Source organism: Myxocyprinus asiaticus, chromosome 4 (assembly GCF_019703515.2).
Source record: "Myxocyprinus asiaticus isolate MX2 ecotype Aquarium Trade chromosome 4, UBuf_Myxa_2, whole genome shotgun sequence".
NCBI classification, from domain to species: domain Eukaryota; kingdom Metazoa; phylum Chordata; class Actinopteri; order Cypriniformes; family Catostomidae; genus Myxocyprinus; species Myxocyprinus asiaticus.
The window spans coordinates 57,002,658-57,146,836 of record NC_059347.1 but is presented as its reverse complement, the minus strand read 5'-3'; the positions used below and the strand labels follow the sequence as shown (position 1 = coordinate 57,146,836).

General features: G+C 38.3%; 4 protein-coding genes and 2 pseudogenes across 6 annotated transcripts; 5 read left to right on the top strand and 1 right to left on the bottom strand.

Moving 5' to 3' along the window:
- LOC127439782 (sushi domain-containing protein 1-like) overlaps positions 1-13,415 on the top strand; it is a 23,158-nt pseudogene extending 9,743 nt beyond the window's left edge.
- Positions 13,416-53,994: 40,579 nt separating this feature from the next.
- LOC127437758 (UDP-glucuronosyltransferase 2C1-like) lies at positions 53,995-56,920 on the top strand. The gene is made up of 6 exons (XM_051692911.1): positions 53,995-54,735; positions 54,856-55,004; positions 55,484-55,615; positions 55,849-55,936; positions 56,017-56,236; positions 56,325-56,920. Exons 1-6 carry the CDS (start codon positions 54,027-54,029, stop codon positions 56,605-56,607), a joined length of 1,581 nt encoding a protein of 526 aa, XP_051548871.1. The 5' UTR covers positions 53,995-54,026; the 3' UTR covers positions 56,608-56,920.
- A 62-nt stretch (positions 56,921-56,982) lies between these two features.
- LOC127439781 (UDP-glucuronosyltransferase 2A1-like) lies at positions 56,983-58,013 on the top strand (annotated as a pseudogene).
- A 4,971-nt stretch (positions 58,014-62,984) lies between these two features.
- On the top strand, positions 62,985-72,317 carry LOC127437742 (UDP-glucuronosyltransferase 2A2-like). Of its 2 annotated transcripts, none has more exons than XM_051692886.1 (7): positions 62,985-63,063; positions 64,865-66,405; positions 67,554-67,702; positions 68,013-68,144; positions 68,416-68,503; positions 71,583-71,805; positions 71,928-72,317. In XM_051692886.1, exons 2-7 carry the CDS (start codon positions 65,697-65,699, stop codon positions 72,208-72,210), a joined length of 1,584 nt encoding a protein of 527 aa, XP_051548846.1. In that variant the 5' UTR covers positions 62,985-63,063; positions 64,865-65,696; the 3' UTR covers positions 72,211-72,317. The 2 variants fall into 2 exon arrangements, with proteins under 2 accessions (XP_051548846.1, XP_051548838.1); XM_051692878.1 differs by having other exon boundaries at positions 62,993-63,338.
- A 411-nt stretch (positions 72,318-72,728) lies between these two features.
- LOC127437753 (UDP-glucuronosyltransferase 2C1-like) lies at positions 72,729-78,564 on the top strand. The gene is made up of 6 exons (XM_051692897.1): positions 72,729-74,342; positions 75,606-75,754; positions 76,034-76,165; positions 76,278-76,365; positions 76,848-77,070; positions 77,217-78,564. The coding sequence occupies exons 1-6, from the start codon at positions 73,634-73,636 to the stop codon at positions 77,497-77,499; spliced, it is 1,584 nt and encodes a 527-aa protein (XP_051548857.1). The 5' UTR covers positions 72,729-73,633; the 3' UTR covers positions 77,500-78,564.
- Positions 78,565-79,879: 1,315 nt separating this feature from the next.
- LOC127437601 (cyclin-G-associated kinase-like) lies at positions 79,880-143,977 on the bottom strand. Of its 2 annotated transcripts, none has more exons than XM_051692632.1 (28): positions 143,639-143,977; positions 137,337-137,398; positions 136,694-136,753; positions 133,970-134,084; positions 132,949-133,091; positions 128,982-129,107; positions 128,197-128,286; positions 125,141-125,276; positions 124,937-125,049; positions 122,614-122,689; positions 119,479-119,599; positions 113,353-113,402; positions 112,925-113,073; positions 108,608-108,730; positions 108,328-108,461; positions 102,175-102,369; positions 101,941-102,058; positions 100,624-100,703; positions 100,216-100,409; positions 94,406-94,570; positions 92,934-93,332; positions 92,254-92,391; positions 90,319-90,459; positions 88,987-89,073; positions 88,642-88,878; positions 86,644-86,792; positions 85,699-85,875; positions 79,880-82,502 (listed from the first exon to the last, which is right to left on the bottom strand). In XM_051692632.1, the coding sequence occupies exons 1-28, from the start codon at positions 143,778-143,780 to the stop codon at positions 82,401-82,403; spliced, it is 3,822 nt and encodes a 1,273-aa protein (XP_051548592.1). In that variant the 5' UTR covers positions 143,781-143,977; the 3' UTR covers positions 79,880-82,400. The 2 variants fall into 2 exon arrangements, with proteins under 2 accessions (XP_051548592.1, XP_051548600.1); XM_051692640.1 differs by having other exon boundaries at positions 88,642-88,824.
- Between the last annotated feature and the right edge of the window lie 202 nt (positions 143,978-144,179).

Here is a 144,179-nt window from a genome sequence, read left to right as displayed (position 1 = left end):
GTGCAGGTTGGCGGTCTCAAACGCAGAGGCAACTGGGATTCCTTCTCCGCCACCTAGACTGAGGTGAATCACTACGCAACCACGAGGACTTAAAAGCACATTGGGAATTGGGAGAAAAAGGGGAACCCCCCCCCAAAAAAAAATTGTAAGTGCATTACTGTACGCATATTTCCCTATACTTAAACTATGGGACGAGTCAAAATTACTATCTGAGGTAATCGACAACATGCCAGAGAATTTGTAGATAGAGCTTAATATTTAAAAACAGAATATCCATCCTAAGCAACGTTATCCTCTTTATGTCACTGCAGTAATTTGGACATTAATGTAATGAAACATGAAATGTAATTTCCTTCTCAACAGTGACTGTGTGTGGGGAGCCCGCTATACTGCCCCTCACTGTACAGATATGGAATGGCAAAGTAACATTTAACGGCACTGAAATATATCACTGCAAACACGGTTACTATCCTAAACAAGGAAATAACATATCTGTATGTGCTGAGAATGGTTACTGGACAAAACCAACTCTGGTGTGCAAAGGGAATTGTAAAGAGAATTCTTCCTATTTTAAAATCAGTTCACTGATGTTTTCTTTAATGTGGTAAACTGAAAAGAGGTTTTTGTTGTTTCTCAGAGGTGGACTGTGGAGTGCCCCTCTCTCTCCCCCTCTCAGTTATTATATGGACAGGAGACAGTATAGTTGGATCTAGAGTGGTTTATAAATGCATTGATGGATTTTGTAATGTTAGGAACGGTGATACGTCAATTTGCGATTCAGAGGGAATCTGGAGTCAACCTGATTTTCTGTGTCAAGGTATAGTTTTTGTACTTTTCCTATGTCACTTTTCTTTTGTTGACATGTTTTCTCTCAGTATAAATATTTCATAATATACAGTGGTTCCAAAAATAATTTAAACACTTAAAGGTGCACTCAGTAACTTTTGTCTTTGTGTCATCTTGGATTTACACTGACACCTAGCGGCTTGGATGCAGCATCATTTAAAATCAATAGTTTTTCTGTTTCAGATGCCATTGTATTCACAGTCAGCCATGATTATTTTAATCAGTGAGTGAAAGCGTCAAATATCAGGACGGTTACTGAGATTAAGCGAGTAGTATTCGGCTGGTCGTGTGATTCTAACATTGCAGCCCCCATGTGCGGACCCTCTCCATGTAGAATAAAACAGCTTTTATAAGGTTATTGATATGACTGGATATATTGCAGAATTACAATTCATGTCTTTAGGAGTTCAACTTTTTTAATGAGGAAAAAATTACTGAGTGCACCTTTAAGCAACATAAATTATGTGGGTGTTTCTTCAACTTTGGGCACTCATAGCTCTGTGGATTTCTACAAAGTACTGTCTCGTTAAAACATTTTTCACTCTTTCACTACTTTTTCTAATTTGTCGTCTAACAATGTCCAACAGCGTATGTACAAGTATTACAGGAGATTCATGTAATACATTTTTTATTTTTTTTGAAAGTCATGAAAATTTTCACCACATTTCAAATTCTGTATTGTGTTTAATATAATTCTGTGGTGAAAATGACAGTGATGGAAAGACTTGTTAGTTGACGTTTATAAAATATCAGTAAATAATGCTTTAAAAGAAAAAAAAGGGCAGACCTCTTTGTCTTGCTAAGGCTAATTATATAGCTAACATTTTATGTATCCTAAATACACAAGTAAATATTATTTTCACACTTTTTTCACAATTTGCCAAAATTACAGCTTGATTGGAAATTATGCCCAATAAAAATATTTGCTCACAAGTGATATTTACCTTGAATTTTCTTCAAACATCACTTATTTTCTCATATTTCCTCTCAAGCATGCACTTCACTGACACTTTTGTCGACTTGGTTAATCAGTACCGGTACATTATAAAAAAATAAAAAAATAAATAATAATAATAATAATATATATATATATATATATATATATATATATATATATATATATATATATATATATATATATATATATATATATACAGTTGTGCTCAAAAGTTTGCATACCCTGTCAGAAATTGTGACATTTTGGCACTGATTTTGAAAATATGACTGATCATGCAAATTTTTTTTAAGGATAGTGATCATATGAAGCCATTTATTATCACATAGTTGTTTGGCTCCTTTTTAAATCATAATAATAACAGAAATCACCCAGAAGTCCCTGATCAAAAGTTTACATACCCTTGAATGTTTGGCCTTGTTACAGACACACAAGGTGACACACACAGGTTTAAATGGCAATTAAAGTTGAATTTCCCACACCTGTGGCTTTTTAAATTGCAATTAGTGTCTGTGTATAAATAGTCAATGAGTTTGTTAGCTCTCACATGGATGCACTGAGCAGGCCAGATAGTGAGCCATGGGGAGCAGAAAATAACTGTCAAAAGACCTGCGTAACAAGGTAATGGAACTTTATAAAGATGGAAAAGGATATAAAAAGATATCCAAAGCCTTGAAAATGGCAGTCAGTACTGTTCAATCACTTATTAAGAAGTGGAAAATTCGGGGATCTCTTGATACCAAGCCAAGGTCAGGTAGACCAAGAAAGATTTCAGCCACAACTGCCAGAAGAATTGTTCAGGATACAAAGAAAAACCCACAGGTAACCTCAGGAGAAATACAGGCTGCTCTGGAAAAAGACAGTGTGGTTGTTTCAAGGACCACAATATGACGATACTTGAACAAATATGAGCTGCATGGTCGAGTTGCCAGAAAGAAGCCTTTACTGCATCAATGCCACAAAAAAGCCCGGTTACAATATGCCCGACAACACCTTGACACGCCTCACAGCTTCTGGCACACTGTAATTTGGAGTGACGAGACCAAAATAGAGCTTTATGGTCACAACCATAAGCGTTATGTTTGGAGAGGGGTCAACAAGGCCTATAGTGAAAAGAATACCATCCCCACTGTGAAGCATGGTGGTGGCTCACTGATGTTTTGGGGGTGTGTGAGCTCTAAAGGCACGGGGAATCTTGTGAAAATTGATGGCAAGATGAATGCAGCATGTTATCAGAAAATACTGGCAGACAATTTGCATTCTTCTGCATGAAAGCTGCGCATGGGATGCTCTTGGACTTTCCAGCACGACAATGACCCTAAGCACAAGGCCAAGTTGACCCTCCAGTGGTTACAGCAGAAAAAGGTGAAGGTTCTGGAGCGGCCATCACAGTCTCCTGACCTTAATATCATCGAGCCACTCTGGGGAGATCTCAAACGTGCGGTTCATGCAAGATGACCAAAGACTTTGCATGACCTGGAGGCATTTTGCCAAGACGAATGGGCAGCTATACCACCTGCAAGAATTTGGGGCCTCATAGACAACTATTACAAAAGACTGCACGCTATCATTGATGCTAAAGGGGGCAATACACAGTATTAAGAACTAAGGATATGAAGAATTTTGAACAGGGGTCATTTCATTTTTTTCATTGTTGCCATGTTTTGTTTTATGATTGTGCCATTCTGTTATAACCTACAGCTGAATATGAATCCCATAAGAAATAAAAGAAATGTGTTTTGCCTGATCACTCATGTTTTCTTTAAAAATGGTACATATATTACCAATTCTCCAAGGGTATGCAAACTTCTGAGCACAACTGTTGACATTTCCACCAATATATATATATTGGTGGAAATGTCGACACAACTGTGGGACAGCAGTAATTGTATAAATTATAAATATTGAATTGGTTTATGTTTTTTAAATTTTTTTGTTTAGATTATCATATTTCAAATGTGTAATATTTGTATTTTTATAATGGATTTCCACAGTTTAATAGTGATAGTCTGTGTCTGGGACAAGGCTAAAACAGTCAAATCTATACATATAAGGCATTTTAAAAGTACCAGAATTAAATGATGGAAGCCTGGTAAAAAGTTTCTAAGTCAGTTTTAAGTGAGTTTTAAAAGAACAAAGTTGAAATTGTCCCCTGGGACGTGAAAGTGCTTAAAGTTGAAGAAACACCCATCTGTAAACAATTAAAACCTAAAAAAACGTACTTTTATTAGATGTTTTTTCTTGAGAAGTTTGCTTGTGCTATCCAGTGAAATAAAGGCCACTTTGTTTCATATTGTGTTATCTAATGCAGTGGTTTTCAAACTGGGGTCCGGGGACCCCCAGGGGTATGCAAGGGGTTGATAAGGGGTCTGCAGAAATTTGGAGAGAAAATTAAAAGATTTTACAAAATGTATGACAGTAAATAAATAAATAAAAACAATCTGCAAAAAATATATATTTTGTATTAGTGTTTCTCCTTCCTTGCAATGTATAGGCTATATGTTCATAAATAGGTGTGAACATAGATACATATTGTTTCTATATTAACTTTATAGGGATTTTTTCATCATCACTGTTGTTCTTAGCTTGCTCACTGGTTGAATGGAAATATTTCCTGTAAAGCTGCTTTGAACAATAATACAAAAAAAAAAATCTATAGTTTGTACAGTATAAAAATCATTGTCTATGGAGAGTCCTCATAAGGATAGCCGGACCAGTGTGTGTGTGTGTGTGTGTGTGTGTGTGTGTGTGTGTGTTTGTTTAGAAGTAGACTGTGGCGTGCCTCCCTCACTGCCTCACTCATTTGTATTATGGAACAACAGCTCCAATCTGGGCTCAGTGGCTCTCTATGTGTAAATAAATGGATATCTCAGTGTGGGTGAAGGAAATGTGTCATTATGTAACTCAAATGCAAAGTGGAGCCAATAAACATGAGATGTCAAGGTACTGACAGCGTGGAGGGTACTATCCCTTTAAAGTCATCCTTTTTTTAATTGGGAAAAAAGATATGAATCTGACAACATTTTTGCAGTGGTAATTACTTCTAACGTCCTTTCACTGGTGGTCTCAATGAACAGAGATAAACTGTGGGCCTCCCCCAGTATTCCCACTAACAGATATAAACTGGAATAAAACATCTACACTGGGCAGTGTGGTTCTGTACAAATGTAAATATGGACTCAGACAGGAGGGGAACAAACACATGTCAACATGTTCATCAGATGGAACATGGAAAAAAGTATCTGTAACTTGTACAGGTAAACAGCTAAATTCCTATAGCTATAATGATGTAAATATAATGTCATACTTAAAACAGGTATATGGCAAGGTTGCTGTTTTTTCGCAGATATAATGTACTCTAAGGTCAAATTGCGGTCAGAATAACAGAGTAAAAAAGTGAAGAGTCCATGTCACAAATGTCCTTGTTGGATCCACATATCTTTAACTGTGTGTGTGTGTGTCTTTGTCTCTGTAGCACACTGTGGTCTGCCACCAGAGCTGCCACACACAGAGGTAGTATGGGACAACAGTACTGCAGTCATCCACCGCTGTGTTAAAGGATACTATAGCCACACAGGGAGTGTCATTTCAATATGTGACATCACAGGGAAGTGGCACATAGCAACCCTACACTGCAGAGGTACACGTGCTCAACAATGCTTTTCAATATGCTCAGTTAACCTCTTATACTCTGCAGGATTTTGGGGCTGACGCCTGAAGATTTTCACACTCAAATTTAAAAGCTCCCTGTTCACACATACAGTGGACTAATTTCATAAAATTGTCTAATTTTACAGATAACCCACTATATTTTAAGAAATGATTGCAATAATTAATAAATAACATTGTATTTGTTTACAATTTTATGATAAACTTTTTTTTTATTTTATTTTTTTTATTTTTTATAAAATATATTTCTTTTTATGTCTAAAGTTTAAAAGCATGCCATTTCAGTTCTGTGTCCTCTGTGTTCAAGCAAAAATTTATTATTTTACTCCACTGGATGGCAGCAAGTGTTAGAAAAAAAAATCTTTCTTTTATCACCTTCCCTCACATTATACTGATCTGAAATGTAGGTGGTGCTCTAACGCATCTCAGCCCTCACCCAAGAAGTGTCCTAAATCAATTGAACAATGCCAATTTTTTTCAAGATAATACTCTCATATCCATTGCTAATGTAACCAAGATTAAAGGGTTAGTTCACCTCAAAATTAAAATTCTCTCATCATTTACTCACCTTCATGATATCCCAGGTGTGTATGACTTTCTTCAGCTGAACACATTTGAAGAAAATTAGAAAAATACTGTATCTTAGCTCAGTAATGCAAGTCAATGGTTATCCGACTTTTGAAGCTCCAAAAATCAGCCAGTCAGCATAAACATCATCCATATGACTCCAGCGATGAAATTAATGTCTTCTCAAGCAACACGATCACTTTTGGTGCGAAAAAGATCAATATATAAGTACTTTTTAACTCTTAATCATCGTTTCCGGTCAGCAGCGGTATGCGCGTGTGAGATTTGAGGTACGTGAGATCTGACACACGTGCGACACCCCCTGAAGAGCAGCGCTGTTTACAAGTGAGAATGAGGAACACTGTACAGTATCTTGGTTGGTTTTGGTTTAGATCTGTATTTGTATCTGTTTCTTTACTCACAATGGTGTGTTTGTTTGCTTATCCTGGATGTCCCAACTGAGAGAAGAACGCGAGATTATGTCCATAACATGCCCATGCGAATACGTCACACGAGAGACCACGTGAAGCTAACTGGGAGTGATGGTTTTATAGTTAAAAAGTACTTAAATATTCATCTTTTTTCACACCAAAAGCAATCGTATTGTTTTTGAAGACATTAATTTAACCACTGGAGTCGTATAGATGATGTTTATGCTGAGTGTCTGTGATATTTGGAGCTTCAAAAGTCAGATCACCACCCACTTGCATATTAAGGACCTACTGAGCTAAGACATTTTTCTATTTTTTTATTCAGATGTGTTCTGGTGAAGAAAGAAAGTCATACACACCTGGGATGGCATGAGGGTGAGTAAATAATGAGAGAAGCATATGAGACATTTTTGGGTGAACTCTCCCTTTAAATGTAACGAAAAGTGTGATTTTGTGTGATTTAGAGCTGAAGCTGACAATTAATGATCTGGTGGTGATTAATGAAAGATGTCTATGCTGGAATGCAGAAAATCAGACACATAGAGAGAAATACACCGTGAGTATGCCTTTATTGACAAAATTCACAATAAATGCATCAGCTCTGAAGATTTCAGGGTAACACTTTACAATAAGGTTGTACAGTATTAGTTTATGACATCACATTGAAGGAATATTCCGGGATTAATTTAAGTTAAGCTCAATCGACAGCATTTGTGGCTTAATGTTGGTTACCACAAAAAATCATTTTGAATCGTCCCTCCTTTTCTTTATAAAAAGCAAAAATCTGGGTTTCAGTGAGGTGCTTACAATGGAAGTGAATAGGGCCAATTATTGGAGGTTATAAAAGACTTATATTAGTTCTTCTGTTAAAACTTTTTTCTGTATTATTTGAGCTATAAAGTTGTTTAAATCTGCGTTTGTTTGGTCATGTTAGGGTTTAAGGTGTTACGTCGTCATGGCAACGATGTTGTAAAACTTGATATAACTTTACACAGAAAATGTTAGTTAGCGATTTTATCAAACTAAAATCATGTTAACACTCATATTGTTTGTGTCTTGTAGATATACTTTTGAAACAGTGAAGGGCAGATTCACTAAGAATGAATTGCGGCCTGTAATAGCACTGGTTTTTTGCACGTGCTCTCTGCGCTGGTTTAGTGCCAGATTCAATAAAGAAATTATGCAGATCAGGCAATGGTGCAAACATGCCAATAAAATCGCTGCTGAGTGCAATTTGAATGCACAGTACTGATGGTGCAGTCCGATTCTGAGTGCTATATAGCGGAGGATGCTGCAGACCATATTTGACTGTATTTGAAACACCCTACCAGGTCTGTACGGCATCACTTTGATCCAGATGCCTGGATCATCTCTTAAACAGGCAGAACATGCACTTGACGACACCACACATCTGGATAAATGCCAGACTGTAACACTCTTCTCCACCATATGATGATTATTTGATTATTTAAGCCTACTGCTGATATGATTGGTTGAAAATGTTCACAAACATCTCTTTTAAATCAAATTCATTTTACCGCCTATACTTTCATTTGGTGGTAATAGTGTGATGTACAATGAGCCTAATTTGCATGTAAAGGAGGCGTGTTTGCGCAGAAAGGAATGACAATGACTTCACGAAAATCATGTTAGCTAGGATAGCTAAAATTAGTCGTAAGTGTTCCCTAATTTCACCATCAGACTGTCTTTCGATCGTTTTGACAGGAGCAGGAATAGAAGAAACGACCACTCCCCCTGGTACACGGGACGCCTACTGTCGAAACTTTAGTGTGACTTCTCATTTCCATCCTAACTTCAGTTGAAACTCTAAAGTTGTTCCCTGAAATGCGTTCACGTTGTATTGACAATTGTTATTGGGACTGCATTTCTTATTTTCTTTGTTGAAAAAAATCAAAATTGTACACATGAATGACCAAATGAATTGAAAATGTTTTTAAGTTCTTAGAGGAAAGTGCAATGGATAATTTATCTGATTTTGTTACTTATTATAAATGTATTGTTAAGAAGTTCAAAAGTGTGAGTGAGGGAGAAATACTGGCAAATGTAACATTTGAAAACTCAGAAAGTAGGAATAAGTACATCAAGAAACACAAAATAGGTTTATATATATATATATATATATATATATATATATATATATATATATATATATATATTTTTTATTTTTTTCTTTAAAATCCTCCTTAACATAAACATAGAATCACCCATAAATGTTAGCTGGTGATGTTTGACTGTGAGATCATGAGCAAGCAGAGGTAGAGGTCTGCAGGGCCTTAAAATGAAACCCGACCCGTACCCGAGACCATGTCATCCTACCCGGCCCGAACGATACCGTCAGATTTTAAGATCGAACCCGAAATCGCATACTATCTAATTTCCTCTCCTAGCAAGTACTGTTGCAATAGGCTATATTTTATGTAAGCATATAGGCAACATTTATAACAGTACTGAAACAGTAAATATACACAAGGCACGGCCGCCCCTCAGTACACTTGAGCAAAAGGGGAAAAAAGCACCGCCTCACCGTTTATGCGCTGAAACTTCACTTGGTGCAGAACAATGTGGAATAAAATTAAACAATGCAACAGTCCCTTCTATGCAGCCTTAACTTGTTCAGATTGTTGAATTGTTGTGACAACTGTGCTAAAAACAATCTGAAGCAGAACAAAGGATGAAAGAGTGCATGTGTCTCAACATAGGTTTTTGACAATTTGAACTTCTTTTTAACTTGACATGGTGTTTAAAATGTGCCGGTCCTGCGTGAGATGCTGAAGAAAAAACGAGTCGTGGTGCAAATGTCAAAGACATTTGTACAGCATGTGTTTACATAGGAAAAGAATGGGAAAACAGAACAAAAGTGTAAAAACACGTTTGGTGTGAACGGCCCCTAACTCATCTGTTCGCGCGTGTCAGTGAGTGAGAGCGCGTGCGCGTGCGCGGAACAAATTCGGTAAGCCTGTTTCTTTTTCATTCATACAAACCCGACCCGAAGTCCTACTTGAGAAACTGACCCGAACACGGCCCGAGTCACGTCGGGCCCGGGTCGGGGGTCGGGTTACAGACCTCTAAGCAGATGACAGGCACTGGAGGCATTAATAATAAAAATGAAGATGATGATCAAATCAAATCACATTTATTGTCACACAGCCATAAAGAAGATAGCCTGTGATCTACCTATTGCAGTCGGAAGTTAATGAAGTTTCTCTTGTAAACAATGATGCGCTGACTCCTCCTCCGCGTGACCTTACCAACGAACTTAATTCATCGCACGTCACAGAGATGTACGGAAGCAAACATTTGTAGTTAAAAAGTATATAAGTATTGTTTTGTTTCTAAAAATAAATCAATCGTTTGGGTTCAGAAGAACTTTATTTATCGACTGGAGTCATCTGGATTATTTTGATGCACCCTAAATATGCATTTTGGACTGTCAAAAAATGGAGGACATTCACTTGCATTGTTTAGAGGAGAAGGCCTGAAATGAAATCATAAAAATCTTAAATTCTGTGCTGATGAAGAAAGAAACTCAGACACATCTTGGATGGCCTGAGGGTGAGTAAATTATCAGCAGATTTTCATTTTTGGGTGAACTATTCCTTTAATCTTGGTCAATGTCAAAGGAATATTTTAAGTTCAATATAAATTAAGCTCAGTCGAAAGCGTTTGTGGCATAATGTTGATTACCACCACCACCAAAAAAAAAAAAAATCTTAAAAATAAAAAAATAAATAAAAATCTGGGTTACAGTGAGGCACTTACAATGGAAGTGAATGGGGGCCAATCAGTAAACGTTAAAATACTCACCGTTTCAAAAGTATAGACACAAGACATAATCAATATGCTTGTTAACATGATTTTAGTGTGATTAAACCACTTACACTTTCTGTGTAAAGTTATATCCAATTTTACAACTTCGTTGCCATGGCAACATAACACCGTACACCCTAAAACGATTATAAAAATGCTGACTTAAAAAAAACATTTACAACACAAATAATTTTTAACAGAATAATTCATGTAAGTGTTTTTATACAATTATAGCTTCACATTTCTGCCTTTTATAACCTCCAAAATTGGCCCCATTCACATCACAGTGCCTCACTGTAACCTCCATTGTTGCTTCTTCTTTTTTTTTCAAGGAAAGCAGGGACGAGTCGAAATTCATTTTTGTGGTAATTAACACTAGGCCACAAATGCTGTCGATTGAGCTGAACTTTACCTAAAATATTCCTTTAATTTCAACATATACATTTTTAAAATGAAAAGTTGTATATGTTAAAAATTAGTTAATGCTATAATAAAATATTGTTTATTGTTAGTTCATAAAACCTAATGCTAACCAAATAGAACCTGATTGTAAAGTGTTACCGATTTCAGATTGAGATTTTAGCTTCAGTGGCACCAAATAGTATTTGGACATTTAAGCCAAAGTTAAAAATGTATGAAATGGATTAGATAACAAAATATCAAGAAGTATCTCAGAACTAACTTCACTTTTCTGAGCCATTAGTGCAATTACTTTTAACTGGTGTCAAGGTGATTTGTAGTGGATGTATGAAGTCAGTTCCCCTTTGTTTAATCATTTAAACCTAACAAACTGTGTGACATAAGTGTCCAAATATTTGTATATTCCTCTGTCTCAATCATAAGTACAGCTGTATGTCTCACGCAGGTGATGTTCGTCGGTCTGCGTGACTTTGACCGAGCGTTCAGTGACAGGAGAAAAGAGCTATTCAGTTCCCCGGCACCGTGGCCTGTTTTGTGTTTAAATCTTTTGCCTGCTACAAACTACACCATAACCATTACAGCCAAATCGACACGAGCCACCTCTACAGTTTCAGCAAATACCAGCATACCAGGTACAAAATGAAATAGCTGTTACTGTGCGAACAACATTTAAGATGCAAATACTCCCATTGAAGTGGGATTTATGAGTGCTATTGTGTTGCGTATTGTCAACCAAAGCAAAACGAATTGGAGTCTTAACACTATGCATGTCTAGTAGTGAATATGTCTGGCCTATATGCTGTACATAATTACAGTTACTGTGCTCTGCTAGTCCCCCCAACACCAGAGGTCAAATACAGTGAAGTTGATGCTCCATTGCTCATTCTCAAATTACGGAGAACGACTAACTTACTTGACTCAATATGGTAATATATGGTAATGTGTCCTAGGCATACATTGGCTGAATTATTCATCACCGGTCATTGGTTGTTAAATCTGTATTTAATTCTGTCAATGACTTTTTGCGTGTGTGTCTGGGTGTTCAGTATGTACCAGGTGTTTGTGTTACCTGTTGAGGGCATGTTGCTTTTTGACTGCAGCTCATCTCTCAGTCCACGGTTCTTCTCGCAGGAGAGGTGCGATATCACAGCCCAGATACAGCTCAGTGGTCTGAGCACAGAAATGAACTTCACTGTAGGTGACCAACAGCTGTATGGGGACTTTTTCAATGCTCCTCTTGAGAATGGAAGAGACTACTATATTATTCTGTGCCCTGTCTGCCAATGGGGAAGGGTGAGACAAGATATATTTAAATGCAGTGCACTTATGTTTTTCCATTTTGATGGAAAGTCTTTCCTTATCACAATTTTCTATAATCTCTCTGTTTTCTATGGTAGTCAAGAACACAGTCCTGTGTCATCTGGGCCAAAGCTAGAGGTAAGACCATAAATCTCTCGACGTCAATAATATACCACACCTAAAATCTATACATCTTCTTCAACATCTGCAGTATATCTAAGTGACTTGCGGTCGATTACTAAAAAATTTACAAATAAAAAAATTACATTTACAGTAATTCACTTACAGTGAAAGCATTACACTGGAACAAATGTTAAAATACACACTTCTAAAGTACAGCCACAAAGTCTAAACATACATGTTGACATGACACTAGTGTTTCAAAATTGCTCACCTATCTTTCAAATCCTGTCATGACCATTTAATGGAATATTCCGGTTTCATTACAAGTTAAGCTCAATCGACATTTTTGGCATAATGTTGTTTACCACAGAAATGTATATTGACGCGTTAATTTAAAAAGAAAAAAGAAAAAATCGAGGTTGCAGTGAGACACTTTCAATGGAAGTGAATGTGGCCAATTTTTGGAGGGTTTAAAAGCAGAAATATGAAGCTTATAGTTTTATAAAAGCACTTACAATAATTACTCTGTTAAAACTAATTTATTATGAGCTGTAAAGTAGTTGAAATCAGCATTTTTGCGGAATTACAGGGTTTACGACGTCACGTTGTCATGACAATGAAGTTTATTTTAATATACAGTACTTTACATAGAAAAGGTTAGCAAGCGACTGATTTACGTTAATTTACCTTCATTTACCTTCAACTGGAGTCCTACCACTAAAAGGACGATTTAGACATTTACAGCTCAAATAACCCTCATTTTTGCATGGAGGAGTTAATAAAAGTGCTTAAACGGAAATAAAAGGTTCACATTTCTTCTTTTAAACCCTCCTGTGTGACTTGCCCCATAGACTTCCATTGTATGTGCACTGCTGTACACATGATTGTTGTTTGTTTTTGCAAACAGAGGAATGAGTCTAAATTATTTTCTGTGGTGGTTGATAGGCCACAGATTTTTTTGAAAGAGCATAACTTGTACTGATGCTAAAACAGTCCTTTAAAAGTGGTTCAATATCAGATGTACCTCCTCTTCTCTCTGTAGGAACATCTTACATCATGAAAATATCAGCTCTAGTAACTGTTGGATTCATAAGTGTCATTGGATCAGTCATTTTCATGGGATACTGGTACAGCTGGTGAGATTACAGTATATTGTGTTTACATTAATTGACAGGATCAACATTATGTATTAAACACAATAAAGAGAATTTATTTTCATGTTTTACAGGTACTACTGTAAAATGTCCACTCCCAGAAATTTGTCTCCAGGATTATAGATGATCTATTAAATGCTAGATCATCTATAAATATAAAATATTGCTTCCTTTGTACTGAAATAAAGATCTGTTTGTGATACTGATGAGTACAATGTCATCTTTAAAAGTGATAGTATTCACATGCAAAGTCCAAGTACAGTTGAAGTCAGAAGTTTACATATACTTAGGTTGAAGTCATTCAAACTCTTTTTTTTTAATCACTCCATAGATTTCATAATAGCAAACTATAGTTTTGGCAAGTCATTTAGGACATCTACTTTGTGCATGACACGAGTAATTTTTACAACAATTGTTTACAGACAGATTGTTTCACTTTTAATTGACACAATTCCAGTGGGTCAGAAGTTTACATACACTAAGTAACTGTGCCTTTAAGCAGCTTGGAAAATTCCAGAAAATGATGTAAAGCCTTTAGACAATTAGCAAATTAGCTTCTGATAGGAGATGTACTGAATTAGAGGTGTACATGTGGATGTATTTTAAGCCCTTCAAACTCAGTGCCTCTTCACTTGACATCATGGGAAAATCAAAAGAAATCAGCCAAGACCTCAGAAAAAAAATTGTGGACCTCCTCAAGTCTGGTTCATCCTTGAAGCCTGAAAGTACCACGTTCATCTGTACAAACAATTGTACACAAGTACAACAACCATGGGACCATGCAGCCATCATACCGCTCAGGAAGGAGGTGCATTCTGTCTCCTAGAGATGTACATAGTTTGGTGCGAAAAGTGCAAATCAATCCAAGAACAACAGCAAAGGACCTTGTAAAGATGCTGGAGGAAACAGATAGACAAGTATCTATATCCACAGTAAAACGAGTCCTATACTGACATAACCTGAAAGGCTGCTCAGCCAGGAAGAAGCCACTGCTCCAAAACCACCATAAAAATGACAGACTACAGTTTGCAAGTGAACATGGGGACATAGATCTTACTTTTTGGGGAAATGACCTCTGGTCTAATGAAACAAAATTTGAACTGTTTGGCCATAATGACCATTGTTATGTTTGGAGGAAAAAGGGTGAGGCTTGCAAGTCGAAGAACACCATCCCAACCGTGAAGCATGTGGGTGGCAGCATCATGTTGTGGGGGTGCATTGCTGCTGGAGGGACTGGTGCACATCACAAAATAGATGGCATCATGAGGAAGGAAAATTATATGGATATATTGAAGCAACATCTCAAGACATCAGCCAGGAAGTGAAAGCTCAGTCGCAAATGGGTTTTCCAAATGGACAATGACCCCAAGCATACCTCCAAAGTTGTGGCAAAATGACTTAAAGACAACAAAGTCAAAGTATTGGAGTGGCCATCACAAAGCCCTGCCCTCAATCCCATTGAAAATTTGTGGGCAGAACTGAAAAAGCATGTGCGAGCAAGGAGGCCTAGAAACCTGACTCAGTTAAACCAGTTCTGTCTGGAGGAATGGGCCAAAATTCCAGCAACTTGTGAGAAGCTTGTGAAAGGCTACCCAAAAAGTTAAACAATTTAAAGGCAATGCTGCCAAATACTAACAAAGTGTATGTAAACTTCTGACCCACTGGGAATGTGACGAAAGGAATAAAAACTGAAATAAATAATTCTCTCTACTATTATTCTGACATTTCACATTCTTAAAATAAAGTAGTGATCCTAACTGACCTAAGACAGGGCATGTTTTCTACGACTAAATGTCAGGAATTGTGAAAAACTGAGTTTAAATGTATTTGGCTAAGATGTATGTAAACTTCTGACTTCAACTGTATACAGTGAAGGTGAGAATATTTGTAATACAAGTCACTGCTGAGGTCCACCAAGGAATGAACATTTTTAATGTGCTGTTAATGTCATTCAATAATAGTCACCTCTGCTAATAAACACAAAACTGAGTTGGAGGTCCTGCAAATGACAGAAAGCAATTTTGCTGTCAGCACCTTTAATGAGCCAAAATCTCCAGGTACATGAATGAGCTATTCATATTCAATCACAATCAAGGAGTACCTGCTACATGTTGCACTTCTAAACTCTTTTCTTTCAGTTGCTTTGAGGTCTAATGCTGAAATGGGATTAGACCTTCTTCTTGCACCGTGTCATAATGCAGCATGTCTACCAGACAAGTTTCTGTCCAGGGGACAGCTCTCAGTTGAGAAGCTGTCACCGGTTTATAAGCAGTGAATTTGTTACTTTTGTTGCTTGACACTAAACCTGATGTGAGCTATTGGGTGAACTATTCCTTTAATTTTCTTGAGATTAAAATACTACTCATGAAAAGGATCCAAATGACACTGAATAAAATATTTTTCCTAAATGTTTCATGTCAGACAGGGAATGTGAAAATATGGAAACAGCAGTTCGGATGGCAGAGAAACATCCCCAGTGTGTGGCTGGACTTTTACTTTTTTGGTAATGCAGTACAAGAGCATATTATATGCATTGGTTCCCATCCCAATAGCAGTCTGTCTATTTAAAAGAAACATTCATAACATTCAAAACAGTCAAATGTTTACTATTTCGGTCTTGTCTTAAGTCAACACCATGGTTGAAGGTGAAAATGTAATGTATTTTTGACAAAACTCTCCCAGAGTCCCTCCCAGAGCTTCTCAAACTGCTGAGGGTAGAGTTAGAACAGACTACAGAATCCAAAGAGAATATGGGCCAGATTCACCTTGCTGACAGTAGTACAAATATGCCTCCCAAAAACCTGTTCAAAGATCTCTCCATCTATTATGAGAAAATGTCCACAGAAGCATGCAAGACAGCCATGAGAGAGCCACATAAAGAAGTATTCTCACCACTTTCCATTGTTCAAATAGATGGTAAGTCTGATTGTCTTTTAGAACGATGTATTCTAAAGAACAGAATGCAATATTACTCTTACAGTAAGTATGGTATCTATGTATTTTTACAGAGTTGCTGAGTGAGGTTGCTGAAAATATTGGTGAGTTTTTTGTTTGTTTTTTGTTTCTTTCATTGAATCATTTATTTGTTGTGCTAAATCTCATCTGCACAATTTTTCAATTCTTTCTAGCTTTATACATTACAAAAATATTAATTTTAAAAATTAACAACAGGGCCCAAACTGTGCTGCTCAATTGCTATTTATTTAACATGTATAATAATCAACACACCCAAAACTGAAGTAGACTTTAAACGATTATTTAAAAATAATAATAATAATAATAATTAATCGAATCGCACAGTTTTCTGTGATTAATCGCAATTAATCATGGTACATGGTACACTAAAACAAACATTAAAATAGAATCATAAATATATTTACTTTATACTTTGTCTCAGATATCTTGCAAGAAATTGGTTAGTCATTTGTTTTAAATATTTACATGTTAAAATGTTCAGTTCTTTGCAGATAGAGTTAATTAGACATTTTAACAGGTATAAATCTTTGATACAAGAATATGTTTACATGCCATATTTATAGGATCAGATGGGCAGACTCAGTTTATGTCAAGCTTTATTGGCAAGATAAACTTAAGTGTACATTGCCAATGCATTATTACACACGATACATACAGTACATATATAAAACAAATTGAATGCTAAAGTTTAATTTGCTGAAGTTTAAAATCTCTAAAGTATTAAATTATAGCTGCTGATTAGTTTCTGTTGCGCACAAGCTGGGTTTTTCTCGTGCAATTTCATTTTTGACACTGTTTCAGGTGACAGTGCGAGAGCGTTTTTGGGCGATGCGATTTGATACTGCAGCTTGTCAGAAGTCAGAAATGTCCATTCTCTGAACAGTAAATCTGTTCTCGTGTTAATTATGCCCGGGACATACATCACACATAATGAATAAGCGTGCACTACTCCACACTTTCAATTCCTGTGCTTGGATGTGCAGTCGAGTCGAGAATGTACTTCCTGGAAATTTATATTTAGCAATTTTAGAAACAGGAAGTAGAAAAAAAACTTTGGTGAAGTTTCAGGAAGTGAAAAAACAGATACTGAATTTTTTTTTTTTTTTTTTTTTTTTTACGTGTTAAACAGTCAACTATTTCCCTGCCCTTCTTTAAAGTAAAATTCAAAGATTTATCTTGGGATTTCAAGAATCAGTATTGTGATTGTTCAAATGAAGATCACGATTAATCGGAAAATTAGTCATAATATACTAAGATTAAAGGAGAGACCAGGGCCTCGTTTCCCAATAATGATCGATCTTAGGTGTTTTCTACGAGCAATTTTGCGAACGTTCGTTATTTTTTACGTGTGCTTCCCAAAACTGCACTTAACATAAACATGCGAGCACACGCTTTAAGTGCTACTTAAGAGAGTCACTGTCCATGTGACAGTGCTGAAATGTGACCATATAGTACTGCTCATCATTGTAACTTCATTATATCTGTATAACTTTACAATTTGTAATTTACCTCTTTAAAATGTATATAAAAATTTTTTTTTTAAATATTCGACCTAATTAACTACATATTTTCATATTGTTTTACAATAATTTTGTGCAGAATGATCTTTTTCTTTTACACAGTCTGATTCCATATTCAGGTGTGCCTGTGTAAGATTGTGTTTTCACAAATTTCTCTCCATATGAAAGTTTCCAGGTAGGGCTGGGCGGTTTTTCAGATTTTCCTGATTAATTCGAATTTGCGTTTTGACACAATTTTTAATTTTTTTAAACCGAGAAATCGAGATTTTGCAAAAAATATTGCAAATGCTATAGTTAGATACATTGTAAATCTACCAAAGGTTGAATAAGGAAGAGAGAGAAAAAAATCACAGCACTTGCTGCTCCCAATCTGATCAGCTGCACGTGTGTGGCGTGCTCCAAATAAACGTGACAGGTTAACAACACGGAGACTGATATAAAAGACCGGTAATATTCCCAGTACGATTGTACACAGAGTGATTGTAGCTCAGCTCCATCCATCATGCAGGCATACACCGGTTTAAGACCATAACTGGCCTCGGCGTGCGCACGTTGATCAACGGTCTCCTTTCTTTTCTTTTTACCCATTATAAAGTGTTAGTTATGTGACAGCTCTGGACACTTCATTTCAAATCATGGAGAGGCTATATATGGGAGAATCAAACATCCACTGCTCCTTTTGCCAGGATGATTCAGATATTTAGCTAATTATTGCTTTGTTCTTTGACGTGTTTCAAGTGTACTGCATCTATAGCCAACATTTGACAAGCGATCATTTTGACAAACTTTGCTAGTTGAATTGTAATTACAAATTATTTCATACTGCTGCGCTGCTCAGCGTGAACTGCTAAAGGGCGTGTCTCTATTTGCAGGGGTTTATGAATATACACACAAATTGTTTGATATACAATGAGTAATTTCTAGATAAACTTGATAAGATATAGATGTTTATTTCTAGATAACTTTCTAGATAGACTTGGTTTAGATAAAATGAATACCTACACTGGATAAGAATTATTTTGCAGTTTTTTTATTCTATTATTTATATCTGGCTTTATTAGATTTTAATTTATTTTACATTTACACTCTGTTGACAACCTCCAGTGGTGCATTTGAACACTTTTGTTACACACCTTTGTAATGAAAAGAACTTGGATTTCTCTAACCAGGTTGTCTTGCATTCTAACAAAGAACATACAATTTGAAACATGTTAGAGTACATTTAAAAGTTGAAAAAATCCATTTGTGAATCGTCCTTCTATTTCAGTAGTCGTGCGCTCGCGCATCATATCGAGAAACTTGCATTGATTTTGTCACACCTGACCCTGACTGATGACGTGTAGGAAGCTATATCTATTTCCGTCCATGTCATGGTCAGTCTCTGATATTCTCGCCGAAGAGATCTCGCTTGAGCGTGCACAGCTCTTGGGCTAGCAATTGCTCCCCGCTATAGCTGTGTCTCAGGTAATACATCGGATTTACACATCGGAATTATACATTGATATTCACCAGACTGAAGTGTTGGACCGCGTGGATCAAGCACTAGAGGACTCATTGGTTATTCAGGGTTTTTCATTAGCGCCAGCAGTATTGAGGTGACTGTTTTTATCAGAAACTCAGTGGTTAACCAGGGTTCTTACTGATACTGCTCTGTAGTGTTAACCATTGTTTTTATATGGTTACAATATATTGCCTGACGAATGCTCACTGGTGGACCAGAGCATCATTCAGTATAACATGCGGTTACCGTGACAACTGTGGTAACGCGCTTACTCACTAACAGCTCCTGTTTGTTGCTGTTCAGATTAATATTTTGGCATTTCATTATTAACCCATTGTTTGACCAGGGTTCTCCATTTATTATATAGGTGAGCAATGGCTGCCTCATGCTCCCTCTGTTCATTCCCAATGGATCTTATGGATAGCCATATCCAATGTCCTACCTGTCTGGACATTGAATTTCAGTCAATTTGCTAAGTTGGACACTGATTTTCAGAATATTCCAACCAGGACTACAAGTGCTATATAAATTTAAGGAATTATTAAGTATTATTATTACAACTCAACAGGCTTGCAGTAAGCATCCAGCCACTAAGGCTGAAAGACCTTAAAAGAACAAGATGGACCTCCTCTGCTACATTAGCTCACCAAGTGGATGAGCTTACAAACACAGTTCAGGGCATTCAAGCCTTATTGGCAGCCATGAGTGTGTACATCTGCCTCTCCTTTTCCTGGTATGAGCTGGTGTCCAGTTTTTCCAGGGAGGAGCTGGAAACTGTGTCCCGAGCAGCCTCAGACTCATTGGTTACAGCTGAGCAGGATGATTATCTCTTTTTGGATGACACGCCATCTTCACATTCCCAGTCTCAGCATTCCCATAGTGATGACTGCTCAGACCTCCGCGGTACTGGACCTTCAGTAGTGTTTTCACTGCAAGATACGCTTAAGATGGCAAAAGCCAGGCTGAATTTGGACCCACCTTCTCCTGTGTTGGGCCCTTTGAACCTCTTGTGCTATCTAGTCACCCGACCAGAGGATTTCCTAATGCCAAGATGTTCCGATTTCACTGAGGTAGTTTTTTCTGCCTTTCGATCAGCTCCCCCATCCAGACCTGATCGTGTGGTGTGTACGCTAGCGGCAGTGGCTGAAACCCAGGAAAAGGGCCTTGGTAATATGCCTCTAGTACAGCCATATATATCGTCCTTGGTGGTGTCTCCAGACGAGGCACTTAGACAAAATCTCTGCTGTCCCAACCCAGAATGCAGGCGCACTGATGACCTGCTGGTCAGGACCTATAACGCAGTCTCAGGCTTGAGTTGGGTAGGGAATTCCATGGCCCACCAGTTACTTGCACTTCATTCCACCATGACCGCTGCCCCACCTGACAGCACTGCTTCAGAGTTGCTTGACACTTCCTTATAGGCTTTGGGGCCAATTGCTTTCTCTAGTGATGCCAGCTACAGCTAGTGACTGGACAGGTTTTTGGACCAGCCGCCCAGGAAGCTCTTGAACGCAGAGCGCATGCAGCCATGTCTCATTCCCAACATATTGAGCGTGGTGTGAGTTACCCTGGTCTGTCAGCACAATGGAAGTCTGTCCACCATGCTACCCCACTATAGCGCAGGCAGGGGCAGTCTTACAGGCCTTCACAGCAGACTGCTCGACTTGGTGCTCCCTTGTCGAGAGGTGAGGTGACCCGTTCCCGTTTTCAGCCACCTGCTCATCCTCCACCTACTTACATCGCCCCCCCAGGAATAATGAAAATGGTACTCGTTGTCGTTGATGGCTCAGGGTCTGTGACATGTCAGTTCTCAGCCTCTCAAATACAGAATTGGAGAGGCATTACAGACAACCGGTGGCTCATTGACACACTTTAGCAGGGCTACTGTCTTCAGTTCCGTCACAGATCCCCAGTATTTACTCAACCCACAGTGGTTCAGGACCCCCGCTAGGCCCTTTCCCTATCTGCGGAGGCCCAGAAGCTGTTAAAGAAAGGTGCAATAGAACCAGTAAACCCCCAGATTCACCCCCAGGGGATTTCATTCAAAATACTTTCTCGTCCACAAGAAGGATGTAAGGTTCAGACCCATCTTTGACCTCAGATGCCTAAACAGGAGCCTCAAACATCTGCTGCATGTGGCAGATGTTCTGCGTGCTGTCTAGCCCGGCATGTGGTTTACCTCTGTGGATTTGAAGGATGCATACTTTCACATCCCCATTGCACCTCATCACAGAAGGTTTCTTCAGTTTATATTTCAGTACAAGACATTCCAGTATCTCTTTCTCCCCGGGTATTCACACGGTGCATTCAGGCAGCACTTCACCCCCTGTAGCAGGAGGGCATGTTGATTCTCACATACTTGGATGACTGGCTGCTGTGCGCCTGATTGCCTCAGCAGGCTGCCAACAATACACAGCACCTGCTTGAACATGTCACTGCCTTAGGGCTGAAGGTGAACCTACAGAAAAGTTGCCTTATTCCCTGCCAGTCTGTGTGCTTCCTGGGCATGCATATGGACTCCAGATCAATGAAGGCTACTCTCACAACACACAGGAGGTGGACTGTACAGAGAGCCATAGCAAAATTCCAGGTTCGACGCAGACTAACTTACATCAGGTTCTTTCGGCTGGCTGGCCTTCTCACGGCAGCCTTGTCGGTCATCCGTCTAGGGCTTTTACACCTTCACCCATTCCAGAATTGGCTAATATCCAGGCGATTTTCAGCAGTTCACAATCGGCTTGGCCTTGTTCGAGTCACAACCAGCTGTTCTGCTTCCCTGATGCTTTGGAGGCAGGTGCAGTTTCTTTGAAGGGGAGTACAGATGGGATTGCCCCCAGTGTGCAGGGAGGTGGTAACCACCGATGCCTCCCTCATGGGATGGGGAGGAGTATGGCAACATCGGGTCATACAGGGCAGGTGGACTCCACAGCTAAGGACCTCTCACATCAACCTTTTAGAGCTGTGGGCAGTATTTCTCACCCTGAGACACTTCAAACAGGAGCTGTCTGGGAGACACATACTGGTGCGGACAGACAACACTATAGTTGTGTTCCTAATCAATCACCAGGGTGGAACAAGGTCTCTACCTTGCCTTCGGCTGACACGAGTACTGCTGCTGTGGGCAGACAGGAACTTCCTGTCGATCAGAGCAGTGCACATTCCCTGTCACTGCAACAACGTGACGGATTCACTCTCTCGTTTTGGTCCGAGGCCGGGGGAGTGGTGTCTACACAGAGCTGTTGTCCAGCCAATTTGTGAAATTTACGGGACAGCATCAGTAGACCTCTTTGCCAGCAGGGTGATGACACATTGTTTGCTGTGGTTTGCAGCACAGGAGGAGCCGGGTTCTTTAGGTCAGGATGACCTGGCTCACGACTAGCCAGATCTCCTTCTATATGCTTTTCCTCCTCTTCTGCTTCTCTGGGCCACCCTGAGATGTGTGCAGGAGAGGCACCACAGGCTCATCCTAGTAGCCCCATTTTGGCTAGCAATGTCTTGGTTCAGCCTTCTGTTAGCTCTCATGACTGGTCCACCGCAACCGTTGCCGGTTCAGAGGGAACTATTGTCACAGATGAACGGAGCGCTTCCTTCCTTCCTTCCCCAGACAGGTTGAAGCTGTGTGTCTGGCCCCTGGGGTTGAGCAGACTTTCTCACAATGTTCGGCAGGAGTGAGGATCACTGTCATGAATGCCAGAGCTCCATCAACACGTCTCACGTATGCCAGTAATTGGAAACTCTTTGTTTCATGGTGTACAGATCAGGCCCTTAATCCAGTTGACTGTCCTATCAGCTCAGTGTTGGACTTCCTGTAGCACTTACTGGACACTTGGCGTTCCCCAGCCACACTAAGGGTGTTCGTGGCAGTTATATCAGCTCATCAGAACCCTGTAGGGGAGGTGTCAATCGGTGCAAAAAAACTGGTGATGACATTTCTTAAGGGAGCTATGCGCCTTAATCCACCGGTGCGCATTGCACACACTCAGTGGGAACTGTAAGTGGTACTTGATAGCTTGTGTTCAGCACCTTATGAGCCTATTGAGCAGGCTGATATTAAGAGTCTTTCTATGAAGACTTCTTTTCTCTTGGCTATAACATCGATGAGAAGGGTCAGCACTCTCATGCCCTCTCATTAAGTCCACAATGTCTCAGGTGGGGGCCCGAGGATAACCAGGTTACACTCTGGCCGAACCCAGCTTTTCAACCCAAGGTATTGTCAGCCCAGTTCGCAAACCACCCTATTCATCTTGCTACATTTCGACATGATGGCAATGCCTCCCGTGTAGCTCTGTGTCTAGTACGAACGCAGCGACAATATGTGTCGAGGACAGCTTCATAGCGTACCACTGATCAGTTGTTTATTCGTTTTGGTGCCTGTCGGAAAGGTGCACCTTTGTCCAAGCAACGTCTAGCTCATTGGGTGGTGGACACCATTTCCAATACAGCCGTACAGTTCCAACATCTGTTAGGTGCCATTCAACTCGTGCTGTGGCTAATTCATGGGCAGCACTGCGTGGTGTGCCCCTCTGTGACATATGTGCGGCAGCCACATGGGTGTCACCCTGAACATTCACAAGATTTTACAGACTAAATGTGGCCTCTGCTCCTTCAGTCAGCTCTGTTGTACTTCTGGACGAGTCTATGTTGTATACTGCATATTGTCCTCATGACTTGGCTGTATTCGTCTTCCACTATGTTTTAACCATCTCTGGCGGTCTGGAACAATGATGTAGTCTCTGTAGTCATTCTCGTAGTCCGAGTGACCAGAGACTCTGGCGGTCTTCCACTATTTATAGAACCACGGTTACACCAGTAACCAATGATAAGTTTGATAAAAATCGAGATTTTATTTTTTTGCCATATCGCCCAGCCCTATTTCCAGGATTAGTGAAGACAGCGGAGGCCCTGTGTATGATCCTGCTAATTACAAGCATTCATTGAATATTACAAGGTTCATCATGTTATCACGCAGCGCAAAATAAGGAGACGTTTAGAAGATGTGCTTTAGGGACATTCACCAATGAAGAGGTTTGCTCTTTACTTCCAAAATTGATAACGGTGACAGTAACGCTACGTGTGCGCTGCGACACAACTTGTAGTGCTGGCAAGAGTGCCTTTGGGTGTCAGATAGGAAGAGAAAACAAGGATAATGAGCCAACTGACGATTTTCATGCAGTTATTGACTTTTTTCTGCTCTCTCTGATTTTAATTTATACAGTTGTCTGCATCAATAATGCCACAACTTTGTTGTTACCAACTTGTCCAACTAGTCCACACAAATAACTGTATTTGTTTACTAATTAATCGAATTAATCGAATTAATCATCCATTTATATAGACTATCTATTTTATGCATTCCGTTATTATTATTATTATTATTATTAGACTTGCTGTTAAAATAAAAATAAATAAAACACATATCCTGATATTAAAGTTTTAGCATAAAGTGTAGATATAGGTATTTAAATTGTATAAAGTGTAATTTCGCGATTGTTCTGCAGGTGTCTGCACAAGTATGTGTCCTTACGATGCTCATAACAGTGTACGATTACTCCCAAACACTCGTTAATCTACAAGCTTTTTCAAGTACAACTTAAGTTATGATGCTTTTGGGAAATGAGGCCCAGAACCATATCTACTGTAGAAAGAAAAACATCAGAGAGAAATGGTGGTGGGCCCTTTAGACTTGGGACAGTAAGCAATCACCTAGAAACCAATCAGAAAACCTTAGCAACTACATAACATCTTGGCAGCCACCCACATCACCTTAGCATATTGGCTGCGAGTTTTACACCTGCAAGGACCGTTTTCTGTAGAAGATTTAAAAATTGTGTTAAAAAATTCTGTTGTATTTGAAGTATTAGCCTTAGTCTTTGTCCAGGAATCATTAATGGTACATAAGTATTTTTCTGTTTATATTCAGCCTCCCCACCTCCAGGTCGTCCCACTGCAGTTCACCCTGCCCAGAGTAACCCTTTGCAGATAGCAGTACCTGCACAGGTGGAGGGAGGGCAGACTGTGAAATATATTGTAATGAAACAAACGTCTCACCAAGGTAACATTTCTACAATGAAAACAACTGGAGAAATTGACTACAGCAGTACAGATACAGCAACACACCTGCAGTCCAGTTCCTCTCCAACCCACAACACCAGAAAGACATCCTATGAGGCAGACAAGTAACTCAGAGACCACATTTCCTTCTGGAGAGCAACCCAACTTTTCTAAAGCGGTTGAGATTTCTAAGTCATCTCCACTGAAGCACCATGTCAAAGATATGGAAGTGATATCCACTTTGTACAAATGTCCTGAGCAGCTGGATCAGAAAAGAGAGAGGACTGTGCATAAATCCTCACCACTATCCAGCTGTTTAAAAGGTAGACAGGGGATCGACAAGAGCCTGGACCCTTTGTCTTTTTTTGTGACTTTAAGAACTTTGCGGAAAAGTCCATTCCAAAAACCTCAACAGAGCAGTCCAAAATCTGCAGGTTGAATAAGTTTGAGCCAGACTTAAAATCAGCGATGTTAACTTTACAGCATATTATATAAACAAAAAACAAGAAAAGTGATGTATAATGTCTAAAATCTTTTAGAAGTGAATGTAAGACCTTGCCTGCCTTCAGAGTAAATGCAGTAAATCAGGTCTCAGATACAGGAAATAGTGTTACTGCCACTGAGACAAGTTTTCTCCGTGAAGAGAGACCCATCAGCAAGACATATACTACATCCAAGCCACAGGTACTGCCAATGTAGTCAAAGGTAAAAGATTTGTGTAAGAAATTTTGATTGGTTAAGCTGCATTATTGTAGGCACAAAATATAGCACTTTGATTTAAGGTCATGCTTTTTCAGTAATTAATTTTTTCAGTGAAAAAATTACAATAATCTCTGTATTTTTGTTTCCTCCTGTAGAGAGTCAGAAAGACGCATACGTGGAGCTTCAAACGTTGGCTGTGCCTTCTATAAGCAAGATGTACGAGTCGGGCCTTGCTGCTTTGAGCAACAGAGACTTCAGCACACTCTCTCCTGAACTGACGGGATTTCTTCTAAAGCAGCAAGAGAGAAAGCTCCGCTCAGGACAAGGTTGCCGAAGAAGCCTTCTCACACAACATATCTAACACAACAATATCAAAAAAGCCAAGGATCATCATATGGTGGTGTAAAATTACACTGCTTTCTGGAATGCTTGTTTCTGATTGGTTAATCTCAGCATTCTGCTGTCAAATATTTTTGTATAATGACTATAACAGTAAACTGTATAACTGACTGCTGGCAACTGATTTGCTTCATAGCTTTGCTAGTTTCATGTGTCATTTCTCATCAGTCTGAGGTCTCTTCTCTCAAATCAAGTCAAGGGGTCTGTTCCAAAACATAGTGAACTGCTTTGCTGTCTCCTGCCTACATAGGCAGCTGTCTTCTATGGCGAAATTTCTCTCGCTTTGTCTGCCATCTTGGATTCATTTTTCTGCTGAGCACATCACAATCAATTCTGGGATGGCATACACGGGGAAGGATATTGATTACCTATGTATCATATGTATGATTACCTACCTTAGAATTTGGCCAAAACAAGATATCTTAGGAGACAGCAGAATTAATATACCTAGCTTTTGGTACAGCCTTCGTGTCAGGAGCACGCCTATAATATCTTAAAATCCTGCCTCCAAAGGCTCACTAGGTCTTGGCACAGACCCAATATTTCATGTCCACATGTGATCTTAACACAGCCACTGGTAAATACCACACACACATTTCATAGAAGTGACCTGATCTTACCCAAAGGAAATCGTATTGCTCAGAAGTTGCTCTTTCATAGCCAGTGTTGGGTAAGTTACTCAAAGAATGTAATCCACCAAAAATTACTGATTACTTCTCTAAAATTGTAATCAGATTGCTTTACTGATTTCTTCATTGAAAAAGTAATTACATTACTAATTACATGTTCACAGAAAAGTTTTTGTTTTCCTGCTCAATAAATTTAAAATAATATTTTAACTGTAACTGTCAGTAACTGTAATCTGATTACAGTTATTTAAAATATAATGTGTGACGCCAGGGGTTTTCAAATTGGGGTTTTGGGAACCCCAGAGGGGTGCTAGAGGGTCCATGGAAAATTTCAGTGTAAGTTTTATATTACCAAATTTCATTTGGTATTTCATTCTGTTTTCTAAAGACTGGCTAGAAATGATGAGATTAATTATGATAATTTTTTTCTATGGTAAGCCAACGTTTTTAACTATAAGAAATAATATTTTTTTTTAAATCTGCAAAATAGTTTGTGATAAAAATAGTTTTTGAACCAAAAATGATTAGTGAAAATGAGATGATAAGAAAATAGATACACTTTAACTTAATCCAAAATAAATATTTTTGGTGATTTCTTATCAATTAAATTAATATAAAATATTAAAGTCAAATGTTGCTTTATGTTCATAATATCACACTTCCTGTTTTCCCCACACAACAAAATTGGGTCTTTATTCATTGAAATATAAAGCTGCCTTTATATTAGGAAGGGGTTCCCTTGTAAGGGGATCATCATATATGGCATTGGCACTGAAATGTTTAAAAACCCTGCATTACAGTACTACTCAGAAACAACTGAGATATTAATGAGATCTCATTTGTGAATTTTTTCAGGTTTGATCTGAATAGCTTTAGAGCAACTTTATTGAAATACCTGTAAAGTCTTTGAATAGATTACCTGGCTCAGGCAAAGGACTCCTGTGGTCTGAGCTGTTTAAATGAGCTGTTGAGAAAGTTTGAGGTGTTGCAGTTTCTATTTCAGAAGAGGCAGGGGCCTCACCCTAAAATACTGGAGCTCCAGGAGCAAATCAACACATGGATAAACTCCCACACTTACCACAACACTAGAGTAAGATTCATATCTCAGAGTTTAGTTCAGGTCTTCAGATCTACAATAAGCCAAGCTCTAGACTGTTAATGCTAAAGCTGGTACTTAATATGTCTTATGTTAATATAAAAATAAATAAGTTGGATCCATGCAAGGGGTGTTCAATGAACTACAGTGAGGGATATGTTACTATATTATGTGTACTGTAAATACATGTTGATAAGAACATCTTGTTTCCTGATATTACCAAATGTGAATGTTTTATGATTCGCTTTTGTTTTCCTCTTTTGTAAGTCGCTTTGGATAAAAGCGTCTGCCAAATGAATAAATGTAAATGTAAATATTTTATATAATTTGTTGATTGTGAGCAGGTTCTGATTTTGACAGTAAACACAGAGCTTTTTGCAGCTCTCAGCCAGGTATCAGGTGAGTTATTTTCTCAAGACACCATCGGTTTTATAAAATGTACAGTAGTGAGAAAGCATGTGATGGACAGGTGTGTGAAATCCTTTCCCAGAAATGGACAAAAATGTAAACAAATCGAAACAATCCTAAATTCATGAGCTTCTACAAAGTAGCCCTCTTTTGTCAAGATTACAGTTCAGTTTTCTGCAAATTGTTCTGTTATGTAGGACATCTGTCTCCTCTCTCCCCAGCTTGTCCTGCAGTAGTTGTATTGTCGTGTACAGTCAGCATGTTGGTCCTGACTTCCTGTGGCAGAGTTTCAGTGTGGTGTGTGAGCTTCACTGTATGGGTCACTCGCCCTTCAGCAGTGTGTGTTCAGAGACAAAAGTCAACTACATCTCCTTTTCCACAGCAGTGCCGGAGTCCAGTCAGTCCAACAATCCTTTATACTCACATGATACTATTATGTTACCATAATACTGTGTACTAACCAGATGCGACACAAAATGTTTCCAGTGACCAAGACCAAGTGATCGACAAATTGTCCTGTTGCTTTTCATTATTGTATAGGACAAAAACTAAACAATTTAAACAAGAGATTTCTTTTATTGCTTGTCGCTTTATCACATTGCATCTGATTAGGGAACAATGTGATACAACACTTAAGTACAAATTTTGAGTGTCTTGTCTTGGGAAATTATCCAAATTTTGGGTGATTGATTCTATAATAAGTGTATATAAGATTTTAATGTTGCAAGACATTGCATGATTTTGTATTAATAATCTGTAGCATTCATTGCCAGATTTCTCTAAGGAATTCACTGTTGCATCATATCTGAACACAATTCCGTTTGTGTTGTTCATCACTGATGGTTTACTGAAACGCTCTGAGATTCAGCACACTCTAGAGACAACCTGAGTCACTTAGTAATCTCTGCCAACCAGTTTATGTTTATAGTATTAACAAAAAAGTAGAGTCAAAGCTGTTGCATAATGGTTAACACATGTACTCTTCCACATTGAGCTGTGGTGCTCAAACGGAGATGTTAGGCAGATTGTTAGGGACTTATGGCCTCAGTCACCTTTCACTTTAATTTTGTGATAAAAAAATTAAATGCAATGAAAGTGAAAGGTGACTGAGGCTGTTATTTCTGCCTAACATGTCCTTATGTGTTCTGTGGAAGAATGAAAGTTGTATCAGTTTGGAACAAAATGAGGGCAGGGCCGGAGAGGCACCTAGGCTTGGAGGTTTCCAGAGACCCCCCCCCTTCCCCTCGCCCCAAATACACACCTTACACATGTGTGTGCATATAACCACTACCTATTGTGAACTAATGTGCAGTTGTGCACACTTGCTTTTTTATGTGAAGTATCACAAGTAACCTACAGATACCATCAAAGTGTAGGGCTGTGCAATATGGACAAAGTATCATATTTTGGATAGCTATTGTGATTGCAAGTTTAATTGCAATTTTGACAAACATTGTTCCTTATTTACACATTTTACATAAAAAAAAAAAAAATGCATGTCAGTGTTCAAAAACACATTTCAGGGAAGAAATAAAATATCTTTGCATAAATTAGATACATTTGTATAAATTCCCAATTTATGTTCTGTTCTCTGACAATTACCTACTATTTGCACTGCATTCTGATTGGCGAGATCTTGATTGGAGTGTGCAAAAGATGTGCATCAATCAGAAAGGCAAATTAAACACCACAGAATAAATTAATTGCAGCTTACTTCAATTTAGAAATTGCACATGCTAATATCTGATTTTATTTCGATTAATTGTGCACCCCTACCAAAGTTGCCCTGATGCATAATATCAACAGTAATACATTTATATTGGGCCTGTCAATGTATTAGATTACTGCAAGGCCAAAAAGTGTTGTCAATCAGAAACTCCTGACTTGTGCAAACAATTACCAATTTAAAGTTTTTAGAACTGTTAAGGGGGAGGATTCTGACTGAAATAACTGGAATAAAAATATGATCTGAAAATATGATTTGATCATAAGCTATAAAACATGACTTATAAAGTCTCTAAAATGTATTTCAATAAAATTACAAATGTATTTTTTTATATTTGTTTTTACAGTAGAACTTATTTTGTTCATTACATTAATTTCTTCACAGAAGGGGCCTTATCAGTGGTCCACTGCAAGAGAATATAACAATAGCTAATACTGCACATCATTTGATTAAGCTATGGCATTTTTTTTTATTATCAAGTATTTTTTTTCCTGATTCTTTCACTCTAAAGGTTTTCCAGCAGCATCTATATCAATCTGATTTTCATCTTCTCTACGTTCGTGCTGTTTGGACACAAGTCTGAGAGCTTTGATGTGAAGGTAAATTCTTTTACTTTTGGAGGTTTGAATTCCAGTGTCAGTAATAGATGACAAGATTTGTTATATTGAAAGAAAGAAAAAAATCAGCCATGCGCTACTACATCATCATACATCATGCTGTGTGTGTTTAGGTGTTATGGGTATGTGAGGCACATCTATCAGATCTCCCTGCATACGTTGATGAATTCAGACAGAGATAGGCAGAGCTGGTTGGATAGAGACTGGCTGAGTTTGCAGCCCACAGAGGTGAATGAAAAAAAAAAGGGATTATAAATTACTTGCAACTGAATATAAGCATTGTCATAATCACTCATGGTAAGGAATTATATGATAATAAACTAAGTTTGCACTTACTTTAACTGTTCATTTTTATCTTAATCTCTCTGTGTGTGTGTGTGTGTGTGTGTGTGTGTGTGTGTGTGTGTGTGTGTGTGGGCATGTTTATGTGGTTTACGAGGACAATATTTTTAGGTTACAAACTGGTAATTACAAGGGTATTATGCTATAAATGTGGTTTATGAGGACATTTCTAGTGTCCCCATAATTTAAATCGCTTAAAAAACATACTAAACTATGTTTTTTTGAAAATGTAAAAATGCAGAACATTTTTTGTGAGGGTTAGGTTTAGGGTTAGGGTTAGGGGTAGGATTAGGGGATAGAATCTATAGTTCATACAGTATACAAATCATTATGTCTATGGAAAGTCCTCATAATGATAGGTAAACCAACGTGTGCGTGTGTGTGTGTGTGTGTGTGCGTGTGTGTATGTGTGTGTGCGTGTGTGCATATGTGTTAGGCAGAGCGTTGTCAGCTGTAGTTTCCCTGTATTAATCCACTGGTTGCACAGATGATGTTGAAGAAAGCTCCATCCTTACAGTGGCTGCTTGAGGCTTCTTCCTCTGAGCTGCAAGAAATGTTCCCACAGATCTCAGACAAAGTCATCAAGGTACTGATGTGACATAAATACTATATGTACAGTTTTTTTTTTAAATTTTTTTTTTTACAGTACTTCAATTAAAATTCATACATTAACACAAATTATATTTGTATACAAGGCTAAATTCAAGCTTCTAAGTTAAATTGAGTCCAAACTTGTACTGAATCTGCCATTACTTCATAATAAGGAACATATGAAGAATAAGGTATAGAACTTTTGAATGTGTTTACCCTTCAAAAGTTTGGAAACTCCATGGAATGTTTATGTTTGTTAAAGAAAATGATCATTTTATTCACAGAGGATGCAAGGGCAGATCTAGAAAATTATTTATGGGGCGGCAAGGGGGTGGCATTAGGACTATGAGGGGTGGCAACACCAAAGTAAGCGCCCATGCATAATTCTTCTGGATTAGGAGACCAAGATTCATTGCAACAAGTATTAGTTCATTTATTTGAGTCACTAAAGTTAAAATTGCCCATGAATTTGCGAATCAGTTGCACTTCCACCTAGAGACTGCAGAGGAATCATTTTACTACTGTTTTGCTAACATTTAAGCATTTTTTGGATTCTTAAATAACATAAAAACAAATAATTAAAAATCAATCTCCAGAGCACCAGGACAGAATCTGCTAAACACAACAGATTTGAAATGTTATTTTGACCTGTGCTTGTTGTCAACTCCAGTAAGTTGTAAAGCCACATGAAAGCGATATATCTGTAAAGCCACATACATTGAAATCTTGTCAACAAAAAAGCAATTCAGTATTTTCACTGTTATTGCCCAGGAAAAAAGATAAAGTTCACTGAACACATGTTGACGTTTTGTCCACAAGGGGTAAGTTCTCACGTTCCAGATTCTCAAATTTCACTTTTGCATAATTCTAAATACACAGTTTTCCACCAAAACAAAAGCTTGACAGTTTTAGGACCGCACAGCAATGTCCTGTGAAAGTTAAAATGTTTTTACAGAAATATACTGTATTACTATTATATAATGATAATAATGATAGAAATCAATATAAAAAATTAGTTTTGGTTTGTTCTGAGCAAAAACTGTATTTTTTCGTTCTGGTTCAGAAGTTCCGCAACCTCCTTTCCAAATGGTTACCGGTTAGCACAAAATAAAAGAACGGTTAATAACATTCTTTTTAAAATGACAGCACTCTGCGCTAAGAGGTCAGTGAAATACCAATTGCAGTGTTGCCAGATCTCGCAAGAGAAACAAGCGACCTGGGGCTGGTTGCATAAACATAGCCATTAACTTAAGACTGCGTCAAACAGTTAGTTTGACTAGCTAAAGATGCCATAGAAAGCCTGTTGCATAAAACAAGCTCCCAGTTGTCTTTAGTAAGACAGTCTAATTTGCATTGCATTGTGGGAAAAGTAAGACGCTGAACAGCTTTAAAAAAATGGCCGACAGTGGACGCTCAATACAGTTTTCATTCGGTGAAAATATTTGCTTATTAGAGGACTACAGTGCTCCAATTTTATTTTATTTTTTTCCTTTTTCACCCAATTTGGAATGCCCAATTCCCAGTGCGCTTTTAAGTCCTCGTGGTCGCGTAGTGATTCGCCTCAATCCGGGTGGTGGAGGACGAATCCCAGTTACCTCCGCGTCTGAGACCATCAACCCCCGCATCTTATCACGTTGCTTGTTGAGCGTGTTGCCACGGAGATATAGCACGTGTGGAGGCTTCACGCAATCCACCGCGGCAACCACGCTCAGCTCACCACGCGCCCCACCGAGAACGAACCACATTATAGCAACCACGAGGAGGTTACCCCATGTGACTCTACCCACCCTAGCAACCAGGCCAATTTGGTTGCTTAGGAGACCTGGCTGGAGTCACTCAGCACGCCCTGGGATTCGAACTAGCGAACTAGCGAACTCCAGGTTTGGTAGCCAGCGTCTTTTACCACTGAGCTACCTAGGCCCCCCAAAATTGATTCTAATGAACAAATTCAGTGATTATAACCCAAATAATAAAACGTAAAAAAAACATGACATTTTGTTACCATTGTTGAAGTCAAAGTCTTCTACAAAGTCTCAACTCAAGCCCCTTTCAGCTCTCAACTGAAGCCCAGACTGGCTCAGCTGACAGTTATTTTCTATGGCAACATGGAATGTAAACAAAAGTTAGCCTAGGGATCTGCTGTCTTACATTTTGGTCTTAATTAAACTGATATAAGTTTTTATGCAACTGACTGGAAAAAGTAAGACCAACATTTTAGACGACTAACTAGTAAGACTAGTCTAAAACAGTTTTATGCAACCGGCCCCAGGTCAGGAAAAACAAACCCAAAATAAGCCACTTGCTGTCACGGTCCTGTCACTCTGTCAGTCTGGGTTTTTGTCTGACAGGACCATGCCATTATCGTCCCATGTCTGTCTTGTGTTTCATTGTCTGTCTTTGTGTGAGCACACGGTTTCGGTTGTATTACCTGCCGTGCGCTCTTCGGTCCATCTTGTTTCATGTCCGGAGCATGGTGTCTGGATCCTGACCCTTCTATCTGGTTCGGTTCTGGTTTTGGTGTCGGGATCCAGACACTCATGTTCCATGTCTCGTCTTGTATTTGCGTGAGTGCATTTCGCTTGTCATCTTGGCGGTATGCACTCTATGTCTGTCTCTCGCGACCGCAGATGCGCATTAAGCTGCGTGCCTGGGTCACGAGCTGTCTTCACATTGTGCTGAGGTTCGGTCACTTCGGCCCAAGGTTTCGGGTTTGTGTATGGCCGAACTCTCGCACAGGTGTCCTGTCTTGTTTTTGTCACCTATTGCGTGCATCGCGTGGCATTTGCCTCGCGATGTACGCTCAGGTTTCGTTTAATGTGAGAATGCGTGGCATCCCTTTATTTGCCATTGCTATGCATTCTCTCGCCTTGTTTGTCGGTTGGCATGGGCATATATTGCCTTATTGTCTAGGCAATGTGTACTCATGCCATTCGGTGTTTTGTTGTCTTGTGAGAGCACGTGGCTTTGTTTTGTTTCTGTATTGCCGCATGTCTCTCTGTCTTACATCATACCCCACCTCCTTGTTTGCTTATTGTTAGTTCAATTGCCTCACCTGTCCCCTGTTAACCCGTTTAATTTCTCTCCCTATTTTAGTCTCCTAGTGTTTGCCGTCCAGTGCCAGTTCGTCTTGTTTTCCAGTCGGTCTTGTCTGTATGTTGGTGGTGTTTAACTGATCAGTTCTGTTCCCCGTAACCTCTGCCCCAGCCTGGATTAATTACTTTACGTTTTCCCCTACGGGGTAGTTTGTGTTTGTTTGTTTTTTTCCTTGTGGGAGTTTTATGTTGGATTTTTATGTTTTATTTTTGTATTAAATAAACCTTTATTTTTCACTCTGCATTTGGTTCCTGAGCATCTCTATTCCTAACACTTGCCTCACCAAATAAGCGAAAATTTTGTGTGATGGATTTATCAGCATTGAAATCATAACAGCATACAGTTAATTAACAGTTAAGTATAATTTTAATTACAGATCTGCTTCTCAGTCAAAAATCAGCGGCATCAAATCTGTATTAATGCATCATATGTAACAATAATTCAGTAAAGACTTGGAAACAACTGAGAAAAGTACTTTTTACCTCTAATAATATTTTCCTTGTATCTGGATTAGCTGTGCATATACAGTATATGTTGTATTTATACATAGTTGTTAAAAAGGTTTTCTTGCACAGAAATCAACATCCACAATGGACAGTTAGACAAAGAAATGTATGATGCAGCAGTTTCCTTCAGGATCAAAGGACATGTTTAATTTTTGAAGTGGTGTAGTTCCAGAAACTTACTATGATAAACCCTTTGGCCTTTAGTTTCATGAAAACATTATCGTAACGAAATTAACCAGTTATAACCAGTTTCTAGCATTTACAAATAACGTTTTCACTCCGGAACAATTTAAAATCACTTTGTTCTGGTTTTTGTTTACGTTCTGCTAAAAATTTGGTTTGTTTGCAGTTTTCGTTCCTTGAACCGTTTTTAGTCCCTGATCAATATTATACTACAATAAAATAATGATCACAAAGTAGACATAAACAGGTACACAGTGGACAAGTACAATGTGCATTTGAAGAAGGCTTTGTTTTTTTCCTCCTGTTTCACTGTTTTATTTGTTTGTTTGTTTGTTTGTTTGTTTGTTTGTTTTTCTGAAGTGGAAAAGGTCTGAGTTTGTCTCTTTTTAAAATGAGTCATGTGTGAACCCTTAAAGAGTAGCCCAAGTCTTTTGCAATATGGATTTTGGACCCAATCATGCAGCCCTATTAGACAGATTTATCCACCAAAACGAAAATATAAGGAACAAATTTAGAATGTGTTCACGTTTTTGTGACCCATTTAGTTTCAATGAGTCTCAATTTATTAATGATGCTGACAATGACCTGCACAAAATGACACGCATATTCCTATATCACTTTATTTTCAGAGACAGTTTTTTTTTATAAAACAATGCAAAAATGTAGTTTAATGGCCAGTGAGAAATATATTAATGTTGAAGAAAAAAAGAAATATTTTTATTTTTAGGTAAATATTTTCTCCATTTACCGGCAATTGGCCGGTGTGGCTAAAAGTTAATTATAGACCCAGTTCACAGGAAAAAAATGGTAAAATATTTTGGGAGCAATGGTTTAAATCGCTTCTTTATTATAGCAGGTTGCATCAGAAGAAAAGGAGAGGAAACATGGCTTCCAGATCCAACTCATTCTTTAACACACTCATGCAACCTGTTAACATCATGTCAGTTCTGTAAAAGTTCAGCTACAGTGAGTGTCTGTCATCCACAACGTGAAGAACACATTCATTCAAACCCAAATCCTTTGTCGGGGAAAGCTTTTCCACAAGGATCCCATGTGCTCTTCCCACCCTTGAAGCACTGGGCTGCAAGGATTATGTCTGTGGGTTTGGCTCTGGACTGCAGGCTCTCTGGAGCTCATCTGAGAGCGGTTCGTCCCAGGAGACAGCAGCGGAGAGGAAGAGACAAGGAGAAGACCTGCACAGTGGTACACACATACGTATGCATAGATAAACATATTTATGTAACATACAAAGTTATAGATCTTTAAGACCATGCATAACATACAGAAACACACTACTTGTATGCTTTTAGTGGTGTTTTCTAAGGCAAGCATCAATATTACTGTTGCCAATACTTAGAGTTAAAAATCTGAACAAACCCCTGATCATAAGTGTTAAACTTTAACATGTAACTTGTGCTATGGACATTAATAATAAGTGGTCAGACTTTGATCACATCAAGCTATATTTAGGCACCAGAATATTGTAAAAATGTTGGGATGGGCTAGTAAGCAAACACCTAGTAGCTACCCAGAACACTGTTGCAACCACATAGCACACTAGCATTGTTTTGCATGGGCAAGCACCACTCACATTTTCTTCACAAAATGTAAAAATCTAGTTATTTGCAGTGCATTTTAAGTAATATTTATGAATTAAATTGACATTGAAAGAAATTCATCACAAAAGAATTAGCGAGAACCAAGAAATTGGTTCATTGTAGTGTTTTTTTGTTTTTTGTTTGTTTGTTTGTTTGTTTGTTTGTTTGTTTTTTCTATTTCCAGTGCTTCCGCAGTGTAAGTGAGGAAAACTGCTTTGTGAGAGAGTTCCAGGCAGGAATGATGAACAGACTAGACTGAGATTTTTCTGATAAAGTTTTTGATCCTTCTCACTCCCTTACATACATTTTCTGTTGATTGATTTCCAAATATTTCTCAAGTTTCTCAATGTATAGTGTAATATGATGTGTAGATTCATATAGTGCGTTCATATGTTCTTTCAAATATTTATGTATATTTATATTCATAGATATAGTTATTGTTTCATTAACCAGTTCATATTAATGTTTAAACTAACACCGCTAAGCTACTGAATATTAACAATATTCTCTGTTCAGCTTGAAATTAATTAAAATTACAATAAAAAAAAAGAAGAAAAACCCTGGTCAATTTGAACATCTTACTGATTGTACAGTATTTATAAATATTAAATTGACATGATTATAAAGCAGGGTTTATTAGATTTAGCTATTTTTTAGATTTCTACTACATTCAACTAGACTTTACTTTTTATTAAAATTACTTACTATTAATTATTAATTTATTAAATAAATAAAAATTTTTTTTTTTTTAGATTTAACTGGTTTTAGCATTTTTAGATTTGACTTTTTCATTAGATTTAAGTTTTGTAGATTGAATTAGATGTCATTTTTATTAGAATTACAGATTCACAAGATTTAAGTTTTTATAATGTACTGTACTAAGAACACAGCAGTGGGTTTAAATTTTGATTGTTCAAAAGTATTTAGTGCTGTTCTGTTTTTTTCCACTACTAATTGTAAAACCATGCAGTTTCATATGGCTTCTTTATCTAAAGACCTCTGACCATTCAGCTGAGAGTGAACGTGTGTGCTTTAGCTTTACAGTATGCACACAGGAGCAGGTGAAAAGAATGCATCTGAATGCTGATGAAAGACTTCTATTCATATGCAACAACGACATATTTACAAACGTTACTAATTAACTGGGGGGTCAAGCTGTGGCTGTGCATCCTTAACTGGTCTGGACCTGAATAAGTCACATGTTACATGAAGCAGAATTGATTAGCAGTAAAAATCATTTTCCAAATTACTGATGTGGATGATGAGGGATGCCACGGTAACAGTAGCCATTAATCTATCTCCCACCCCACATGCACAATTCTAGCCTTTCACTGTTTTTTTAAACGAGTGTGATAGAAAGATAGTCATTCAATTACAAAACAGTCTTCTTATCACCGATAGTCAGAGCAGAGAAAAAGCGTTGACGTGAAGAGGAAAAGAGGGAGAGTAATGGGGGTCGGAGGGGCTTATCTCAGCACGCCAGCAGTCTGACTTCAGCCCCTCGTTGGAATGAGCTTGTGAAAAGACGCTCCCATAGGGCATTTTCCTCTTTCCATCACTCTCCCTTTAACTCTCTCTGCACCCCCATTTGCCTCCTCCATAAAATTGCAAATAGCCTTCATAAATAACTCTAACACGCTCCCCATTCACATGGCTGAACTCTCTGTTTGCCTACACAAACAATAGCACCTAAAACAGCAGTTTTGGACAGTGTTTGGACACAATTACGGGTGTGCAGGGGTTGATGTGTGTCTAGTCTAAGGCAGTAAAACACTGCTTTAAATAAACACCTCAGTAATGGGACAGTAATAGCTTCTATAATCACACTGCTCTTTCAGACAGGGAAAGGTGTGAGAAAAGAGCATGCTGTTCAAATCTGACCCTTTTTTATCATTCTCCTTATTGCTAGCGTAAAGTCAAATCTCTTGGCATCCTTATTTGCACTGTCAATAATGCAATACATGCTTCATTAGGAACCTTTTGGTAAGGTTCCTAATAAAAAAATTCCTCTTTTTTATTAGTGGTGCTTCTTATGGCAAGCATCACTACTATTGCTCATCCATAAGGTTAGGGATATGAGCTAACTGCTTTGAGTATTAAACGTAGGCATGTGTGCGCTATACTTTTGTAAGCGATTGGACTTAATAAAACAGGCAAAAATCCTGGTTTTATCATTTTAGGAACATTTTATTGCTAGTAAGTTTGCTCTTCAATAACTATCACTTTAGGGAGAAATCCACTAAACAGTTGCTCCAGTTTTGTGCGGGGTGTTTCTGAGCAAAAAAATAACCACCCACAATCTAGTTTAAGCAGGCACAATCAGCACTGAAATAGCGCTGTATCGAGGAGTTAAAGTAAGTCATTGCCATTTATTTCTGCGCAAAAACGCCACCTTGCTATTAGACTCATTGTAAATTGTGCTTTATTTCCAAAATTCAGTGCAATTTGCCCAGCACAATTAACATTACCGCCCGTGGAAAGCAGGCGATAAACAGAATTTTATTTACTGTAATAGACATGCTTGTGTACATTTTCTGTTGATCATGGAAGCACAAGTTTATCAAATAATAATTAAATGATGGAGAAGAGAGTTATAACCTGGCTTATAATCAAATGCGCATGAAGTCAAGTGCACTTTCGGCATGTTAAAGAGATGATTCAGGTAACTAGTGGAGTGATGCTGTACAGTCCTGGCAGAGTGAGTCAGATCAAATTAATGTGAATAACATAGCTCAGATAATTTGGTGTTAGTACAATTTGATGAGTTCATATTGAAAGATCTGATTTATGAGTTTAGTTTAGGGCAGGATGTGAGTGGAGATCTTCTCCTCAAGTTTTTGGGAGCACTGAAAGCCAGCTCTGCAGGTGCAGGGTGTGTTTTGCAGTCGGGCCTGTATGAATGGGGTCATGAATTCAGCTTGGTCCTATGAAACCCTTCAGAGCTGGTCTGTCCTCTGCCTGACTCCTAATCCCTGAATAATCCCATTATGCAAATCCCCCACAATTTGCAGAGAGACTTTTAACGCAACGTTGTGCCTCTAAAACAGCACTCGTAGGTTTGGAGGAGAACGGCAACAATTGCTGCAGTAAGACGCCAGCTTTTGATCTGAAGGGAGGTTGAAAGTACTAGAGTGAAACAAGGGGGGTAGAGAGAGTGAGAGAGAAAGGGGACTTTTGGGACCTCAGGGACCTTAGCCCCAAAGAATTTGCTGATCCACAAGCTTGCCTCTGTCATAAACTAGTGTAATTTATGTGGAGCCCCAGGACATGCTAAATAAGATTACCATCATTCAGACAAAACCCTTATTATTACTCTGTCAGGGTGAATATGCTGAGATTTTAACCGTGTTGTCCAATCAGAGGAATGGCTTTCATTATGATGTCACTTTGCTATTGGATAGAGTCCCTGTAATAGATCTGTTAGCAGGTGGATATCCAGCATCCCAACAAAAGAAAGAAACAAATTTTGTATGACAGACGCGTATTTGTTAGAGTTCATAAGCAATACGTCGGCTTTGAAAAGTCTGTGATATATGTTGTTGCCCGATGGGTTGAATGTGGATTTGGTCTTTAAGATGATAACAACAATGAATAAACTCACGATAATAACAATAATATCTTTATTTGTTCTTTTTTATTGATATTAAAGGAATGTTCTAACTGCTATTGACAGCATTTGTGGCATGCTGTCAATTATCACAAAATAGTATCAACTTGTCTCATATTTTGTCTTGGGTTACGCAGTTATATTTTGCACTACCCCAGATTGCTTCTTACGCTTTGTAAATGGATTTAAGTCAGTGTGTTTCTTTGTATGTTTTTGGAAACTGTGGGATGAGTTTTTTCTGTGATTTGACAGCATTACTGTTTACCAGAAAGTATTTGCAATGTGAAAAAAAATTAAAAGCTAACATTTAAATATAGGGGTAAATATATTAAAAACAAAAACAATTTAAAATCGTGGGTTAGAAAGAGGACATCCATCAATTTAAAACAATTTAAGGCTAGACATAAAAATGTTGATACTGGGCTATGGTTGAAAAATTTAAGGTTAGTTTTTTTAATCAATTTTAATTAATTCTTTAGTTGAAGATTTATGTATGAGACAAACATTTTCTAGTCTACCTTTATATAATCTACTTGGTTTATACACTAAACCACAGTTCATTTTACATGTTTGGCTTGTTACAAACTGGATTTTCTTTGTATTTAGTCCCCCAAATGCTGTAGCTGTGAATGGCAACATGATGCATTATGTTAATCGATTTTAACGCATTAATAGCAGATGTAAAAATCATTCTGTGGGCTCTCAGCCCCCAACTCTACCAGTGCAACGTCACACAGCAGAATGACTATAAAAATGAGAAGCACAAGACAAACCCCACCCCTCCCTCATATCCGCTCTCTTTCACACTCGTTTCTGTCTGAGAAGATTGTTAAAGGGCTCAGCGAATGTCAGAGAGCTGAGAAGGAGAGGACAGGTACTGGCTTATTACTTGTCATTAATTTAATTACCTTACAGCACTTTTTTATTCCTTAAAAACCTCTGCTTTCACCTGTGACCAGGATTGTTTTGAGATTTTTCATCATCTACATTTTCTGTTTGATGCTCCAACATTCATAAAGCTTAAAGACAGCAGAAAGTGGTAAGATGCTGTTTGTTTCTCTTGTGTTGCATTTCTTGCTGCATTGAGTTCTCTGGTATTATTTGGTTTCTGTTTTGTGTGTGTATATACAGTTTATATATATATATATATATATATATATATATATATATATATATATATATATATATATATACATACACTGTAAAAAATGTCTGTAATTTTAAGAGTAAAAGAATGTAAAAATGCTACAGAAATAAAACGTTAATTGATTAACGAGTATTAACTGTAAAATATACAGTAACATTTTTTAATATATTTTAAAAGACAATACAGTAGTTTATTGAATAAAAGGTTGTAAAAATACATTTTTTTAGATTGAAAAAGTATGATTTTCCTGTATAATTAATGATAAAAAATTTACATTGTTTAACAAGATAGTACATGTACTTTTTACAGTAAATTATTGTTAAAATTACAGTAAAAAAACAGTAATCGGGCGTTCCCACAATTCCCTGCGTGACCCATTGCATTTCATTATATTTTATGAGAATAGTTATGTTTCTTCTTATTTTTAATATCAGTTACGTACATTGGGGTGTTCTGTTTTATATTTGATGTAGTTTTTTTTAATGTTTACTGCATTATTTTAATTTCACATGTGTTACCCTGATGGTGTTTAGTGTTTGTGTGAGTGACATTGAGCACTGTCTCTACACTATATGTGTATGTATATACAGTATACCAAATCAAATGGATTTAACTATTCTAAAGAAGTAAAGTGAATGTTTCTGATTATTAACAGAATGCTTTGTGGCATCTTGCTTTTAATTTGACCCATGCCTGTATTCAGACCAGTGGTATGACCATTTTTCTGTTTTTGCAGAAGTACCACAGTATCATGACAAGGAAGGTGTTCACCAACACTCGTGAGCGCTGGCGGCAATATAATGTCAACACTGCCTTTGCAGAGCTGCGGAAACTCATCCCCACTCACCCACCCGAGAAAAAGCTCAGTAAGAACGAGATTCTACGGCTAGCCATGCGCTACATCAATTTTCTGGTTACTCTTTTGGAAAACCAGGGCGGGGAACCAACGGCTCACTCTCAAGCCGCACTTCTCACACTGCTTACAGGGAACATGCAAAATCTGCGCACTGACCGCACCTGGAACAGCGACACTGACCCACCCTCGCCCGGGTCTAGCTGCGACAGTTCAGAAGCGTGGTAGACGTGTGTGACTTGATGGTTGCATGAATAGAACTTAAGGATTTTAATTTCTCCTTAATAGAATGTTCTCAACTAAAGTGTCAGCATTCCATTAGAGGATTCTATGATTGTGACATTGTCAGTGTGGTGAAATCAAAGTTCCATCTCCATGGAGACATAAAGCTGAAGCAGATTCCAGATTCTTGGATTGTTCATTGTGACTCACATCACAGTCACTCATTCCATCAATGCCGTTTGGAAACAATTGATCTGCAGAAACCCAGAGACTTAAATATGAATGTGTTGGCGTTATTTGCTAATGCTTCAAAACTGCCATCATTTGTAAGTGAGCAGAGGCTCTGAGCAACATATGCATTGTCAAAGATGCATTTTATAAGCATCTCACCTGTACTTTTTAGCATTTATTTAATTTAATCTCTTTGTCTGTATGAACATGTTCCTGATTGAAAACACTGCAACCTCTTTGGATTTGAAACTTAAATATATTTAGTTGTATTTAATTTGATTTTTTATTTTATATTTATGCTGCATAAAAAGTATTTTAGCCAATTTTTAAGATTTACGTATTGCAATTTCATTAAAAAAATTCCATCAAATTGAAAAGTGTCATTTTGAACTAAATTGAATTCATAAAACTATATTTAGTTTTTATTTTATTTTGTTAAAGATTGCTCAGTTCAGTTTGATGGAATTTTGTTTTTAAATTGAAATGCTTAAATTCTAAAATTGTTTTTTTGCGTGTATAAATGGATTCAGCCAGTGCAGCGAACTGCACATTACATTCTAATTTATTTAATGAAAAAATGCTATCATTTAAACTACTTTGCATTTAACAACAAAAAAATATGTTTTGCCAAAGATTGTTTTTGTGCATTCATTATTCAGAATTGTAGAATGTTTGCCCTCATTAATCAAACAATTGTTTTACTTAAAAATCGTTATTTATTGTATTAATTTATTTAATAATAATAAAATAAATAAAAACACTCATTCTGAGAACTTCTGAAAATTTACTAAAATATTCAATCACTCTTCGTCAGATTGATCAGAATGGTTTTCCTCCTTATAAGTGTGTGAATGCCTGTTGGTCCGTTCTGAGCTCTCTGATGGGCTGTTCTGCTGTGGTCAGATAATTGTCCACTGCAAAGGCTGTTTAAGTGCAGTGTGACCATAGTGATGACCTCTGTAAGTGTCCAGGCCACATGAGAGAGGGGATTGTAGACACAGCTTAACTTTTGGTCTAATGCCAGAGGTCATCTTGGAGTCAAAATCCATCCAGTGACCAGTCAGGCACACAAAGAGGGAGTGTGTGTGTTTGTGTTTGTGTTACGATCGAACGTCAGTAGCCTATAGAAAATCTGTTGTAATTGATTTTAGTTTGAGATGTTTTATTTGACTGAAATTTGAAGGTTTCAAGAGGTGCACTAGCGACTGACGCTAGAGGCTGCAGCCTTTATCCTCCTCGTTAGTGCACACGCCTCCCATGCTGGCTGACACCAGTTCGAATCCCGCTCGGAGCGGGTCGAGCAGGACCAGTTACAGTGGTGCCGTGGCCCGGATGGGAGTGAGGTTTAGGGGGGTGAGTGTAACAGGAGCCAGCTGGTACGATATAGCTGTGCAGTGTTGTTACAACCCGGCTCTAAGGCTGTAACAAAAAGGGAGACCACACGCATAAAAGTACCAAAAAGAATACATTTATTTTAACGAACGAGCAATGAGATGTAATGCGAGGCAGTATAAGTGATAATCAGTCCTGCCTGCAAGTGTGGAGGGCAAATGTAGTGCAGCATGTCCAAATGTGTAACACAGCAAAAAAAGAAAGAAGCACAAAGCAAAACTGGGCACTAAAGGGGAGCTCTCAGATTGATGCCATGTCACAGCCCCATGCCTTGTGAGGACGCCGCTGCCAACAACGAACCCCAATCCTGAACACCTCCAAGGATACTTAAGCTCCCAACTCAACAAGCGTCAGGTGTGTCAGCCATGCACCACAGCCAAACCTAGAACAAAAACCCACTCACAGACGTGGGCACACACACACACACACACACACACACACACACACACACACATGTGTTTATAGGTATAGCCTAGGCTGGGACATCAACAGTGTGTAAACCTCACTCCCCTGGCCTCTAGAGGTGCACTAGCAACTGGCGATAGAGGCTGTAGTCTTTAGCCTCCAGGTTAGCGCATCCGCCTCCCATGCCAGCTGGCACCGGTTCGAATCCCGCAGGTCGAGCAGGAACCGTTACACAAGCTCTGTCAAGAAAAAAATATATAAAAGTAAATAATTAAATAAAATAATAATAATAATAATAAATATATAAGTTTAGTTACTGAATAAATTTCACAAAACCTGTCAAGATCATGTTCCGGTCGCATTTCACTCCATGAACAAAAGAAAGGCATATTGACACCTTTTTTAAGGCAATTCAAATTTGTAGCTTTGTAACATTAATTTCATGACAATTTAGCATGATTTAAGGTTTTATAGTGATTTTCATTAATAATCACAGTAATGTGAATTATATTATTGCATTACAGTAATTACAATTTTAGGGGTAAATGTGCTTAATTGTCATGAAAATATCACAGTCTTAAAAATGAGATGAGATTATTTGAACATGAAATGAATTTACAACTCGTTTGTGTTCAGATCAGTTTAGTCTAATATAAACTACTGCATTTGTTCTAAAGTGTAAAATACATTGATCTAAATCCTGTTTAGCTGTGTTAGAGTCATCATTACAGACTTGGGTTTGTGGACAGCTGTTCATACTATTTTACTCCTGTTTGAAATCTGCAGCTGACCAACCTCCATACTAATTACCATTTAACACAGCATACAAACACAAACATGGCAACTTTGATCCTTAAACCAAACACAGAAAGTCAAAACTAATTTGGTGAATGTGTCTGTGCTTACTAAAGCTTTGGTAGAAAACCGGTACCTTGCACCCTTTGGGTTTAATTCTCCTGTTCAAACAACACTCACAATGCATCATGACCTTAAATATCTAAAATTAATATATCTGAAAAACATCTTCTAAAAAACAGAAATGCTTGTAGGCATACAAGATTTCGAGAGGTATCAGAAAAGATAATTACATAATCAAGTGAAAAATACTCTCCATACACGCTCAAATCAAGATCAGCTAAATATTGTGCTCAAATTAGAAGAATATTTGAGTAGTTGACATGAAATAATTTTGGAAAGTTGACGTCCTGTTATACTCCTTGTAAAACTATTTTAAACAACATTTAGCATTTGTGACCTATTATTTGAGAGGCTACATGGAATATTTTACTTTTATTTTTATATGAACAAGTGAAGACTAAAAGGTGATTAAAAATGGTATAAAATGGTAACTAGTTACTAACCATAAAAAAATAACTACCTACATATATACTAGAATATATTCTGCACTGCATCTAAGAATTCCTCCATTGATATATTGTGATGCTCTCTGCTTTAAATGGATAAATCTGCTAAAGATACCAAGCTTTCAGATTACACCCAAGCTCTATGCATAAATAGCAACTCTTTAGAGGCAAATGATTGTATGAAGTAAACAGAAAAATTATCAACAATAAATAATACACAGAATCCATTTCAGCTTCACTAGCACATCCTGCCCCTCATCGTTCCAAGTGTTCTCCTCTCCTGCACTGTTCTACTCCAAGTATGCGGCTAATCTTCTATTGAGTGTGCTTTTCCTTATCAGAGCCCCACACTCTGCCTAAATCTGTTATCACAATAGAGCAGATCACGGGCTTCTTCCTCCCTCCCTTTCTCACATGCATTCACTCCCGCGCTCCATTGCCCTCCCCAAAAAGCGGCTGAATGCAGAAGTGTCTCTGGTGCCAACCGATTAGCCCTGATCTCTTTATACGTCTAAACCAATTCACATGCTGCATGTTCAATTTTTCCCACTCTGTCTGAGCCTGTTTCCAAAAAAGGGCTGGAGGGGTCATAAATCCTTATATTTGTCCTCAGAAAATAAAGAAAGGATGGAAGAGAGAGAGAGAGAGAGAAACGCTGAGGGAAAGATAGAGGGTAGAAAGTGCTATCTGTGAGAGACAGGAGAGCTGGTTGGAGAGCAGGCAGGTGCATAGCTGACTGGAGGGATGCCCATTGTTGGCTGGACAGCAGCCCTCTCGTCTAGAGCACTTTTTTATGGCACACTGACAATCCAGTGATCTGTAATCAGATTAGGCAAATCTATACTTCAAAAAGCAACATGCTGTAACTCAGAGAAAGGGAGGAAGAAAAGTAGAACATTTTGGAGCAGGGGAAAGAGGCAACCTCTGAAACATTACGCTTTTTATAAGCATGCAACTGTAGGATCAGTTATCGTAAATTTGTCAAATTGGGTGTATTTTTTTCTGTTAAAATACTTTCTCCTATCTCAGTTTAATGTGCAGAATCAACTACAAGTCAGTCATTCATAGACTGAATTGCCTAAAGAGTGTAAACATTGTGGCGCTTTCAACATCGCTTTATGTAAGCACCGCACACAAGGCTTGACACAGTAGTCAAGTCAAGTCATTTTTATTTGCATAGAGCTTTTCACAACACACATCGTTTCAAAGCAGCTTTACAGAAAATCATGCATTAGCAAAAAATGAAACTGTAATATCTATAAAGTTTTTGAGTCATTATTGTGTAGTTTGATTAAATATGATTGTAAATTGTGTATAAAAATAAATAAATAAATAATTGTATTTATAACCCCAGTGAGCAAGCTGAAGGCAACTGTGGCAAGGAACACAAAACTCCATAAGATGTTGGTTAATGGAGAAAAATATCCTTGGGAGAAACCAGGTTCACTGTGGGGGCCAGTTCCCCTCTGGCTAACATCATGAATATAATGCCAATATTACTTAATTATGTATAGTGCAAGTCATGGTTTAAAATGAATAAACTAAGTGTTAAGACAAAGATTTAGTTTGAACTGTAAGATTAATGACTAATGTCTTTGGATTAACTGCAGAAGTTCACATAGATCCATTGTCCTTTGTTATTTGGCTGATGAAGGCTTTTTGTTGGCAATTAATTGATAGTCTATGTATTCCATTTTAAGAGTGTAGTCCACCATTAGACCAAGGTGATGCAGGCAGAGATCAATGACGTGCATTGCAGTTCAACCGGCAGATCATTTTGGAGAGGTCTATCCTAAGTCCAAGGTTCAGGCAGTGGCATATGAAGTATCCCATGTCTTATGGTTGGAGTTGGCATCAGTTCATCCTCTGAAGTCCATCTTGACAGACTGAAGTGATGTCTGACTGGCACCGGCTGCATTTAGTCATCAACACTCAGCGACACGTAGCAGTGGAGTCCAACACCAAGCAGGAACGGAGCTGGATCTGGCCTGCCCTGGTAATCTCTGGATATGAATCCAGAGCTTGAGACAGGGAAACAAACATTAGTGTAGATGCCATTCAATTTATTGCAGAGTTATAGACTATGATAATTGCCTCAATCGATGGTGTTAGTTTGGGATGGGACTATCTGTTTAACTGACCAATGGATGATGGCGAGATTGTTTGGGAAACCTGTTTGAAAATTCATTCAAATGCACATTCATAATTATAACTATATTTTGGCTGGTCTTTTCAGAAGTTAATTATGTAACTTTGGAGGCTGTTTACACCAAACATGTCTGCGCTGTTTTTCAAATGTTTTTATTTTTTATGTAAAAATGCATTAGACTGACATCTTTGACGGCGTCTTTCTATTTTTTATTTTTTGTTAGCGTCTTGTGCAGGAGCTTCAAGGTGAAAATTACTTCTGAGCTTTATTATATATGTTTCCCTGCTTTTAGCTTTTTTAGCACAAGGACGCGTTTGGTGTGCATGGCCCCATATGTTGTAAACAATGTTGCATTATGTATGTCTCTTGTTTTTCTATCCTTTCTCTTACTGTATGCATGGGTCTGATTATTTAACTTGAAACAGCATTAAGAGTTCTCAGTCATGAGACCTCAAAGGACACAAAAACAGGAAATGGGAAGTGCATGCCAAAGCATTTTGGAAACATAAGGAGACAGCGATACACATTAGGGAGGTGTTTCCTTACAACCAAATGATCGTTGAATTATACCCTTAATACTAACTTGTGGATTTATCCCTGGGAATTATACCTTAAGGACATTGTACACTAGCAACATATCTGAGGATTTTGTGACACTCTCATAAACATTCGACTGTTGGATATCGAGACAAAAGACTCTTTTATTCAATGAACTGTATTATTGTGTATATTGTGGTGTGTGGGTTTTACTTGCTGAATGTGTTGGATTCACTGTTGTAAATACACAAAATAATTTGGCCTTTTTACAACCGTGTTTATATATTCTTTTATAGGCACATCTTAAAATACAGACCTTGATTAGTGTGACTTTGCAGAAGAGGCAGATTGTTACAACCTGCTTAGAAGCAGATAGATATATAGATAGGCAGACAGACTGATAGATAGATTGATTGATTGATTGATTGATTGATTGACTGACTGATTGATTGATTGATTGATTGATTGATTGATTGATTGATTGATTGATTGATTGATTGATTTCATTGTCTTTGTCCTCTAGATTTGACATGAACAGTTCATTAAATTTCATATTCTAGGTTAATAATTATACCTGATAGTATATGATTGAGGGAGACTGAGTGATCACACATTTCGCTCATGTATCATTTCCCTGCTAACTGTGTTTAGCCCAGCAAAATGTGGCAATATTTTAGTCTGGTTTACTGAGGCCAGTTATTGGATTAATCTGAAAATTGTGTTGGCAACTTTGATGGACAAAGGACAGTACTGATGCCAAACGCCTCTTTGTGCATACATGTCAAGGAAATGGATCGCTTCTCCTACCAGCACTTTAATGTAATTAGGGGCAGTGGTGGCTCAGTGGCTAAGGCTCTGGGTTACTGATCAGAAGATTGGGGGTTCAAGCCCCAGCACTGCCAAGATTCCACTGTTGGGCCCTTGAGCAAGGCCCTTGACCCTATCTGCTCCAGGGGTGCTGTATCATGGCTGACCCTGCACTCTGACCCCAGCTTGGCTGGGATATGTGGAAAAAAAAGAATTTCACTGTATATGTGTGATAAATAACTATAATTAATTATAAATTATGTGTCCATGTCAGCAAATGAGATTAATGATCACTTCGGAAAAACTTCTGCCTTTACAATGTGTGAGATGGATCAATTAAACTAGTGGTTCTCAACTGGTTTTGCTTCAGGACACAGATTTTACACTGGACATCAAATGGCGACCCACCATAGTAAAAAACATAACCTGTATTTAATGTATCCTGGGTCGCATTTTCTTTTATCTTGCATAGTTTTGTTCATGGTTTTCCAGTATAAATGCATGCATCAAGTGACATTTTTTTTGTTGTTGTTGATGTCAACAACAAAAAGAAGTTCTCTTCCCCCTTTTAGAAGTTGATGAGCATTTTGATGAGCCCATTATATTTCTTATCCAGTTTATTTCCTAATATCAAGCATCATTCTAACAGAACATATATTACACAGGAGGAAAACTTTACTCATAATTTGTCCACAAGTCTTGGAGGTCCAGACTTTAAAGCCATTTATATATTTGCCCTTCACTGATTCTTGAGATAAGGGACAAAACATGAGTTTTTATTTTTTAATACTAAATTAATTTGAAATGGATATATTTGTAGACAAAGATCTCAGCTAATGAACGATGTAAGGGAACAGGTTTTTATAAAAATGCTTTTTTTCTCATGAAAATTAACATTTATTCACTTCATAACTTGCATCTTACTGTCATTTGTGTCAACTCCATCAGACACATCAAAAAGCGTTCTATTATAATTTGATTCATCCAACAAGTGTAAAGTCTTTAATTATCTAATAATAGTGTTCAGTAGAGGAGTTAAGTGATAAAATACGTTCAATACTTTTTTTTACTTTTTTTTTTTTTTTTTTTCCTGTTTTCATACTATTCTGAAAATTCTGACTGAGTTGACAAAATTTTCTATTTTTCCATCTTAACCATGTGTTGTACACTGGAGCCATTTTTATTTATTTTATTTATTGATCCCACAATTTTAACAGAAATTATAATAATGAGAAAGATGAAGTTGACAAGTTGAAGCTGTGACCGCAGAGACTTATACATTGTTTGTTTAAAATATGAAAAATATCAAACGTACCAGACCACGTGTCCTACTGTTGCATCCACCATGAGCAGGAAGTGGGAAAGGGGTACTCGGAGTTAAAGCTGATCAGGACATTTTCTGATTTATTCAGGATTTTCTTTTAATCTGACGGAGTTGACGCAAAGTGAGGACACAACTTTGATAGGCAGCTTTTTATGGAAAAAAATCATGTAAAGTTTTCTTAATGTATTGTTTGATATCTTACAGATCCCTACCTCTCATTTGATATTTATATTTATGAGTTTGTTGCATTTTTAAACACTTTGTTTAGCAGTTTAACATTGTGACCTCTTGATGAGGACAGGTTAAGTTACACGTGCTTCCAAGTATAGAGCATGCATTAAAAAAAAATTTCTAATGAAATTATTTTAAATTACAAGTACAAAATGCCCTGAGTATACACATTTCCGTTAGATTTAACTTTTCCAGTATTTTTATTGTTATGAATTCATTGATTTTTAAAATAAAGATGACTTGTATGTAAGACACGTTTTGTCCCTTATCTCAAGAATCAGTGCCTTATATTTACAGTGTAATGACATATAAGCACAGGCATAAGACCATGATGGCCCCTCATTACTATGGCTATAGGTCAATGTAGCTAGTTTTTCTAATAATAATAATAATAATAATAATAATAATAATGTTAAATAATAAATTATAGTGTTAATGAAAAATAGTATAGATTCTATCTAATAGATTATTTAATATGAAACTATAACATTTGTCAAAATATCACAGTTACTGTTACTACTGTAAAATCGTGAAACATGTTTGTATGGGTGATGTGTAATTTTAAAAACTACAACTATATTTTGGCGCATAGCACAGTGTTGCTCTGTTCCACCTCACTGCTGTTTATAATGTCGGGGCTTATTATGTATTCTTTTATAGGCACATCTTAAAATACAGACTTTGGTTAGTGTAAATTTGCAGAAGAGGCAGATTGTTACAACCTGCTTAGAAGCAGATAGATGGATGGATGGATGGATGGATAGATAGATAGATGGATGGATGGATAGATAGATAGATGGATGGATGGATGGATAGATAGATAGATGGAAGATGGACAGACAGACAGACAGACAGATAGATTGGTAGATAATAATCAGACATATTACAGCATTTGCTTGACTCTGTCTTATGTTTATTCTATAGGTATAAAGAGAATGCCATGCGTTTGTCCAGCATTCATCATGACAGACCAATGAAGCCTTTAGATGAAGGAGTGTTCTGGATAGAGTTTGTCATGCGTAATAAAGGTGCTAAACACCTGCGTGTGGAGGCCCACAATCTTACTTGGTGCCAGTATCACTGTCTGGATGTGTTTGCTTTTCTTATCACTACAGTGACTGTAGTCCTCTACATCTTCTATAAAATGTGTAAATTCTTCATATTGCGTTGCTTATTTAAACCAAAGTGTAAAAGCAAAAAAGAGTGATTCAGTTTTTTCATCTTTGAACATTTGGTGTGCTAAATATTTTTTTTTAATTACAACTAATTGTTAACATGTTGAGCTTACATTCACATTTGGCAGACACTTTTATCCAAAGCAACTTACAGTGCCCTTATTACAGGGACAATCCCCCTGGAGCAACCTGGAGTTAAGTGCCTTGCTCAAGGACACAATGGTGGTAGCTGTGGGGGTTGAACCAACAACCTTTTGCTTACCAGTTCAGTGCTTTAGTCCACTACGCCACCACCACTCCACTGAACTTGTTATTGCATTTTACTTTTAAGAACATTAAAAATCATAATTGATCTCTAGTTCTGATTATTCTGCATGATCATAAAGCAATATGTTGCTGCCTCTAGTGAACAACATGTTCTCTAAATGTTTATCTCAAGGTTTAGATTTAAGATTTATTCTTATAATTATACAATTATAGTTCAGATTTGTATTTAAGATTTAAATGAGTCCAAAAGTTTAAACCATAAAATGTTTTTTAATACATTTACTTGGGTAAATATGGCAAAATTGGGCAATTTTTGATGCTAGATTTGACAACTTTGGGCCATTTTCTTTTTACATTTAGCACCTCATAGGGTTCTAATACATCAGTAAATGATGGAGAAGCTTTCAGAACAAGACATTTTTAAATCACAAATTTATGTATTAATGAAATCCAGATAGGAATTTTCAACAAAGTATCATCATTCATTTGCAGTTTTCGGTTGGCAGAATTTACAGCTCACCCAGTGTCCATGTTGGTTGTGGCCCTGGTACTTGGGGTTTGCAGGGGGGAAATATGATTGATGATATGATCAAAATTGACAAGAACACAGGTGGAAGTTTGATTATGGTACTTTTCCAAGCTGAATGTGCCAACAGTTACCAAGATTTTGCCAAGTGGCACATGTTCCTGGATAAACATCCTTGTTCTATCATCCAATCAGATATTAGGGTTTGATGTAGGGTAAAGGACAACACATGGATAATAAAAGGTTTTGTTTAACTTCATACTGTATCAACACTATATCCACCTTTAAACACACACTGCTGAGTGAAGATGTACATCAGTGATTGACAAACCACATTAATTCCATATGTGAACCTGCTCTACAGTACCTTTCTCTGTGCCTTCTACCTTTTACCTCAACACATTATTGACTTACCCCTACCCCTACCCCTACCACGACTTGCTCTTGTTTTTGCACCATGCTCTTGTTAAAGTTCATATTCTAGGTTAATAATTATACCTAATAGTACAGTATATGGTTGAGGGAGCCAGGGTAATCGCATACTCAATCGCTGGTAATCATGAGACTGTTTGTCTGTCTCCTTTCTCTGGTAACCGTGCTCAGCAGTGCAGAATGTGGGAATATATTAATCTGGCCCACTGAGGGCAGTCATTGGATTAATCTGAAAATTGTGTTGGAAACTTTGATGGACAGGGGACACAGTGTAACTGTGTTGATGCCGAACTCGTCTCTTTACATGGATGTTAAAGAAACGGATCACTTTGCGTATCACCGCTATAATGTGTCCATCTCTGAAAAGACCATGCATTATTTCCTTGAGGAATTTCTCCATTTCACAATGTATGAGATGGACCAATTGAATCTATTGCAGATTCATATGAAATTCTACCAGCTTTTCTCCAAAGATCTGGATTTGTGTCTTTTATACTGTGACGGCATTCTCAGATCTCCAGGGTTGATTGACAAATTGCGGCATGAAAAATTTGATGTAATTCTGTCCGACCCGATCTACCCATGCAGTGATTTAGTAGCTGAACAGCTGAACATTCCCTTGGTGTACACGTTACGATTCTCCATCGCTCACACTCTAGAGCGGTTGTGTGGTCAGATACCGGCTCCACCATCATTTGTTCCTGGAGCCATGAGTAAACTCACAGACAGGATGAGCTTTACGGAGCGAATCCTCAACATGCTCTTCTACCTTTCTCAAGATGTTTTGGCCATTAATCTGTGGAAAAAATATGACAAATACTACACTGAATATTTAGGTGAGCTCGAAACTTAAAAAGACAAATGATCAATGCAAACTTATATTAGCCATACATATTTATGTACTATGCAGAAAAAAACTGCTTTTTTGTAAAGTTATCAAGCACTCCTTATTCCAGGACGACCCACTTCCTTTTGTGAGATGATGGGTAAAGCTGATATCTGGCTAATCCGAACCTACTGGGATTTTGAGTTTCCTCGGCCATTCCTGCCCAACTTCAAATATATTGGAGGGATTCACTGCACCCCTGCCAAGCCTCTACCCAAGGTACATCTGCCTTTTAATATCCTACCCACCATAAAAATAACTAGTAAATAACAGCTTCCTCCAAAGTCTTCTAACCTGAAAGAAACTGACCGTGGCCCGCTGTTACATATTTGTTTACAGTTTACAGAGCCTAGAGTTGACACAGAGACAGGCCATATTTGACATATTTGTCAGGTCATAAGGACTTTTTCTACCATTTCATAATTTTTTTTTTAAATAAAGACAGTTTTCATCGCTGGCAAATAATAGAATGTATTTGCATGTCTTATTTTAATTGATTGTAGGTAAATATCCACTTCAGACACAACAAACCCACAAGAATTAGCTGTTTATAATTGATATCTGAGTGGGTCTTCAAACCTTAAAAAGTTCTGTAAGCGTGTATTAGAAATTATGGTTCTCCTATTGGTTCTGTGTGTGTGCGTTTGTTTATGTTTTTGATGCATTTTAATAATTGCCACTTTTTAAAATGTGCATAGGATATGGAGGAGTTTGTGCAGAGCTCTGGTGATGATGGGATAGTTGTGTTCACTCTGGGGTCTATGGTAAAGAACATAACCAAAGAGAGGAGCAATACGATCGCCTCTGCTTTGGCACAGATACCTCAGAAGGTTATTTGGTTTTCTTTCATCCTTTCTTTTTTCAGGCAATAAAGTATGAACATATAAACTCTTCTTATGGATGACAAGTCAACTGAAATTCACTTGTCTTGATTTTGTCACACTTAAATCATCCGAAGTCTCGTAGAGATTCTTTATAATGTCTCTGTCATGCACAATGCTCAGCAGTTAGGAGTGAGGCTGTGGACATGTTTTTGTTTATTTATTATTTGTATTGTTTGCAGGTCTTATGGCGATATGCTGGAGACAAGCCAGATACTCTTGGTGCAAACACCAGAATCTATAACTGGATCCCTCAGAATGATTTATTGGGTTTGTGTTACAATTTGTGAGAGTTTATTAATTTTACTTACCTGTATAAACTATCTGACTCATGCCAATTCCTCATTCAGGTCACCCCAAAACCAAAGCATTCATTACACATGGGGGAACTCACGGCATATATGAGGCCATATATCATGGTGTTCCAATAGTCGGGATCCCCTTGTTTGCAGATCAGCCAGATAACTTGGCCCATATGAAGGCCAAGGGGGCTGCCGTTGTCATGGACTTCAACAGCATGCAGACTCAAGACCTGGTGGACGGACTCAACAATGTCATTAACAACACCTTGTGCGTTTACTGTGGACTATGAAGAATTTAGTTATACTCAGAAATATTACAATACTTGTCTTACTCTGTTTATGTGTTTATTCTATAGGTATAAAGAGAATGCCATGCGTTTGTCCAGGATTCATCATGACAGACCAATGAAGCCTTTAGATGAAGCAGTGTTCTGGATAGAGTTTGTCATGCGTAATAAAGGTGCCAAACACCTGCGTGTGGCGGCCCACAACCTTACCTGGTACCAGTATCACTGTCTGGATGTGTTCGCTTTTCTCATCACTATAGTGACTGTAGTCCTCTACATCTTCTATAAAATGTGTAAATCCTTCATAATGCGTTGCTGTTTTAGATCAAATCGTAAAAGTAAAAAAGAGTGATTCGTTTTTTTTTTCTTCTTTGAATTGAACATTGTGTGCTAAATTTTTTAAATGCTTCATTTAAACTTAATTAAAACATTGGACTGAACATAAATCTGCACAAATTTTATGGAAGGATTTGCAGCACAACCAATATCTATGCTGGTTATGGCCCTGGTACTTTGGGCCTGAGGTAGGAAAATATGATTTCCTGAAATTGCAGAAACTTTTTCAATTTGAAATAATGCAAAAACAAAACAAAAAAATACAATTAAATAAGAAATACAATTAAAATGCTGAGAAAATAAACACTTTGCTGAGTACATATAAATAAGCCCTGTTTAATTGATTTATCAGAAACATCAGATTTGATAACACCACTGTTCCAAGCCAGATATGACAACACATAAGTGGTTAAAAGGTCTAATTAAGCTTCATTTTAACTCTATATCAACTCTCAAACTTGCAGCTGAGTGAATATTTAAATCAATAAATGACAAACCATATTAATTTCACGTGTGTTACGTGCAAACATGCTCTACCTTTCTCTTTGCTCTTTACCTTTCACTTGAACTGTTTATTGATTTATTGGCTTTTGTTTTTGCACTCTTGTTAAAGTTCATATTCTAGGTTAATAATTTATACCTGTAAGCTTATTTTTGAGAGTGACTGAGTGATTGTGCACTGTATCACAGGTAATCATGAGAATCGTAGCCTGTCTCCTTTCTCTGAATATGAGAATATGGGAATATTTTAGTCTGGCCAACTGAGGCCAGTCATTGGATTAATCTGAAAATCGTGTTGGAAACGTTGATGGACAGAGGACATGGTGTAACAGTGCTAAAGCCGAATGCCTCTATGTTTATGGATGCAAAAGTCACATTGTTTCTCCTATCAGCACTTTAATGTGCCCATGTCTGCATCAAAATGCATGAATTAATCATGGAAATGATCAATTTATCAATGTATGAGATGGATCAACTGAATCTACTCCAGATTTATATCAAATTCAAAAACAAAAATTGTTTTTAAAGAATCAGGAAATGTGGGTTTCGTACTGTGACAGAGTTCTGAAATCTCCAGAGTTAATGGACACATTACAGCATGGAAAATTTTACATTATTCTGGCTGACCTGATCTTCCCATGCAGCGATTTATTAGCTGAAAATCTGAACATTCCCGTGGTGGACACATTCCGATACTCCATTGCTAAAACTGCAGAGTGCATATGTGGTCAGATACCGGCTCCACCATCATTTGTTCCTGGAGCCATGAGTAAACTCACAGACAAGATGAGCTTTACAGAGCGAATCTTCAACATGCTCTTCTACCTTTCTCAAGCTGCTTATGCCAATATTCTGTGGAAGAGGTTTGACGACTAATATTCTGAATATTTAGGTGAGTTCACCACTCCAAAAGACAAATGATTAGTGGACACTGACCATGATAGTGACTGTGATTTTTCCAAGTAGAACATGTTTCTGTTTCACATAGGTCTTACATTTTTGTCAGTGGAAAAAAGCCCTAGTCTAAAGTCCTGTTGAACAACGATACCACAGTAAACTTGGCAGCCTCAATAGGGCTTAACAGACTGATTCCAGAAGTAAAAATCCCATAAATTTTTTCCATAGACAAATCAGTTTTCAACGATAACTTATAAACCTTTAAAGACATACCTATAGACAGGTTGTTCATCGATGGTGTATGCTTTTTTCAGCATTATTTCAACTTCATTGTTGAAATGACGTTTAATATGGAATTCATGGTCAACAACTACATTACGTATGGTCCAGCAGAGAAAGATGCACCAATCAGAGAACCATGGCCAGTAAAGCCCACCAGACAATTCCAGCAGTGACTGAAATGAATCTGCTACAAAGCATCTCGTTCCCACCTTTCAGGAAACCAACATTACGCAAGTAACCGAGATGTTTCCTTTCAAGAAGGTAACTTCGACACTGCGTCAGAAGCTGACGCTATGGGAGCCAGATACCATAACACCGTAGCACTGATGTGCAACGTCTACTAGCCATTATAGGGTAGTCAAAGGCATAGCTGTAGCCACACCATATTAAGAAATAAGAAGGGAGGTGGGAAAAATAAACCAACAGCTCGCTGCCAATACAGAGATACTAGCCATGCTGGGTAGTAGACCAGTGTCTCAACACACATACAGTATATCCCAGGAAGCAAAGGAGCAGAGTGATTGCCTGGCCAAGGGCTTTGGCACAGTTACACTGACCAACAGGGTAGTGAAACACTGGCTTTGGCACAATGAACTAGCCAATGGGGTAGTGAAACGTATATGTGCTCTCATTCACCTCAGTGTGAATAGAGAGACCATAGTGTAATACTCATACTGACCAACTGGCATGCAGGTTATAAAACCTGGCAGAGGTGTGACGGGAAGCCCAACCTGAAGCCAGACATACGTGTGACGAGGAGGAGGGCGTGGCCGGGCTGTGAGGATGCATGCCTGGGACTGAATTAACTAATCAGCTGGAAAGGGGATAAAGACGAGCCGGAGGTGCCAGTTCGAGGGAGAGAGAGACACACGTGGCTGCTGTGTGTGTGTCGGTGTGTTTATGTTTGTTTAAGTTCAGTTATGTCATTAAAGATATGTTGACTGTTCTGCCGGTTCCCGCCTCCTCCTTGCCCATCCTGAACCCCATTACATTGGTGCCGAACCCAGGAAGGAGGAGGGATGCGCTGTTGTGGAGTCCTCGCCGCTGCTGTCCGCTGAGAAGTGGAGGAGATGCTGCCGTCCGCCAGGAGCCACAGGAACCACTCCCATCCACCAGGAAGCAGAGGAACCGTTACTTGCTGCTGTCTGCCAGGGGAGGAGCGGCTGTTGTCCGCCAGGGGGCAGAGGAGTGGCTGAGGACCAGGCGACGGCGTGTCCGGGGATCATCAAGCGAGTTTTTCTCTCTCTCTGCTCCTCGCTTTTTCCCTTTCCCTCCCCTCATCTCTCCCAGGGCTCCAGAGAGGTGGGGAAGACCTGCTGGCAGGAGGACAGCTGGAAGGGCAACACCTCCCCTCCAGGAAGGGAGGGGAGTACGTCAAGCCGGAAGTTTCCCCTGCCTGATCGAGCCGAAGGCGCCAGTTCAAGGGAGAGAGAGACACATGCAGCCGCTGTTTGTGTGTTGGTGTGTTTACGTTTAAGTTCATTTATGTCATTAAAGTTACGTTGACTGTTCTATCGGTTCCGGCCTCCTCCTTGCCCATCCTACAATATATCTTCTAGAGGCACACCCTTTGCCCATGTCCAGGAGAAGGCCATACTCGTGGTAGAATGGCTTTTATGCCCACAAGACATTGTATGCCTTGCTAGTCATATGCAAGCGCAATAGCATCCACGACTCAGTAGGAAATTATTTTCTTGGAGATGGCCAAACCTTTTGTGTCAAACAAACAGTTGTTCTGAAACCCTGAATTCACTCGTCTGGTCAATGTCCATGCGTAATGCCCTCACAGGGCAGAGCATGTGTAGTTTCTTAGCTTCATCTAACTTAAAGGGAGGAGGAAAGAATGCTTGTAGGGTAACAACCTGAGCCATGACGTCTTGCCCCATATACTGTAGTGTGACAAAATGCCCTGCTATAAGGGCATGTTGTCACAAAAGGGCAAGGAGTGTTAAATTAATGGTTTCTTTATTTCTGGCAAATGACATTGTAATTATTCAAAAGCTTTTTATTATTATTATTATTATTATTATTATTATTATTATTATTATTATTTATTTATTTATTTATTTTTGTAGCCAAGATTTTAAGATATGTGCCCAAAAACAAATTGACTTTTAAAAATAAAACAACCATGAAAAATGTTCATTGAAGTAAAAAGTGCCAACAAGCCCCAAACTATATTATGTAAATGCGTATCTAATAATTTTAGGATGCAGAAATTGGTATTGGTATTGGACTCACAATTATAGCCTTGGAAATACATGGAAATAAATGTTATAGTGTAAAGAAAAGTGCTATTACCCATGCTTATTATTTTTTTTACTAGGATATGGAGAAGTCTGTGCAAAGCTCAGCTGATTATAGGATAGTGGTGTTCACTCTGGGGCCTATGATGAAGAACATAACTAGAGACAGGAGCAATACGATCACCTCTGCACTGGCACAGATACCTCAGAAGGACACTGGGCATTGATTAATTTCTTCTTCACATCTGTCAGTGCATGAGCTTTCACATTTATTCAGGTAGTAATTCTCTAAAATGTCTAAGTCGTGCTCAGCATTTGTGAATTAAGCTGTGTACATGTGTTTATATATTGTTTACAGGTCTTATGGCGATACATCAGGGAGAAGCCAGATACTCTTGGTGCAAACACCAGAATCTATAACTGGATCCTTCAGAATGATTTATTGGGTTTGTGTTACAATTTGCTAGAGTTTTGATTAATATTAACATTGTATAACCAAACTATGTCTCCTGCATATTGCTGCCTCCTGGCCCACTAGTAATTAGTCTGAATTTGTAGGTAATAAAACTCAGGCTATTCAAGTTTACCAGTGTTGGTGGTGCTCACACTTGTGTGCTCCTCTTACCTGGCCCCTTTTTGGAGTCGTGCAGTCTGAGTCTTGTCTCATACTTTGCAGTGAACAGAGCTGGAGTTGCGTGTCTAGTTTATTTGCTTTTGTGCTTCCGGTGCTGCATAACTTGAAGGCATGTGTCTGCCTGCCTGTCCAGTACCGAATGGTGTGTGTGTTGCAAGCAGATGGACATGGCTGCACTGCTGTTTGTTGTGATTTTATTGTCATTATTTGTTGTTTTATTAATTTTTTTATTATTTATCCTTTATTTGGTTTATTTGCTCTATAATTCTCTTCTCTTGTTTATGGGTGAAGTTCTTGTAGGAACTTCAGTGTTAAGTGTAATTATTTTGATGAATTTGGGTTGAGAAATGTTGTTGATGTCCTATGTTGGCCCAAGCCAACACTTGTGTCAATGGTGTCACTTCAGTGCTTTTGGCACTGACATATTTTTTTCCATTGCTACCATCACTTGTTTGTCTAGTTTTACTATTTACTGTGTCTAGAAAGTGCTGCGGCCTGCCCCAGGGAAGCTTGCTGCTGGATATTGCTTTTCTCGTCATTATAGTGACTGTAGTCCTCTACATCTTCTATAAAATATGTAAATTCTTCATAATGTGTTGCCGTTTCAGATCAAATCGTAAAAGCAAATAAGAGTGATGCAGTTAAAAGCCTTAAATCTTTTCTTTTTGGTTTGCACAGAGTATTCTGATAAATGTTTACATGCTTCATAAAATGAATTAAAATGTGAAAAACACAATTTTGACTGTCACTTGTGTGCAAATAATAATAATACAAAAAATCTGATCTGATAATCCTGCAGTGTCATCAGTAAGAAATACTGTGTATTGCTTGCTTTTGTTCACACAGTCCCAACCCCTTCGGATACCTCAGAAGGTTACTTACCTAGTGATTCTGAAGAATCACTGTATTGTACTTTCATGGTACCTCATAGGTGAAATGATCTTTTAAAATATACCCAAACAGTTGAATCCCTCGCTACCTTTAAAGGGATAGTTCACCCAAAAATGAAAATTCTCTCATCATTTACTCACCCTCATGCTATCCCAGATGTGTATGACTTTCTTTCTTCAGCAGAACACAAACGAAGATTTTTAGAAGAATATCTCAGCTGTATAGGTCCATACAATGCAAGTGAATGGTGACTAAAACTTTGAAGCTCCAAAAAGCACTTAAAGGCAGCATAAAAGGAACACATAAGACTCCAGTGGTTAAATCCATGTCGTCAGAAGTGCTATGATAGGTGTGGGTGAGAAACTGATCAATATTTAAGTCCTTTATTACTAATAAGCTCAGTAGGTGGTGATATGCGTGAAGAAACAAATCGCCAAAAACAAAAGAAGAAAAATGTGGTGAAAGTGAAGATTTAGAGACAGAAAAAAAGGACTTAAATATTGATCTTTTTCTCACCCACACCTATCAAATCACTTCTGAAGACATGGATTTATCCACTGGAGTCTTATGGATTCAATTTATCCTGCCTTCATGTGGTTTTTGGACTTTCAAATTTCTGTCCACCATTCCCTTGCATTGTATGGTCCTACAGAGCTGAGATATTCTTAAAAATCTTTGTATTCAGCAGAAGAAAGTCATAGACAACTGGGATGGCATAAGGGTTAGTAAATGATAGAAGAATGTTCCTTTTTTGGTGAACTATCCCTTTAATAAATGGCAAGAAACAACTCTTAAACCCATTGTCATTGTGTGTTCTGCCTTTTCAATTCAGAAGGTAAAATCTTGCTTTTATATTTTATTTAATATTTTATTTCGTATTTTTGAGTCACGTTTTCTTTGGGACTTTTATTTTGAAATGGTGTTCACGCATGTCTGAAATCTGTATTTAGGAAGTGGTCACCAGGGCCGGAGTGGCAATCGGGAAGATCGGGAGAATTCCCGCTGGACTGGTCAAAAATTGGTACGGTTAGGTCCGCATGTTGATTGACAAACTTTCATCATATGTCGCACAACAATAGCCAACAGTCTGTAACATCCGGTATTTAAAGGATCAGAATTGCGTTCCGTATTATAGCGGACGCAGTCTGTATTTTATCATCTCACACACAAACAAATGAGAGTGTAGCCTGTGAGAGACGAAACTGATGTGCTTCACTTGACAGCGCGGGAAGGATCACGGAAGATCCATCGAGAACAGATAGGCTACTAATAGCTGAATGGATGAACGTGCTTCAGGTACAAGATCATCACAAGTTTAATACTGACTGCAGTCTCACAATCTCAATCAATTAATCTCTGAAATCCTCTTCTTTAGCAGTGCAGAATGATAATAGCAAAATTATTTATTTATAAATAATGGGACTTTACAACTCTCAATAGATTAAACTCAATGAAACAAACAGCACAGAGTGCCTTCAATGTTGTATAATGTGATAAAACCCTCTTAAAGAGACAGTAACCATTTTTGCCTTTGTCCTGAACATATACATTCCAAGTAAAAGAAAAGTATAAATGTATTATTTTTAGTCTTTTATTTCACTCTTATCATTGTAAAATGGCACGTTTTTGAATGGCATGTAAAAACAATCACTCAACCATAATTGTTTCACTGGATCTGTTGCTATTTTAATTATCTAAAATACAAAGCACTGACCATTTAAAGTGTGAGCCTGTACATCTTGAAAGAGTTATAATCATTTACAGTTCTATAGTGTTATTATGTGCCTAGATAGTCTTTAAAATAAACTTAGTTTACCCAAAAATTACATTTCTCTCATCATTTACTCACCCTCATGCCGTCCCAGATGTGTATGACTTTCTGTCTTCTGCTGAACACAAATGAAGCTTTTTAGAAGAATTTCTCAGTTCTGTTGGTCCTTTCAATGCAAGTGAATGGTGATCAGAACTCAGAAGGTACAAAAATCTCATAAATGCAGCATAAAAGTAATCCATACAACTCCAGTGGTTTAATCTATGTCTCCAGAAGCAATACGATAGGTGTGGGTGAGAAACAGATCAATATTTAATTTTTTCTTTTTTTACTATAAATTCTCCTCCCTGCCCAGTATGGGACGATATGCTTATGTAAACCACCAAAAACAGAAGAAGAACTCTTAAGAGAGAAGAGTGCTTATGAAAGTGAAAGTGAAGATTTATAGTAAAAAATGATCTTATTGATTACTGATCTGTTTCTCACCGCTTCTCATTTACTTGCATTGAATGGACCAACAGTTCTTCTAAACATCTTCATTCATGTTCTGCAAAAGAAAGTCATACACATCTGGGATGGCATGAGGGTGAGGAAATGATCAAATGTCCCTTTAACATTCACTTATTTTTACAAAACATACAATGATGTCTTATGACAAAGTGAAAATCTAACGCCCTTCCCGGTTTGAAAACGCCCACTGATTGGAAAAAGCCTATTTTTGTTCTGCAGAGACGTAAGTTTCGATTTTAGACCGTCTTGTTTTGAAGCAAGATGGTGGTGAACAAATGTTGCAAATCAAAGGTGTCAAACTTTACAACAGTAGTTGAAACATTTGATTAAATATATTGTGAGAGAGTAGTTTGAGTTATAATTATTTAAATGGAAATGAAATGAGTGACTTAAATAGATTAAATTGTGAACAGTGAACACTAGTATAAATAGAAGAACATTGTACCTCAAGATGCAAGAAGAATAGCCTAAATTAATTTGCATTGTTATTTTAAAGCTGCATTGATGCATCTTTTTTATTCATATTTTTATGTATTTTCAGTTTTACAAAGACAAAGGACATCAAGAATGGATACAGGACATGGGACTTTTACTGCCTTAATTTAACTGGCTGGGAAGCTCCTACTGTAGGTCAGAGTCAAGTCCAAAACAAAATATGAGTGTTGCTCAGCCAAAACAAATCAACTCTGAATGATGGCAGAAGCTCTTTTTTATACTGTAATAGTGGACATGCATTACTAAATACACCTGCAAAACTTTTACAAAACCTTTAATTGATTTATGCATGGTATCTAACAAATAATACATTTTAGGGTTAAGCAAACCTCAAAGGGTAAGCCATTAGTCTTGCATTAATTAACTTAAAGCTCTTTCATATAACAAATTAATATCACTAAAATACAGTAATGAAATTAAATTAACTTTACAAAACCATTCACCGCAATCTAAGTGTAGCTATTAGCTATCTTTCATGTGAACGAGCTCCTTCCAACTTTATAACTCAGCAAGCATCATTGAGAATTCTGAGTTTCCCACGGGTACGCATGACTTTGCTTGGTCATTCATGTGCACATAACTCGTTTATTCGTATTTAGAATATTTCAGACTGCACTTGAAAGTTCTTGTTACCTGCCTTACAGGACACATTCTCATTCTTTGGGTGCAGAATAATTGACAAACGACACCGATTCCTACGTTTCAGTCATGCACGAGTCATGTGATCTACCTCTCTCTTTGTACGCTACCTTTTACCTGAACAGCCCATTATCACCATGAATTTGCTCTTGTTAAAGTTCATGTTCTATGTTAATCATTTATACCTTATAGCATGTTTGAGGGAGACTGAGTGATCACACACACTATCACAGGCAATCATGAGACTCGTAGTCTGTCTCCTTTCTTTGCTAACTGTGCTTGGCAGCACGGAATGTGGGAATGTTTTTGTCTGGCCTACTGATGGCAGTCATTGGATTAATCTGAAAATAGTGTTGGAAACATTGATGGACAGAGGACATGGTGTAACAGTGCTGCTGCCGAATGTTTCTCTGTTAATGAAAGCCAAAGAATCTGACCGTTTCTCCTACCTGCCCTTTAATGCGTCCATGTCTTCTAAGGACCTACATGATTTCTTTGAGGAACTTCTACACTTCTCGATCTATGAGATGGATGAGTTAAACCTATTACAGATTTTAATGAAATTCTATAAGTTTGTCTCCAAACATCTGGATACGTGCCTTATATACTGCGATGGCATCCTAAAATCTCCACAGTTGATGGACAAATTGCGGCATGAAAAATTTGACGTTCTTCTGTCCGACCCGATGTGCCCGTGCAGCGATATAGTGGCTGAACAGCTGAAGATTCCCTTGGTGTACACGTTACGATTCTCCATCGCTCACACTCTAGAGCGGTTGTGTGGTCAGATACCGGCTCCACCATCATTTGTTCCTGGAGCCATGAGTAAACTCACAGACAAGATGAGCTTTACAGAGCGAATCCTCAACATGCTCTTCTACATTTCTCAAGATGCCTTGGCCATTAGTCTGTGGAAAAAATATGACAACTACTACACTGATTATTTAGGTGAGTTAAAGGCATGTTCTTGGTTCAAGTTAAAGGTTAAGTGTGTTATTTCTGCATCACTAGCACCACCCAAAATAATGAGGTTTGCAAAACAGTTTTCCCCAAACACTTTGTCCATCTTCCATTGGTCGACCAAACAGGTATTCCTATGTCATTAAGCCAATGTTGTGGAGTAAAGCCCGGTTAGCATATGAAAACGAACTGCCATGTTGTAAGTGCCAATGAACCACAGCATTTACATTGTTTGGACAAATCAAACTACAGTACGAATGGCTCACTTACAGTATTTACAATCAAATTAGAATTAGTGGAGGTATTTTTACATTGAAAAATACACACTTGACCTTTAAGCTTTATCAACAGCATTTGTTGCATAATGTCAATTACCACAGACAATAATTTTGACTCGTCTCTCAGTGTTTTAAAACGGGCAAAAATTGAGGTTACATGTACACACTTACATTGGAAGTAAAAAGGGCGATATGCATGTGTGATAGAATTCTAATTCTCTGTGCAAAGTTATCTTGAACATTTCAAGTCCTGTCATGACTATGGAAAGCCAGTCAACATTGCCACTATCACATAACACATGCAAGGGATTGTTTGCATAAAGAAAAATCCACTTTAGAAATTCTAATGGTTTCAACTACAAATACCTTTACAACCTATCAGCTGATAACTATTAAAACCAATATCAAATGGTTTGTTGTAGTGTGTTTTGGTCCATATTCAGTTAAGATATAATGGTTAGTGTTGGTTTGCATTACAGATATGTATTTCTAATTTTATCCACTAGGCATAACATATCACCAATAAAAGCCATTACCAGTAGAGACCCACAGGGACCATTAAAGTTTCCATTAAAACCAATACTATTCCCATTATAACCATTAGAATTTCTGCGAGGGTTTCTATTGTTTTGTTTTCAGCAAGAGAATAAAACGATGATTTAGCCACTTTAAAGCATAAATAGTACACATTTTAAAGGAAGAATCATGTGAGTGCTTCACATTTATGCTTTCAAACCTCCAAAATACGTAGCCCTTTTTACTTTCTTAGTGCTTTACTGTAACCATAATTAAAAACCAAAACAAACTGATAAACAAATGTCTAGACCCCATAACACTGTCAAGCACTCCTAATTCCAGGACGACCAACATCCTTTTGTGAGATGATGGGTAAAGCTGATATCTGGCTAATCCGAACCTACTGGGATTTTGAGTTTCCTCGGCCATTCTTGCCCAACTTCAAATTCGTTGGAGGGCTTCACTGCACACCTGCCAAGCCTCTACCCAAGGTACATCTGTCTTTTCAATATCCAATACCATTTGCTGTTGATAACAACTCCAGAGATACAGTATGTATATGTTATGTTTTTATAGCAGATATACTTGGTCAAAGAAGAGGCTCATGAACAAACTTTATAAAAAAAAAAAAACTTTATTAAAGTCACATCTGTATTGGAGAAAACAGAACTTTGTTTTAGCACCACTGGTGAACATTTCACCTGGAAACCAGTGAATTGTACCTGAGGTAACATATTTCAGGTTTTGCAGAAATATAGAGTCATGTTTTTCACATGAAATCATGTCATTTTGTGTGTGTAGGACATGGAGGAGTTTGTGCAGAGCTCTGGTGATGATGGAATAGTGGTGTTTACTTTGGGGTCCATGGTAAAGAACATGACCAAAGAGAGGAGCAATACGATTGCCTCTGCTCTGGCACAGATTCGACAGAAGGTTACTTACCATTTTTACATCTTTCTGTTATTTCCTAATATTACAAACAAATTAACACTGCTTCTAGATGTTTTAATTGATATGGGTGCAAAGTAGAACCCTCAAGTCATGTGAGATTCACAGATCTTCTTGATTAATTTAGTCTTGCAACAATTCAATGTGAATTTTAGATTGTAATTCTCTATAATCTCTTTGTGTCTATGCTAATATATTCCCCAAGGTTGAGACTAAAGCTCTGTAGATGAGTCATTGTTTGTTTTGTTTTTTGCAGGTCTTATGGAGATACTCTGGAGAGAAGCCAGATACTCTTGGTGGAAACACCAAAATCTATGACTGGATCCCTCAGAATGATTTATTGGGTTTGTGTTACAATTTGTGGGAGTATGTTATTATTATTTTTTAAATAATCATGTTATAACCTAATCTGACTAATTCAATGTAAAGTCAATGTAAAATGTCGTTCGTAACCCATTCTTCTTAAGTAATCTGATATATTTCCTGGTAAGACAGGATATTCAATGAGAAAAAAATTAATGGGGGACTTGATTTTATCCATTGGGAATTGATTGGATTGTGAAAAGTGGGTGTTACTACCAGAATGGAGTCATGTGGTTGCAGGGGAGGGGTTACAAAATTAAGAGTGATTCTTGATGACTGCCAAAAAAGGAAAGTCATTTCAGGGGCAGAGCAAGTTGTTATATTTTTAAGAAAGATTGCAAGAGCTGTTGATTTAATGTGTTAATTTAGTGCAATTAATTATATATAAAAATAATTTGTTAAAAAAGGAACGCAATTAATCATGCTCCCAGACCGTATGTAATTTTTGTTATAAAAGTACTTATTTTCCTACCATTGAAGCTATACAAGCTTGAAGTACATATAACTTTGTGTTTTACATTTATTCATTTCGCAGACGCTTTTCCAAAACGACTTACAAAAGAGGAAAACATAAGCGAATCATCTTAAGGAGACAGTGGTACGAAAAGTGCCATATTACAAAGTTTCACAAGCATCAGAATAGTATTCAAAAAAGAATAAAGTGCAACAAGAAATTATTTAATTTTTTTTAGTGACTGATTAAGTGCTCATGGAAAAGATGTGTTTTTAGCCGTTTTTTGAAGACAGAAAGTGAGTCAGCTTCACGGATGGAGTTGGGAAGGTCATTCCACCAACGTGGTATGATGAAGCCGAAAGTCCGGGAAAGTGTTTTGGTGCCTCTTTGTGTTGGTACAACAAGGCGACATTCCTTAGCCGACCGCAGGCTTCTAGTGGGCGCGTAGCTCTGCAGAAATGATTTTAGGTATGCTGGAGCAGACCCAGTGACTGTTCTGTATGCCAGCATCAGAGCCTTGAATTTGATGCGTGCATCAACCGGCAGCCAGTGAAGAGTGAAGGAGTGGTGTAACATGCACTCTCTTTGGTTCATTAAAGACCAGACGTGCTGCTGCATTCTGGATTATTTGGAGGGGTCTAATTGCACATGCAGGGAGGCCTGCAATGAGAGCGTTACAGTAGTCCAGTCTAGTTATGACAAGTAACTGAACAAGAAGTTGTGTGGCATGTTCAGAGAGGAAGGGTCTTATCTTCCTGAAATTGTAGAGTGTAAATCTACATGATCTTGCGGTCTTTGAGATGTGGTCTGTGAAATTTAGTCTGTTGTCGATGGTTACCCCTAGATTTCTGACCGTTTTGGAAGACGTTACTGTAGTTGCACCCAGCTGCATGGCGATGTTGTGTTCAACAGCAGGGTTGGCTGGAAAGACAAGGAGTTCAGTCTTTGCTGGGTTAAGTTGCAGGTGGTGTTCCTTCATCCAGGCTGAGATGTCTGCCAGGCAGGCAGAGATTCGAGCAGTCACTGTAGTGTCGTTGGGCTGGAAAGACAAGTAGATTTGCGTGTCATCAGCGTAGCAGTGGTAAGAGAATCCATGTGCCTGAATGATGGGTCCCAGTGATGTTGTGTATATAGAGAAGTGGCCCAAGCACTGAACCCTGAGGTACACCAGTAAGTAGCTGATGTGGCTTGGACCCCTCACCCCTCCAGGCTACTATGAAGGACCTACCTGAGAGATAGGAGTTAAACTAGTAAAGCACAGTTCCTGTGATGCCCAGTGAGGAGAGGGTAGAGAGTAAGTTCTGATGGTTGACTGTGTCAAAGGCTGCAGAAAGGTCCAGCAGAATCAGGACAGATGATCTGGATTCAGCTTTTGCCCGACTCAGTGACAGACAGCAGGGCAGTCTCGGTGGAATGTCCACTTTTGAAGCCTGACTGATTGTCATCCAGCAGCTTGTTCTGTGAGAGATAGGCAGAAATTTGATTGAAAACTTCCCTTTCAAGTGTTTTTGCCATGAATGGGATGAGAGAGACTGGTCTGTAGTGTTCTATTTGTGTGGGATTAAGTGCGGGTTTCTTCAGCAGCGGGGTTACTCGAGCCTGCTTAAATGTAGTGGGGAAAGTACCTGTAAGTAGAGATGTGTTAATTATGTGTGTGAGTGCAGATAGGATGGACAGAGAGATGGCCTGGAGAAGGTGAGAAGGAATGGGGTCAAGGGAACAGGTGGTGGGGTGGTTGGAGAGGAGGAGTTTAGAGACCTCAGTGTCAGTCAGAGGAGAGAACATAGAGACAGAAGAGTTGCATATAGGAGATAGGTGTTTGACAGTGTGTGGTGCTGAGAATGTATTGCTGATGGTTGTAACCTTATTAGTAAAAAATGTGGCGAAGACATCTGCTGTCAGTGATGTGTCAGGCGGTGGAGGGGGAGGACAGAGAAGTGTGTTGAATAGTGTTTTAATGAGCCACGTCAGCAGGGGGCAGTCAGCTTGCCTCAACAAACCTCAAAAGCAGTGCAGGAATGAGAGCCGGTCACACAGAATGCGTTCTTGACAACTAGATGAAGCACAACAGAATGCAGGGATCTCTAGATGCGATTTTCAAAGTTTCCTGAAAACATGGCGTTTAAGATGCTGAAAACCAGTGAGATGCTCCAAAATTGTCCGTCTGGCACATACGTAAAAAACTAAATATTCAAAATAGCACAGTGGAACACAAGATCGAATCCTGTGAGAACAGGACCAATTGACCAACTCAATTGGAAAAATGGATTGCTGTCGACTTGTTAATTCAATTATATGGGGTTAAAAAAAAAACAATATATTGACTTCTGAAGTCACTTTTTGTATTGTGCAATTAGTGCTTTACTAGTCTGCCACAATAATGCAACATATTTTAATCTTTTTTTTATAATATTTTTAATTATTTTCATTATGTTTCATTTATATTGCATGTTCATGACCTTAGCAAATATTGATTAAATGTGATTAATTACGATTAATTAGATCAATTAATAGGCATACCATTAAAAAAAATGTCTTCATGATGCTTTTCATGTACCCAAATTTAAGAATCCTCTCTGTTTATCCATGTTTGTTTCCTGATTCAGGTCACCCCAAAACCAGAGCATTCATCACTCATGGGGGCACTAATGGCATATTTGAGGCCATATATCATGGTGTTCCAATGGTCGGGATCCCCTTGTTTGGTGATCAGCCTGATAACTTGGCCCATATGAAGGTCAAGGGGGCTGCTGTTATCATGGACGGCATTAAAAACATGCAGACTCAAGACCTGGTGGATGGACTCAACGCTGTCATTAACGACCCCTCGTGAGTCACTCATGTTATTTAATTGTCAGTGGTTTCATTGCACAGCAAGACTGGAAGTTCACAAATTATACACAGACATATTGCAATACTTGTCTTACTCCGTTTATGTAATTTCTTTCCAGGTATAAAGAGAATGCCATGCGTTTGTCCAGGATTCATCATGACAGACCAATGAAGCCTTTAGATGAAGCAGTGTTCTGGATAGAGTTTGTCATGCGTAATAAAGGTGCCAAACACCTGCGTGTGGCGGCCCACAACCTTACCTGGTACCAGTACCACTGTCTGGATGTGTTCGCTTTTCTTATCACTATAGTGATTGTAGTCCTCTACATCTTCTATAAAATTGGTAAATTCTTCATAATGCGTTGCTGTTTCCGATCAGAGAGTAAAAGCAAAAAAGAGTGATGCAGGTAAAGGCCTTCGTTTTTAGTATTCTTCGCATTGAACTTTCTGTCTGATAAATATTTGTACATGTAATTTCAAATTGTATTAAAATACGAAAACAAACACAATTTTGCCTTTCTCTTTTTTTTTTCAACTTTAAAAAAAAACTAGATCTGACAACCATGCTTGCATTTGTTCACACAGTATCAAGCCCTTCAAATACCTCAGAAGAATACTTACAAAGAGATTATTCCGATTTTTTTTATTGAACTTTCACTGTTTTTCGGAGGTGGAATGATCTTCACAAATCTACCCCATACAGTCCCTCACTACCTTTAAGAAACAGCTAAAAACATAATACAACTGTTAATGCAACTCTTAAAAAAACTACTTTGTCACTGTTATTTCACTGTGTGCTGCCTATTCTATTTAAAAGGTAAAATCCTATTTTATATTGTATTTTATTTAGTATTTTTGAATGATGGTTATTCTGAGACTTTTATTTTGAAACTGCGATTTCATGAGTGTGAAGCGAGAAACTGAGTGAACAGATGTCGCACATCAAACGAGTCGAACTTTATAACAGTTTGTGTTTGAAATATTTGTGTAGTTCCAACATTTCGATTTGAGTTATATTGTGATTATTTAATGGAAATAAGTTACACAGTTATTTAATTTAGTGAGAATTGTACTGTAACTAGGTGTGCTAGGCAAATGTAACTTATGTATCTTTTTTTATTCACATTTGTGTTAAATTATATATTTTTTAAAATCTTTGTATTTTTAGTTTTACAAAGGACAAAGCATGCCAAAAAACATTACGCCTTGGGACTTTTACTGCCATCCAGTTAACATGGGAGGCAGTGGTTGTTAGCTCTGTTGTTTTTCATGACTGAATACACTTTCACTTCTACACAACCTATATGATTTATTTATGCATGGTATAAAATAATTATTTTTTAGCAAACCACAAAGGGTGGGTCATTAGCTTTACATAAGTTGACTAGAAGCTCTTTAGTTTATCAAATTAATATTACTAAAATAGCTTTCCACAACGATTCTCTACCATGCAGACATGCCCTTTCCAATTTCTCAACTTACAGTGGCTACTTGGGTATCATTGAGAATTCTGGTTTCCCACGGGTACATACGATGTTGTTTGGTCATTCATGTGGATGTAACTGGTATCAGACTACATTTGAAGGCTGTATCTAAAGTGTAAATTAATTGACAAACAACACCAACTCAAATTTCAGTCACGTACGAACCTGTGCTACCTTTCTTTTTGTACTCTACCTTTTACCTGAACAGCCCATTGTCTTATCAGCACGATGACTGTGCACAACTGCATTTATTATAACCTCATATTCTAGGTTAATAAGTATACTTGACATTATATGATTGAGGGAGACTTGAGTGATCACACACTTTATCACAGGTAATCATGAGGCTTGTAGTCTGTCTGCTTTCTCTGCTAACTGTGCTCAGCAGTGTAGACTGTGGAAATGTTTTAGTCTGGCCTGCTGATGGCAGTCATTGGATAAATCTGAAAATAGTGTTGGAAACATTGATGGACAGAGGACACGGTGTAACCGTTCTGCTGCCAGACACTTCTATGTTCATGAAAGCCAAAGAATCGGACCGCTTCTCTTACCTGCCCTTTAATATGTCCATGTCTTCTAAGGACATACGTGATTTCCTTGAGGAACTTCTACACTTCTCGATCTATGAAATGGATGAGTTAAACCTACTACAGATTTCAATGAAATTCTACGCACTTGTCTCCAAAAATGTGGATTTGGGTCTTTCATACTGCAATGGGATTCTCACATCTCCAGGGTTGGTGGACAAACTGCGGCATGAAAAATTTGACGTAATTCTGACTGACCCGATCTACCCATGCAGCGAAATAGTGGCCGAAAAGCTGAACATTCCCTTGGTGTACACGTTACGATTCTCCATCGCTAATTCTGTAGAGCGGATGTGTGGTCAGATACCGGCTCCACCATCATTTGTTCCTGGAACCATGAGTAAACTCACAGACAAGATGAGCTTTACAGAGCGGATCTTTAACATGCTCTTCTACATTTCTCAAGATGCTTTAGCCAGTTTTGTGTGGAGAAAATTTGACAACTACTACACTGAGTATTTAGGTGAGCTAAAGAAATGTTCCCAGTTCAATGCAAGTCAAAAGTTAACTTGAAATGTGTAACTTTGCGCCAGTGGCATTGCTAAACTGAATTGGAAAAAAAATGATCTCCTGCCTTTGAGCGAGAATCGAACCGGCGTCAGACGGCATGGGAGTTGGGCACGCTAACGAGGAGGCTAAAGGCTACAGCCTCTAGTGTCAGTCGCTAGTGCTCCTCTTAAGGCCAGGGGAGTGAGGTTTACATATACCTCACAGCTATCACACATAAGCTGGCTCCCGTTACACAAAAACTACCCCCATTGGTCGAATAAACAACTATTCCCAACCTAAACTCATGCCACTGAGGCAAAGTTGCAGTGTCAAACACAGTCGGGATACCCAAACAAACTGCAGTATTAAAAGTAGCACTCGGCATGTTTACATGCACTTTAAAAGTTTGAATTCACTCAAACTAAAACAATAATTTGTCTTTTAAAAATGTCATGCACACGCTCCGATTTTTGTAACATCAGACTAACAGACTTAGATAACGAGATTGGAGCTCTGCTTCGTCTAGCATTTATACACGTTAATCGGACCACAACTGGTCACCGTTGTGTGCATGCATGCTCCAAAAGACAGAGATGACATGCAACATGTTTTTAACCTGGTGTATTTGTTATACTACCTTCAAATATTCAAATATAAAATTAGCCTACGCATTGTGTCATGTATACTTGAACAGAGAGATGAAGACTTTAGCTCAACTTCGAGAAAACCCGTTGCAACTTGATTATAACTGCGCATGTAAATCTGCTGACAGAACTGGTGTTTAACTTGCAAAGGGCTCACTTTTAGGGGGTATTTACACTTGGTAGGGGGTATTCATACACTTTTGCTGATCGGATTGCTATACGATTATAAAAAAAAGACTTAAGTGTAAATACCCTCCAAGACGGATTCAAGATGGATATAAATCCTTTCACCTCAGGAGGTGGTTTGAGATGCATTCCAGACAAAACTCGATTTAGAGTAAATGCATCTGGCTGTTTAAGCCACCTATGTAATGTTTACTCTCCCACGATAGTACAATTGCAAAAATTTCGTTTAGACAATTTTAAAACTCACAAATATGAGCTTCACATTTCTGTTTTTAAACCCCTGAAGTGCGTGGCCCTTTTTATTTTGTTTATGCCTTAATGTAACCCTTATTTGTTTTTATTTGTTTTATTAAAATAAGGGATTAATTCCCAAACCCCATAACACTGTCAAGCACTCCTCATTCTAGGACGTCCCACTTCTTTTTGTGAGATGATGGGTAAAGCTGATATCTGGTTAATCAGAACTTACTGGGACTTCGAGTTTCCACGGCCATTCCTACCCAACTTCAAATATGTTGGAGGGCTTCACTGCACCCCTGCCCAGCTGTTACCCAAGGTGCATCTGTCCTTTCAATATCCTATCCCATTTGCTGTTAATAACACCAGAGATATGTATTTCATAAGACCTACTAATGGCTTGAATAGTAAGAGAATTGGAGAAAACAGAACTTGCTTTTACAGTAGCTCCACTATTGGACATTTCACCTTAAAACTTAAGTGATTTTTTTCCTGCACCAACATATTTCAGGTTTTGCAGAAATGTATATAGAATCATGTTCTTTTTTTTTTTTTTTTTTTTTTTACATGAAAGCATGTTGTTCTTTTGTGTGTGTAGGATATGGAGGAGTTTGTGCAGAGCTCTGGGGATGATGGGATAGTTGTGTTCACTCTGGGGTCTATGGTGAAGAACATGACCAAAGAGAGGAGCAATACGATCGCCTCTGCATTAGCGCAGATACCTCAGAAGGTTACTTACCATTTTTACATTATGTTTTCTATTCTTTCCATATTTTACAAACAAATGAACATTCACTCAAAGTCAGGTAGTAATTCTTTATAATCAGGTCTTATAATTGCAGGTCTTTTGGAGATACTCTGGAGAGAAGCCAGATACTCTTGGTGCAAACACCAAACTCTTTAACTGGGTCCCTCAGAATGATTTACTGGGTTTGTGTTACAGTTTAGATTTATATTAACATTGAATAACCAAACTCTGTCTCCATTTAATAACTTGTGAGAGTAGATTCATTTTTGTTGTAACATGAAATTGAATTAGTCAGATTTAGATTATACAATGTTTAAGCCAATGTGAAATTTCATTCACAACCCATTTTACTTGTGTGATCTGATGTATTTCATGGTGAGACAGAATATTCAATGAGAAAAAAATGAAGAGCAGGACTTGATTTTCCATTGGGAATTGATTGGATTGTGAAAAATGGATGTTACTTAACAGAATGGAGTCATGTGGCTTGGAATAACATATACTAATGAATCATGCTCAATGAGAAAAGAAACACGCATTATGAAGATAAAAAGGGTCAAGTTTGAGTTCATGTTGACTTTAAGATGTATAAGTCTTGATGAAGGTTTTTCCTACTCAAGCAGATGAATCCTCTCTGTTTATCCATGTTTGTTTCCTGATTCAGGTCACCCCAAAACCAGAGCGTTCATCACTCACGGGGGCTCTAATGGCATATTTGAGGCCATATATCATGGTGTTCCAATGGTCGGGATCCCCTTGTTTGGTGATCAGCCTGATAACTTGGCCCATATGAAGGCTAAGGGGGCTGCTGTTGTCATGGATGGCATTAAAAACATGCAGACTCAAGACCTGGTGGACGGACTCAACGCTGTCATTAACGACCCCTCGTGAGTCACTCATGTTATTTGATTGGCAGTGGTTTCATTGCACAGCAAGACTGGGGACAGACAGATGGCACTACATAGGAAGGATGCAAAGTATACACAGACATATTACAACATTTGCTTGACTCTGTCTTATGTTTATTCTATAGGTATAAAGAGAATGCCATGCGTTTGTCCAGGATTCATCATGACAGACCAATGAAGCCTTTAGATGAAGCAGTGTTCTGGATAGAGTTTGTCATGCGTAATAAAGGTGCTAAACACCTGCGTGTGGAAGCCCACAACCTTACCTGGTACCAGTACCACTGTCTGGATGTGTTCGCTTTTCTCATCACTATAGTGACTGTAGTCCTCTACATCTCCTTTAAAATGTGTAAATCCTTCATAAAGCGTTACTGTTTTAGATCAAATCGTAAAAGTAAAAAAGAGTGATTAGACTTTTTTGCACTAAACATTCTGTCTCTCCACCCTAGTGGCATAGGTTTCATTTAAACAAAATCACCCTTGCAAAAACCAGGAGTTTATATATATAAAGATGAGTTTAAATTGCCTTTGGTGGTGTGCTTCCCAGCTGTCTTAGTTCCTCTCAGGTATCTTTCCTAAACATCTTAGGAGGTTGTTTCCCTTTCCATTGTTGCCTTTGGCTAACTTGCTTAAAGTAGTAAGGAGCTACTTTTGTAAAGCAGCTTTTGATCTGTATTGTGAAAAGCACTATGCAAATAAACTTGAATCAAATTAATACATACTTTGCATGCTTCGTTGAAAAGAGTAAGATTTTAACATACAGAATATCTAGTTGGTTTGTTTGTTTTTTTACTTTGAAAATCCACATATCATCTTGGCTAGATTTTATTATTCTGCTGCGCCTAGCGTTCATTGCAAAACATTGCAAAAGGACTTTTACTTTGAAGAGTTTAAACCGTGGAGTTTTATGTGTGTGTGTGTGTGTGTTTTACTTCATGCATTTTGAATGACCGCCATCATGCTTGCGATCTCTTTCCATGATCCTGTCTATTTTCCTTATATGATCGGTTAAATCCGAGATGATTCAACATATTTGGTGATCGAGAGATTGTCTGCATGGTTGGTGATCTCAAATTTAAGTGTAGCTTGCTAGTATTGCTATATTTGTAGCATGCAACTGTTAGCGTGGGTAGGCAAATTCATGATTACTCTTTTTTATTATTATTATTATTCTTGTTTGAAAAAAGTATTGTTAAAGTTATATCAGTTCGTATGATTTTTTTTTTTTTTTTTTTAATAAGTCTGGTTAAAATGTATTTCTGTTGTATATAAAGGCGTTGAGGGCTTCTGAAACGTTTCTAGTTTCATAATAAGAGCATGTGGTCAATGATGACGCCATAGAGTTACGCATTCTGATGCAACTGATGTGCGCAGCTGCGTGAAACTGAGACCACAACTATGCTAATAATGCCTTCTACTCTTTAAGAAAAATTCATGCAGCAGTATGCAGTGTACAATAAAATGTTTCCATCAGTAGAATGCTACATTGTTGTCATTGTGACCTCATTACGTTGCATATTTAATTCAGTTAGTTGAATTTTAATCAATATTTTGCGTAAAATGTATTATTTACTTTTGGCAGATCAAATAACGAGTATGGGGAAATTAAAAAAACTAAAAAAAAAGTTCATTTGTCACTGAAAATGGAAGGTCAAGTTGAGTACCTTGTAGGATATACGTTTCCACATAATTCAGCTATACACCGATCAGCAACAACATTAAAACCACCTGCCTAATATTGTGCAGATCTTCGAACTGACTTTGTCAGTCTGGCCATTCTCTGTTGACCTCTCTCATCAACAATGAGGTTTCTGTCCACAGAGCTGCCGCTCACTGGATGTTTTTTGTTTTGTGCACCATTCGGAGTAAATTCTAGAGACTGTTGTGTGTGAAAATCCCAGGAGATCAGCAGTTACAGAAATACTCAAAACAGCCCATCTGGCACCAACAATCATGCCACGGTCCAAATCAAATTTCTTACCCCATTCTGATGGTTGATGTGAACATTAACTGAAGCTCCTGACCCGTATCTGCATGATTTTATGCACTGCACAGCTGTCACATTATTGGCTGATTAGATAATCACATGGATGATTATTGGTGCCAGACGGGCTGGTTTGAGTATTTCTGTATCTGCTGATCTCCTGGGATTTTCACACAAAACAGTCTCTAGAATTTACTCCGAATGGTGCCAAAAACTAAAAACATCCAGTGAGCGGCAGTTCTGCGGGCAGAAATGCCTTGTTGATGAGAGAGGTCAACAGAGAATGGCCAGACTGGTTTGAACTGACAAAGTCTACAGTAACTCAGATAACCACTCTGTACAATTGTGGTGAGAAGAATATCATCTCAGAATGCTATTCTGAGATGCGGGTTGGCGCTGTTTTAGCGGTACGAGGGGAACCTGCACAATATTAGGCAGGTGGTTTTAAGGTGTGTGTGTTGTAAAATATATTTTCCAGACGTTGTGGGTATTCCATACAGCCAGTCAATTTTCATGATATGCAGAGTATACATATTGCAATAGAACTAGTATGCTATTCTATATGTTACATAACTCAACATCATAACAAATCCACTTACCTACATCATATGAATGGCATTTGCTTTAAGATGAATACGCCACCCTGGTACTATTGTAATGTAAAGAACATACATCCGGCTAAAACTGCAGTTGCAAAGCCTTAACATTGTTTTGGAACAATTTGTGCAAATTATGTAATCTTATCTCTATCACATAACAAGCCAACTAATAGCTATATAGAATAAAAAAGAGAGATTACCATAATCCAATCCATGATTATGGTTTATTAGTCAAAGTCTGATAAAAGAAAATTACATTAAAAATAAATGTAAGACTGTGGTGTTATGAGCTTTTTCCCAAGTGCTTGAGACAGCTGGTGATGAACGCTAGTTTACATCCAAAGAAGAGCTGAACGGGCAAAAAAAAAAAAAAGTGTGTTTTTTAGTTTAATTAGGCAGCATTATTTTTTTTTCTTCCATACATTAATGGGAAAGATAAGTGTGCATTAACAGAATATTAAGGAAATTTAATCTGACTGATGTTTTTTTTTTTTTTTCTTTCAAACAGAGCCCAATAAATGTAACTATTCCTTAGCCAATCAGTGATGATTTCAAGCACTAGCACAACTGCCCCGTTCTAACAAAGCTTGAATTGAGCCTCATTTTGGTGAATGTGAATAACCCAAAATAATGTTTCCAAAATCACTCAAAACAGTCCACTGACAAACTGAACCAGTATCTCATTAAAGGGACACTTTGTCACAACCGTGTCTGCAAATGTTGTGCACTCCATGATCACCTCTCAGAAACAAGTGTTCCTGAGCATCTCAGATAGTGTACAACATACATGAATATTCTCAGAAATACAGCAGGTTATAGCCAAAGTAGGCCTGTTACAGAACTCAACCCAAAGTCTCAACAAATCAACATTTTCCTCCAGTCCTCAATTTGTTTATAAAAGAAGAAAAGAAAAAAAATCCTGTATTCTACACGCACGTATGAAAAAACACTTATCTAATACATTTCTCAATTTAAGTTTTGGTGCATAAGGGTGAATCTCATGAAAACATGTCCTTGTCACATTTTCCCCAAAATCAAAAGATATATATTTTGCCTTAAGAAAATGAAGCCCATTTTGATGATGATACCATATGTCCAGAGTTTTGAGGTTTTTTTGTTGTTGTTGTTGTTGTTGTTGTTGTTGTAATTCCCATTATTCTCAATGTTTATTTTCATTGCTGTAATTTTCAGCATAAAGGCAGTAGGCCCCATCAAATACTACCATGATGCATAAATATTTTACAGTGCATTTTTTTTCCATTTAATGATCATTGTGATAAAAATGTGCTTAAATTGACATGAAAAAAATTTATTATAACTGATCAAAAATAGGCTTCATTTTTATTGCGATATATATATATGACTGAAATTTGTCCCAGACATGTAGAAATTCACTCATGAATCAACATTTGGCCCAATGTCCTGAAGGAATGGTGCAAAGTTGCTAGTGTCATAATCAGAAATTATGGAAATATTAAATGAAACCTAGAAAACACTGAAAACAGGATAATATTGAAAAATAAATCCTAAAAAAAAAAAAAATTAATTTACATTCCAAATTGCCAGCAATAATCTTAAAAAGCACATTCATGTTAGTAGATGCTTTGGAATGACTTTAGTTTTGCAAAATGTTTTGCTTTTTTCCATTGTATACATTTAATTGCATGTTATTTTTTAAATCTGCTTGGAAATAATCACCATGTACTTACATTTTGAAATAATAAATAAGACAGACATTTCTGATTAGTCCTTAATATAAAAAGGCAGAAAGCTCACAGATGAATTATGAATTCCAAAATCAAATGGCATTTAATACCACTTAAAAGGTTGGCATAAGTTAAGTGCCCTTTTTTTTTTTTTTTTTTTTTTTTTTTTAATGAATGTGATGTTAAGTTTTTGGTGTTTTACCCTCTGGACTACAAATAATGAGCCCTGAAACCCAGAAATACGTAGACGTACCTTACAGTGAGGTGCTAGAAAAGAATAAACACTTGTGATCAGTGAAACATGATAAGACAGAAGAAAGTGATAAAAAAAAAAAACAACAACAACAGAAACTTCATAACCTCAAGTGCAGAAGTCAATACCTCTAGTTTGGTTTCATATGAACACTATATTCACCCTCACCCACACACAGACACACCCAGACACACACACACACACACACACACAGTGACACACACACACACAGAGAGACACACACACACAGAGCAGAGTGAATATTTACATCATTAATTGACATATCACATGAGATTCAAGGAAAGGAAAACAAATAAATGAAAGTGGGATGCATAGCATGGCATAAAATAAATCAGCAATTATAATTTCTCTCTTGTTCCTGTCTTCCCATCTGTTTTCAAGCTCTTTTGAAGTGCAGGTGTGTTTCTGTGGTTTTATTCGTCTACAAATGCCAAAAGCATGATAGCATCGTCTCCTTTTAAAGGCAGAGAAATCCAATGTTAGAGGTTTCCCTCCTTGAGAGAGAGTGACAGTTTGTCAGGAAGATATTTGTCTAGTCCTCGAGGCTCGAACAGAAAGAGTTTCCCTTCTGTTTTCTTCGCTTGATTGTTTGCAGACTGATGCATCTGTCATACTTTTAGATTCTCTCTCTCCAATCCACTGTGTACTGTCAGTGGCAGTGTCTCTGTTTGTATGGAGGGAGAGCGCTGTGCCTCAGCCTGCGTCTAGGGGGCGCACTGCACCCGGCAGACCCTCACTGAGCATGCTCAGAAAAGGGCTTTGGATCCTTGGTTCTCAAACTCTGACCAGGCATCGCTCAGCTCCATGAAGATCATTTTGGCGTACTGCTCATATGGCTGACCTGTAGCCTGTGAGAGAAAAGAAAATTGTTTTTCCACTGTCCATGGACACAAGAACAAGTGTTATACCTGGGCACGCATGGAATTTGCATTAGCAGAACTGTGCAGACAACTCAGCAGATGCACATGCATGTTGATATTGTAACTGAAATATTCCCAAATGAATCGATATTGAATGCAATCGAAATCGGAAACAAATTAAATTGGAATGCCTACAGCATCTCATTATTCAGACTGAATTAATAGATTAAATTGAAGTATTTGAAATAAAATGATGACAACAAGGGCGTAGGCTTGGTTTGAAAGTTGGTAGGGACATATTGCAAGGAGGGCATTATTGAAAATATTAAGGGCTCTATTTTCGTTAGTGCGCAAAGTGCAGCACTTCAACCATGCGCAACGTTATCCAATTTTTGTGAGAGCGCCAATTCTAAATCGCAATTTTCGTGCCAGCACAAAGCGCAAGTGGCCGTGTGGGAGTGTTTGCGTTATTTTGTGTGTAATGTATGTGAATGAAGTGGTGCAAAGCGCAATTTGCTATTTTCCTGAGAAATAGGTCATTGCGCTAAGACGTTTGAAAACCATGTCTTAACTCAGCACAAAGTTTAAACTCAGTTCCTGCATTTGCAGTTTGGAGATTCCACCAGCAGGTGCTAATAAAGTTCATGTCCAAATTCTGAAAATATAGTGGAACATCAAATAATGTCCCTGACGATCAGAGTTGTAGCCGTCTTCTATGAAATAAGGATCATCAAGGACACAGTTAATGCACAAAAGAATGTTTATTCTTCTTATTCATTGCATACAGTCCATTTACACTACCAACTTCTTATGAATGTGCTGTCTTGGTTTACATCGTTCTTGAGGGAATTAACTATATATATAGGACGCAGACGGTAGAATAACCGGAGAAAACCTCGGAATTAAATTGCACTTGATCCAGCCTATTTATGTGTTGCGCAGGCGATTTCGCCAAACCCATTTGTGGCTAGACTTATCACATGATTGCATGAAAATACCATAACTTCATGGCCATACCCACTGACTTTGCACTTATGATTTATGGCATAGAGCTGCGCTTAATGCTAGCGCACTTAAAATAGGGCCCTAAGACTGCGAGAATGTATAGTGTCTATAGGCACAATATTTCCTCATATAACAGGTGTAATTTGCTATTCCTCTGCCCCACCATATTAAATAATAGCACTATTTTAGTCACGAAGGTCTAATTTTATTTCCTGTATTTTATTTATTTTCCTATTTATCCCAATGCTTTTCTCCGAAGTGAAAAATAAAACATTATTGGCTAAATGTATGTCATATAGTGCTGTGAAAAAGTACTTGCCCCATCCTGATTTCTTCTGATTTTGTGTATCTATCATACAAAATTGTCAAAAATTAAAACAAAATCTAACATAAAACAAAGGCAATCTGAGTAAACACAAAATACAGTTTTTAAATTATGTTAAATGTTAATTATTGAAGCAAAAAAGTTATCCAATACCTCCTGGGCCAGTGTGAAGAAGTATTTGCCCCTTAGTTATTAAATCCCCAAATTTATGAAACTGCATTCATAATGGAGTTCAGCTGGACTAGATACACCCAGACCTGATTACTGCCAGCCCTGTTCAATCAAATCAACACCTTAATAGAACTTTTTCAGCAGCATGAAGTTGGCTAAAAGGTCTCACCCAGTAGCACACTATGCCAAGGTCGAAAGAAATTCCAGAAATGATGAGGAAAAGGAGATTGAAATAAATCAGTCTGGGAAGGGTTAAAAAGCTATTTCAAAGGCACTGGGAATCCAGAGAACCACAGTGAGAGCCATTATCTCCAAATGGAGAAAACCTGGCACAGTAGTGAACCTTAACAGAACCTTCCAAAATTCCTCCAAGAGTGCAGCGATGACTCATCCAGGAAGTCACAAAAAAGCCAAGGACAACATCCAAGGAACTGCAGGCCTCTCTCACATGAATAAAGGTCACTGTTCATGACTCCACTATCAGAAAGACACTGGACAAAAATGCCATCCATGGAAGAGTGGCGAGGCGAAAACCACTGCTAACCCAGAAGAACATTGAAGCTTGTCTGAATTTTGCCAAAATACACCTTGATGATCCTCAAAGCTTTTGGGAGAATGTTCTGTGGACTGATGAGTCGAAAGTGGAACTGTTTGGAAGACAGGGGTCCCGTTACATCTGGCGTAAATCAAATACAGAATTCCACAAAAAGAACATCATCATACCTACAGTCAAGCATGATGGTGGTAGTGTGATGGTGTGGGGATGCTTTGCTGCTTCAGGGCCAGGGCGACTTGGGAATAATTGAAGGAAACATGAATTCTGCTCTCTACCTGAAAATCCTAAAGGAGAACATCCGGTCATCAGTCTGTGAGCTGAAGCTCAAGCACAACTGGATTATGCAGCAAGACAATGATCCAAAGCACAGGAGTAAATCCACCTCTGAATGGCTCAAAAGAATCAAAATTCAAGTTTTGGAGTGGCCTAGTCAAAGTCCTGACTTGAGCCCGATTGAGATGCTGTGGCAGGACCTTAAACAGGCAGTTCATGCTCAAAAACCCTCCAATGTGGCTGAACTAAAGCAGTTTTGCAAAGAAGAGTGGACCAAAATTCCACCACAGCATTGTGAAAGACTGATCTCAGTTATCGGAAGTGTTTGGTTGCAGCTAAAGGTGGCACAACCAGCTATTAAGTTTAAGGGGGCAGTTAGTTTTTCACATGGGTGATATAGGTATTGGATAACGTTTTTGCTTCAATAAAAAAAAATAAAAAATAAAACATATTTGAAAACTGTATTTTGTGTTTACTCAGGTTGCCTTTGTTTTATGTTATATCTCGTTTGAAGATCTAAAACAATTTAGTATAAAACAAATACAAGAAATCAGGAAGGGGGTGAATACTTTTTCAAGGCACTGTACATTGTGTGCAGAAAATATGAAATATTAATGCAAAACTCAAAATGCAAACATCCTTGCGATGACATAAACCAACTAATTTTAACAAGCTGCTTGCTCGACTCTCTCACACGCCTATATCATGAAAAAAGAAAAAGAAAATGCCCCTGGAAATCAATTCAGAAAAGTTCATTTCTGACATTGGGCGGAGGGCAAAAGTTTCAGTGAATGGCAACTTAAATTTGGGTTCCTTTAAACTGGTTTTGAGCATTTTTTCAACATATCACATACCTTGTCCGGGTGCACAACAAGCACAGCTTTCCTGTAGACCCTCTTTACCTGGTCAGGTGTGACCAGATCAGCCATATTGACGGGTTTCCAGCGTGTCTCTCCCTCCCACAGGACCGTGTGGAGTGTGGAGAGCAACGCTCTGATGTTCCGCTCCTTACCTTCGATCCAATCTAAGATCTGACAAACAAACATTACCATCATCATCATCATCATCATCATATGAACTTAGCAAATTCATCAGTGCATGTCCTTGAGAAACCAAAGACAAAACTTTTAGATTTCAATGATGTTAGTCGAGTTCCTAGTTTAGCTTAAAGTCCTGACGACCAATCATCGCATCTGAAATGTTGCTCTGGTCATCCTGAAATAACGGTTTCTAGAAAATCCAAAGCCTGCAAAGAGTTTTCAGAGCAAATAAGTCCAATACAAACTTGAACTGTGCTGAAGAGCAGGTTTATTGACACTTTTGAAAAATATCTTTTAGATCTGCACAGTAAAGTAATTAGGATGGAGTAATGCACGCACACATAGTGCTCCCAGAGCTGTGTGACACTGTCGCTCCAAGACATTAAACAAGTTCTTAAATTGTTTTGTCAGTAAGTTTTAAATCGTGAGTATTTTATTAATAAATGAGTCTCATTGGCTACAATTTCTCCGGAAGTGATGATTTTGTTATTTTGAACACATGGGATGGAAACGCGGCTTTACTTGCACATTGTTTGTGTGATATTATGGTGTTTCGCATAAATTCAATTTGCAACTTGGATGGAAACTTTATGAATGACTTTGTTAATACTACATAACCAGCTGTTCAGTCGTGTGTTTTTGGTCTGGTTGTGTCTCTAGTTTGCGGCCAACCCAGCCAACAATTTTCAGAATCAAAGGTTGCCAGGTCACTAGATTTTTTGAGGCAACGCCCTCAGTGTCTCGTGAAGCTGCCTGTACCTGTAGTTTGAGAGGGTCCATGTCTCTTGACATCTCCTGCTTCCTCATCTCAGCGATGGTTCTGGGCATCTTCTTATCGAGTTTGGAGCCAAAGCCTTGTGTGGAGAGGAGATCCTCAAAGTCATCCTGCTTCACTTTGGGCTTCGGACCTAAGACAGAGAACAGGGACTAAAAACGGTTCAAGGAACGAAAACCGAAAACGAACAAAAATTTTAGGCACTTGTGAAAAATGTTGCATAGTGAGGATGTCTTCAAAAATAATGACATAAATAGTTTTCATTTATCACTTAATGTCATACCAAGTCCAGTAAACATAAAAAAAAAGCTAAATCAATATTCGGTGTGACCACCTTTGCCTTCAAAACAGCACCAATTATTCTAGGTACACCTGGACACAGTTTTTCTTGGTTGTTGGCAGATAGGATGTTCCAAGCTTCTTGGAGAATTCTCCACAGTTCTTCTATCTATTTTGGCTGTCTCAATTGCTTCTGTCTCTTTATGTAATCTCAGACTGACTCGATGTTCAGTGGGAGTCTCTGTGGAGCCATGCCATCTGTTGCCGGGCTCCCTGTTCTTCTATTCTAATCTTTTCTATTTGCAGAAGGAATGTTTGGGAGTCTAAAATGTATATTTCCTATTGCCACACTACAGCTAAAGATATAAATAACAATCTTAAGACAAATGCTTTTGTGAAAAATCGTATGTGCCTAAGACCTTTGCACAGTACTGTATGTAATATTAAGAATTCATTTATTGAAAACACATTTTAAATATGGCTCCTGTATACTAAGCTTCTTACGATTTATATGCTGATAATTTCAATTGCTATGCTAAATAAAAATTGAAACACTTATTTTTAGGGCTGTCAATTGATATACATTTTTAATGGAGTTAATTACAAGATATGCTGATTAACTGAATTAATCACAATTAACCGCATGTATAAATATTTCCTGAGAAAGGCCCACAAATAACAATTAATCAATATAATATGAAATATATAATTATATTTCAATAACTATAAATATAATAGAAATTATAAAATAATTATTCAGATAATAAGACAAAAAGTGGCTTTAGAAAGCAATATACCGTACTGTTTATTTCCATATTATTGAACACAAAGTCCACAGTAATCCAGTTTGCAATTGAATTAGTCAGTCTGTCCGAGACTGATTTATTATAAGGATAGGACAGTTCAATGCAGGGCCGTAGCAAGGTATTCTGACTGTATATTGCTCTGGGCCCATTTCCTATTAAAAATATACAGTTTAGGATTTGTTGTGGGGCCCCCCTGGACCTGTGGGCCACTAGAATCGTTACCATCTTTCACCCCACTAGCTACGGCCCTGGGTCAATGTACACATGCCTCAGACAGATGCTTTTAGAGCATCTAACTTTAATCGCTTCGCAATATCAACAGCATTTTTAGGTCACTGTGTCAAGTTAAACATTCTATCCAGTTACCATTTAGAATGGAGGTTGTGGAACGACAGAACCAGAATGAATATTGTTTCTGCTCAGAACGAACCAAAATGAAAAACATTTAGTTTGTAGTCTCTGATAAAGAATACAGTACCATTAGATTTTTACAGTTTCTGAAGAAATTATGAGTGGTCCTTACAATTCTAGGGTGTTGTGGGTGGTTGCCAGGGCATTGCTATGCGGTTGCTAAGGTATTCAGGGTGGTTGCTAGGTGGTTACTTACTGGTCCAAGTTATTCTGGTCTATGGATTGATTTACCCGTTTTATCGTCCACCAAGCGAAATATGTATGTTTGACTGCTTAGAAAAGTAATAGCACACCTCTCCTCAACATGTGGCACAATTTGAGGTTATTATTCAAGTCCGTAGTAAAAATAATGCAGGTTGACTTACACACAGAAGGGTTAGGAGCTTGTTTCAATGTATGAGCAATATTACTAGTGATGCCTGCCTTAGCAAACACCAATAACTACGCTTTGCTTCATTGGTTTAAGAGGATTTCAGGAAGCCTTACCAAAGGTGGGCCCCCTTATACCCCTCTCTTCCCGTCCACCGATCACACTGAAGCTGGGCTTGTAGTTTGCTTTGGCTGGTTGGCTGGTGGGTTTCGAAGGCTGGGCTTGTGGTTTGGGAGCAGAGTTTGGAGGCATCCAGGGTTTGCTGGGGCCAGAGGAGGGCCGAGGAGTTTTAGGGCAACCTGCAGAGGGTGCCGTTTTAAAACCAAAGCCAGAGAAACTAGCATTGGACGAGCCTACACACAAACAATAGTAATAATCCTTGTACTACTGTAATACTAAGATTTCCACACAAACATATACAATTCAGGAGTGAAACATTTAAAAGCTAACACTCTCTTTACCAGGTAGCGTGGAGCCCAGGTTGCCGAGGTCTGCGAATGGGTCAAAACTTTGCGATTTTGCCTTGGAGAAAGACGACACTCCTGAGGCTGAAGAGAAAAAAAAAAAAAACAGTAAATGAGTCATTAATGTTTCAATATATACTCTTAGAAGGCTGTTATATCTGGTTTACTGAGTAGCAATGTTCAGGTTGAAGGAATAGCTTAAAAAGAATTAAAAGAGTTAAGTGTTATTTAAAACTGCCTTCTAAATTCAAAAAAGTTATTTGACATAATCACCCAATTAATTAATGGAGGGCTCAGAGCAAAACTGCACCAAAAATTTAAATGGGGTTATATTTTAGGTCTATTTTCTGGGAAATATATAAAGGTATAGTTTACCCAAAAATGAAAATTCTCTCATCATTTACTCACCCTCAGGCCATCCCAGATGTGAATGACTTTTTGTCTTCTGCTGAACACAAAACAAATATATTTAGAAGAATACTTCAGCTCTGTAGGTCCATACAATGCAAGTGAATGGTGGCCAGAACTTTGAAACTACAAAAAAACACATAAAGGCAGCATAAAAGTAATCCATACCATTCCGGTGGATTAATCCATATCTTCTCAAGTGACATAATAGGTGTGGATGAGAAACAGATCAATATTTATGTCCTTTTTAAATGTCCACTTTCACTTTCACAATCTTCTTTGTTTTTGGCGATTTGGACAGGGAGGAGAATGTATAATAAAAAATGATTACTTTTATGCTGCCTTTATGTGCTTTTTGGAGCTTCAAATGTCTGGCCACCATTCACTTGCATTGTATAGACCTACAGAGCTGAAATATTCTTCTAAAAATCTTCATTCATGTTCAGCAGAATGAGTAATGGCATGAGGGTGAGTACATGATGAGAGAATTTTCATTTTTGGGTGAACTGTTCCTTTAAGACTGCCGATTAACCAGGAAATCTTATTAAATGACTGGTTAGTATATTTTGGAAGTGTCTGATTAAATATTTCCTGCACTCTGCCGCTCAATGTACAGCGCCATGGCAAAAGAAAGTGTTTACCCGAGTTGTGAGTTTGTAATCTGAATTAAATATGATGAGATAATAAAAGACTGTGGACAACATGGTTACAGATAAACATTAACAACAGAGTTTTTAAAAAAAAAATTAATATTATTTAAATGAACAAAAAGGAAGCTTTAATATGTATTTAAAAAACAGTATTTTGTTTAGTATTGGGGGCATATTGTTTAGTATGTTTATTTTGTAGCAAAAAAATTCCCACAGAAAGACTTTGACTTATTTAAGATCAAAGTATCTGAATTATTAATTTACTGATTACCACTCATGGTAGGTTTACTGGCAGTAGCGGTCATGTTAGTAGTCGTGCTGCTTCCTCCTGTTGTCCAGCTGTCCCACCCACCCAACAGATCGGGCTGACTCGCCGATGAAGTCATCTTAGGGGCCTCACCCACTAACTTATCTAGTAAAACATTGCAAACATTTTTAGACACCACAAAATGTATCTGGAAAACAATATAGAACCTTATGGAGCTAAATGAAATCAGCTCTTATATGATTTAAAAATTGAAAGAAAAAAAAATCATACTATATTTTAAATGTGTCGACAATTAACAATAAACATTTCTACGGGGCCTGGGTAGCTCAGTGGTAAAATACGCTGGCTACCACCCCTGAAGTTCGCTAGTTCGAATCCCAGGGCGTGCTGAGTGACTCCAGCCAGGTCTTGTAAGCAACCAAATTGGCCCGGTTGCTAGGGAGGGTAGAGTCACATGGGGTAACCTCCTCGTGGTCGCTATAATGTGGTTTGTTCTCAGTGGGGCGCATGGTGAATTGAGCGTGGTTGCCGCGGTGGATGGCGTGAAGCCTCCACACGTGCTATGTCTCCGTGGCAACACGCTCAACAAGCCACATGATAAGATGCGCGGGTTGACTGTCTCAAATGCGGAGGCAACTGGGATTCGTCCTCTGCCACCCGGACTGAGGCGAATCACTATGCGACCACGAGGACTTAGAGCGCACTGGGAATTGGGCATTCCAAATTGGGAGAAAAAGGGGAAAAATCACAAAGGCATCATAAAAGTAATCCATACGGCTCTTGTGTTTTAATCCGTATATTCAGAAGTGATATGATAGGTGTGGGTGAGAAACAGATTCAAACCAGAGACAAATTCAAATGCGATATAATAAAGACAATTGAAATAATTCGCTTTTATATTGTTACTGTACTAAAGCCAAAATAAATTATTAAAATATTATCTTTAGAGACGCACCTCGGCCAATTATTGACCAAATTAAAGCCATCAGCTATAATAAACAACCAATATCAACCATCGTTTTTTCATATATTTTGCATATGAAAATAAGATGAGCGATGAAGTATGAAAAACCGATGGTTTATTTATAATTTATCACGTAATTGTATTCCATTATATCACGTTTAGAATGATTTTCAGTGTCATCTATTGAAATTCCTACCACAATAAATGAAATCCGAAAAAGTAAAGCATTTCGAATAAAATAATTCATAATATGAATTTGTATGTTGAATGTTCTATCATAATATATAATTGTGAGTTCTATTTTTTACAACTGCAAAAATGTTTTAGAAGTGCAAAAACGTTTTACCCCACTTAAATCATTTTATATATATATTTTTTAATGTATTTACTTTTTAAATCTTTTTATCTTGTATTTGTCTTTCGTGGGCTCTCTTAAAACTTTGTCGTGTGTTCAACAGATCCAATCCATGTTCAACGGAAATTATTTATTGTTAGAACAATAAAATACTGTATCTTCTGTAGCTCTTTTTTCATTTTTAAAGCATAATTCCAAAGCAAAACAGTGATCTGATGAAAAAATAAGAAAAGTGGCAAAATATTGCTATCTGCAATTTTTTGTCCAAATCGTATTGGCCAAAAATGTTCATATCGGTGCATCCCTAGTTATCTGGAAAATATTTAGCCTACTTTGTAGTGCTTTTACAGCGCATCTTTTTTTTGACCCAATAACTGAGTAATGTTAAATGTTTAAACCTGAAAAGAAACATTTCAATTAAACGGAAAAGGCAAAACTGTCAAACTCTGTAAATATAGTTATTTTTTACTATTTTACATTTATAAAAACTGTTTCCTTTCTCTGAAATTTTTCAAGGACCCCCCAGACACCCCTTGTGGCCCCCTGGGGGTCCTCGGATCCCAGTTTGAAAACCCCTGCTCTAATGGTTGATGTGTATGTAAGTGAGAGCAGAACTCACTGAGGTTGAAGAGGCTGGCGTTAGAGGCAGGTGGAGGCGGAGCTTTGAACCCGCTACTGCCACTATCCGAGCCAAGCAGGTCACCGAACAGATCTGACCCTGAAGACACCGAGCCCACACCAAACGGGTCAAACAGGTCTAGAGAGCGAAAACAACGAAAGCCATTGTAATGCAAGCAGAAAATGCTTAAAGATGTAAATCATTAACATACTTGGGTGAATCTCACAGAGAAAATATTAAGGTCCTATTTCACCCCAAAACCAAATGAAAACATTTTGAGGGAAAACAACATGTAATCATATATTGCATTAAGTAAATGAAACCTATTTTTGCACCATTAAGATAACCCAACCCATTAAAATGTAACACCCCACACCCATATTCTGTAATTCTAGATATCTTTTTTTGACTTTTTTTGTAATTCTATTATTTTCAATGATGAGTTTCAAAAAGTTGACATTACTGTAATACAATTACGATTGTCCCGTCCAAACACATACGTTAAAAGGCAGTAAAACAAACACACCTGTACTAATGATTAACAATTCACAATTTAAAAATCACATATTTCCCATATTTTTTCCTTTCAATTTACCGGTATGTACATTACAGTCTACATTTTTTATTCAGTGCCTGCTTGCTTTTTTGGAAATAAACGCTGCATTCAAACTCCCATGCACCTTTATTGGCTGTCGATGCAGGTGCTGGTTGATTGTTGGTGAAGAACAGACCTTCAGCTGTATCTTCTCCAAACAGGTCTTCTGTGCTAGCTGAATGTACAGTGCTGGGCGGAGGGGCGAACAGATCATTCAGTAAATCGCTGTTACTGGCGGAACTTTTCAAACCCGACTCCGCAGGGGTCCCGGCCGGAGGGCAGGGGTCAGAGTTCAGGCCGAGCAGGTCCTCAGTGTCGGGCTGGGGGTCAGGTGGTGTGGTTGTAAAGTCCGCCTCGAATAGAGGTTCACTGGTGTCACGTGATAGAGTCCCGTCAATCGGGGTGGAGTAAGACATCGACTCCTCTTCCGACCTGTCACTTAAATCATCCTGGCTGTCAGAGCGATCGTACTGCCTCCTGCCATCTATGATTATACAACAAAAACAGTACTCCTTAAAATATTGTGGTAAAATATTGGGTTCAAACACACTTTCAATTTCATTCTATACATTCCCAGCCCCTAATTTCATAATGCAGCTACCAATAAGATTACAGTACTCACAGGGTCTGTTCCAAAACCTAGTGAGCTTCCACTGGAGGCAGCATTTTAAGACATCATGGTCACGCTGCCAATGTAGGCAGATGACAGCGAGGCAGCTCACTAAGTTTTGTAACAGACCCTCGATTTCATTTAACACATTTGACCATATTTAAAGAAATAATTCACCCAAAAATTTAAATTCTCTCATCATTTACTCACCCTCATGTCATCCCAGATGATTATGAGTTTCTTTTTTCTACTGAACACAAATTATGATTTTTAGAAGAATATTTCAGCTCTGTTGGTCCATACAACAAAAATGAATGGGTGCCAACATTTTGACGCTCCAAAAATCACAAAGGCATCATAAAAGTAATCCATACGGCTCTTGTGTTTTAATCCGTATATTCAGAAGTGATATGATAGGTGTGGGTGAGAAACAGATTAATATTAAAGTCCTTTTTTGCTAGAAACTCTTCTCCCTGCCCAGTAGGGGGCGATATTCATGAAGAATGTGAATCACCAAAAACACAAAAAGAATGTGAAAGTGAAAGTGGAGATTGAGTGAGCAGGGAGGAGAATTAATAGTAAAACAAAAGGACATAAATATTGATCTGTTTCTCACCCACACCTATCATATCGCTTCTGAAGGCATGAATTAAAACACTGGAGTCTTATGGATTACATTTATGCTGACTTATGTGAATTTTGGAGCTTAAAAATGTTGGCATCCATTCACTTGCATTGTATGGACCAAAAGAGCTGAGAAATTATTCTAAAAATCTTTATTTGAGTTCAGCAGATGAAAGAAAGTCATACACATCTGGGATGGCATGAGGGTGAGTAAATGATGAAAGATTTTCATTTTTAGGTGAACCATTCTTTTAAATCCATTCTTCAGAGTTCTCCCACCATTAGCACAGAAAATGTGAAAAAATTACACAGATTCTGCGTACCTTCCCAGTCGAGTGTCTGAAAGAAGTTGTTAGCGTTAGTGTCGGTGCTTTGAGGGGAAGGGGACTCTGGCTCTGTCTGCGGCTCCTCTGGAGAGTGCTCTGGCTGGGGTGGATCAGAGGCGTAGCAGGCTGTAGAACCAGGCTGACGTGGAAGCTCTGGTTTACCTGAACAACCAGAGAGGGTAAGAGATTAATATTTTATTAAGAACAAAAATTTTAAAAGTTAGAAATCAGGAGGTAGAGAGTTCCAAAGACAAAATATGAGATTAGAAGCCATGAGAAAAAAATATACCACTGATCTATTAGCGCTAGAGCGGTTGCCCACTGAAGCTAAACAGGGTTGAGCCTGACTAGAACCTGGATAGGAGACCTCCTGGGGAAAACTAAGGTTGCTGCTGGAAAAGGTGTTAGTGAGGCCAGCAGGGGGTGCTCACCCTGCAGTCTGTGTGGGTCCTAACACCCCAGTATAGTGACCGATGTTAAACCGAGGTCAGATGTTAAACCAAGGTCCTGATTCTCTGTGGTCATTAAAAATCCCAGGGCACTTCTTGTAAAAGATTAGGGGTGTTACCCCAGTGTCCTGGCCAAATTCCCCACATTGACCCTTCTCAATCATGGCCTCCTAATAATCCCTGTACATGAACTGGCTGTATCACTCAACTCTCTCCTCTCCACCAACAGCTGGCATGTGGTGAGTGTACTGGCACATTATGGCTGCTGTCGCATCATTCAGGTGGATGCTGCACACTGGTGGTGGTTGAGGAAAAACCACCTGTTCACTATGTAAAGCGCTTTGAGTGTAGCCTCAGAAAAGCACAATATAAGTGTTGTTTATTTCCTACCGGGTGAATCTCACAAGCAAATGTCTGGGTCATATTTCACCTCAAAATCAAAAGAAAGATATAATTTTTTTTGCATTGTGAAATTATTTTCATGACAATTAAGCACATACCCCCCAACTCTCATTGCCATAATGGAAGTAAAACTCATGGTAATATTTGCTGAACTATTTGTAAAATGTATTAATGCTGATTTTAAATAAAGGAAATTATTATTTCTGTAAAAGATGGCTTACCTGATAATTTTCAATTTTATTGCAATACAGTCACAGGGCTCTAGACTGCGACTAAATGGTTGCATTTTGCGACCGTTTTCCCCGCCGGTGCGACTAAGTTTTGTTACAGGTCACTTTCGCCCAAGGCGCCATACAATGCCCCCCCTCCCCAGTCAACAACTTTTGGGGGCGTGTTGAAGCAGGTTTCGCCTAGGGCGCCATACAAGCTAGAACCGCTACTGATCAGCACGGCTCAATGGACAGAGCAGTGCAATCACAAAACAGGTGCGTTCACTCGTGGAGCGTAAATAATTACAGCGCTGCAAGAATCAGTAAGAAGCACAGCACGAGCTCGGAAACGTTGCGTTTAATCACCAAACCAGTCTCGAGCTCTCAACGCACACCACTGATCATTACAGCGCTGCCCGCGAGAACCAGTGAAGCTCGGAGCGAGATGCGGAAAACATTTGAATTCGGCACAGAATTCTCAGGGGCAAATCTCTATGAAAACCTCGGTGAGTAAAGTAGTTTAAAACCACATTAAACGCGGGGCCTGGGTAGCTCAGCGAGTATTGACGCCGACTACCACACCTGGAGTCGCGAGTTCGAATCCAGGGCATGCTGAGTTACTACAGCCAGGTCTCCTATGCAACCAAATTGGCCCGGTTGCTAGGGAGGGTAGAGTCACATGGGTTAACCTCCTCATGGTCGCTATAATGTGGTTCTCACTCTCGGTGGGGCGCGTGATGAGTTGTGCGTGGATGCCGCGGAGAATAGCGTGGGCATCCACACGCGCTACGTCTCAGCGGTAAAGCCTCAACAAGCCACGTGATAAGATGTGCAGATTGATGGTCTCAGACACGGAGGCAACTGAGATTCGTCCTCCACCACCCGGATTGAGGTGAGACACTACGCCACCACAAGGACCTTGAGCGCATTGGGAATTGGGCATTCCAAATTGGGGAGAAAAGGGGAGGAAAAAAAAAAAACACATTAAACAGCCCAACATTCAAAACAGTAGGCTACTGACAAGATGAACAGGAACACAGATATAAACAAGACTTTTCACACATCAGCACCCTTGAGAATTACTCAAGGTATTTTTTTTGACAGAAATAGATTAATAATAAAAATGATCATTAATAATGGGCTACATTAGAGGGGGAGGAATCATTCATTTTTGTTACAACTATGGCAGTTTATAAATGCTTATATTTTGAATTAATCGTTTTTAAAAGTGTATAGAGAACTGTTTTTCATTTAGAAAAAAAGCCATAGTTTGTTTTTTTTTAAATCAAGTTATACCTAACCATGGTAGTGAAGAAGTGATTTGTTTTACCTGAGGTTACCATGGTCTTGTTAACCACTGTTAAAACTATAAAAAAAAAACAACTATGGTACATTTTCATAAGGGCAAATGCAAAATATAATCAAGGGCTTTAAAGCCTGGACCTTTGAGAATGAATGAACAACGTTAGTTTTCCTTCTGTGTAAAAATCTGTTCTCTTCAAATGCTCTATGATTGTAGAAAATCGAACTGGTTTTGTTTGCCTTCAAATTTCCAAGAATCAACAAAAACCTGATAAACATTTATTTAGTTGCACTGTCAGAATAATTTAGCCCTACATAAATTAGGTGTTAACTTTTAACTTTTTATCGATTTTATAGATAACCTTCTAGTTGTTAATACCAGTAAATTTACATCTGCATCCAAAATCAATGCCTTACTGTCGAATGAGCATTTCAGTGAGGCAAAATATTCAATATTATTGGTAATTGGACTTATTTTTGTAATATATCACTTTTATAATTAGTTTCTGTCTTTAATCTTTTCATTTTATAGGCCACAGACCCCCACCCCCCACTGGTGCAACCAAATGAGGTTCTGGTGCCACCGCTCTCAAATGTTAGTCTGGAGCCCTGCAGTAATAATAGGGTTTGTACACCTTACGACAAATGAATTTCCATGATTTTTCCAGTCATTCAGACCACTGCGTAAGGATAAAAAAAAAAAAAAAAAATAAAAATAATATATATTTATATATATATATATATATATATATATATATATATATATATATATATATATATATATATATATATATATATATATATATACAGGTGCATCTCAATAAATTAGAATGTCGTGGAAAAGTTCATTTATTTCAGTAATTCAACTCAAATTGTGAAACTAGTGTATTAAATAAATTCAATGCACACAGACTGAAGTAGTTTAAGTCTTTGGTTCTTTTAATTGTGATGATTTTGGCTCACATTTAACAAAAACCCACCAATTCACTATCTCAAAAATTAGAATACATCATAAGAACAATAAAAAAAAAAACATTTTTAGTGAATTGTTGGCCTTCTGGAAAGTATGTTCATTTACTGTATATGTACTCAATACTTGGTAGGGGCTCCTTTTGCTTTAATTACTGCCTCAATTCGGCGTGGCATGGAGGTGATCAGTTTGTGGCACTGCTGAGGTGGTATGGAAGCCCAGGTTTCTTTGACAGTGGCCTTCAGCTCATCTGCATTTTTTGGTCTCTTGTTTCTCATTTTCCTCTTGACAATACCCCATAGATTCTCTATGGGGTTCAGGTCTGGTGAGTTTGCTGGCCAGTCAAGCACACCAACACCATGGTCATTTAACCAACTTTTGGTGCTTTTGGCAGTGTGGGCAGGTGCCAAATCCTGCTGGAAAATGAAATCAGCATCTTTAAAAAGCTGGTCAGCAGAAGGAAGCATGAAGTGCTCCAAAATTTCTTGGCAAACGGGTGCAGTGACTTTGGTTTTCAAAAAACACAATGGACCAACACCAGCAGATGACATTGCACCTCAAATCATCACAGACTGTGGAAACTTAACACTGGACTTCAAGCAACTTGGGCTATGAGCTTCTCCACCCTTTCTCCAGACTCTAGGACCTTGGTTTCCAAATGAAATACAAAACTTGCTCTCATCTGAAAAGAGGACTTTGGACCACTGGGCAACAGTCCAGTTCTTCTTCTCCTTAGCCCAGGTAAGACGCCTCTGACGTTGTCTGTGGTTCAGGAGTGGCTTAACAAGAGGAATACGACAACTGTAGCCAAATTCCTTGACATGTCTGTGTCTTGATGCCTTGACCCCAGCCTCAGTCCATTCCTTGTGAAGTTCACCCAAATTCTTGAATTGATTTTGCTTGACAATCATAAGGCTGCGGTTCTCTTGGTTGGTTGTGCATCTTTTTCTTCCAGACTTTTTCCTTCCACTAAACTTTCTGTTAACATGCTTGGATACAGCACTCTGTGAACAGCCAGCTTGAATGTTTGTGGCTTACCCTCCTTGTGAAGGGTGTCAATGATTGTCTTCTGGACAACTGTCAGATCAGCAGTCTTCCCCATGATTGTGTAGCCTAGTGAACCCAACTGAGAGACCATTTTGAAGGCTCAGGAAACCTTTGCAGGTGTTTTGAGTTGATTAGCTGATTGGCATGTCACCATATTCTAATTTTTTGAGATAGTGAATTGGTGGGTTTTTGTTAAATGTGAGCCAAAATCAACACAATTAAAAGAACCAAAGACTTAAACTACTTCAGTCTGTGTGCATTGAATTTATTTAATACACGAGTTTCACAATTTGAGTTGAATTACTGAAATAAATGAACTTTTCCACGACATTCTAATTTATTGAGATGCACCTGTATATATATATATATATATATATTTTTTTTTTTTTTTTTTTTTTTAAAGATTGCATACACAAAGGCCAATTTTAGCCTACTTTCTGAAACTTCAAGCGATAAAAGAAGGGTGTCCTGACATTGGCATATTTAAATTTTCAGGAGGTACTCGCTTGACTCAACTGCACATCCTCACACAGAAACTGATTGTGTGAAACAGTGCACGCTTATTAATTGTGTGCGATGCATGCCCCAGGCTTAATAAACACGGGAGCGCATTTACTGAACGGAGGATGAAGCTTTTTCACCCGCAAGCGGGCGATTGACACGGGCAAGCTGCTGTATCTCTTTGCATCGTGCGAAAACGCTCGCTCACTTTCATCTGAACCCATTTAAAAAGTGAAACTACCCGAGTGTGCACAATATAGACCGAGAAGGATGGGCCATTCAGCAAGCTGCCCCCTGAGAAAAGAATAGTTTTGAGATTTTAAACTGCAGCAAATTTAACTTCAGCATTCAAAATGTTTTATATCTGTATGTATAGTGTCTAATAATGCATTGGTGATGTACACTTACTGTAAGTTTCTCTTACAGTAAATAAAGTTTGATATGAATTGAATCTGCCCATTTGATCCTATTATTAAAAAAAGTCCACTGGAAAACGGCAGAAGATTTTGCCCAAATTGTGATAACATCATATCCACTGATTTTATGCAATTTATACATATACTTGTATGAAATTAATACCTGTAAAAATGTGTCTAATTAACTCTATCTGAAAAAAAAAAAAAAAAAAAGTAAATTTTAACATGTACATATTTAAATTATTAAAATAAATGATGACTAACCAATTTGGCTTGTGATTGCGATTAATCAAAAAATTTGCAATTAATTAGTTACTTAATGGTCCAAAAATAGGCTTAATTTCTTATGCAAAATATAAATTTCTTGTTTATTTCTTTTAATTTTAGGCATGAAATTTAACCCCGTCATGCTCTTTACTGTATTCATGAGATTCACCCTTATAATGTAGTCGAGAAAAAAAAAAAAAACATTAAAATAATGAAACACCTGCATTGTTAAATAAGAACTCACCAAACTTTGTGAGGATCTCCTGCTGTTCATCTCGGCTGGAGAAAAGGATCTTGGGATTGAGTCCTTTAGTGGCAAATTTCTCCCAGGGCAGGGTCTTGTTGCTAGGGTGATCCTGAGGCTCCACCTCCACATTTAGATGCACCTGGAAGAGGTCAGGGTACTTCTCTTGGATGTCACATGCATCAAGATCATACCTACAATACACAGACAGATACATAGTCAACATTTCAATAAGACTTCGAAATAGACCAAAAAAGTAGAAAACTAGCAGTGTCGAACACTGAAAAACAACAACTGTCATATCCAGTGGATGTTCAAAGAGCAGATCTTAAGATCAGAGCAGATCAGAGTTCAAATCTTTATAAAACAAATGAAATGTATCATGTCCTCTGAGCCAGTGATACTTACTTTGCAAATTTGACAGTGGAGGCGTTTCTGGGCACAAACCCCGTGTGGAACTGAATCTGAAACATCTTCATGGAGGCCATCTGCAAAAACCACAACGCATTTACAATTACAGCAATTACAATTACAATGACTTGCACTACCGAAAACTGGACAGTCATGGCTTCAAGAAGCAGATCATGCAAAACTGTACATTTTGTCTTTAATAAGTCACCCTTAAGTTGCTCCAAACCTGTATTACTTTCTTCCATGGGACAGAAACATGAGCTGTCATGAGTTCTAGCCAAGATCTATTAAAGTGTCCACATTGCTTTTTTCGGTACAATGAAATTGTAAATGGTAACTGGTGCTGTCAAGTGCCAAAAAAAGAGAGAGACACCATAAAAGTTGTCCATACGATACATGCGCTACACTCCAAGTCTTCTGAAGTCACATGATAGCTTTGTATGAGGAACAGACTTCAATTTTTTCGTTACTAGCTGAAAATCTTGCCCTCCTGCGTAGCTTTCAAATCTAATTTGCACTTGTGCACATTCAAAAATGGCACCTCAAGACTTGTCACACCAGGTTTGACATCAGCGTAACTCTTCAGTAAATAATGACTTCATTTTGATCTATTCCTCACACAAAGCTATCATAAGGTTTCAGAAGACTTGGAACACAGTGCACAAGTCCTATGGACAGCCTCAGTTACTGTCCACTTTTATTTTATGAAAAAGAACAGCATAAACATCTCATTTTATGTACCCACAGAAGCAAGCAAGTAGTGTTGGGTTCGAGTCCACCTTAGTTGAGTCCGAGTCAAGTCCGAGTCTTTAAACAATCGAGTCCGAGTCCAAAAGGGGCCGAGTCTAACTCAAGAGCAAGTCCATAACAGGTAGAGTCAAGTCCGAATGAATCTGTTCATGAATCTGAATTAAAATTGTAACCGTAAACTCAACCAATTTTTTAAGCTTATTTAACCTTTACAACTAAGAAAAAAAATCTGTCAATATAAATGCAACAAAAACACTGTTGCATTTCATATTCACATTTTATGATTAGTATCCTGCTGAACAAATTTCAAAGTTGTTTCAGAATGAAAGCATATGGAGTCCGAGTCCAAACTCGAGTACCCCTACTCTACAAGCAAGCGATTCGGGTTCAAAACAACATGAGGAACTGGACCTGTTCCTTTAAGCTGAACCGTAAGTGGTCAGTTCAGATCTTTAGATATGTAGGTGGTATGTTCAGAATAGAACAGCCTAGAAAAGTCTTTATACAACAAAACTAAGTGGAACAGAAAATAATAAAACTTGTAGAACAGAATAAGTGTCTTACTTTGGCCTGCAGGCGTCCACCCAGCGTGGAGCGGGCGTGATAAATTACTATTAAAACATCTCCCTGTACGGTTATATTCAGAGGAATCTCTGCTCGCCCGTCCTCCATCTTAAAATCTCTGCAGAAATCAGAGGAGCAATGTCAGTCACCGATACAGACACCGGACACAGACGGCAGACAAAATAATCCAAATTTCCATCAGCATTTAAGCATTATAGGGTGGAATTGACTTACTTCATTCTGTCATACTCCTGTGAGGTGGTGGTGATGCGCTCTTCACCAACATAAACCTCACAGAACGGCCGGCAGACGTTGCGCTGCTTATTAAAGAGTGGCACAGGTGTCATCAAGATGGAGTGGATGGTTATGGGTTTGCTGTGTGGGATTAAGGGCTCTTCTGCCATCATGTCACACATATATTCAATATACCTACAAAACAACAGTCATCAATTAAATCACAATTAACACACGATTACATAACATACAGTTCTGACATACAGTACATTTACATTGAACAATTTTTAAATATTCTAAACTTTTGTAGCATTTTTTTTTTTTGTAATGTGAGTCCAGATTTTTCTTATATCAAAAACAGTCAATGTAGTTTTTCATGACCATTTTCAACCCTCTCTCTGACCCTTAGAATTCAACAGGCTGTTTATGCAACTGTACCTTTAAGACTTCTACAGTATATGTGAATGACTTTTATGACTGGCAGGGATTTTCCACCATTGAAGAAAAATCAATTTTAAAATTAATTTCACGTTCGGCGCTTAATTAGCACTTAATATGCTTCTCATTTGACACGTGCATCTGTTTCACTTGAGTGTTGCTAATCTGGAGCACGCAAGTTCACGCGAGTCCAGCAGGCTTCCTGATATTTGTGGAAAGGGATCACTCGTGCTTTGGCTTGCGCTTTGAGAAACAGATGAATATTTAAGTCCTTTTTACTATAAATCTCCACTTTCACATCCACATTCTTCTTTTGTTTTTGACGATTTGCATTCTTTGTGCATAATGCCACCTACATGCAAGGGAGAAGAATTTAAGAGTAAAAAGGACTTAAAGGGTTAGTTCACCCAAAAATGAAAATTCTCTCATGATTTACTTACCTTTAAGCCATCCCAGATGTGTATGACTTTCCTTCTTCAGCATAACCGAAGTGAAGATCCATACAATGCATGTAAATGGGTGCAATCAGGCTGCTACGGTCCAAAAGGCATATATAGGCAGCATAAAATTAATCCACACGACTCCATGGGATGGCTTAAAGATAAGTAAATCATGAGAGGATTTCATGACCCTTTAAATATTGATCTGTTTCTCACCCACACCTATATATCATATCGCTTCTGAAGATATACTGTAAATTTAACCACTAGAGTCATGTGAATTACTTTTATGCTGCCTTTATATGCTTTGTGGATATTCAAAGTTCTGGTCAACATTCACTTGCACTGAATGGACCTACAGAGCTGAGATATTCTTCAAAATATCTTAATGTGTGTTCAGCAGAAGAAAAAGTCACATCTGGGATGGCATGAGGGTGAGTAAATGATGAAAGAATTTTCATTTTAGGGTTAGGTTAGATTTGTGAGATATGTGCAAAAATGTGTTAATTGAGTTACGTTGTCTAAATCACCCTTTTAGCGGTGGGACTACTGTTCTATGCGTTACCAACATACAGTAATTCTGAATTTTTCTCGATGTTAATGGTCCCTTTCTATTATCCTAGCACATATCATGTAAAAGTCCTAAGATCTACTGGCTTAATGATCACACTGCAAAAAAATAATTTTCTTTATTATTTTTGTCTTGATTTCCAGTAAAAATATCAAAATCCACGAGCACTTAACCAATCCACATGAATTGCACATATAATGTTCAGATAATGTACAGATTTTGCTCTTATGGAAAGAAATTGGTACTTTTATTCACTAAAGTGGCATTCAACTGATCACAATGTATAGTCAAGACATTAATAATGTGAAAAATTACTATTACAATTTCAAAAAATTTACTTCAAAGAGTTCTCGTCAAAAAATCCTCCACATGTAGCAATGACAGCTATGCAGATCTTTGGCATTCTAGCTGTCAGTTTGTCCAGATACTCAGGTGACATTTCACCCCACACTTCCTGTAGTACTTGCCATAGATGTAACTGTCTTGTCGGGCACTTCTCACGCACCTTACAGTTTAGCTGATCCCACAAAATCTCAATGGGGTTAAGATCCATAACACTCTTTTCCAATTATCTGTTGTCCAATGTCTGTGTTTCTTTGTCCACTCTAACCTTTTCTTTTTGTTTTTCTGTTTCAAAAGTGGCTTTTTCTTTGCAATTCTTCCCGTAAGACCTGCACCCCTGAGTCTTCTCTTTACTGTTGTACATGAAACTGGTGTTTAGCGGCTAGAATTCAATGAAGCTGTCAGCTGAGGACATGTGAGGCGTCTATTTCTCAAACTAGAGACTCTGATGTACTTATCCTCTTGTTTAGTTGTTTCTGGGCCTTCCACATCTCTTTCTGTCCTTGTTAGAGCCAGTTGTCCTTTGTCTTTGAAGACTGTAGTGTACACCTTTGTATGAAATCTGCAGTTTTTTGGCAATTTCAAGCATTGTATAGCCTTCATTCCTCAAAACAATGATTGACTGATGAGTTTCTAGAGAACGCTGTTTCTTTTTTGCCATTTTTGACCTAATATTGACCTTAAGACATGCCAGTCTATTGCATACTGTGGCAACTCAAAAACAAACACAAAGACAATGTCAAGCTTCATTTAAAGAACCAAATAGCTTTCAGCAGTGTTTGATATTATGGCAAGTGATTTTCTAGAACCAAATTAGCAATTTAGCATGATTACTCAAGAATAAGGTGTTGGAGTGATAGCTGCTGAAAATGGAGCCTGTCTAGATTTGATCAAAAATTACTTTTCAAATAGTGATGGGACTGTTTTTTTACATCAGTAATGTCCTGACTATACTTCGTGATCGGTTGAATGTCAGTTTGGTGAATTAAAGTACCAATTTCCTTCCGAAACAGCAAAATCTGTACATTATTCCAAACTTTTGGCCACCAGTGAACATATATATATATATACAGATGAAGTCAGAAGTTTACATACACTTAGGTTGAAGTCATTAAAACTATTTTTTTAACCACTCCACAGATTTCATATTAACAAATTATAGTTTTGGCAAGTCGTTTAGGACATCCACTTTGTGAATGACACGAGTAATTTTTCCGACAATTGTTTCCAGACAGATTGTTTCACTTTTAATTGACTATATCACAATTCCAGTGGGTCAGAAATGTACATACACTAAGTTAACTGTGCCTTTAAGCAGCTTGGAAAATTCCAGAAAATGACGTCAAACCTTTAGACAATTAGCTTCTGATAGGAGGTGTACTGAATTGGAGGTGTACCTGTGGATGTATTTTAAGGCCTACCTTCAAACTCAGTGCCTCTTTGCTTGACATCATGGGAAAATCAAAAGAAATCAGCCAAGACCTCAGAAAAACAATTGTGGACCTCCACAAGTTTGGTTCATCCTTGGGAGCAATTTCCAAATGCCTGAAGGTATCACATTCATCTGTACAAACAATAGTACGCAAGTATAAATCATGGGACCACGCAGCCATCATACCACTCAGGAAGGAGACGCATTCTGTCTCCTAGAGATGAACGTAGTTTAGTGCAAAAAGTGCAAATCAATCCAAGAACAACAGCAAAGGACCATGTGAAACAGGTAGACAAATATCTATATCCACAGCAAAACAAGTCCTATATTGAATAAAACCTGAAAGGCTGCTCAGCAAGGAAGAAGCCACTGCCTCAAAAACACCATAAAAAAGCCAGACTACAGTTTGCAAGAGCACATGGGGACAAAGATCTTACTTTTTGGAGAAATGTCCTCTGGTCTAATGAAACAAAAATTGACCTGTTTGGCTATAATGACCATCGTTATGTTTGGAGGAAAAAGGGTGAGGCTTGCAAGCCGAAGAACACCATCTAAACCGTGAAGCATGGGGGTGCAGAATCATGTTGTGGGGGTGCTTTGCTGCAGGAGGGACTGGTGTACTTCATAAAACAGATGGCATCCTGAAGGAAAATTATGTGAATATATTGAAGCAACATCTCAAGACATCAGCCAGGAAGTTAGAGCTCCCAAGTATACCTCCAAAGTTGTGGCAAAATGGCTTAAGGACAACAAAGTCAAGGCAATGGAGAGGCCATCACAAAGCCTGACCTTAATCCGATTAAGAACTGAAAAAGCGTGTGCGAGCAAGGAGGCCTACAAACCTGACTCAGTTACACCAGTTCTGTCTGGAGGAATGGGCCAAAATTCCAGCAACTTATTGGGAGAAGCTTGTGGAAGGCTACTCAAAACATTTGACCCAAGTTACACAATTTAAAGGCAATGCTACCAAATACTAACAAAGTGTATGTAAACTTCTGATCCACTGGGAATGTCATGAAAGAAATAAAAGCTGAAATAAATCATTCTCTCTACTATTATTCTGACATTTCACATTCTTAAAATAAAGTAGTGATCCTAACTGACCTAAGACAGGGAATGTTTTCTATGATTAAATGTCAGGACTTGTGAAATCTGAGTTTAAAGAGCACCTAATATGGTTTTTAAATGTGCCTAATTTTGTTTTAAAGGTCTCATACAATAGATCTACATGTATCCAAGGTCAAAAAACACTTTAATTTGCTCATAATTTAAATTGCAGCATTACCTTTTTTTCCCCAGTGTCAAAAACAACTCGTTCAATCATCCGTTCAAAAGGATTATTCTAAACTCTTCCTTTCAGAGAGCCTACTCTGCTCTGATTGGTCAGATGTCCCAGTATGTTGTGATTGGTCTACTGCTTAATGTAGTGTTTGAGGGTGGGTCAAAGCTGTTCGTGAGCAGCCAGTGAAGACCAGAGGTGGTTTTTTTTTTACCAAATTACGTAGGTTAGTACAGGAAATACGTCTGGAATTACTAACGACTCGTTTCAGGTGTTCAGAATCGGTTCTTTCTTTTTGGAGTCAATAACTGCATTTGTCGTGCACTTTGATTTTTGAAACTTTGCAGAATTTTTTACATTCACAAACAGCTATATAACACACTACATGAAAGGTAATATTTGAAGAACCATAATAGGTGCTCTTTAAATGTATTTGGCTAAGGTGTATGTAAACTTAAAAAATCCTCGTGTGACTCTTTCTCCTGCGCTAGCTTCTATACTACTATGGCCACTTTGAGAAATTGAGAATACTGCAGATATTGCTGACTTTTGTATGACAAATTGCTTGCTACGTTCCTCATTTGTAAGTCATTTTGGATGAAAGCATCTGCTAAATTACTAAATGTAATTGTAAATATTCTTAAAACATGATATTTACTTAAGAAAAAATGGCATAAGATTTTAAGTCTTGTTCAGAGAGAATTCTGAAAAAAAATCTGCCAGTGGGGTAAGAAAATTACGTATGTTTTCAAACAACCTTTGCCAACACCCCTTATACTCATCACGCCCTTTTGCACTCTCTGATTCCCTATGAACAAAAGGTGATAAATGTTTAACATAGTAATAAACAAGACCACTATTACAAACACACGGGGGCCTGGGTAGCTCGGCGAGTAAAGAAGCTGACTACCACCCCTGGAGTCACGAGTTCGAATCCATTCCAGCCAGGTCTCCTAAGCAACCAAACTGGCCCGGTTGCTAGGGAGGGTAGAGTCATATGGGGTAAACGTCCTCGTGGTCACTATAATGTGGTTCTCGCTCTCGGTGGGGCACGTGGTGAGTTGTGCGTGGATGCCGCGGAGAATAGCGTGAAGCCTCCACACGCGCTAGGTCTCTGCGATAACGCGCTCAACAAGCCACGTGATAAGATGCGCAGATTGAGGCAAATGAGACTCGTCCTCCGCCACCCGGATTGAGGTGATCACTACGCCACCACGAGGACTGGCGCATTGGGAATTGGGCATTCAAAATTGGGGAGAAAAGGGGAGAAAAAACCCCCCAAAAAACACACCGGACAGAAAGCGTTGCAGAACAATCCAATGAACAATAAATTGGGAAAATAGAATGAATTTTGACATCAAAAAAGTGACACACTTTATCTTTAAGAAAATTAGTCTTTGCAGTGTGTTTTCTGCTCAGTTTCATTGTCATGCTTTCCATCAATGAAAGTGAATGGTGACGGAGGCTAACATTTTGCTTAACATCTGTTTTTGTGTTTTATGCAAGAAAGAAAGTCATATGGGTTTGGAACGACATCAGAGCGACTCATTTTTGGGGGAACTATCCCTTTAATTCAAAGGTAGTGAAGAGTGTTTTTTCTTTTTTTTGGTTTACCAAGGAAGAGTGAGAAAAAGATAGAGGAAGTTGTTACCGTTTGTGTGATGGTGAGATACCAGGAGGGCATCGTTTCATACTGAACATATAAACTGCAGCCTCGGCTGTGGAGAACAGTCGACAGAAACAGAGGAACGAACAGACCATCACAGCCGATGCAGCCCGACCATCCTACATACAAAACGGCACGTTATTAAAAGGATCGACTAAAATCACTAAAGTGCAGAACTAGTAGATGCACTCAGATACTGACTTTCTGTGTCATCCACATTGTGGTAGAAGATCTTTTGTGTTTGTGAGAAGGTGTTGTCACTCACCAGACAATGTACGATGCAGATGTTCCTCTGGTCTTGCTTAAGCCACTGGTGCATGTTCTTACATATATTGTACAAATTCCTCAGAGTGGGAGCTCGTCTGGGCTGCCAACCACACTCTGATACCTACACACCAATCATTTCAGTCATTCAGCTGATGAAATAATGGAGAATGTGTCTTTTTTGGAAATTTTTATAATTTTTCACTGTTTTCAGTGTTTTGTGGGTTGAATGCAATAGAATTCTCCTTCAGAAATAAATTCTCATTTTTGTTCATGTTAAAGGGATAGTTCACCCAAAAATGAAAATTCTCATCATTTACTCACCCTCATACCATCCCAGATGTCTATGACTTTCTTTCTTCTGCTTACATAAACTTTTTTAGAAGAATATCTCAGCTCTATAGGTCCGTTCAACGCAAGTCAAGAGGCTCCAAAATGCATAAAGGCAGCATAAATGTAATCCATAAGACTTCAGTGGTTAAATCCATGTCTTCAGAGGTGATGTGATAGATGTGGGTGAGAAACAGACCAATAATAAAGTCCATTTTTACTATAAATTCTACTCCCTGCCCAGTAGGTGGCGCCGCGGATGGCTGCCTCGGTGTGGAGCTCCTCAGTTCTTTAGTTGTTTTTGTTTGTTTGTCCTGTGTTTAGTAATCTTTTTCCAGTCAGTTTTAACAGAGACGAACTGCTGAACATTCAACAGCTTGTACTAGACAATCTTTTCCTGGTTTTTGAATATTCACACGTTTTGCTAGACATTTTAGTTGGAGGCACGGCTTTGTTGTTCAGGAGACGCAGGCGAGGGAGACGAGCCGGTGCGCTGGTCAAACTCTGTCGGCGCGGATTTCGAACAGCGCTGCCGAGTATTCACTTAGCGAATCTCCGCTCTCTTCCTAACAAAACGGACAAACTACATCTCACCTGCACAAACAAGGACTTTTCAACCTCTGCTGCCTTGTGCTTCACAGAAACCAGGCTGAGTGGAGCCATGCCGGACAGTGCGTTACATCTGCCGGGCTTCCAGCAGTTCAGAGTGGATCGCATCACGGAGTTAACGGGGAAAACAAGTGGCGGTGGAACATGCTTTTATATCAATAAAAGTTGGTGTACAGATGTAACAATGTTAAAGAGGATGTGCTGTCCTAATTTGGAAGCGCTCTTTATTAACTGTAAGCCTTTCTACTCGCCGCGGGAGTTTTCCTCTTTTATTCTGGTGTGTGTGTGTGTATATCGCACCAAACGCGTGTTTGAACGCAGCGCTGCAACAGCTGGCTGATCAGATCACAGACATGGAACAACAATATCCGGACTCAGTTATTATTTTTCTTGGGGATTTTAACAAAGCAAATCTCACATGTGAACTGCCCAAATACAAACAGCACATCACATGCCCCACCAGAGACAGAAATATACTGGATCACTGCTACGCAACAATAAAGGATGCATATCGCTCTGTCCCTAGAGCAGCTTTGGGACTCTCTGATCACTGTCTGGTTCATCTTCTTCCAACCTACAGGCAGAAATTAAAATCAACCAAGCCAGTAGTAAGGACTGTAAAGAGATGGACCAATGAAGCAGAGCGGGAACTAAAAGCCTGCTTTGACTGCACTGATTGGAGTGTTTTTGAGGCTGCAGCCACAGACCTGGACGAGCTCACAGATACTGTAACATCATATATCAGTTTCTGTGAGGATGTGCATTCCTACTAGGACTCATTTAAAGTTCAACAACGACAAACTGTGGTTTACAGCAGAGCTCAGGCAGCTTCGTCAGGCCAAAGAGGATGCTTACAGGAGTGGGGATAAAGTCTTGTACAATCAGGCCAGGAACACATTGAACAGGGAAATCAGAGTGGCTAAAAGAAGATACTCTGAGCAGCTGAAAAACAAGTTTTCAGTTAACGACCCTGCATCAGTGCGGAGTGGCATGAAACAACTCACAAATTACAGGACTCCTACCCACAACCCTGTAGGGAACCAACAACTGGCTGACGACCTGAATGTGTTCTACTGCAGATTTGAAAGGCCCAATCTCACACCCCACACCCAATCTGACCTTCACTTCACACAAACACCAACACCTCCTGCAACCCCCCTCCTGCTACTCAACCTGCACTTAAGATCTGTGAAGATGATGTGAGCCGCGTCTTTCGGAAACAAAAGACGAGGAAGGCTTCAGGCCCAGATGGCGTCTCACCAGCGTGTCTTCGATCCTGTGCTAACCAGCTGGCCCCCATCTTCACACAGATCTTCAATAGATCACTGGAGCAGTGTGAAGTCCCATGCTGCTTCAAACGCTCAATCATTATTCCTGTCCCAAAGAAACCAAAAATCACAGGACTTAATGACTACAGACCTGTCGCCCTGACGTCTGTGGTCATGAAATCATTTGAGAGACTGGTGTTGGCCCACCTGAAGAACATCACTGGACACTTTCTAGATCCCCTTCAATTTGCTTATCGAGCAAACAGGTCTGTGGATGATGCAGTCAACATAGGATTGCATCATATCCTGCAACATCTGGACAGACCAGGGACATATGCAAGGATCCTTTTTGTGGACTTCAGTTCAGCTTTCAATACCATCATCCCAGCTATACTCCAGAATAAATTACACAAACTCTCTGTTCCCACATCTATCTGTCAGTGGATTACCAGCTTTCTGACAGACAGGCAGCAGCTTGTGAGACAGGGGAAACTCACTTCCAGCACCTGTACAATCAGCACTGGTGCCCCCCAGGGATGTGTGCTCTCCCCACTACTCTTCTCCCTCTACACCAATGACTGCATCGCCAAGGACCCCTCTGCCAAGCTCCTGAAATTTACAGACGACACCACTGTCATTGGCCTCATCCGAGATGACGATGAGTCTGCATACATAAGGGAGGTTGAACAGCTGGCTGCCTGGTGCAGTCAAAACAACCTTGAGCTGAACATGCTCAAAACAGTGGAGATCTTTGTGGACTTTAGGAGAAACACCCCAACACTGACCCCCCTCACCATTCTAAACCGCACTGTGGCAGCAGTGGAGTCATTCAGGTTCCTGGGCACTACCATCTCACAGGACCTAAGTGGGAGACCCACATTGAATTCATTGGGAAAAAGTCCCAGCAGAGGTTGTACTTCCTTCGCCAGCTGAGGAATTTCAACCTGCCACAGGCGCTGCTGATACAGTTTTACTCAGCAGTCATTGAGTCCATCCTCTGCACTTCAATAACTGTCTGGTTTGGTTCAGCTATGAAATCAGACATCAGAAGACTACAAAGGAGAGTTCAGACTGCTGAGAGGATTACTGGTTGCCCCCTGCCACCCCTTCAAGAACTATAGACTTCCAGAGTGAGGAAAAAGGCTGGAAAAATCACTCTGGACCCCACTCACCCTGCCCACTACCTTTTTGAACTGTTGCCTTCTGGCCGACGCTTCAGAGCTCTGAGCACCAGAACCGTCAGGCACAGGAACAGTTTTTTCCCTCAGGCTATCCATCTCATCAACAGTTAAACTGCCCCATTGAGCAATAACTATGTGCAATACACAGTTTAGTCTTTTTTTATATTTATCCAACACATCCAACCTCTTCTGCCATTTCATTCCTCTGAGAAAAAAATAAATAAATAAAAAAAATACATTTGCACTGTAATAACAGATTGTATTAGATTTGCACTACCCATGTGTATGTATGTGTGTGTCTGTATGTATGTGTATAATTAGTTGTATTTTTTATTATTATCTATGTCTTGCTGCTGTTTTTGTATTGTTTTTGTATTGTTGTACACAGGAAGCTCCTGTCACCAAGACAAATTCCTTGTATGTGTAAGCATACTTGGCAATAAAACTGATTCTGATATGACCAAAGAATGCGAATCACCAAAAATGAAAGAACACCACTTAGGAGAGAAGAGTGCTTAGGAGGGCTGTTTGAAAGTGGAGATTTATAAAAAAATTATGTTTCTCACACATACCTATCATATTGCATCTGAAGAAATGGATTAAACCACTGGAGTCGTATGGATTACTTTTATGCTGCCTTTGTGTGCTTTTTGGAACTTCAACGTTTTGGACCCTGTTGACTTGCATTGAATGGACCAACAGAGCTGAGATATCCTTCTAAACAATATTTGTTTATGTTCAGCAGAAGAAAGAAATTCATTGACATCTGGGATGGCATGAGAGTGAGTATATGATGAGAGAATTTTCATTTTTGGATGAACTTACTTTGAATCAAATATGGTGTCTACTTGAAGAGACTGAGATCTACTTAAGGATCACTGTCTTTTTGAGATGTGAGGTAGTATGAAACACTAAGACATCAGCCCTCACCCTGTTGTGAAATCTGGCTGGTCTGTAGGAGCGTTTGGAGAGATTGTAAACGGCATAATGACCCGCATGACGAGAGTCCAGGAACAAGCGCACATCCTCAATGTTATTTTTGATTGCAGATTCCACGCCTTCAGCTGGAAATGACATGACTACAAACACAAACACACACGTACAAATATAAAAATCATTTACCGGCATAAGTCACAAAATAGGAGTGTAAAAATGCATCAACACAATGATCTGAAAATGTAATGTCTCGATTACAGAACTTAATAATCGATTAGAATTGATCTAATTATAATTACTGTATATTAAGCAATACAATCTATTTCAGTGTATTTTTATTTCATGCAAAATACAAGTTTTGACCTATTTTCAGTATATCTATTCAATGCAGTATTCTAAATGTGAGAGTTCAGAGCTCACACCTGCCAGTCTGGAGGTGATGTAGGACAGGTCCAGATCTCCTTTAGCATAACTGAGAAAAGACACATAGTTAAATGTGCAAACTAGACAACAGCAACACAAAAAACACAACATCTGAATAACAGGCCAACACCGTGTCCTGACCAGACGTGACGTGATAAGATTCCAGCGACAAGCAAATTGTCTGTCCGAGAGAGAGAACTTGGCACAACAGTCAGTAGGTGTGACACCCTCGGCCAAAATGAAGTTGTTCTGATCTGGCAACTGAGATATCGCATCACATTTGGTTATGACACGGTGTAAACTTCGACAGAAGAATCACAGCAATACTGTTTTATACAAACCTGAACAAGTCAACAAACTCTATACTTTACAGATATCTGGGTAACAGGGCAAAAACAACACTTAAAGAGACAGTTCACCTAAACATTTAAAATCTGTCATAATTTAGTCACCTTTAGTCTGTTCCTCACACAAAGCAATGATGTGGCTTCCAAAGACTTATACGTATTGTACACACACACAGTACTGTGCAAAAGCCTAATATTATAGAAGAACAAGTAGCCCTGAAACAGAAGGTATGGCCCCCACAGAGCCCGGATCGCAACATCGAGTCAGTCTGGGATTACATAAAGAGACAGAAGCAATCGAGAGAACAACTTTGGCAAATTCTCCAAGAAGCTCGGAATATCTTATCTGCCAACAACCACGAAAAGTGGTAGCAGTGGGCAGTGGTAGCTCAGCGGTTAAGGCTCTGGGTTACACTGCCAAGATGCCACTGTTGGGCCCTTGAGCAAGGCCCTTGACCTTATCTGCTCTAGGGGCGCTGTATCATGGCTGACCCTGCACTCTGACCCCAGCCTAGCTGGGATATGTGAAAAAAAAAAAAGAATTTCACTGTATATGTGCAAATGTATAATGTGTGATAAATAAATAAAAATAAAAAAAATAAATAAAAAAAAGAAAAACTGTGTCCAGGTGTATCTAGGAGAATTGGTGCTGTTTTGAAAGCAAAGGTGGTCACACCTAATACTGATTTTGCATTTTTTTTTTTTTTTTTATGTTTACTGGACTTTGTGTGACGTTAATTGATAAATGAAAACTATTTATGGCATTATTTTTGAAGACATCCTCACTATGCAACATTTTTCACTAGTGCCTAAATATATATGTACACCTATGAGATATAAATATTAAAGGTAGACTGATATAACGGTTTTAATAATTAATCAGTGCCGATAATTGCTCTTTCAACTATTGGCAAAAATGTACAGTTGAAAAATCATTTGTTTGTTTATTAATACATTATTCCTCTATATTCCTCTGTGGCCTACGCTGGAGGATTCTACAGTATAACAGCGGCCTCTAGAGGTGAAATAAAACAATAACATCTGGATTTGCTGTCTCTAAATCTTTTATCATTGACAATTCATCTATATTTTTATCCTCATTTCAATGCATATTTTGTTAGTTTTATTAGCTAAAAGTTAAACTAAATTGAAGCGAGGGCTTGCAAATAAAAAATGCGACTATATGAAATGTGCCCCGTCAGCACATACATTGTGTCTTCAACTTCATATCTTGTGAATAATAATAAAATCGTATTCCTCATTAAACCTCATCTGGTGGTGTACACACACACACACACACACACACACACACACACATATATATATATACAGTATGCATACATACAAAACTCTTTATCTATAAAAAGCTTAATTTATGGTAAAGACTAAAATAAAGCATTGTAATGGAGCCAAGTCTCCGTCATTTAAAAATAAGAATCTCCGGTGTGTTTCGGAATTGTTTATAGCCATTTTTTTTTTACATTCTATAAATATATTTTAAGTAGTACTCGGCAGATTAATTGGTTATCTGTATCAGCAAAATCCACTATCGGTCGACCTCTAATATATATAGCGCATAAGTTGTATGAACAACCCTTACAGTACTTTTAGAAGCTTGAGAGCCAATCTCTTTCAATGAATGGAAGCGAGCAGAGTGAACATTCTGCTATATGTCTCCATTTGTGTTCCACAGGTGAAAGAAAGTCATACAGATTTGGAACGACATGATAAGGGTGAGTAAATGACCAGAGAATTTTCAGGTCTGGGTGAACTATCCATTTAAAGACAGACACACAAGATTCACACAAATGAATTTAGTAGGCAAGCATCTAATTCTAAGTTTAACTTCTAATTTCAACATGAACTCTTATTGATCAGGGTAAAGCTGTGTGTTGATGGTGGCAGGCTGTGGATATGGAGCCACACAACATGAGAAAGCCATGAGGGTTGAGTGAAGTTCACAAAAAACCTTCTCTCACACACACACACACACACGTAATGAAGACACACCGGTGTGGTCCCATAGTTACCTGGAGCTGCAAAGGGTTGGTGATTTAGGACCAAGACATGTGATTCAGGAACAAAATTAAAAAATAAGACAATGAATTAAAATAAGAAATAAAACAAATCTATGGGCCAACTTAGAGAAAAAAAAAAAAAAAACATGAGAGGCCAGTGGAGTTGTAAGGGGAATAATTATAAAAACATGATTACCAAAATTCAAACATGTTATGGCAGGGGTTGTGGGAGGGAATTTCAGATCTTGTAGGTCAGTGTGTATCATAAACAGAATCATGATTGATCAATAATCTGTTTATAAACTCAATCACGACAGCTAGATACCAAATTTAGATTCTAATGAGGACATTCATTGCTTTAGGTGTCAAACTTTTTTGTCAACGCGAAACCCATTAGTTGGTGTGGGTGAGAAACAGATCAAAATTTAAGTCCTTTTTTACTCTAAATCTCCACTTTCACATCTGAAAGTCACATGTGGTGCCTGTTCGGTTTCATTTTCACATCTGAAAGTTAAAGTGGAGATTGATAGTAAAAAAGGACTTAAATATCTGTTTATCACCCACACCTACAGCTGAAGTCAGAAGTTTACATACACCTTAGCCAAATACATTAAAACAGTTTTTCACAATTCCTGACATTTAATCATAGAAAACATTCCATGTCTTAGGTCAGTTAGGATCACTACTTTATTTTAAGAATGTGAAATGTCAGAATAATAGTAGAGAGAATTATTTATTTCAGCTTTTATTTCTTTCATCACATTCCCAGTGGGTCAGAAGTTTACATACACTTTGTTAGTATTTGCCTTTAAGTTGTTTAACTTGGGTCACACTGTTTGGGAAGCCTTCCACAAGCTTCTCCCAATAAGTTGCTGGAATTTTGGCCCATTCCTCCAGACAGAACTGGTGTAACTGAGTCAGGTTTGTAGGATTCCTTGCTCACACACACACGTTTTCAGTTCTGCCCACAAATTTTCTATTGGATTGAGGTCAGGGCTTTGTGATGGCCACTCCAATACCTTGACTTTATTGTCCTTAAGCCATTTTGCCACAACTTTAGAGCTATGCTTTGAGTCACTGTCCATTTGGAAGACCCATTTGCAACCAAGCTTTAACTTCCTGGCTGATGTCTTGATAATTTGCTTCAATATATCCACATCAGTTTCCTTCCTCATGATGCCATCTATTTTGTGAAGTGCACCAGTCCCTCCTGTAGCAAAGCACCCCCACAACATGATGCTGCCACCTCAATGCTTCACAGTTGGGATGGTGTTCTTCGGCTTGCAAGCCTCACCCTTTTTCCTCCAAACATAACGATGGTCAATATGGCCAAACAGTTCAATTTTTGTTTCATCATACCAGAGGACATTTCTCCAAAAAGTAAAAGCTTTGTCTCCATGTGCACTTGCAAACTGTAGTCTGGCTTCTTTTTTGGCAGTTTTGGAGCAGTGGCTTCTTCCTTGCAGAGCAACCTTTCAGGTTATGTCGCTATAGGACTCATTTTACTGTGGATATAGATACTTGTCTACTTGTTTCCTCCAGCATCTTTACAAGGTCCTTTGCTGTTGTTCTTGGATTGATTTGCACTTTTCGCACCAAACTACGTTCATCTCTAGGAGACAGAATGCGTCTCCTTCCTGAGTGGTATGATGGTTGCGTGGTTGTTATACTTGTGTACAATTGTTTGTACAGATGAATGTGGTACCTTCAGGCTTCAAGGATGAACCAGACTTGTGGAGGTCCACAATTGTTTTTCTAAGGTCATGGCTGATTTCTTTTGATTTTCCCATGATGTCAAGCGAAGAGTCACGGAGTTTGAAGGTAGGCCTTAAAATACATCCACAGGTACACCTCCAGTTCAGTACACCTCCTATCAGAAGGTAACTGGCTAATTGTCTAAAGGTTTGACATCATTTTCTGGAATTTTCCAAGCTGCTTAAAGGCAGAGTTAACTTAGTGTATGTAAATTTCTGACCCACTGGAATTGTGATATAGTCAATTTAAAGTGAAACAATATGTCTGGAAACAATTGTTGGAAAAATTACTCGTGTCATGCACAAAGTGGATGTCCTAAACGACATGTCAAAACTATAATTTGTTAATATGAAATCTGTGGAGTGGTTAAAAAATTAGTTTTAATGACTTCAACCTAAGTGTATGTAAACTTCTGACTTCAACTGTATATAACTCTTCTGAAGGTATGGATTTAAACACTGGAGCCATGTGAATTACTTCTATGTTTCCTTTATGTGATTTTTGGAGCTACAAAAGTCTGACCACCATTCACTTGCATTGTATGGACCTACAGAGCTGACATATTCTTCTAAAAATTTTCATTTCTGGGTGAACTATCCCTTGCACTCTAATAAATCTATCAGTGGCTCAGCGGAAAATGATAAATCATGACAAGAACACAACTCACCCAGGCATTTTCTCTAGTTACAGTTTTACAATAGTAATAGTTTTTCTCAATTGCTTAAACACTATAACCAGGCTTTTGAACTAAAATGTCAAAACCATAACGCCATTTATCAAAAAGCACACCCATTTCCCTAAACTATAAACACTATTCCCATGTTTTGACACATGAGTCAGATTTGTTGAATTGTCACTGCAAAACTCTACACACAAATCCCTTCATTTCTCATTGCCTACACCATGTGGTCATTTAAAGAATGTACTAGCATTCAATATTGTTCACTCAAGTCAGCACAGCTTGAGTTCAATTAGCACACAATTACCCAGGTGGAAACACTAAGAGTCAAAATTGATCACACACCAATCAGAACCTTCAATAGATAGATAAAAGGGCCTGAGTCAGTTCAGTCAGTTTTGGAACAATGGATCCAGAGAGACATGAAGGAAGAGGTCGAGGACACCGGAGAGGAGGAGGAGGAGGAGGAAGGGCAAGGAGACAAGCAGTCTCGGATGAAATTCGTGCCACTCTAGTTGACCGTGTCCTTGTCCATGGTATGACTATGAGGGAGCCAGCACAACCAGAGCAGCCTCGCTACGTTGTTGTTTGGGATAACATCAGCTTCCATCGTGCTGCTCTGGTTCGTGACTGGTTTACCAATAACCCAAGGTTTTCCAACATCTTTCTGCCTGCATACTCTCCCTTTCTAAACCCGATAGAGGAGTTTTTTCGGCATGGCGGTGGAAAGTGCAAGACCGAGAACCTCACATCCATGTTCACCTCCACGCCATGGAAGAAGCCAGCCTAGACATTTCAGTTGATGCGTGCCAGGGGTGGATCAGGCATGCAAGAGGATTTTACCCCCGCTGCCTGGCTAGGGCCAATATAGCCTGTGATGTTGACGAGATTCTCTGGCCTGTCCCAGACCAAAGACGGAATGCTGGGGCAGAATAATTTTTTTGTTGTTGTTTGGTGTATTGTACTGTACAGTACATTAACGGATAAAAAAATGTGCAAATGTATACATTTGTTGTGTCTTTTGTGTTCATCATATGAAAAGGTTTTTGAGGGGGAGAACCACAAGCAACATAACTTATTACCGGTTTTTGTAGTATTGTTTTGAATTTCTCACGTGTGTGTGTTTTTGAGGGCTTGTGTGTCATGTCTGAGGGCAAAGTTTGGTTTTTCAGCAAGATTGAACGGTTTTGAGTGGAGAGCTTCATATGACCTGAAAATAGGACGTTTGGGGAATTGGGTGAGAAGTTATGGATTTGTGTTTAAGCAATCGAGAAAAACTGTAATATGAAATGCTGCAGGGGTAAGAAGAGTGCATGTGTGTCTCACCTGGCCACGGACTGGATGACTTTTGAAGAGGTGTCTTTGATGTTGGTGAGGAATCTTTCAGTTCCTCCTTTCAGAATGTCCAGGAGACCTCCACTCATGCCCTGATCTGCATCATACACACCTAGTCACACATATCCAGACATCAGTGTTCAGCATGATGAGTGCCATCACAAGATAATTGTTTTTATTGATTGAACTGCATGGTTCTTGAGATGCATTTTTGTGGGCAATATGTATCAGATGGTCTTTGCAGTACTCTTGCTGTTTTTCTTCACAGAACTATTCAAAACCATAAGACTATTTAACAAACTAAAATTGAGACTGTAAACGCAGAATCTGGGATTGTGTGTAGTTGTGCGAGTGGTATCATCACTTTTAGTCGAAAAAATCTGAGTAAACTCAGCAGATGGTGAACAGAGGGCAAATCCTCTTACCGTACGCTGAGAGAAACCCTTCCCCCGGGGATAAATATGTGGATAAGGGTGTGACCAGGGCATTGTAATGTTTGTGTATGGTTTTATAACAGCATGATGGTAGGTTGAAGGTTAAAGTACCACTACGCTAGGTTTGTATTCCTATTAGCTTTGAAAATTAGTTTTAGCTGTATTTTCATAATGAAGTTGGTTAATATCGTGTCTGTCCAGTAATGTTACCTTGTACACCATGTCAAATAACTAGCATCCCAGTTAAAGCAGAATGGTGTAATTTCTGTGCCACCAAACCGAATTGCAAAAATCAGCTGTTTTCAAAACAGCTTTTTGAATACGCCCCATCTGCAGTCGATCACACAAACAGATGTGCCTGCCCCCAACTCAAGGCATTGGTCGAGTCAATGTAGTTGTGTCTCATGAGACGGGCCGCTCAAAACAAACAGAGGAATTTTCATAGCGCCACAGAGACACAGTGTTTACAGTTTTCAAGAAAGTTTTCTAACACAGAAAAAGTTACACACTTCAGCGCTAAATGGATAGAATGCTCTCATTATTTTATCACCTTCATGTCATCCCAGATGTGTATGATGTCCTTTCTTCTGCAAAACACATACAAAGATTTTTTTTTTTTTAAATTCTCAGCTCTGTTGGTCCATTCAATGCAAGTGAATGCTGGCCAGAACTTTGAAGCTCAAAAAAGCACATAAAGGCAGCATAAAAGTAATCAATATTACACCAGTGGTTAAATCCATGTCTTCTAAAGCAGCATGATAGGTGTGGGTGAGAAACAGATCAATATTTAAGCCCTTTTGCACTATAAATCTCCTTTCACTTTCTCTTCCACATTCTTCTTTTGTTTTTGCCGATTCACATTCTTTGTGCATATCACCGCCTACTGGGCAGTAGAGAATTTATAGTAAAAAAGGACTTCAATATTGATCTGTTTCTCACCCACACCTATCATATCACTTCAAAAGATGTGGAATAAACCAAGGGAGTCGTGTGGATTACTTTTATGCTGCCTTTATGTTCTTTTTTGAGCTTTAAAGTTCTGGCCAACATTCACTTGCATTGTATGGACCAAAAGAGCTGATATATTCTTCTAAAAATCTTCATTTGTGTTCAGCAGAAGAAAAAAAGTAATACACATCTGTGATGGCTTGAGGGTGAGTAAATGATGAGAGAATTTTCATTTTTGGATGAACTATCCCTTTAAGTCTTGAGGTGTAAGCAGCCATGAATGTATATCAATATGTACATGCACTTGCATTTGTATGTGTGAATGGGTTTAAACAATGTCTGTCAGGTGAAGAATCTCCAGATGAACTCTAAGCCGTCTTGAAAAACGTATTTAAACAAAATGTGTGTGTGTGTGTGTGTGTGTGTGTGTTCCAGGTATTTCCCACATTGAGGATTCAAATATCCCCGCAAGAATATAAAACCTGAAATTAGCTACACTGTGTGAAGCAGCCAACAGTACCGAAGAGGAAAATGGCTTAATAAACATACTAAACACTGTTACAAAAAATAAAGGGGGTGGGGTTAGGTTTAGAAAATATCATCAGCTTAGCTTAGTATTTACCCAGTATAAAAGCAATGTCAATGAGAAGTAACCCACATTACATCAGTATAATACATGACTGCTGCAGCGGTGCCCTGTGTCTCACTATAAAGTTTGGAACACCTTTTGATGTGAATCTCTCAAACTAAGCACCTGTCATAACTGCAAAAGCCGGAGCTCTAAAAACTGACCACTTCCTGACCATAATAATGGACTGCATTAAGAGCTATTTAGCAGTTTAACTCTATGTGCAATTTAAAAATGCATCTGTGCAGGAAATACCCTGTGTATATGGCGTAAATGACTGTGTATATTCCGCATGTTCCCTTTAATTAGTGCCAAGGCAAGCGCCATCCCAATTTCGGATATGTGAACTATACATATACCGAGATACCAAGGTGTGCTACTTAATTTTCTAAACAATGAGACCAAGGCTAGTAAATAACAACCAACAACCACCCAGAACACCCTAGCAACCGCATAGCAACATGTTAAAAACAACTCAGAACACCTTAGAAACTGCATAGCAATGCCCTGGCAACCGCCCATTCAGAATTATTGACTGTAAATTGGGGTGTATTAGCAACCACACACATTCAGGGCAAAACCAAATGAACTAAGATAATCAACTAACCAACCAACCAAGCAGTCCCATTATTTTATGCATATTAGAGAGCCGAGATCTTCTAAAATGGCATCAGGAAACAAAGAAAAACAAGCATAAACTGAACACACGTACGCAACAGCACTATTAATGCGCTGTCTGTGTTTCCGCAGGGCGATATTGTTCATCTTTACTCATTATGCTCATCAGACAGCATGATATTTCTCTGGAGAATCAGTAGTATGAATTACGCAGGATGTCTCATAATTTAGTAAAAAATGGAGCCAGTTTTAACAACCAGCTGGGCATAAGACAACAAATGGGCAAAGCTTTATGCAGCATCCACCTTCAATTTCTCAAGTTTTTTCCTAATAAAATGTAATATTTATGTAAATGTAAATGTAAGAATAAAAATGTAATATTGAATAATTCATATAAACTTAACACAAACCATTTTTAAACACACAAATCTGCATGCTAACAAACAGCATGCTTAAACGTTAGATCACAAAGTTAAAGCTGTGTACTGCAGTGCTCACCAGCATTGTGTATGTTGTTGATCTGCGAGGGAAGCTGTGCGCTGTTGTTTCCAAAGCCTCCATTCTGCTCCAGCAGCTGTAGAGATTCATAGCCATCATACACAGACCTCAGACAGTAGTATGGACTTAACAGACTCATCAGGACAACACACCGTTACACATTAAGATCAGAAGTAGGAAGAAAGCTGATGAAAAGACTCAATGACTGAAGTCAATGAAAGCAGAACGTCAAGATGATTCAAACACTGCAGGCTCTGTCTCTCTCTCCTTCTGGCTGATGGTGGTAATCACTTTAATCCAGAGCGAAACCCTTTCTTAACCCAGATCAGATGAGTATAAAGCTGCCTTCTGCACCATGTGTGCACACAAGAACCTGGCAGCAATGCAGCAACAACGTTGACTAGAGCGCCACACACTTGTCAGTGTTTTTTTAGCTAATGAATACTTAAACTAAAATGAAAACTAAATGAAACAACATTTTCCTTAACTGAAAGAAAAATAAAAATGACAATGTTTGAGTTTGAAGTCTCTAAGATAACAAATAGAGAAAACGTATTCAAAAACCTAGAAAATATTACTTTAACAGCATATTTAGTCAAAAACACAGCGGCAAAATCAGATGCATTTCAGCAGAAATTCCTGCACATGCACAATTAATAATCCAAATAACAGTACTGTAGGATGATCCGGTCGTCAAATTTGTCCTTTAATCAAATAGACTGGTAAAGCTCTATATGTCATTTTTTTTTTCCTCCATCTTGTTTACAAGGCTTTCATCCTTTTTTTGTCCTTATGTAGTGAGATCAGTGGCTATTAGGTCACACACACACACAGAGAGAGAGAGAGAGAGAGAGAGAGAGAGAGACAGAGAGAGAGAGAGAGAGAGAGAGAGAGAGAGAGAGAGAGAGAGAGAGAGTGAGTGAGTGAGAGAGAGACAGAGAGAGAGAGAGTGAGTGAGTGAGAGACAGAGAGAGAGAGAGAGAGAGAGAGAGAGAGAGAGAGAGGGAGATGAGACGGCCCTTTGTCTCTGGCAGGTCATGAAGAGAGGAAGAGACAACGGCTTCTCTAAATGGCTCTTCCGAGAGTTGCAATCAGTATGTGGGACTCCGCATGTCTCGGTGTGGGTATGTGTGTTTGTGAGAGAGAAAGTGGGCAAGAAACAACGAGGGGTTTGTTTTAAATGAAGCACCAATAAAGCCTAGTTCAAGCAAAACAAGTCAGCCAATCAGTTCTGAAGCAGATATTACTATTATCAGGGCAAATCGATAAACGTGGATGACCAAAATGGGATTTTCAATGGCCAATGCTGAAATCTGCAGAGCAGTGTGGCCAATTTATTGCCAATATCCACTACAAGTCAATGTTTGGACACACCTGGCTGAATTTATATTTTTCGTGATCTTCAAAGCATTGATCTAAAGGGCTCATCCTTAAAGGAATAGTTCTCTCATCATTTACTCAGCCTCATGCCATTCAAGATGTGTATGACTTTCTTTTTTCTGCAGAACACAAATGAAGATTTTTAGAAGAATATTTCAGCTCTGTAGGTCCTCACAATGCAAGTGAATGTTGGCCAGAACTTTGAAGCTCAAAAAAGAACATAAAGGCAGCATAAAAGTAATCCATAAGACTATAGTGGTTTAATCCATGTCTTCAGAAGTGATATAATAGGTGCCTGTGAGAAACATATCAATCCTAAAGTCCTTATTTACTATAAATCTCAACCTTTGACCAGCCCCGACCACTAGGTGGCTATATGCACGCAGAATGCGAATACATTTTTTTTTTTTTAATTTTAAAAAGTGAAAGTGGAGATTTTTACTAAAAAAGGACTGAAATATTGATCTGTTTTTCACAAACACCAATCATATCTCTTTAAAAGATATGGATTTAACCACTGGAGTCTTAAGGATTACTTTTATTATGCTTTTATGTGCTTTTTGGAGCTTAAAATTTCTGGTCACCATTCACTTGCATTGAATGGAACTAAAGAGCTGAGATAATCTTCTACAAATCATCGTTTGTGTTCTGCAGAAGAAAGAAAGTCATACACATCTGGGATGGCATGAAGGTGAGTAAATGATGAATGAATTTTCAGTTTTGGGTGAACTGTTCCTTTAAATGCTTGCAATTATTTTTGCAGACAAATATAAAATGTGCCCATTTATGAAATTCATCACAAAACAAAAATTTCAATATTAAAAACGTATTTTCTTTTTTGCTATAAACCAAAGTCCTGCATCACAGGCTAAAATATTTGAATGATTTATGAACAATTCATAATAGTGCAGAGAGCATGGATTTTCTGTTAGACTGGCTGTACCTCAGTAATGGGCGATTTGGGGTTGACATTTCTGGCTGCTGCGATATCCTGCAGATGGCTGATCAGCTCGTTGATTGACAGCCGCTCCTCTGGGTTGATTTTTAACATCGACCCTGGAACAACATACACGACATCTGGCATATGTAGTTGCATTTAGAGAGGAGCAGAACAACAGTAGAAGCAAACATTTAGTAGGACACTTACGGATGAGCTGGTGAAAGACTGTGTACTTGGTGTCATTTTGAGGAATATTATATTTGCCGTTGACGATCTGGAGTTTGGCTCCCTCTTCAAACGGGTGCTGCTTAAAACAGAGCAGATACAAAATGCAGCCCAGAGCCTAGAGGATCAAAGCAAAATAACAAAGCCAACCTTTTAACAACACAGTTAACAATCATCACAAAAAAACCCAACAGCAGTTACAGTGTCCTAACCGTGTGCTTCATGACAAGCCTAAAGTACATTTTCTGTCCTCACTGACAGCAAAAGACTGCAGGAAGTGAAAAAATCCGCCAATCAGAACATATTTGATGTCGAAAATGGAGCTAATTTAAATATAGATGATTCTGAACCAATCAGATGTCACTGTGGGTGGAGCTATTCAGTGCAATGTGACAAAAACTGTGTGACCAAAATAAAATTGCCTTACCTATTGTTCATCGCAGTCACGGTTGGTGTCAGGAATTTGGATAGAGATAACTTTTAAACTGACACAGGAGGCTGTGTCGTAACAGTTGTTTAGGATAAAAACGCAAACACTTATATAGACCAATCATATTTCAACATGAAATTAAAACTTTACGCTACTTTGTTATTATTAGAGCTATCGAATTAACGTGACAACACATGCTCAGGCCATCCCTGTTGGTCCATTCAATGCAAGTGAATGGTAGACAGAACTTTGAAGCTCCAAAAAGCATATAAAGGCAGCATAAAAGTAATCCATACGACTCCAGTGGTTTAATGCATGTCTTCAAAAGCAATATAAGATGTGTGGTTGAAAAACAGATCAATAACAAAAGTCCTTTGTTACTAAACTCAGCAAAAAAATAAACTTCCCTTTTCAAGACACCGTATTTTAAAGATAATTTTGTAAAAATCCAAATAACTTTACAGATTTTTATTGTAAAGGGTTTAAACAATGTTTTCCATGCTTGTTCAATGAACCATAAACAAATAATGAACCTGCACCTGTGGAACAGTTATTAAGACACTAACAGCTTACAGACGGTAGGCAACTAAGGTCACAGTTATAAAAACTTAGGACATTAAAGAGACCTTTCTACTGACTCTGAAAAACACCAAAAGAAAGACGCCCAGGGTCCCTGCTCATCTGCGTGAATGTGCCTTAGGCATTCTGCATAGATGGCAATAAATTGCAATGTCCGTACTGTGAGACGCCTAAGACAGTGCTACAGGGAGACAGGAAGGACAGCTGATCGTCCTCGCAGTGGCAGACCACATGTAACAACACCTGCACAGGGTCGGTACATCCGAATATCACACCTGCGGGACAGGTACAGGATGGCAACAACTGCCCGAGTTACACCAGGAACACAATCCCTCCATCAGCGCTCAGACTGTCCGCAATAGGCTGAGAGAGGCTGAACTGAGGGCTTGTAGGCCTGTTGTAAGGCAGGTCCTTACCAGACATCACTAGCAACAACATCGTCTATGGGCACAAACCCAGCTTCGGTGGACCAGACAGGACTGTCAAAAAGTGCTCTTCACTGAAGAGTCGCGGTTTTGTCTCACCAGGGGTGATGGTCGGACTCGCGTTTATCGAAGGAATGAGCATTACACCGAGGCCTGTACTCTGGAGAGGGATCGATTTGGAGGTGGAGGGTCCGTCATGGTCTGGGTCGGTGTGTCACAGCATCATCGGACTGAGCTTGTTGTCATTGCAGGCAATCTCAACGCTGTGCGTTACAGGGAAGACATCCTCCTCCCTCATGTGGTACCCTTCCTGTAGGCTCATCCTGACATGACCCTCCAGCATGACAATGCCACCAGCCATACTGCTCATTCTGTGCGTGATTTCCTGCAAGACAGGAATGTCAGCGTTCTGCCGTGGCCAGTGAAGAGCCCGGATCTCAATCCCACTGAGCACATCTGGGACCTGTTGGATCGGAGGGTGAGGGCCAGGGCCATTCCCCCCAGAAATGTCCGGGAACTTGCAAGTGCCTTGGTGGAAGAGTGGGGTAACATCTCATAGCAAGAACTGGCAAATCTGGTGCAGTCCATGAGGAGGAGATGCACTGCAGTACTTAATGCAGCTGGTGGCCACACCAGATACTGACTGTTACTTTTGACCCCCCCTTTGTTCAGGGACACATTATTCCATGTCTGACAGTCGCATGTCTGTGAAACTTGTTCAATTTATGTCTTAGTTGTTTAATCTTTTTATGTTCATACAAATATTTACACATTAAGTTTGCTGAAAATAAAAGCAGTTGAAAGTGAGAGGATGTTTCTTTTTTTGCCGAGTTTATAACTCTCCACATTCACTTTCGTGTTTTTTTTTTTTTTTTTGCCAATTCGCATTTTTCATGCATATCGCCACCTACTGGTCAAAGGTGGAGATTTATACTAAAAAAGGACTTAAATATTGATCTGTTTTTCACACACACTATCATGTCGCTTCTGAAGACATGGATTAAACCACCAGAAATTTATGGATTACTTTTAGCTTCAAAGTTCTGGCCACCATTCACTTGCATTGTATGGACCTACAGAGCTAAAATATTTTTCATACACATCTGGGATGGCATGAGTGCGAGTTAATGATGAGAGAATTTTAATTTTTGAGAGAACTATTCCTTTAGTGTTACCTAAATTGGTGCTAATTTAGTGCATTTCTATCTTTATACTGTGGAACGCTTTGATTGGAAGATGTTAATAAACCATTAGTTACATATTGTTTATTTTTTTTCTTTACTAAGACGTAGCTAAATGCATTCCGACAGGAAAAGAAGTACATGTAAAGTCAAGTTTCAGCACTTTCAAAATCTGCTATTAAATAATAGTTAAATATTTTAATCGACAGACAGCACTAGTTACTACACATTCCTGGTCTTACTATGCACGATTCATCATTGCACAATATTTCAAAGAAAAAAATATTCATATTACTTTGTAATTTTTCATCTAAATGTAATAACTTGCTCTTCCTCTGAAATGATGTTTCTGTTCATCAGACATCACCATTTCAGTTGAACATCCTATTTCACCCAGAAATATGTCACAATAACCAAACTCACCCATATGTCTTGTTTCTCATTTATTGGGTAGTTGGAATACAGGTCTATCATCTCTGGTGTCCTGTATGCTGGAGTCGTGTTTCTAGTAATCTGAGAGTGGTACAGAATAAAAGAGAAAGGGGAAAAGGAGGGTTTATTTATTATTTATTAGGTCTTCATTTGCCGGTGTGAATTCAAATAAATAATTGATGAATGAAGAATGTTAAATATCAATATCCTCTCGTCACCATTTAGTCCAACTGTTCAGTTTTTTACCATTGTGTTAACCCTAAACATACTGTACTACTACTACTACTACTACTACTACAAACAATTAACTACAAAGCATATATAAACTGCATTACAAACTTTGCTGAAAGATTTTAAAATAAAAAAAGGGGTCATTATTAGAAAATAAACTTCCATTTAAGAAGTGCAAACAGATGTTCATTTAGAAATGTGGCGTTTGCGCATTTCAGTTTACTCCCAATAACTGATTTAAGAGGGCCAGAAACACAACAAACTAATTGAATCAACAAAACAATTTAATAATCCAATGCTTTACCAGGAAACAGCCAATGAATGTAATACCATAACCGCAAAATATGTCTCCCTGGCCATAGGTAATAATTTCCACAAATATTATGCATTAATCGATGAATCACAATAGAAGTTATGGCACAATAAACCAACCATATGACAATCACGTCATGGCAAAGTAAACTTGGAATTGAGATTTATGTTAATATGTTACATAAAGACCGGATAGTCCGGTTGGGGAAGAACACTAGACTCTAGTTTCTTACCTCGTCCTCTACCATTGATCTCTTGTGAGCAGACCAGCTGTAGTCTGGATAATGTGCGATGGTTGTGGCACTGCCGAAGTCGCACAACTTTATGGTGCCCTGATGACTGATTAGCAAATTCTCGATCTGCAAATAGAAAACATTTGGCACTAGTCAGGTCTGCCAATAAAATCTGATCTGATGAGTCACATCTAAGAAAAAAAAAAAAGGAAAATAACGATATACTTTATACGCACCTGATCCCACTCATTATTTTAACTTGTGGCAACTATACACAGTTTTCTGCTTTCTATTTATTTGCAATATTACTTCTACTATTCTATTCTTACTACTTTTCACAGAATTTGTTTTATTGTGATTATTATCAAAACACTGAACATAGGAGTATTTTATCATAATGTTGTTGCTGGAGTTTTATAAAAGCAATAAATAAATCAAGGCCATGCATTAGTACCATGGTAAGCTTCATATCATGCATAACACTTCTTAACCATGGTAAAATCACCATAACACACCGTCTCTCATGAGTCATGACTTTTTGGCTGAATCTCAGAAAACCTGTCAAGAACATGTCCGGGTCATATTTACAGCCAAAATCAAAAGAAAAAAAAGAACTTAAGAATTAAAAATAATGCTACAATGTAAAACATCTTAATAATAGTCCTAAAAATAAACTTCATTTTTTTCATGCAAAAAAATTAAAAATAATTAAGACAATAAAAAAATCTTACATGTCTGAATACAGTTTGTGTATATATATATATATATATATATATATATATATATATATATATATATATATATATACACACACACACACACACACACACACACACACACACACACACACACACACACACACACACAGCTCTGAAAAAAAAAATTAAGAGACCACTGCAAAATTATCACTCCCCGATCATCACCGATCCTCCACCTGGTCATCGGAGACCTGGAGAGGCCTTCAAGCAACAGATTCTCACACCCACTGTGAAATTTGGTGGAGGATCGGTGATGATCTGGGGGTGCTTCAGCAAGGCTGGAATCGGGCAGATTCATCTTTGTGAAGGATGCATTTATAAAGCCATGTACAAGGTTATCCTGGAAGAAAACTTGCTTCCTTCTGCTCTTACAATGTTCCCCAACTCTGAGGAATGTTTTTTCCAGCAGGACAACGTTCCATGCCACACAGCCAGGTCAATCAAGGTGTGGATGGAGGAGCATCGGATCAAGACCCTGTCATGGCCAGCCCAATCTCCAGACCTGAACCCTATTGAAAACCTCTGGAATGTGATCAAGAGGAAGATGGATGGCCACATGCCGTCAAACAAAGCCGAGCTGCTTGAATTTTTGCACCAGGAGTGGCATAATGTCACCCAACAGCAATGTGAAAGACTGGTAGAGAACATGCCAAGACGCATGAAAGCTGTGATTGAAAATCAGGGTTATTCCACCAAATATTGATTTCTGAAGTCTTCCTAAGTTAAAACATTAGTATTTTTTTTTTTTTTTTAAATGAATATGAACTTGTTTTCTTTGCATTATTCGAGGTATGAAAACACTGCATCTTTTTTGTTATTTTGACCAGTTGTCATTTTCTGCAAATAAATGCTTCAAATGACAATATTTTTATTTTGGAATTTGGGAGAAATGTTGTCAGTACTTTATAGAATAAAACTAAAATGTTAATTTTACTCAAACACATACCTATAAATAGTAAATCCAGAGAAACTGATCATTTTGCAGTGGTCTCTTAATTTATTAAATATATATATATATACACACATACATACACACACACACACACACACACACACACACACACAGTTGTGCTCAAAAGTTTGCATACCCTGGCAGAAATTGTGAAATTTTGGCATTGATTTTGAAAAAAAAAAAAAAATTCTTTTATTTAAGGATAGTGATCATATGAAGCCATTTATTATCACATAGTTGTTTGGCTCCTTTTTAAATCATAATGATAACAGAAATCACCCAAATGGCCCTGATTAAAGGTTTACATACCCTTGAATGTTTGGCCTTGTTACAGACACACAAGGTGACACACACAGGTTTAAACGGCAATTAAAGGTTAATTTCCCACACCTGTGGCTTTTTAAATTGCAATTAGTGTCTGCGTAAAAAATAGTCAATGAGTTTGTTAGCTCTCATGTGGATGCACTGAGCAGGCTAGATACTGAGCCATGGGGAGCAGAAAAGAACTGTCAAAAGACCTGCGTAACAAGGAAATGGAAATTTATAAAGATGGAAAAGGATATAAAAAGATATCCAAAGCCTTGAAAATGCCAGTCAGTACTGTTCAATCACTTATTAAGAAGTGGAAAATTCGGGGATCTCTCGATACCAAGCCAAGGTCAGGTAGACCAAGAAAGATTTCAGCCACAAGAATTGTTTGGGATACAAAAAAACCCCCTCAGGTAACCTCAGGAGAAATACAGGCTGCTTTGGAAAAAGGCAGTGTGATTGTTTTAAGGAGCACAATACGACGATACTTGAACAAATATTAGCTGCATGGTCGAGCTGCCAGAAAGAAGCCTTTACTGCGCCAGTGCCACAAAAAAGCCCGGTTACAATATGCCCGACAACACCTGGACACGCCTCACAGCTTCTGGCACACTGTAATTTGGAGTGACGAGACCAAAATAGAGCTTTATGGTCACAACCATAAGCGCTATGTTTGGAGAGTGGTCAACAAGGCCTATAGTGAAAAGAATATCATCCCCACTGTGAAGCATGGTGGTGGCTCACTGATGTTTTGGGGGTGTGTGAGCTCTAAAGGCACGGGGAATCTTGTGAAAATTGATGGCAAGATGAATGCAGCATGTTATCAGAAAATACTGGCAGACAATTTCCATTCTTCTGCACAAAAGCTGCGTATGGGACGCTCTTGGACTTTCCAGCACCACAATGACCCTAAGCACCCTATATATATATATATATATATACACACACAAAACAGTTAGTTCTGGCCTTTGAATCTGATTGGATGAGAGACGTTCCATGAGCACTGGTGGTCTCATACCATCAGCACTCAGACGCTTCACTGTGTGTATCACTCCGCTTGTGTTCGTGCTGTTCTAAACTAAAGTGTAAGAGCAGTGCAGATGTGTTAAGAGCTACTGTATGTGTGTCTCTTACATGTATTTGTTTTTTTACATTACATGTTAGCCAGCAGGTGGTGGCAAAAGATCATTTTTGTGTGTAATATGAACCAGTTAGGTGACGTGAAGTGAATCCGCGTCAGCCAGTGTTTAAATACAACAGCGCTCCGTGATCGCTTGTATTACTATTACACTACTAAAGCTAGAAAATAGCTTTAAATGGCTTTAAATGAACAACTTCAGCATTAAGGCTCATCACAGCTGAGAGACACAACAGACTGACTAATTACAGAACTCAAGGCGCTTACCTCTTACTGGAGTTTCCACATTGGAGAGGAACTACTGTTTAAAATGGCAGAGGAGATGGCAGTTTCTATAGTGAAAGACTCAAGCGCACCAGCTACCACGAAATAGGGAGAAATACCCCTGCTTGGACGGCTATTTTTCCAATGAGAAAGCTGATCTTCAGAAAGCTGACAGCAACTCTGCTTGGGTGTGATTACCTACGGCACTCTGCCTGCGGCCGAATCACAACAGTGCTTATGTAGGGCCATATTGCACTCTTGCTCGTGTGATATTGCTTATATATATATATATATATATATATATATATATATATATATATATATAAATAAAATAAATTACTTAATAAATTATATTAAATATTGTATATATTTTCTTTCTGATTTTGGGGTGAAAAATGACCGGAATGTGTTTTCATGAGATTCACCCGATTTCTTCCTCAATAACTACCTCTTCTTTGTTCATACTGTATAATGCCGCGATGTTCAGTGAGTGCACTCTCTCACTGAAGTATTTAAACCACAGTCTGATATGGGGAGGTGCCTTACCTTCAGGTCCCGGTGTATAATTGGTGGAGACTGTTTGTGCATGTGCTGTACAGCACGACATGACTGGTAAAAAATCTTCAGAACCGTGTCACATGACATTGGTCCTTTCTGCTCCACCTTGTTCACAAAGTCAACCAGCTGACCTACAGGAAACAGAGGGCGAGGTCAGTATAAACACAGGAAACTGACAAAAGTGAATGAGAGAGAGTGAAATATGTAAAACAAAAAAAAGAATGGTTCACCAAAAAAAGTATCATTCTCTCATCATTTACTCACCCTGATATCGTCTCAAACGTGTGTGACTTTCTTTTTTCTGTGGGACACAAATTATGATGTCTGTTTGTCCGTACAATGCAAGTCAATGGGGTCCAACACTTTCAAGCTCCAAAAAGGACATAAAGGCAGCATAAAGGTTATCCATAAGACTCCAGTGGTTTAATCCATGCCTTCTAAAGTGATATGAACAGCTTGGGTGAGAAACAGTCCAAAATGTAACTCCTTTTTCACTATAAATCTTGACATCTGCAGTCTCCTCTGTGCGATCATGAGACGATTCCACTTCTTACGCTCCATTACACTTCCTCGTGCTTGTTGTGAGAAAGGGGTTACATTTTGCTTTGTTTCTCACTCAAAACCGATCGTATCTCTTCAGAAATCATGGATTAAACCACTTGAGTCATATGGATTACTCTTTTGGAGCTTAAAGTTTTGGACCCCGCTGACTTGTGCTGTATGGACAAACAATGCAAAAATCTTTGTTTGTGTTCAGCAGAAGAAAGAAAGTCAAACAAGTTTGAGACGGAGAGTAAATGATGAAAAAATTATAATTTTTGGCCGGGATCAGTTTCCATGTCGCTTTTATAAAAAAGCATTTTGCTGTTACCAAGGTCAGATTTAAAATGTATGAATCAGAGAATTTAAATCAGAGACCATCCCGAAATTAATAATTATCCATTTGTTTAGAGCAGTGTGTTAATGTGCTTTCACAAAAGTGTATGTGTGTGTGTGTGTGTGTGTGTACCTCTACAGAGTTCAGTGAGGATGAGGAACTCGGCCTGTCCCGTGTCTGACTCTTCTTTACTGATGGATGCAGCGGAGCAGAACTGCACAACATTAGGATGACCAGACAGCTTTTTCTACATAAATGACATGGAAAGAAGAGTCAGTGCGCTGAGGATAGTTTTTGCATCCTATAACTCTTAGATAAAGTTTGTGCTGAAGTGTTAAGAGAATGAGTAATGGTAACAGATTAACTGGTAAACAATAACACAGTGTGCTAACTAGGCACAACTAGGACTGGGGATCGATAAAGATTTCCTAATTCGATTCCAATTCACAATTTCAGAGAAATGTCCATTTTGCTGACACATGGAAGCAATTTAAGTCAACATTGCTTCAAGTTCTCAAATAATTATCCAATAGAAGTAAACAGTCAGTAAAAAAGAACAAAGAAAAAAATATATAAGCATTAAAACAAATACACTCAAAAAATATTTTAGCTTATTTTTAAGATTTACACATTCCAATCTCATAACAAAATTGATATTTGAAATTGAACTGTGACTTTTAACAAAACAAAATGAATAAAAACTTACGTTATTTAGGTTTTTTACATTTTATTTAAAGATGACTCAATTCAGTTTAATAGAATTTTGTTATAAAATTGAAATGCGTGAATCTTAAAATGATTTGGAGTGTAAAAACAATAGAAAAAAAGATACAAATTAAGAAAACAGTGCTTAAAGCTATTTTAGCAGCAGTATCGAATATAAGTGAACATTCAGAAATTGATAGGGAAAAAAAGCAATGAAATGTGACATAAAGCTACTTAAATTCCTGGTCCTCAATGTATGATTATAAAACATTTATACTTTTTAAAGGGGTCATGACAAGAGGAACTCAATTTTCCTTGATCTTTTCACATATAACAGTTCACTGTATTATAAAAACATACTGTAAGTTTCAGAACTCAAAACTTTCTCCTCACTGCAAAAAGAGCATTTGTTGAAATCAACCTGCCACAATGACTCGTTTTCTATTTCCTCCATACTCTGATGTCACAGTGTGGTAGAGGTCTGCACGGGCCTTAAAATGAAACCCAAACCCGATCCGTACCCGAGACCGTGTGGTGTCAGATTTTAAGCCCAAAACCGACCTGAAATCGCTTACTATCTAATTTCTTCTCCTAGCAAGTACTGTTGCAATTGGCTATATTTTATGTAAGCATATAGGCAACAATCGTAACAGTACTGAAAGAGTAAACATACACAGTTTTAACGAGACACAGCCGCCCCTCAGTACACTAGAGCAGAAGGGGACAAAAGCATTGCCTCACCGTTTATGCCCTGAAACTTCACTTGGTGCAGAACAGTGTGGAATAAAATGAAACAATGCAACAGTCCCCTCTATGCAGCCTTAACTTGTTTAGATTGTTGAATCGTTGTGACAACTGTGCTGAAAACAATCTAGACGAAGCGCAAAGGATGAAACAGAGCGCAGGTGTCTCGATATGCGTTTTTGACAATTTGAAGTTCTTTTTAACTTGACATGGTGTTTAAAATGTGCCGGTCCTGCACGAGGTACTGAAGAAAAAGCGAGACGTGGTGCAAATGTCAAAGACATTTGTGTAGCATGTGTTTACATTGGAAAAGAATGGGAAAACAGAACATGCGCGCAAAAACACGTTCAGTGTGAACGGCCCCTAACTCATCCATTCGCGCGTCTGTGAGTGCGTCGGGTTCTCGGATCCCATATGGCCCGGGTCGAGCTGCAGATCTCTACAGTGTGGTAGAAATTTGCATCTGACCGCCTCCACAACAACACATCAACACCTACTTTACCTTATCACTTCAGTAGCCCTGCCCAGTAGCAGCGAGATGGCAAGTAGAGAGAGCAGGTAAATCAAGAGCAAAGAGCCAATCAGAACAGTGGGAGTTTACTGTCAAGTCTTAAAGGAGAAGCTGCACCAAAACAGAGCTTTTCTGACAGAGGGTCAGAATGAGGGAGGAAAATGATCAAGTTTTACAAATATATGACTGTTTTTTGTGCAAAAAAAAAAAAAAGAAAAACTACTAATATTATAAGTGAACCTCAAAAAATTTATTAAAATAATAAAAAAAAGTCATGTCATTTAGGAATTGGGCATTCCAAATTGGGGATAAAAAAAAATAAAAAAAATAAGTAATGTCATGACCCCTTTAAAGCTACTAAAGTTATCCAGCCAAAACCAGCATGTGGTTTTCTCCTTTTCTTTGTTGTTTAATTAATATTAATGGCATACTAGAAAGCGATAGGTCTATTAGGCTGCATTTACACTTCAAGTCCAATATAAATACAAACCATTTTTTTGCCCAGCTGCAACGTTCACTTTAGATATAAATGACGAAATGATGAAAGCGAAATAGCGCACTAAGTAATAAAAATCACAGCCAATCAGAACATGTCTCAAACAAAGCAAACGTCTGTCATAAATAAATTCATAGTTCATAAATAAAATAAACATTATTTAGTTGTATTAACTTTGTATTTAGATTATAATTTATAATACCAAACAGAATAACAATTCATCTCAATTATAATTTATACACCAAACAGTAACCAAGCTTCGGTCTAAAAACCGAATTTTTTGATTTTTTTATCTTGACACACAATGTTGAACATGATGTTTTATTGTGTCACATCTACTTAGGATATGGTGTAACAATTCGGCCAATAATTTGGCAGCCTCTCACTTTTTAATTCTTACCATGAAGCAGACTTCCTGAATGATGGCTTTGTTCTTTTCCTCTTCATTAGAGAGAAGCCTCTGCAAACACAACATTGCCTTTGTGACTTCATGTAGCCTCTTAATGACTCAACACTTAACACATATGACAGTACACACTGAATCAATTGAGATTATCTGTAATACAGTAGCAACCCAGTCTCATGACAATTCCTACTAATTAGTCAAGATGGCGAAATCAAATAAGACAGCTCGTACAAGAACGTACAACTTTTACTCCCATAGAGAAAAACAAACCAGCAAATGGTCCAGTCATAATGATTTTTCTGAAATTTAATCCATAGTTATAAAGTCTAACTCCTTACCCAACAAGACGAGGGAAGAGTATTGCAGGTTACTGACATACATCGGTAATTTTATCTAGCATGAATAAATATAGAATGAGTAACTAAATTTAATGTAAAGTGCTGGATAGGAGGTTAGCTAAACTTCGATGCCTGTATTGTAGTGAATTGAGATTCTGTTTATTGACTGGTTTGTCTCTATGGGAATAAAGGTTGTACCTTTCGTACAAGCCAAGTCGAATTTCACCATCTCGTACAAATTATTAAGAGTTGCCATGAGACTATGTTAAATAATTTTCCGTGTGACGACATCATCATACCTTGAGGGCATAGTCCTTACTGCTGCCCAAATCCTGAGCTTCATACACAAATGCAAAGCCACCTGTAGACAGAGCGAGACAACATTATATGATCAAATATGTGATGCAAAGATGAACTTGATAATGAATTCTGATCTGGTTTTGTGATGAATTAAGATTCCGTTACAAACAGGATACGAGAAAGACATTTCCTAGAAAATAAATATTGGTCTGTTAGAAAGGAGACATGTTTTTGAGTGGCATTTCACAAAAGAGTTTGGATGACTCAGCAGCACTAATGGTCAGCCATTATAAACATAACCTCAATGAGTCTTCCACAGTGCATTAATAACATAAACAGAGAGAAACCACTGCCAACAGCAGTGAATTTTAAGCAAACAGAGAGACATGGAAGTATGGTATTACGTCTGCAGCTGTGATATGATACAGCCTAATGAATCATTCCTAAAAGAGAGTCAGATTTTGACATGATCTCCCATAAACCTCCATTTTACACACCATTTCATCATCAAGAAACCTATGTTTTGTGTAGTTCCTGTTAGTACACCATCATATCACCATCTCATACCAGTTTTACACACTATATCTGTGAGGATATACATCAATTTCCTGCAAGAAGAAAGAAAAGCGCTCAAGGGATGGGTTTCGTATTGAGTCTGAAATGAAGAGAGACTGAGATGCCCATGGTATAAAGATGTTCTGCGATGACCAGCATTTCACAAGGTCTGAGGCTTTAAAATGGTGTGGTGTTTGTGCTGGAACAACAGGCAACAAACTGGATTTTCAGTGCAATGTCATTTGGTCCAGAAACAGCCTGCAACACTGACATTATGTATGTGGGTGCTTGACATTTAAACAGGAAAAAAAAAATCAACACTGCAACAATTTCACACTATACGAGCACAAAATTTAGCTAAAGAAGTAGTTCACCCAAAAATGAAAATTCTCTCATCATTTACTCACCCAAAATCTATTAGATCACTTCTGAAGACATGGATTAAACCACTGGAGTCGTATGGATTACTTTTATGCTGCCTTTATGTACTTTTTGGAGCTTCAAAGTTCTGGCCACAATTCACTTGCATTGTACGGACCTACAAAGCTGAAATATTCTTCTAAAAATCTTCATAAGTGTTCTGCAGAAAAAAGAAAGTCATACACATCTGGGATGGCATGAGTGTGAGTAAATGATGAGAGAATTTTCATTTTTGGGGGAACTACTCCTTTAATTACAGCATAATTTACTGATGATTCATTGACAATATATAACATTTTAAAGACAGTTTTCTACTTTTTCTCCAAGTATGGCTTTATGAACACATAAAAGACGTCAACAAGCTACGCATAGGTGTGTAAGTCTTGAGCTGAACAAAATTGACAATGCCAGGTATTTATGGACGCTTTCGAAACCCTCAAGTGGCCACAACGGCCTGTAACCATGGCAATGGGTAAATGAATACCAAGCGTGGCCTGAGTCAGGCTGCACGAATCAAAAGGAGCTTTAGAGTTTCACGTTACAGTGCATTCACACGCAACGCAAATTCGCCGGGAAAAAAAAAGTACAAAACAACTGCATTAGTAGAGCAATTAGATAAATATGAAGTATACTGAACAGCAGTCTCCATCTGATCTGGTCTTTTCTAATATTACAGCCATTGCCGAACACAACAATGCATGACTGATTAAAATTCGGCTAATCATTTCAGTCCAAACATTAACACTAAAATGAGAAACCAAAACAAAATAATGCAAAAAGAAAAAAAAAGTGTCTTTATGATTCAAAGAACATGATACAATGCATATACAACCCACTATTATGTAAACAATACTTAGTCATAGGGAGAAAGGTTGGCCCCAAACAGCTAACCAAACACAATAGTTGTTTAAGAATGGTGTACATGACACTAATAAAACCTAACTCTCCCTTTCTATACTTAGCAATTTTTTTATTACATGGTGTTTTTATCCACACTTATTATATATACTGCAAACTGAGGTAAACTGCCTTTTCTGAGGGCACAATGGTGAAAGCTCATGGATAATCACAAACCTTTTCAGAGTTCGAACCTGTAACCATTTGGTACCAGGACAGACCTTTAATCACTAAGCTTCACCAAACCCATGTAAACCCTTCTTGTTCACCCAGAACAGACCTTGAGATATCCACAAGACACATTGCTGAGCCAATGGGCAACATTGACTGTCAATGATTGTCTTGAGTTATATGAGGGGTTATGGAGTAACTGATCTTATTTTCGTAATTCCACAGACCTCAACACTATGGGTGTAACAAGAATACACAACTTGACATACACAATACAGGTCCATATATTTTGGTCTTCAACATAAGCACAGTTTTTAAGCTGTCTTTCAAATATTTAAGTGATTATGTATATTGTATTAAATTGTAGGCTATTGCCTATTGTATGTACATAAAGATGCTACTGACCGACCCGCAATTATGAATGTACAGGTGCATCTCAATAAATTAGAATGTCGTGGAAAAGTTCATTTATTTCAGTAATTCAACTCAAATTGTGAAACTCGTGTATTAAATAAATTCAATGCACACAGACTGAAGTAGTTTAAGTCTTTGGTTCATTTAATTGTGATGATTTTGGCTCACATTTAACAAAAACCCACCAATTCACTATCTCAACAAATTAGAATATGGTGACATGCCAATCAGCTAATCAACTCAAAACACCTGCAAAGGTTTCCTGAGCCTTCAAAATGGTCTCTCAGTTTGGTTCACTAGGCTACACAATCATGGGGAAGACTGCTGATCTGACAATTGTCCAGAAGACAATCATTGACACCCTTCACATGGAGGGTAAGCCACAAACATTCATCGCCAAAGAAGCTGGCTGTTCACAGAGTGCTGTATCCAAGCATGTTAACAGAAAGTTGAGTGGAAGGAAAAGTGTGGAAGAAAAAGATGCACAACCAACCAAGAGAACCGCAGCCTTATGAGGACTGTCAAGCAAAATCGATTCAAGAATTTGGGTGAACTTCACAAGGAATGGACTGAGGCTGGGGTCAAGGCATCAAGAGCCACCACACACAGACGTGTCAAGGAATTTGGCTACAGTTGTCGTATTGCTCTTGTTAAGCCACTCCTGAACCACAGACAATGTCAGAGGCGTCTTACCTGGGCTAAGGAGAAGAAGAACTGGACTGTTGCCCAGTGGTCCAAAGTCCTCTTTTCAGATGAGAGCAAGTTTTGTATTTCATTTGGAAACCAAGGTCCTAGAGTCTGGAGGAAGGGTGGAGAAGCTCATAGCCCAAGTTGCTTGAAGTCCAGGGTTAAGTTTCCACAGTCTGTGATGATTTGGGGTGCAATGTCATCTGCTGGTGTTGGTCCATTGTGTTTTTTGAAAACCAAAGTCACTGCACCCGTTTACCAAGAAATTTTGGAGCACTTCATGCTTCCTTCTGCTGACCAGCTTTTTAAAGATGCTGATTTCATTTTCCAGCAGGATTTGGCACCTGCTCACACTGCCAAAAGCACCAAAAGTTGGTTAAATGACCATGGTGTTGGTGTGCTTGACTGGCCAGCAAACTCACCAGACCTGAACCCCATAGAGAATCTATGGGGTACTGTCAAGAGGAAAATGAGAAACAAGAGACCAAAAAATGCAGATGAGCTGAAGGCCACTGTCAAAGAAACCTGGGCTTCCATACCACCTCAGCAGTGCCACAAACTGATCACCTCCATGCCACGCCGAATTGAGGCAGTAATTAAAGCAAAAGGAGCCCCTACCAAGTATTGAGTACATATACAGTAAATGAACATACTTTCCAGAAGGCCAACAATTCACTAAAAATGTTTTTTTTTTTTTATGGTGTAAAAAAAAATTACATTTTTCTTATGATGTATTCTAATTTGTTGAGATGGTGAATTGGTGGGTTTTTGTTAATGAGCCAAAATCATCACAATTAAAAGAACCAAAGACTTAAACTACTTCAGTCTGTGTGCACTGAATTTATTTAATACACGAGTTTCACAATTTGAGTTGAATTACTGAAATGAACTTTCCACGACATTCTTATTTATTTATTTAGTTTTGGGGGGGATTTTTCCCCTTTTTCTCCAAATTTGGAATGCCCAATTCCCAATGCGCTCTAAGTCCTTGTCCTCGTGGTCGCGTAGTGATTCGCCTCAGTCCAGGTGGCGGAGGACGAATCCCAGTTGCCTCCGCGTCTGAGACAGTCAACCCGCGCATCTTATCACGTGGCTTGTTGAGCGAGTTGCCACGGAGACATAACGCGTGTGGAGGCTTCACGCCATCCACCGCGGCAACCACGCTCAATTCACCATGCGCCCCACCGAGAACAAACCACATTATAGCGACCACGAGGAGGTTACCCCATGAGACTCTACCCTCCCTAGCAACCGGGCCAATTTGGTTGTTTAGGAGACCTGGCTGGAGTCACTCAGCACGCCCTGGGATTCAAACTAGCGAACTAGCGAACTCCAGGGGTGGTAGCCAGCGTATTTTACCACTGAGCTACCCAGGCCCCCTGACATTCTAATTTATTGAGATACACCTGTATATTTAACTGTATTCCTCAAAACAAAGTTGAAATGCATAAACAGACTGATAAACTTTTGAAATAAGTCAAAAATGTTGAAAAAAATTTTTAATTTATGTGGACATGCAAATGAGGTGCATTTTAATGGCACCCTAAAAATTACCATTGTTCTGTCATACATGGCAAAAAAAATAAAAATCATGTTCTCACTTGAGTTTTTTTTATTTTTGATGGTAAAAACATCTAAACTAATGATTATTTTAGATGTATCGGCTGCTGATATTTATCGGCCAATAATTGACCAAATTAAAACCATCAACATATCGGTTATAAGCATGAAAACGCCGATATGAAAAACCGATTGTTTATTTATTATTAATTAGTAACACACTTTGTTAAAACTCTGTGAATTCAAATGCACAATCCAGAAATAGGCTAATAATAGTCACAATATGTAGACGGGTTGGCACTCCTAAGAACAAGTAACATTTTTATTCTCTCATTCTCACATTAATGTGGAAAAACCGCATTAGATGGACGTGAAAGTAGTGAGGCACTTACATACAGGCTATATAATGAGACAAACCATCGTAAACACTTTGAAACCAGCACTTTGACTTCTGAGACATTTGTATACTATCCATTAATGCTGCATTATTGATTGAATTAAGATTGAAATCGCAACATGGCCTTGCACACTTATAAAATGTCATGTGTTCAACAGATCCAATCCATGTTCAATGGAAATTATTTACTGTATAGTTAGAATGGTAAAAAAGCTTTTGTACTTCTTTGTACATTTTTAAAAGCATAATTCCTACATAAAACATTGATCAGATGACAAAATAAGGTAAGTGGAAAATATCTGTATCGGCCTATGGTGTTTTGTTAAACTCTGTATCAGTAACAGTATTGGCCAAGATTTTTTAATCGGTGCATCCCTAATCTAAACATCCATAAATCAAGATAAAATACTTGAGAATCAGAATAACATTAAGATATTAAGTCTTGTTTTCAGAGAACTCTAGCTAAATTAAGTGGGGTTTATGCTTAACACAAGAAGGAAAGTAAACAGTACACTTTTTTTTTCCTTGTCTTTTTTTGCAGTGTAGTTTTTTTGGAGATGGTATCATGTTTTTTGTTTTTGTTTTTTCAGACATGTATTATGGCAATGCCATTTTTTATTCGCAATACACCACGGCACTCTTTGAGTAACATTAGAGTACCACATAAATACCATGGTATATGAATATGGTAATCTTTCAGTACTATAGTATTCCAATATAATACCATTGCATCGCAATGTCTGCATAGATATACAAATATCTGAAGAGCAGTTTAACCATACAGATAACCATATGCAATATGAATTTGAACTATGAATTAATGGTCAAGAGCATATTTATATAGAAGTAAATATTGGTGCCATTAATATAAAAGTAAATGACATACATACAAATATATCTGTATGGCTCAAAACAAACAAGATTAGTGAAAACATAAAGATGAACATTTGAAATATGTGAGTTAATGGTCAGGTGCATCAGAGACAAGTGACATGCTAACAACGTACCAGCTGGTTTTAATCCACACAATTATCCTGTAACCACAATTATATACATTCACTGTATGCATGTAAATAACAACATCATGTGAATATACAGTATGACAATAATACTCAGTGCTGTTCTTTAATAAAAGACACAGGTTAATAAAAACAAACAGACGTTAGCATGGCTAGCCTGCTGCTATATTGAATCATTTACCTTCCGCGATGACTCGTTTGATCCGGAGCTTCAACTCCCCGAGCTCAACCACCTGCCCGACGAAGTCGTTCTGATCGCGGCTGGCGCCGGTGGATCCGCCGGGCCCAGCCAGGAAATCGAGCGCTGACTGGAACAGGGACATTTTGTCCCCACTTTTCTGTGGCGCTTATCAACCGGAACCGACTGCGGTTTCAGGACAACAGCACTAACTCAACTAGTGATATGACTAGATAACAATGGGTTTTATGATATTAAACTCTCTATTCGAGTGTAAAAACATCACAACTCCCGGTTCCGATCGACCTGCTCGCGGCGGTATTTCCGCGAGGTGCTAACGTGGGCCGGTGACGTCACGCAGACGACTTGCTCTCAAACTCTCTTCTGGTTTGGCAGGTCTGTCTAATATGTGAAAGCTAAAGAAGAATAAATTAAGACGTTTTGGAGGTTTTGTGCATCCCATACCATTTACACATTAAAGTCAACTGACAGTTTACTTATACTCTTGAAAAGTCCTAAAGACTGTAGAATGTGTATATAGTAT

Excerpts from the sequence above, each read along its gene's own strand:
- LOC127437758 (XM_051692911.1), top strand. The coding sequence starts at position 54,027 with ATGAGACTGTTTGTCTGTCTCCTTTCTCTGGTAACCGTGCTCAGCAGT. Across the intron at positions 55,937-56,016 it reads CCCTCAGAATGATTTATTGG|GTCACCCCAAAACCAAAGCA; the intron begins GTTTGTGTTACA and ends TTCCTCATTCAG. Across the intron at positions 56,237-56,324 it reads AATGTCATTAACAACACCTT|GTATAAAGAGAATGCCATGC; the intron begins GTGCGTTTACTG and ends TTTATTCTATAG.
- LOC127437742 (XM_051692886.1), top strand. The coding sequence starts at position 65,697 with ATGAGACTCGTAGTCTGTCTCCTTTCTTTGCTAACTGTGCTTGGCAGC. Across the intron at positions 66,406-67,553 it reads CTACTACACTGATTATTTAG|GACGACCAACATCCTTTTGT; the intron begins GTGAGTTAAAGG and ends TCCTAATTCCAG. Across the intron at positions 68,504-71,582 it reads CCCTCAGAATGATTTATTGG|GTCACCCCAAAACCAGAGCA; the intron begins GTTTGTGTTACA and ends TTCCTGATTCAG.
- LOC127437753 (XM_051692897.1), top strand. The coding sequence starts at position 73,634 with ATGAGGCTTGTAGTCTGTCTGCTTTCTCTGCTAACTGTGCTCAGCAGT. Across the intron at positions 75,755-76,033 it reads CTGCCCAGCTGTTACCCAAG|GATATGGAGGAGTTTGTGCA; the intron begins GTGCATCTGTCC and ends TTGTGTGTGTAG. Across the intron at positions 76,366-76,847 it reads CCCTCAGAATGATTTACTGG|GTCACCCCAAAACCAGAGCG; the intron begins GTTTGTGTTACA and ends TTCCTGATTCAG.
- LOC127437601 (XM_051692632.1), bottom strand. The coding sequence starts at position 143,780 with ATGTCCCTGTTCCAGTCAGCGCTCGATTTCCTGGCTGGGCCCGGCGGA. Across the intron at positions 137,399-143,638 it reads CAAACGAGTCATCGCGGAAG|GTGGCTTTGCATTTGTGTAT; the intron begins GTAAATGATTCA and ends CTCTGTCTACAG. Across the intron at positions 125,277-128,196 it reads ATGAGAAACAAGACATATGG|GCTCTGGGCTGCATTTTGTA; the intron begins GTGAGTTTGGTT and ends TTGATCCTCTAG.